This window comes from Budorcas taxicolor, chromosome 7 (genome assembly GCF_023091745.1).
Source record: "Budorcas taxicolor isolate Tak-1 chromosome 7, Takin1.1, whole genome shotgun sequence".
In the NCBI taxonomy this organism is placed as follows: Eukaryota; Metazoa; Chordata; class Mammalia; order Artiodactyla; family Bovidae; genus Budorcas; species Budorcas taxicolor.
Genome location: NC_068916.1, coordinates 38862602 through 38982410, shown reverse-complemented (window position 1 = coordinate 38982410; position 119809 = coordinate 38862602). Strand labels below are relative to the sequence as shown.

Sequence of the window (119809 nt, the reverse complement as noted above, 5' to 3'; positions counted from 1 at the left end):
AATAATATTAAATATATAATTATTATTATATTAATAAAAGTTATATATTATATATTAATAAAAGGTTCAATTATATATTAATAAAAGGTTTGATACAGCAAGAAGATAAAATGATTATAAATATTTACATACCCAATAATAGATCATCAAAATTCTGAAGCAAAAATTGACAGAACTGGTGACTTTGTCAGTCTAGTGGTTAAGACTTCCAATGCAGGGGGCACAGTTTCAATCCCTGATTCCACATTCTGCTCGACCAAAAAATAAAAATTTAAAAAATGGACAGAATTGAAAGGAAAACTAGACAGTTCTACAATTATAGCTGGAATCTTTAATACTCAACTCTCAGTGGTGGGCGGTTTAGTTACTAAGTCATGTTTGACCCTTGTGACCCCATGGACTGTAGCCCATCAGGTTCCTCTCTCCATGGGATTTTCCAGGCAAGAATACTGGAGTGGTTTGCCATTTCCTTCTCCAGGGGATTTTCCCAACCCAGGGATCGAACCCAGGTCTCCTGCATTGCAGGCATCAGTTCAGTTCAGTCACTCAGGCGTGTCCGACTCTTTGCCACCCCATGAATTGCAGCACGCCAGGCCTCCCTGTCCATCACCAACTCCCAGAGTTCACTCAGACTCATGTCCATCGAGTCAGTGATGCCATCCAGCCATCTCATCCTCTGTCGTCCCCTTCTCCTCCTGCCCCCAATCCCTCCCAGCATCAGAGTCTTTTCCAGTGAGTCAACTCTTCTCATGATGTGGCCAAAGTACTCTTCTCATGATGTGGCCAAAGTACTGGACTTTCAGCTTTAGCATCATTCCTTCCAAAGAAATCCTATGGCTGATCTTCAGAATGGACTGGTTGGATCTCCTTGCAGTTCAAGGAACTCTCAAGAGTCTTCTCCAACAGTTCAAAAGCATCAGTTCTTCGGCGCTCAGCCTTCTTCACAGTCCAACTCTCACATCCATACATGACTACTGGAAAAACATAGCCTTGACTAGACGGACCTTTGTTGGCAAAGTAATGTGTCTGCTTTTCAATATGCTATCTAGGTTGGTCATAACTTTTCTTCCAAGGAGTAAGCATCTTTTAATTTCATGGCTGCAGTCACCATCTGCAGTGATTTTGGAGCCCCAAAAAATAAAGTCTGACACTGTTTCCACTGTTTCCCCATCTATTTGCCATGAAGTGATGGGACCAGATGCCATGATCTTCATTTTCTGAATGTTGAGCTTTAAGCCAACTTTTTCACTCTCCTCTTTCACTTTCATCAAGAGGCTTTTTAGTTCCTCTTCACTTTCTGCCATAAGGGTGGTGTTATCTGCATATCTGAGGTTATGGATATTTCTCCCGGCAATCTTGATTCCAGCTTGTGTTTCTTCCAGTCCAGCGTTTCTCATGATGTACTCCGCATATAAGTTAAATAAGCAGGGTGACAATATATAGCCTTGACGTACTCCTTTTCCTATTTGGAACCAGTCTGTTGTTCCATGTCCAGTTCTAACAGTTGCTTTCTGACCTGCGTATAGCTTTCTCAAGAGGCGGGTCAGGTGGTCTGGTATTCCCATCTCTTGAAGAATTTTCCACAGTTGATTGTGATCCACACAGTCAAAGGCTTTGGCATAGTCAATAAAGCAGAAGTAGATGTTTTTCTGGAACTCTCTTGCTTTTTCCATGATCCAGTGGATGTTGGCAATTTGATCCCTGGTTCCTCTGCCTTTTCTAAAACCAGCTTGAACATCTGGAAGTTCACAGTTCACGTATTGCTGAAGCCTGGCTTGGAGAAATTCAAGCATTACTTTATTAGCATGTGAGATGAGTGCAATTGTGTGGTAGTTTGAGCATTCTTTTGCAATGCCTTTCTCTGGGATTGGATTGAAAACTGACCTTTTCCAGTCCTGTGGCCACTGCTGAGTTTTCCAGATTTGCTGGCATATTGAATGCAGCACTTTCACAGCATCATCTTTCAGGATTTGAAATAGCTCTACTGGAATTCCATCACCTCCACTAGCTTTGTTCGTAGTGATGCTTTCTAAGGCCCACTTGACTTCACATTCCAGGATGCCTGGCTCTAGGTGAGTGATCACACCATCGTGATTATCTGGGTTGTGAAGATCTTTTTTGTACAGTTCTTCTGTGTATTCTTGCCACCTCTTCTTAATATCTTCTGCTTCTGTTAGGTCCATACCATTTCTGTCCTTTATCGAGCCCATCTTTGCATGAAATGTTCCCTTGGTATCTCTAATTTTCTTGAAGAGATCTCTAGTCTTTTCCATTCTATTGTTTTCCTCTATTTCTTTGCATTGATCACTGAGGGAGGCTTTCTTATCTCTACTTGATATTCTTTGGAACTGTGCATTCAGATGCTTATATCTTTCCTTTTCTCCTTTGCTTTTCACTTCTCTTCTTTTCACAGCTATTTGTAAGGCCTCCTCAGCCATTTTGCTTTTTTGCATTTCTTTTCCATGGGGATAGTCTTGATCCCTGTCTCCTTCCTGTACAATGTCACAAACCTCAGTCCATAGTTCATCAGGCACTCTATCTATCAGATCTAGTCCCTTAAATCTATTTCTCACTTTCACTGTATAATCATAAGGGATTTGATTTAGGTCATACCTGCATGGTCTAGTAGTTTTCCCTACTTTCTTCAATTTAATTCTGAGTTTGGCAATAAGGAGCATCTAGGGCCTTGCTAAGACCAGCAAGGGGGCACTCTCACCCCCCTTCTGATGTCTATGTTACAAGCTTCCTCTGTCCCTTTTCATACTTTAATAAAACTCTGTTACACAAAAGCTCTTGAGTGATCAAGCCTGGTCCCTGGTCCCAAAGTTAAATCTTCTTCTTCGGAGACCACAAATCTGACATTGTTCACCATAAACTATCACTGGAAAAGGGGAAACTGCAGACAATAAAAAGATCAGTGGTTGCGGACTTCCCTGGTGGTCCAGTGGCTAAGACTCTGTGCCCCTCACTCAGGGAATCTGGGTTCAATCCCTGATCAGGAAGCTAGATCCCACATGCTGCAACTAAGAACCAGCACAGCCAAATAAATAAATATTTAAAAAAAAGAAAAAAGATCAATGATTACTAGGAGTGAGGTGAGGGGTAGAGGCAGGATAAATAGGCAGAGCACAGAGAATTCTTGGGACATTGAATCTATTCTGTGTGATACTATAATGATGGATACATGTCATCATACATTTGTCCAAAATCATAGAAGGCATAGTTCCAATAGTAACACCTAATGTAAACTATAGACTGTGGGTGGAAATGGTGTGTCAAAGTACTTTAGTTGATTATAACAAACGTACTACTATTGTGCAGGATGTTGACAGTGGGGAGGCTGTGCATGCTCTGGGCAAGAAAATTTCTGTACTTTTGATTCAATTTTGCTGTGAACCTAAAACTGCATTTAAAAATAAAGTCTTTTTTAAAAAATGGTATCTTTCTTCCATCGAACTGCTTTGTATCTTTGTCAAAAGTCAGAATGGATTCTGTTGGTCTATTTCTGGGTTCTCTGTTCTGTCCCATTGAGCTATTTGTTTATCTTTCTGCCAATACCACATAGCCTTTATTACTATCATCTTGATTGTTGTTTCTGTTTAGCTGATAAGTCGTGTCCTACTCTTTACACTATATTCCCTGGTGGCTCAGAGGTTAAAGTGTCTGCCTCTAATACGGGAGACCTGGGTTCGATCCCTGGGTCAGGAAGATCCCCTGGAGAAGGAAATGGAAACCCACTCCAGTATCCTTGCCTGGAGAATCCCATGGACGGAGGAGCCTGGTGGGCTACAGTTCACGGGGTTGCAAAGAGTCGGACACGACTGAGCGACTTAACTTACTCTTTACAACCCCATGGACTGCAGCCTGCTGGGCTCCTCTGTCCATGGTATTTCCCAGGCAAGAATACTGGAGTGGGCTGCCATTTCCTTCTTCAGGAGATATTAATAGGAATTGTGTTAAACCTGAATATTAATTTGGAAAGAATTGCCATCTTTACTATGCTAAGTGTTCTGGTACACAAATACAGTATGTCTCTACATTTATTTGGGTCTTCTTTGATTTCTATCATCAGGATTTTGTAACTTCTGGCACACAGATCCTGTACATGGTTTGTTTAGATCTTACCTGAGTAATTTCCTTTGGCATAATTGTAAATGGTATTGCATTTTAAGTGTTGGTTTATGTTTATTATTAATACATAGCAATGTGCTTGATTTATTTGTGTTGCTCTTATATTTGGCAAATTGCTAAACTCATTTGTTAGTTCTAGGAGTTTCTTGTAGATTCCTTGAGATTTTCCATCTGTAGAATCAAGTCATCTACAAATAAGGATAGTTTTATTTCTTCCTTTCCAATCTGCATGCTTTTCATTTCTTCTTTCAGCCTTATTGCAGCTGTTACAGCTTCTGAGGTGCTGCTGAATAAGGTGGTGAGAATAGACATTTTGCCTTGTGTCTGATTCTAGAAGGAAATCTTTCAATCTTTTACCATGGTTAAATTTAAAATTCCAGTTTTGCTAAAGCGCTGTCACAGGAAGTTTCTTGAGAGATGAGGAAAGGAATATCTCTACATCTCACACACATGTCATACTTCCCAAGCTATGCTGTCACCTGGCTCTGTGCTTTTAGTCTGACACACTCTCTGGTTGCATTGGTTTCCTCTGAGTTCTTTAAGTCAAAGTCTTCACATTAAGAATTGGACTATCAAGAAGTAGACAACTCTTGGCACATTTCGGTTTCTGTAGCAGTGTAGAAAAAGTAAACAGTTTCTATCCAGACCTTTATCAGTCTTGCTGGAAATCTTCCCCACGGAGCACTGACATAGTCAAAGCAGGACATAGGCTTCATGTCCCAAACAGGTTTCCTAAATCCAGGGCTACAGCTTGGAGAACACTCAGAGGTGGGAATCGGAACAGTAACAAGGAAAAAGTTCATAAGGGATTAGATAATACAGGGAAAGTAAAGAAGGCAGCAGTAGGAGGATATGAATGTTCAACTATGTATATCCAAGGACTTGCCTGCCAGTCCAGTGGTTAAGACTCCATGCTTCCATGCATGCATGCACGATAAGTCACTTACAGAAACTCCCCCAGGAGGAGGTGCCACCTCTCCCACACTCAGGGAGCAGTCCTGGGGTTCCCTTTCTCCTCTCCAGTGGCGGCAGTGCCTATTCAACCAACAAGTATCTACACACTTGGGACTGTAGGATGGGGTGATTGACATAAGCCCTGAGAGGCAGAGAGTTCTGCAGCATGGACCAGCAAGCAGCACAGTGGCTGAACCCTCATCTGGATCGGCCCTAAGGGTAGGAAAATCTGAGCACCAGAGAAAGGAAGCAAGGTACAAGCTCATATAATCAACCAATGAGAGCTAGTCCAGAATGTTGAATCCTAGTTTTAAGGATGGGGACGGAGAAGGATGGAGACCAAACAATTTCATTTGAAATTGTTATTCAAAACTAGAAACATGACTGGGGCTTACCAGATTGGGTATAACTGGGACTTACCAGGTTTGGTACAGCAGTATTCTGGCAGTGGCAGCAGCAGAAACCCAATTGTCTTACTTTCCTCTTAACCTCAGCCCCAATCTGCTCCACTCCAGTCCCAAAGAAGACGGGACTGTGACCCACCTTTCTACTCTTGCCTCTTCACTCTGTCCTCCATCTCCTGGTTTGTAAAGCCTTCAGTGTAGCTGGGATGAGAATGCTGCCATGACCTTTTGGAGACTCAGTGGTGCAGACTCTGGTTGGGAATGTATTAACCATATTTTCTTATTTTCTGTGGTCCTAGGTGCTCTGGCATCTGACCCCTCATTGCCCCTCCCAGGGTGAGCCAGTTCTTAGAAATAGCAAAGAACTCCACTCAGAGGGCATCTTTCAGATGCAAAAGAACTAATCCAAAGCCCGTATCAGCACCACCACCACCACCCGTCCTCAACCACCATCTTTATTGAACTCTCATGTGCCAAACTAGTCTTTCTCCTGCCCTAATCACCCCATGGTCAGATACCAGACACCCAGTGAAAGCCAAAACACCGCAGAGACTGCTGAAATTATTCAAACTAACCAATCACCCACTCCTTCCCACGGAAACCACAATAGAAGCTTTTCCCCATGATTTCCCCTCACTCCTGCCTCCTGACCAACTCTGGTGTTTCCCCATGTGGCCCCGCATGATGTGGTATAACCAGTCCTCTTGAGAACTGTGAGTAATAAACTATCTTTTCTTTCTTTCTTTCATCCTTCTTTTTCTTTTCTTTTCTTGCCACACCAAGGTCCATGAGGGATCTTAGTTCCCCAATCGGGAATTGAACCCACATCCCCTACAGAGGAAGCACGGAGTCTTAACCACTGGACTGCCAGGGAAGTCCCCAAACTATCTTTTCAGTAGCAATCTTCTCCTATCTTTAGGCCTCACCATGCCTAAAGAATAGTAAAACCTACATTTTAAAAACAGAAGAGAGAGGTGGGAAGTGCTATGGGAGAGAGAGGAGAAAATAGAGGAGAGGAAAGAGGGAGAAATTGGAAGTAAGGAAGTATCACTGTCTGCATTTGCCATCTTCCTCCTCTCTCCTCCCTCCACCTTTCCCCTGGGCTCTATCTCTTATAGACAATGAATGATCTTTGAACCTAAAGAATGGTGTTTCCCATTTGTATGAAAGACTGAAGAGGAAGTCTTCAGTTAAGGGCAGGAGTGGTTACCAGTTAGGGAACTTGACAGAAAGGGTTATGAGCAGTAGACGATGTCTGAGAAAGCTGCATCCCATGTCCAGGTTCATTTATACAGCCTCAGGCATGAGGGGAGAGGGTTTGCCCTTGGTTAAAACAGAGCCCAGAGAGAAGTCCTGGTACCTCAGCCAAGTCTGTGCATTTCTTTAATCATCCAGAAAAGATGTTTGGAAGGTGGTGGAGAACTTTGAGGATGCTGCAAACATTTTACTTTGAGAAAGAAAGTATAATGACATTTTGGTTGGAGTAGAGCTGGGACTTAAATGTGTTACTTAAGTGTATTGTTTTTGGCCACACTACCTCTAGTTGTCCTCTGAGTCCTGGAATCAATGGCTTCCCGATTCTCAGGGACTAAGACACAGCCCAGCCACTCCCTTTGATTTGCCCTTATTGTAGGAACGCCTGCAGTGCAGGAAGGAGGGAGGACCCAGCCAGACACATACCTGTGAGATGGATTGCCCGAATCCCTGAGGAAAGATGGACTAGAAAGGAAGACAGTGAGAAAACTCACCAGGAGTAGAAGAATTCTGCCACCGGGATCAATGTCAGCCTGGGAGCAGGGGGTATCTGAATCAAGAAGTGAAGTTGATTCCAGATCCAGAGTGATACTGTTCTTGATGTCCTTGGATTCAGCACATACCCGCCCTTCAGTGCCTAGGTGTTCTGGGACAGAAAGCACAGGGAAAGAAAATGCATAGGAAATTCCTTTGTGGAGATGGAAACAAAGACTATTTTCCTACAGGCAAGGGAGGAAGAAGAATGTAGAGGCCAATGGACTATAAGAAGGGACAGTGGCACTGTAGTATCCTGGGGATGAAGTGAAGGTCACCAGCAAACCAACAGAATCCACCCAACACCAGAGCAGAATTGCACGTGGAAGCTCCAATTTAAGCTGCAGGACACTGTGACCCTGATAAGCTTCACCCCCACCATCCTCAGCTTGAGATGCCTAATGGGAACAATGAGGAGGGGACATCACAAGAAAGGCCAGGCAACAGATATAGAGATTTTGGCTTTTCCAGTGCTTATGACTCTTATTGCTCTTCTTCCTTCTTTCTCTCCCACCTCCTTCATCCTTTCTTTCTTCTTTCCCCCTTCTTCCTTTCCCTCTTCTCTCTTTCTCTCTCCAATTTCTCTTTCTTTTTCCTCTTTCTATTCCCCTTCCTTTCTCTCCATACTTTTCTTCTTTCTTTCCTTCGTCTCTCTTCCCTTTCTCTAACCAAACATCCATCACACAATCATGCTGTTCCTGGATTTTTGCTAGGCTTTGGCAAGCACAGAGATAAATTTGTGGCAGAAACCTGTCTCTATCCCTTCTAGCCATCAGTCCCAAGGGACTTTAGTGTGAATGAACAACTGTAATTCAACATGGTTACTACAAGGCCCCAAGGAACCCAGGATTAGAAACACCTAAGAAAGTGTCGCTGCACTCGAGACTTGAAAGGGTGAATAGGAATTAGGCAAGTGGAAAAGAGGGCAGCAATGGGGGTTTTGGACATCCCTTAAAAAGGGCACAGCGCGTAGTAGGGGCCTGCAGAGATTAGATCTTGGGGGAACCCCAGGTAGGGCAAGTAGATGTAGTTCCCCCAATATCTCCTTTAATCTCACAAATGACACCCAGGTTCAGTGGTCTTGGCAGTGTGGAATGAGATCATTGTCAAGTGGGAGAATCCCTCACTGCTCTTATATTCTCAATCCTGTCATCACTTAAAAACAGGTTTTATCGTCAAAACAATACTTTTGCCACTTGGAAACCACGTCACCATTTCCAACATCAGAATTCTTGACTTTGAAATCTTGCTGGTGTGCTGTCTTACATGCATGTCTCTGCAGCCCCTAATAAGTTAACACTTTTGTCCCTTTAGAAGATTTCTGTGGGCAGTCTGACCACTGGCTATGAAACAGTACTACTCACTGTGGGCCAGTGTTGGTCCATTAGCATTTGTTAAAGATCTTCACAGAGGTAAAATACAGAAATTGAGTGTTTAGAAACTTTGGTGAAAATTTAACATTGATGTGACATCCAAGCACATAATGTTTCATTGTTTTAAATTTTGTTTTACAAAACCATTGGTTCATGAGGGATTGGAAATTTTATATAAAAACAACAACAAAAACCAAAACCAACCAGTCCTTAAAGGCAGACAATGGTACCGGCAATCACGATTCAGGACCGTGGACAGCACCTCACTCAGTTTCCCAAACCCTGAATCATCATCATCCCTGCTCCCAGCTCCTGGTGAATGCCCTTTGTGAACAACTAGTTTCTAAATCCAACTGATGCTTTGCAGTTGTTGTCTTAATTGACCTTTCTAAAGTGTTTGCCTTTGTTAACACTTGCATCTGCCATTTTTGTTAAAGACCATTCCCAATGAAGGAACAAAAACTTTCCCCTAGAATTATCATCGGGCCACACTGCTGAAGTGAGGGGACAATTTCTGGTAACTTAAACATATCATTAATCTTAAAATACTGTATTGACATTGATCCTTTGCTTTTCAGTGGGCTATTAGAGGGAAGGGGACAGGTTTTATTCATATTTTTGTCCAGTATGCATCGTAAGGTCTTGCCCAGAGCTTGTGTGAGCAAATGTCTGCTGCTTATCAGCTGGATGACCTTGGGCAAGTATTACTCAACTCTTCTTTGCCACTGCTTCTCCATCTGTTAAATTGGAATCCCATTAAAGTCTACCTTATAAAGTTTTTAAAATATTAATTTAGTTAATACACTTAAAAGTGCTTAAAACAGTGGCTGGCACAGAAGAATAAAAGAATATTATTATTTTCATCATTATTTTATACTGCTGAATAAACCAATGAGTATGTATTATTACCAAGTACGAGATAGTGGAGGACTTCATCCCATCACCTGGATAGATTACTGCTTTATATTGACGCTTGGGTCTATACTGCCTACTCAGGGCACTGTGAGCTTTGGAATTCTTGAGATTTGCTATTCCTGGATCCCTATCCTGTCATGTTGGCCCCATTCTCCCACACCTTTCAGTTGTATATTCCCTTTCCTTTTCCAGTTGCATTCCTGATGCCTTCTTCCATTCTGCAGGCTCACCCACAGTCTCTTCTTTTGGTCCCACTGGATAAAGGGTCCCACCTGTGCAAGTGGGCCTGGCAGCTCCTGACCCCTCAGTGATTTGGCCCAATTTACCTCCTCCCTCCCATAAACTTTCTAGTACCTTACCTGTCTACTGCTGCTAGGTAATTCTAGGTCTTTCCACCTAAGTGGTTCTTGCTCCCTCGCTGCTCAGGGAGATTTCACCCTTTTTCAGAGCTCGAGTTAAACTTGCGTGTTTGCTAAGTAGCTTCAGTCGTGTCCGATTCTTTGCGATCCTATGTACTGTAGCCCACCAGGCTCCTCTCCGTGGGATTCTCCAGGCTAGAATACTGGAATGGGTTGCCACGCCCTCCTCCAGGGGATCTTCCCAACCCAGAGACGGAATCTGTGTCTCCTTCCTCTTCTGCACTGGCAGGCAGATTCTTTACCACTGCTCCACCTGCGAAGCCCTGAGTCAAACTTCCCCTTCCATAAAAGGGACATTTCTCCCTCCCTTTCCTGAACTACTGTCTCAGCCTCTGAATTCCACGGGGCTTGTGTGCAGTTCTCATTCTGTCTCACCATTCCGTCTACCATCACTTCTAACCTCCTTGAGGTTTAGGTGCAGTCACCCATCTCTGGCAGCTGCTCTGCACGTTTCAGAGGGCAGTCTCCTTCCTTCCTCTCTCTGCGGCTCAGTTACCACATCAACAAGATGGCGCTAAGAGCCCCTGCTTCCTTGGGCTTCTGCGAGCATTAAGAGAGGTAAGGCAAGGAAAGCGTTCTAGAGCGCCTTACTGGCAGGCTGGGAGCTCGCGTGGCCCATTTGCAACGCGGGTTCGCGGGAACGCGCCCGGGGCGGGGCCGCGCTGGCGCTCCCGGGATTCGCAGTCTGTGCGCTAGCTCGCAGTCTCCGCAGGCGGGACGCAGAGACCCTCGGACTCGCCTGGGAAAGTGGCGGGGGCCTGCGGGACACGAGGCCCTGGGTCCTGCGCCGGTCCCGGGCTGGGATGGGGCCGAGCGAGGGTAGCCGGATTGGCCCTGCCACTGCTGCTGTGGCAGCTGCTGGCGCTGGCGGGCGGCGGGGGCGCGTTCTACCTCGAGGTCCGTGAGCTGGAGGAGAAGTGCTTCATTCAGGAGATCCTCGATGGCACCGTGGTCATAGGTGCGCGCGCCAGTCCCGGCTTTGCCCTACCCACAACCCAGAGCCCTAAGAGGGGATGGGAGATGGGGCCCGCGGGATCACCTCAGGCCCCGGGGAGGGCACGGATGGGAAACAGGCGGACAGCTGTGCGGTCAAAGCACCCTCTCCATTGCCTGTGCAGGGGTTGGGGACACGGAGGAGGCAAGACTGATCCAGATCCGGGTAACAGCAGAAAAGCAGGGTTGGAGAGGGGAAGAGAGAGGCAGAGGGCTGTGGTCAGGCCCCACAATCAGACCAGATCTTCCTGTTCCTCCTCCCACTACCACCCCGTGACCAAAAGTCCCTGGTGGGCTCTGTGGTTGGAGATGCATCTGACTGTGGATGGGAGATGCATCCAGGCTGCCTCTCCATTAGGTAACTACAAGACCGAGCTATACGACCCTGCTATGGAAAAGCACCAGCCCTCCCCACAGTGGATCAATTTGTTCGTGTTTGTGAAGGACCCTGAGAACAAAATGAGGCAGGCCTTGACTCCATGCAGCCCCGCCCCCTTCACCCGACCCCTACCCTCGACCCCTGCCCTCCGCGGTCTCCAGCGTCAATGCCTAGTCCTCCCTAGCCCTCCGTTTCTTAGACGAGGGACCATCGCCTCACAGGCAGGAGGGCTCAAAGAAGGCCACGCTCTTTGCAAACTGTAGAGTACTGTACTGTATTGGCAGTGCTGGGATCTGAGATTTTCGAACCCGGACCGATGCCTTTTCTCTCACGTCCTCCTTCCTGGTCTGGCCAGTGAGGGTCAGAACCTGGGATACCCCAGGCCCTCGGGGCAGCTTCACCTTCACCTCCCAGTCGCCAGGAGAGCACGAGGTCTGCCTTCACCTCAAGTCCAGCCGGTTCGCCCTCTTCTATGACGGCAAACTGGTGAGTATGGAGGGGAACGTCACCAGTCCTCAGTGTCTCAGTCCCTGGGGTGAGAAGGGGTCTGTAGGTGATGCCTCTTGATGAGGGCTAGGCTTTCCATGAAGTAAGGCTACAGAGAACAGTTCCTGAAGAATGAGAGGGGACCCAGGAGGGAGCCACTTGGACTTAAAATCATCCCTAGGCCCCCTGCCATCTCTAGAATGAACCCCAAGCTTCTAATGTGAGATTCAGAGCTGTCCGGCAGCTGAATGCTCCCAGGCTCTTCGTTACCACCTCCCACTGACACAGATCTCCTAGAAGCTGGCTGTCTCAAACACTGAGTCACACCTTGGTTTTTCTGCACATTTTTTCAGTCCCTTCTGTCTTTTGGACTTGGAACTCCATGCAAGCAGGGCCTTGATCTGGGATTTTGGCACCTGGAGCAGGGCTGTTCCCACATCACTGTGAGGAAATGAACTGCTCAGTTCAGTCAGGCCCAGCCTAGTGTGTGGAAGCTGGGTTTCCTGCAGGTGCTCCCTGACCTCCAACCCTTGGCTCCTCTGCTCCTCAGGCCATTCACTTGGACATGCAGTTGGGTGAACACACCAATGATTATGCGGAACTTGCGGCCAATGACAAGCTGACCCTGCTGCATCTGCGCATACAGCAGCTGGTAGAGCAGGTGGAGAAGATTCAGAAGGAGCAGGAATACCAGAGGGCGAGGCTGGGCCCAGTTGGGACAGCAAACGTGTAACCTCCCAGGGAGTGGCTCTTTCAGCTTTTCCCCCGGAGGTCAGTTCTGTTCTACCAACATGCCTTCCTCCTTCTCGCCTTCTCACAGTGGCGAGAGGAGCACTTCCGGCAGACCAGCGAGAGCACCAATCAGAGGGTGCTGTGGTGGTCCATCCTGCAGACCCTCATCCTTGTGGCCACTGGCACCTGGCAGATGCAGCGCCTCAAGAGCTTCTTTAAAGCCAAGAAGTTGGTGTAAATCAGCCTCAGAGACCAGAGGCCTGGCCTCCAGTCAATCCCCTGCTGCTGAACGATGGGAGGTGGTCTGGCCTGGTCTGTCTCCTGACTTCTCCCATCCTTCCCAACCCTGAGGGATTTCCTTGTTACCTGGCAGGGGGAGAGAGGATCTCTTTTAGCTGGTTTTCTCAGTTGAGATTTGGGAGGGAATGAGTTTCCAGCTGGAGACACATGGGTGGGAGGAGCTGCTAGCTGAGCAGGGGGGTGGTGAGTGTTATCCCCACTCCCATGTTAATTAGGATGAGTGAACTATCCCAAGATGGAGAAAATAGGAGTAAATATAAATTATAACTGTCCAATTTTCTGACCTAAACATTTATTGCCTCCTATGCTACAATTTGTTCTATGTGGCCAATCAGATGTTTAACATGTGAGGCTTTGGTGGGAGATTGATCCCAAAGTGGATGAGGTGAAAAATGCTTTTATCCCAGAAGCATTAGCAGCATGTGGAACCTTTTCTAGAACAGTCCAACTTGGGCCCCTCTTTTGGGTAACCTGAGTGCTGGTGGTAATCGTGTGCCCATTGCACCTTCTCTCTCAGGGCTCTAGTCAGGCTCACGTGCCAGCTTATTCCAATTACTTGGACTGCTGGGCTCTTCAAGGAATCTGATACGCCCCTCTGTGGTCCTGCTTTTTTTCAGTTGACCTCTGTCTCTCTGTGATTCCATTGGCTTATCTTTTCAGGAGATGCCTGAAGTTCCAAGTCACTGTTTCCATTACATTCAGCATCTCCCGTAACTCAACCTTCACAAGTGCACACAGGTGTGTGTGCATTCATGCTAAGTCATTTCAGTTATGTTCAACTCTTTGCAACCCTATGGACTGCAGCCTGCCAGGCTCCTCTGTCCATGGGATTCTCCAGGCAAGAAGACTGGAGTGGGTTGTCATGCCCTCCTCCAGGGGATATTTCTGACCCATGGACAGAACCCACATCTCTTATGTCTATCTGCATTGGCAGGCAGGTTGTTTACCACTGGCACCACCTGGGAAGCCCTGGCACATAGGTATAGATGCCCCCCATTGCTTCTGCCTGATCTAGTCCACATTTTACCAAGTCCTATGCTGGTGGCCCTGTTGCATCATAGTCATCTATCATGTGAATTTGACATTTTCTGTTATAAAGAAATTCACTGGTTGGCATTTCAATAAATTCACGTCCAAATTGTCAAGACCAGAAGTATTAATAAGAGAGACTCCCCATGGGAAGGGGTGGCTGTGATAGCCCTGGCCCCTGACAGAGACTCACCCTCCCCTGGGATAATCCTGAGGGTGACTACAAGCCTCAGGGGTGTTGCTCACTTGTGCATCTGGCCACAGTTGGCCTCAGAAAATATGAATGAGGCTTAACTGAAGGCTGGGGGCAGGGACCACTGGAGAATAACTCTAACCATAGAATGTGACCTTAGGCTCACTTCCCTCATCTGAAGTTGGTGGAGATGAGGATGGGGAGGGTGCTCTACTCTCTGCTGCAGGGGAAGGAAAGTGACCTAGATGGGCACATTCTTGCCCATGGAACCTGCAGTGTAACACCAAATGAGTCAGAATACTGAACAAGATGCAAGGGTGATGCATGCTTCTGAGGAGGAGGGCATTGTGCTAAGGGCAGTATTTCAAGGGTCCTGGTCTAATCTAGTTAGTCATAGAAGGGTGCTTTTCAGAACTCAGACTCAGGATAGACGTTAGTTGGGGAAAGAATGTTCTGGCTAGAGAGAATAGCAAATACAGAAGCCTAAAACAAAAAAGAACATGGCTATTTGGGGAAACTGAAAGGAGGCCGCTATATCAAAATCCCAACTCCAGAGAGGCTGCCTGCAGCTTGCTTTCCAAATTATGACTTCATGTCTAGGACTTGCCTCTTCCTCACGATTAACCCTAGAATGACCACACACTTTTCAGAGGGACTCTGTCCTCTGCCCACATAGTTGAGACATTATCCTGTCACTTCGATAGAGAAACAAGTCACAAAACAGCAGCAGTGAATGAGCACACGGAAGAGCTGCCCACACAGTGGAAAGGGGTTTCTTCACGTCAGCCTCCCCATCCATTTCCACGTGGAAACTTCACAGTCACTCTCTGGGGGAAATGGCACATGTCCCTGATTTAGAGAAGAGAGCCAGCTAGTAAGGGATGGGTCATTCTGAAATGGGGCGAATTCAACTCAGTTCTTGGTGTTCTTTTTTTCTGTTTCGGCTTCTCTGTTCTGGCTACTTTTCTCCAGGTAGAGGAAAGATCACATACAAACAGGTAAGAGCTGGTCATTTGAATTTCTAGTTTCTTGTGCCTGCCTTAACAAATTACCAACAACAACAAAAGTCTGTTGTCTCCACAGTTCTAGACGCCAGAAGTACAGAATCAAGGTGTCAGCAGGGCTACATTCCTTCCAAAGGCTCTTTTTTTTTTTTTTTTTCGCCTTTTATTTTTTATTTTATTTTTTTTAATTTATTTTATTTTATTTTTTACTTTACAATACTGTATTGGTTTTGCCATACATTGACGTGAATCTGCCATGGGTATACATGAGTTCCCAATCCTGAACCCCCCTCAAAGGCTCTTGAAGAGACTCCTTCATCCTTTTCCAGCTGCAGGTGGCTCTAGGCATCCCTTAGCTTGTGTATGCCTTCATCTCCTCCTCTTGTGTCTCCTGTTCTGTGTCTTGGAAGGACATTTTTCATTTGATTTAGGACCTACCAAGGTAATCCAGGATGATCGCATTTCAAGGTCCTTGAATTAATTATATCAGCAAAGAATTTTTTTCCATATAAGCTCATATTCACAGGGTCCAGGGATTAGGACATAGGCATATCTTCTGTGGCATCACCATTCAACCCACAACAGAGAGCAAGACATGCACATATGATAAGATTCCAGGTGATCTAACAAATGGGGTACTCAGAGCTCTCAGAATTCAGTATGGGGTGAGACCTGGGTGGATGGATGGATGAATAGGAAGAGGGATGCCAAGATCTTTATAAAGGAAACAGTACATAAGGAAAACATTGAAAGATAAATGGTTTGCATATGGGGAGGATAGAGAAGAAATTTCAGTTTGGGGCAGTGGAGCCTATAAAGATGCAAATGTATAAAGGATTTCAATATAATTTAACATAATCCAGTACCCATGAATATATAACACTGTAAGACAAAGACTTTGAAAAAGAAAGGAATCAGGAAGAGAAGTGTAGCATGGTGAAAACAGGAAGAAAGTTAGATCAAACAACAGATGAAAGTGAATATACTTTTCTATTGCATCACCAAGTCTTGTCCAGCTCTTTGCAACGTGGTGGACTGCAGCACACCAGGTTACCCTAACCCTCACCATCTCCTGGAGTTTGCTCAAATTCATGTCCATTAAGTCAGTGATGCCATCCAACCATCTCATCCTCTGTCGCCCCCTTCTCCTCCTGTCATCAATCTTTCCCAGTGTCAGGGTATTTTCCAATGAGTCGGCTGTTTGCATCAGGTGGCAAAAATATTGGAGCTTCAGCATCAGACCTTCCAATGAGTATTCAGCATTGATTTCCTTCAAGATTGACTGGTTTGATGTCCTTGCTGTCCAAAGGACTCTCAAGAGTCTTCCCCAGCACCACAATTCGAAAACATCAATTCTTCAGTGCTCAATCTTCTTTATGGTCCAGCTTTCGCATCCATACGTAACTACTGGAAAGACCACGCTGCTGCTGCTGCTAAGTCACTTCAGTCGTGTCCGACTCTGTGCGACCTCAGAGACAGTAGCCCACCAGGCTCCCCTGTCCCTGGGATTCTCCAGGCAAGAACACTGGAGTGGGTTGCCATTTCCTTCACCAATGCATGAAAGTGAGAAGTGAAAGTGAAGTCGCTCAGTCGTGTCCGACTCTTAGCCACCCCATGGACTGGAGCCTTAACTATATGGACCTTTGTTGGCAAAATGATGTCTTTGCTTTTTAATATACTGTCTAGGTTTGTTGTAGCTTTCCTGCCAAGAAGCAACTGTCTTCTAATTTCTTAGTTGCAGTCACCATCCACAGTAATTTTAGAGCCCAAGAAGAGGAAATCTGTCAATGCTTCCACCTTTCCCCCTTCTATTTGCTATGGAGTGGTGGGACCAGATGCCATGAGCTTAGTTTTTTTAAGACTGAGTTTTAAGCTGGCTTTTTCACTTTCCTCTTTCACCTTCATCAAGAGGTTCTTTAGTTCCTCTTTGCTTTCTGCTATAAAGTGGTATCATCTGCATATCTGAGGTTGCTGATATTTCTCCTGGCAATCTTGATTCCAGCTTGTAACTCACCTAGCCTAGCATTTCACGTGATGTAGTCTGCATATAAGTTAAATAAACAGGGTGACAATATACAACTTTGTTGTACTCCTTTCTCAATTTTGAACAAGTCAGTTGTTCCATATAACGTTCTAATTGTTGCTTCTTGACCTGAAAACAGGTTTCTCAGGATGCAGGTAAAAGTGGTCTGATATTCCCATTTCTTTAAGAGTTTTCCACAATTTGTTATGACCACACAGTCAAAGGCTTTAGCTAGTTAATGAAACAGAAGTAGATATTTTTCTGGAACTCCCTTGCTTTCTCTTATCCAGCAAATGTTGGCAATTTGATCTCTGAGGTTCCTCTGCCTTTTCTAAACCCAGCTTGAACATCTGGAAGCTCTCAGTTCACGTACTGCTGAAGCCTAGCTTGAAAGATTTTGAGCATAACCTTACTAGCATGGGAGATGAGTGCAATTTTACAGTAGTTTGAAATTCTTTAATACTGCCTTTCTTGGGAATTGGGATGAAGATTGACCTTTTTCAGTCCTGCTGGATTTTCCAAATTTGCGGACATATTGAATGCAGTACTTTGATAGCTTCATCTTTTAGGATTTGAAATAGCTCTGTGGAATTCCATCTCCTCCACTAGCTTTATTGGCAGCAGTGCTTCATAAGGCCCACTTGACTTTGCATTCCAGGATTTCTGGCTCTGGGTGACCACATCATGCTTATCTGGGTCATTAAGATCTTTTTCGTATAGTTCTTCTGAGTATTCTTGCTATCTCTTCTTCATCTCTTCTGCTTCTATTATGTCTTTACCATTTCTGTCCTTTATTGTGCCCATCTTTGGATGAAATATTCCTTTGACATTTCCAGTTTTCTTGACGAGATCGCTAGTCTTTCCCCTTCTGTTGTTTTCCTGTATTTCTTTGCATTGTTCATTGAAGAAGGCCTTCGCATCTCTCCTTGCTATTCTCTGGAACTCTGCATTTAGTTGAGTGTACCTTTCCCTTTCTCCCTTGCTTTTCACTTCTCCTCTTTCCTCAGCTATTTCTAAAGCCTCCTCAGACAACCACTTTTGCATTTCTTTTCCTTTGGGATGATTTTGTTCACTGCCTCCTGTACAATAAATATTATGAACCTCTGTCATTGTTCTTCAGGCACTCTGTTTACTAGATCTAATCTCTTGAATCTATTTGTCACCTCCACTGTATATTCATAGGGGATTTAATTTAAGTCATACCTGACTGGCCTAGTGGTTTTCCCCACTTTTGTTAGTTTAAGCCTGAATTCTGCTATAAGGAACTCATGATCTGAGTCACAGTCAACTTCAGATCTTGCTTTCGCTGACTGTATACAACTCCTACATCTTCAGCTACAAAGAAAATAATAAACCTGATTTTAGTATTGTCCATTTGGTGATGTCCATGTGTAAAGTCATCTCTTGTGTTGTTGAAAAAGGGTGTTATGCTATGACCAGTGCATTCTCTTGGCAGATTTCTGTTAGCCTTTGCCCTGCTTCATTTTGTACTCCAAGGCCAAATTTGCCTTTTACACCAGGTATCTCTTGACTTCCTATTTTTGCATTCCAATCACATTGATGAATAGGATATCTTTTGGGGGGTTAGTTCTAGGAGGTCTTGTGGTCCTCATAGAACTGATCAACTTCAGCTTCTTCAGCTTTGGTGTTTGGGGCATAGACTTGGATTACTGTGATGTTGAATGGTTTGCCTTGGAAACGAACAGAAATCATTCTGTCATTTTTGATGTTGCACCCAAGTACTGCATTTCTGACTCTTCTGTTGATTATGAGGGCTACTCCATTTCTTCTACATGATTCTTGTCCACAGTAGTAGATATAATGGTCATCTGAATTAAATTTACCCATTCCCATCCATTTTAATTCACTGATTGCTAAGATGTCAATGTTTACTCTTGCCATTTCCTGCTTGACCACATCCAATTTACCTTGATTTGTGGACCTAACATTCCAGGTTCCTATGCAATACTGTTGTTTTCAGCATTGGGGTTTTTTTTCATCACCAGACACCCACAACTGAGCGTCATTTCCTTTTTGGCCCAGCTGCTTCGTTCTTTTTGGACCTATTAGCGGTTGTCTTCTGCTCTTCCCCATTACATATGGGACACCTTCCAACCTTGGGGGCTCATCTTTCAGTGTCATATCTTTTTGCCTTTTTCTGCAGTTCATGGGGTTTTCACGGCAAATATACAGGAGTGGTTTGCCATTCCCTTCTCCAGTGGATCACATTTTGTCAGAACGCTCCATTATGACCTGTCTGTCTTGGGTGGCCCTGCACAGCATGGCTTCATTGAGTTATGCAAGCCCCTCTGTCACAACAAGGCAGTGATCCATGAAGGGGGAATACACTTACTGCAAGTTAGACAACTAGAAGTAGGCTGTTATCAGAGGCTGCAGATGGGTGACCTGAAAATATATTATTTATCTTTTTCTGGTTAATTTTTTTCCAAATTATTTGACAACAGTAACAGTATCACAGTTTCTGTAATATAAATTTTGGGATATATTGGACAGGCAAACTAGTTGGATGAAGGAGCTTGGAGCTGTTTTGTAACACTTGACTTGACATAAATATGAGAAAATGACAGCTGTACATATCCAGGAGGCATGATAAAGATTATGAGGAAGGAGTGGGCCTCTCTCCCTGAAGAACACTGTCTTAAACAATCACTCATAGATATGAGAGGTTTTGTGGAAGTCCAGGTTTCCAGAAGAGAAATTCCAGCACATAGTTGGAGCAGAAAAATATACATTTGAACACACTGGAGAGGCTAAGAGGAACAGTTTGACTGCATCTGCATCACTTGTCCTCCAAACTGACACACCTCATTGCCAAGGAATCATTTCAGTGATTTCTCCAGCAGGTTAAAGTGAGAGTGTGTGAATGAGCACCTAACTTCCCCAGCACTGTGGGATCGTGCCAAAGAAGCCATTTCTCTCTTGTTCCATCCAGAGTACTGAGTTGTGAGCTACATGACTGGGGGTGGAAAGAGGCTGGGAGAGAGCAGATAGGATTCTCAGAGGACCTTAAAGGGACATGGATCCTACTGAATGTCATGAACTCCATTTAGAAGTCTGCCCACAAGCTGCTGAGGACACACTCCCCCCAGATGACTTACATGTACTGCCAATGGTCCATGTGTCTCATCTACACACCTCCACCCTGTGTCTTACCTCCCTGCATGCACTCCTGATGGTGATGAGAATAAGTTCAGGCGGAAAACGGTGGGCATGTGTAGAAAGCTGGCCTAAAGCTGCTGGCCAGGGAGAGATCACAAGCTTGAGCTTTAGCTCTACCCTTCGAAAAGCAAAAGGGAGTCTGTCAGCCTCTGGTCTGGTGCCTTATAGGATAGAGAGAAGCTTAAGATTTCTGCCACAAGAGGGAACAAGGACTATTCCCTATGGACTAGGGTGGTCATAACTTTCCTTCCAAGGAGTAAGCGTTTTTTAATTTCATGGCTGCAATCACCATCTGCAGTGATTTTGGAGCCCAAAAAAATAAAGTCTGACACTGTTGCCCCTGTTTCCCCATCTATTTCCCATGAAGTGATGGGACTGGATGCATTCAGTTCAGTTCAGTTCAGTTCAGTCCAGATGCATCTGCTGCTGCTACTGCTGCTAAATCACTTCAGTCGTGTCTGACTCTGTGCGACCCCATAGATGGCAGCCCAACAAGCTCCTCTGTCCCTGGGATTCTCCAGGCAGGAATACTGGAGTGGATTGCCATTTCCTTCTCCAATGCATGAAAGTGAAAAGTGAAAGTGAAGTCACTCAGTCGTGCCCGATTCTTAGCGACCCCACAGACTGCAGCCTACCAGGCTCCTCCGTCCATGGAATTTTCCAGGGAAGAATACTGGATTGGATTGCCATTGTCTTCTCCGATGCATCAGGGACATGCAAATCATAACCATATGAGATACCACTTCACACTCATCAGAGTGGCTATAATTTTTTAAATGGTAAAGCAACACATGATGATGCAGGTGTGGAGAAACTGGAACCCTCACACATTGCTGGTGAAAATGTAAACAGAACAGAGGCTGTGGAAAACAGCCTCCTTAAAAAGGTAACATAGAGTTACCACATGGCCAAAAATTCTACTTCGAGACAATTTAAAAGATATGTTCACACAAAAACTTGTATCTCAGTGTTCATAGCAGCATCATTCCTAATAGTCAAAAAAAAAAAAAAAAAAGGAAACAACCCAAACAAATGCATCACCTGATTAACAGATAAACAAAATGTGAAATATCTGTACCATGTGCTATTAGTCAGTAGTGAACGAATAATAATGAACTGACACATGTTAACACATGGGTGAAATTTGAAAACATTAAGCCAAGGGAAAGAAGCCAGACACAAAAGGCCACATATTGTATGATTCCATTTATATGAAATGTCCAGAATAAGCAAATCCATAAAACAGGAAGTAGATTAATGGTTTCCAGGGGCTGGGTCTGAGGAGTCATGAGGACTAATAGCTTAATCGGTGGGGTTGCTTTCAGGTAATAAAATGCTCTAGAATTAGATAGTGATGATGGTTGCACAATTTTGTGAATATACTAAAAAGCTTTGAATTGCATACTTTTAAAAGTTTAAAATGGTTACTTTTATGTTATATGAATTTTATCTCTATCTTTAAAAACCTAAACATTTTTATGATACTGGACTACACAATGACTTGAGTAATAATGGTAATAGAACCAGAAAACAATGGGCATCACCTCTTTACTGAGCATTGGTAATCATCAAGAAAGAAACTAACCTTTCCTGAATAAATTGCATTCCAGGACAGTCAAATACCTTTCATTGATAAAGGAAAGTTCTTCCCTATAGAAATGTTTCAGGTAATAAATGTGGAAGAAAGGATGTTAGAAAAAGAATTAGAAAAGTAACCTTCTTGCCACCCCTACTGCAGTAACTGAGTAAGGGAATAACCGACGGATGAAGCATTTGGTTGAGAGATTGATGGGTAACTTCACAATGGAGGGATCAGACTGAACTCATTGAGTCCCTATGCCTCCAGGTTCCAATATGCTGACCAGACTTCTGATGAGGTTATCTTGCTATAAAGAGTCGAACTTGGCTCTAATTAGGCTTCTAGAAGGTATTTCCATTTGTAGGTATTTAAGAAATCAAAGTAAAAGTTAAATCACACTCTAAGGAAGAAAATAGGTCTCCCAGGAGCAGAGTTTGACCCTAGGATTCTCTTTTTGAGAGCAAGTGCTCCCAAAAGAAACCTGCAGGAAAGTGAGGGAGGCAGAGTAGAACAGGGGAAGAAGCTAAGAAAATGAGTGCTTTCCAAAAAAGAAACCAGAATTGAAAGAGACACTGTACCTCAGTGTTCATTGCAGCACTGTTTACAATAGCTAGGACATGGAAGCAGCATAGATGTCCATTGGCAGACGAATGGATAAGGAAGTTCTGGTACATACACACAACGGAGTATTACTCAGCTAAGAAAAGGAACACATTTGAGTCAATTCTAATGAGGTGAATGAAACTGGAGTCTATTATACAGAGTGAAGTAAGTCAGAAAGAGAAACACCAATACAATATATTATTGCATATATATGGAATTTAGAAAGATGTTAATGATGATCCTATATGCAAGGCAGCAAAAGAGACACAGATGTAAAGAACAGATTTGGTCTATGTGGGAGAAGGCGAGGGTGGGATGATTTGAGGGAATAGCATTGAAACATGTATATTACTATATGTAAAATAGAAGACCAGTGCAAGTTCACTGCACGAAGCAGGGCACTGAAAGCTGGTGCTCTGGGACAACCCAGAGGGATGGGGTGGGGAGGGAGGTGGGAGGGCCTTCAGGGTGGGGACACACATGTGTGCCCATGGCTGATTCACATCAATGTATGGCAAAAACCACCACAATGTTGTAAAGTAATCCTCCAATTAAAATAAATTAATTTTTTAGAAAAAGCCAAAGTGCTTTCAGCTGAAGCCAAGGCTCTGCCTAATCTCCTGGAAAGCTCTAGAACACGAGCACCACTACAGTACTGTCCCACCTCAGGTCAGAAAGCTAGGTTTCAGTTGTTGCTGTTGTTTTGTTGCTAAGTCCTTTCCAGCTCTTTTGCAAACCCATGGACTGTAGCCTGCCAGGCTCCTCTGTCCGTGGGACTTCCCATGTAAAAGCACTGGAGTGGGTTGCTGTTTCCTTCTCCAAGGGATCTTCCTGATCCAGGGATAGAACCCGTGTCTCCTGCATTGGCAGGTGGATTCTGTACCACTGAGCTATCTAGGAAGCCCAGGCTTCAGCACCCCTGTCAGTCTTTGTCTGTGAGCCATGAGGAGAGTGAGCTCAGGTTGACCAATTTCTAGCAGCAGTTCCCTTGAGTAGAAGGCCCCTGTGAACCCTTAGCATCCCACATTCACTGTAGCCCTGTAGCCAAAAGTTGGTGTGCCAGGAAAGAGAACCTGGGCAGGGCAGCAAAACCATCAGCTATACAAACAGATTGAGAGCCATGGACAGTGTCATGGGTGTACAGGACACCCAGTGTCAGCAACACTGGCCACTGACCCAGAATAAAAGGGAGAGCACTGTCCATCAAAACAGACTTAAGAGATATCACAACCAAATGTTGGGCTTTACATACCAAACCATAGCAAATATACACCAAAAAGATTCAACTATGAACTAATGTTAGTTGATACCAAAGAACCATTGTTAATTTCATTAAGTATGATAATGGCACTATGGTATGAAAGTATCATATTTTTGACATACCAAGGTATTTAGAGGTAAAATGACAAAAATGTCTGAGATTTGCCTTAAAATACTTCAGCCAAAAAAAAAGTGACAGAGTAAATACAGCACAATCAGTAATTATTCAGTCTAGAGAATGGGTACATGTGAGTCTAAAGGAGGAAACAGAACAGGTTCTATCTTGAAAGCAGGACTCCATCGTGGGCTGGACTGTGGACTTTGAGCTATATGCCCAGTATCTCTGGAAATGACATACTAACTGGAAAAGACATACCAACTGGAAAACCAGGCCCCCGGAAGGAAGAGCCCCAGGGCTCTCCATTGCTAAAAGAATACCCTAATTATCTGTGTAACTGAATAGAATCATATGTTCTATTATGCTTATTGGGGTATGACCACAGGCCTATTGATAATTGTCCACTGTTAACTACCTAGGCTTAAGGCATATGCTGCTACTGCTGCTGCTAAGTCGCATCAGTTGAGTCCGACTCTGTGTGACCCCATAGACGGCAGCCCACCAGGCTCCTCTGTCCCTGGGATTCTCCAGGCAAGAATATTGGAGTGGGTTGCCATTTCCTTCTCCAGTGCATGAAAGTGAAAAATTAAAGTGAAGTTGCCCAGTCGTGTCCAACTCTTCGAGACCCATGGACTGTAGCCTACCAGGCTCCTCCATTCATGGGATTTCCCAGGCAAGAGAACTGGAGTGGGTTGCCATTGCCTTCCCCATAAGGCATATGAATCACGGGTTAACTTTGATTGTCAGGGAATTTGGGGAGGTGGGTTTGTGCACGTACACTTAGGGGATATAAGATTTTCACAAAAACTAGCTGGGGTCCTTGGCTAAGAGGAGACTCTGCCTGGGGCCCGCCGGTGTAATAAACTGTGCTCCACTATCAGCATTGTGCTTCTGAGTGAGTTTGTTTCCCAGAATGCGTGGCTACAACAAATCCACCGTTATATTTCTTTACTTGTGTATGTTTTCAGGGATAAATGAATCAGACCTGATTAAACACAACTCTTCGACCACCACCCACTCTTTTCCAGTTCCAGGAAAATTCCTAGATATTCTCCTCCCTCTGTCTGTGACTTTGGGACTGGAAGAACTGACAGCAGGCAGTCATGAACCCCTGCATAGAGAGAATCCTAACCCGGGCTCCCAAAGCTCCCTCTCCAGCTCTTCCCAGGCCCCTGCTTGGCCTCCTTCCTCATTGGGCCCCAAAGAGCATCTCGCCAAAGAAGAGGCAAGACACCTCACTATCTCAGGAGCCTCATCCCTGCCCACCTGATGCTTCCTCCACACAGCAGCTACCTGCCTTGAGCCAGTAGTCAAATCCTTTGCTGAAGGCTGCAGAGCAAGGCTGAGGGCTCAGCACCAAGGCACCCTTAACTAATCTCACCTAAGCCTCCTAGACCCGCCTCGGCACTGAGGGAGGCAAGAACACCCTGCTCAGCTCAGAGGGTACCTGCCCTCTACCTGCCACAGGCCATGCAGGCCTCCAGTCTCCATCCCTAAACAGAAAGGAAATGTAGAACTGGAAGCAGGCCTGGAGGACTTGTCCTGGAAGTTGAGGGTTTTGGAGGGAGGAAGGAGAAGCAAGGAAGTGGGACAGGCAGATGGAGAATGCCTTCCATCCTGGAGAAAAGGCCCGATGAACTGCAGGAAAGGAGAGCAGAGCCTGTGCTTCCTTTCCTATGTCCCTACCTTCCAGTCTTTTGTTTATTCTTAAAACAGACTAGCGCTGAACAAGAAGCTGCCCCTAACTTTGACAATGAGGTACAGATGACTAACACTCTCTCTTAGGAGAAGAGCTTCTGGGGGCTTGGAGAGACAATCGCATAAACAGAACTATGTCCAGGAGTCAGTGCCATATTAGGGGGTGACTGGTGTGCTCTGGGCACCCAGAGGAGGCACGGAAGTAACCCTTCACTGTAGGGTGGGCCTGGAAATTTCCCAGGCATAGAGCAGAAGCTAAAAGCCACAGCCCTAGAACTTCCAGTGATGGTGAGGGATGATACGCCCAAACAGGACTGCAACAGGGCAACATGCAGAGTTGCACGATGGGACAGCAGCACTGGGACACTCCGATGTAGGCTCTGCACCAGGAGGTTCAGGCTAAGGGAGAATGAGGGGCAAGAGGGGAGGGGAGCCAGGTTACAGTGAAGCTGGGGGCAGGAGGAGGCTATGAAAAGGCTGCCGTGAGGACAGTAGTAGCTGTTTCACAAGGGCAGGTAGGTGAACACCAAGCAGAGTGGTGACGGAGACCAGATGGCCTGGAGAACTGGCTCTACTGAACTAGAAAGCACAAGGCTGAGAGCCCTGGGCATTGTGATTTCAGGTATTATTGTTGCACAGAAGCCAATTCTGACTCTGTGTTGGAACAGTTTCTTTGACTTGCTTTTCACTGCTTTTGTTATTAGAATCATACAGAATGGTTTGCCTCAGAGAATTCTGCCCCTCTGCCTGACTCTTAACTAAAGTGCCTTTGTTCAGAATCCTGTCCACCTGTGGCAGGAAGGAAGACATGAATACATCCTCTGCCTGAGGCTTGCTGTTCTAGGAGATGTTTGCAAGATGAATGGCCTTTTTGCTTGGCTTCCTCACCTCTCTGCCATCTCTGATCTATAAAAGAACCTGGCATCCAGCCCCCATAAGATGGTTATTTTGGAGTGTCCCTGGTGGTTCAGATGGTAAAGAATTTGCCAGCAATGTGGGAGACCTGGGTTCAATTCCTGGGTTGGGAAGATCCTATGGAGAAGGGAACAGCTACCCACTCCAGTATTCTTGCCTGGAGAATTCCATGGGCAGAGGAACCTGGCAGGCTACAGTCCATGGGGTCACAAAGAGTCAGAGATGACTGAATGACTTTCACTTCACTTTAGCCTGCCATCTTCTTGGTCAGACAGCTCCGCGAATTGTCTCTTTCTTGCCCCAACCCCTCGTGTCTTAGATTCATTGGCCTGTTGTGTGGCGAACAGACGACCTTGGACTCGTAACATTACCAGCCTCTAAACAGTGGAAACAGTGTCAGACTTTATTTTGGGGGGCTCCAAAATCACTGCAGATGGTGATTACTGCCATGAAATTAAAAGACGCTTACTCCTTGGAAGGAAAGTTATGACCAACCTAGATAGCATATTAAAAAGCAGAGATATTACTTTGCCAACAAAGGTCCGTCTAGTCAAGGCTATGGTTTTTCCAGTGGTCATGTATGGATGTGAGAGTTGGACTGTGAAGAAAGCTGAGTGCCGAAGAATTGATGCTTTTGAACTGCGGTGCTGGAGAAGACTCTTGCGAGTCCCTTGGACTTGTTAGGTAGGTAGAACAGGGAAAAGGAGTCCAAAATGGCGGTGGCTACAAGACAAGGAAGGGGAAAGCCCGCGAAAATGAAACAAAAGAAGGTCCAAGGACCGGAGTTAGGACCTCAGGTAAAACAAACAACACTCCTGGCTGGCCCAATTTACATAGGACAGGCCCAGGGAGAGATAAACAGATAAATAGAAGAGCCAAAGCTCTCTCTCTCTCCCGCGCGCTGGGGCGCTCTTCTCCTCGTGTCTTTGGATCGACGGGCCCTCATGCCTCGAAGACGGATTTTCCTGCTATCTTCTAAATAAAATAGAGCTGTAACACTGAGCTGTAACACTGATTTGTCTAAGAGCTATAACACGGTCCATTCGAGACCTGAGAGCTATAACACGGTCTATCCAAGACCCGAGAGCTGTGACTCGCCGAGGGGGCTTTAACGTCCGTCACTCCCAATCTTTGTTGTGACGAGACAAAGAACCGAGGAACATGCACTCGCGTGACAGACGGCAAGGAGGTCCAGCCAGTCCACCCTAAAGGAGATCAGCCCTGGGTGTTCATTGGAAGGACTGATGCTGAGGCTGAAATTCCAGTGCTTTGGCCACCTGATGTGAAGAACTGACTCATTGGAAAAGACTCTGATGCTGAGAGGGATTGGGGGCAGGAGGAGAAGGGGACGACAGAGGATGAGATGGCTGGATGGCATCACCGACTCGATGGATGTGAGTTTGTGAACTCCGGGAGTCGGTGATGAACAGGGAGGCCTGGTGTGCTGCAATTCATGGGGTTGCAAAGAATCGGACATGACTGAGCGACTGAACTGAACCGAACTGAGCAGACTGTCAAAGAACTTTGGGCCCCCCCAGGTCATATTGCTCCAGAGAAAGGGGCTCAGGCCACAGGCAATTAGACACAGACCGGCAGGCGCCAACAACAGCAGCACCAGGTGGGAGATGAGTGTCCCAGTGACTAAGGGCCCAGTCCTGATGAAGAGCTCCATTCCTCCAAAAACAGTATCACCCCAGTTATAACTGAGAAGGAGATGAGGCAGAGAGAAGAGCCCAATGTTGATTTCAGACAGGAGCAAACACTGTGACAAGTGTTTTACACTGATCGTTCCTTTATGTAAAGTAGTATTTCTGCCTTTCTGTAAGATAACTGTTTGCTACCACGTTATGGAGATGGCTGACTTTTCTCCAAATGCAGAGCGATGTTTGGCATAGTTTGACTTGAAATACGAGCTATAGAATACGGTTGAAATTTGGTTTTAGAGGCATCAAGACATTTATTTTTACTATCATAAGAGTGGGTGGGTGGGGGATACCTCTGTAAAGATTTTGAGCTGAATACAGAAATTTATATGTATTCGAGTTTGCCTGCATTTTATAGTAAGGAAGTGTGTGCTAATCTTCATTATTTTTTCCCAAGCATTTACTTTGGGTCATTCTTTTGTTGAAATCACGGATACAAAATTATTTGTCGACTTCCTATCTGCCTCTTTCTCCCAAACCCATCAAAAGCAGCGAAGAAAATGAGAAATAGCAGGTTTCTGTCTTTGATTAAATGAGGAAAACCTCAAACTCCAAACTCTAAAATAACTGAGAAAAATTGCTGAGGGCAGAGAACAGTGATCCATCCAGGGAAACCTTTATAGCAGGGCCAGTGCGGGACTGACCCATGCAGGTGGGTGGCCTACTTGGGGTGGGGGTTGGGACAAAAGAAGAACATTGGATACAGTAAAGTAGAAGGAGAAGGTGCTCAAAGAGAGAGGAGGTTACATGAAGGACCTGGCAAATGGCTGCCTCGGCAACATGGGGAGCAGGAAGGGCTCAACGGGAGACAGTAGCAGCTGCCATTCTTGGTCAGCTCAGAGGAGGAAAGGTCAGCAGCCTCAGTCACACGCACTTGTCTTATGAGATGTCCCATGAAATAATGCAAATATTCTGGGCCCTCCCCAACACCATCCTTATGAAAACAGCTCATCCAAGAAGTCAACCACGAAATGAATAGGCAAAGAGTCTATACTGAGAGGGAAAAAAGAAAGTGGAAAAATAAAGAAACAAGTGAAGAACATCTCTCAGACCCACTGAACCTGAGTCTTAGGATTTCCAGCTGAATCTTAAGAACATAAAAGTTTGAAAAGCTTTGTTCTTAAAAGACCATTTTTAGCCAAAGATGAACAGAAAAACTAGCAGTGACAGCAACAAGTTCAGTTCAGTTCAGTTCAGTCACTCAGTCATGTCTGACTCTTTGCGACCCCATGAACTGCAGCACGCCAGGCCTCCCTGTCCATCACCAACTCCCAGAGTTCACTCAGATTCATGTCTATCGAGTCAGTGATGCCATCCAGCCATCTCATCCTCTGTCGTCCCCTTCTCCTCCTGCCCCCAATCCCTCCCAGCATCAGGGTCTTTTCCAATGAGTCAACTCTTCAAATGAGGTGGCCAAAGAACTGGAGTTTCAGCTTTAGCATGCTAAATGCATTCACATGTACAACTGAACTACAAACAACTGCAGCGATTTTGGTTCCAGAATATAGAAATAATCGAAGAAATTGTCTTCAGTAGAGTTGGTAAAGGAGAAGCAGAAATGGTACCAGATAGTACAAATATGTTGATTTTCTCATCTTTCCCAACACAATAGTAACTAGATACTATCTTAAGCTAATAAATAATAAAGAATATATTTAAAGGAATAAGATAGGGTGGCAATACCAAAAACATATAAACGCTGAAGGCAGGAGCCTAGAGGGCTCTACACTGGGGAATCTGACCCCCAACAACTGGCGCATGTCATCACCCACTGTGAACCTCCCAATTGGCAAGGCCCACTATGTTCTCAAAGTCCCCGGTTAGTCCCCATTCTTAATCATGAGCAGGGAGTCATAAATTACTAGACATCTGAGAAAAATGTTGAACACACTTAAGAGAAAAAAAAACAATCTGGAGGGAACACACTATACAGGGAGAATGTTTTATGTATGTGTTAAAACTCTTCAGGGGACTTCCCTGGGGGTCCAGTGGTTAAGACCACCTTCCAGTGCAGGGGGTGCATGTTCCATCCCCAGTCAGGGAGCTAAGATCTCACATGCCTTCCAGCCAAAACACCAAAACATAAAACAGAAGCAATATCGTAATAAATTCAATAAAGACTTTAAAAAAAAAAAACCTTCAAATTACACACCCCGAATAGTGAATACTACCGCATGTAAATTTTTAAATTGAGATTTTTTAAAATCGTTTTAAAAAATTAAATATCCTTAAAATGGTAACAATGCTATTTTTAAAAAGGAAGGATGGAAGGAAAGGAGGGAGAGAGGGATGGAGGAAAAGAAGGAAGGAATAAAGATTTAGAAGAACACAAAAATAGGTCTTGGAAATTAAAAATCTGACAGCATTTAAGTGGAAAATATGTAAAGTAAGAGTTGGAGGGTAATTTGAGAAACTCTCCCAACAAAGAGGGCAAAGAAAAGGGATGGAAAAGATGGGAAAAATAAGAGAAATTCTCCAGGAGTTCAACGATCTAAATGAGAAAATGGAGGAGAAAAATAGTCAATGATCCCCTAAAATAGTAATTTTAGAAATGTTGCCAGAACTGAAGACTTTGAATTTAAAAGCTGGAAGAACCCTTGAAAAAACCTATAGACCCACAACAAGGAAAGCTACTGTGAAATTCCAGAACATTGAGGACAAATAGAAGATTCCAAAGGCTAGAAAAGAGGGAAAAAAGAGACGCACAGAAAGATCAAGAATTACAGTGGCTTTAGATTTATCCACAACCAAGTGGACAAGAGAGTAATCATTTCAAAATACTGAAAGAAAATTATTCCCATCCTAGAATTTCATATTCAAGACAAACCAGTAACCAAGTAACTAGACTTCCCTCAGATGGTAAAGAATCTGCCTGCAATGTAGGAGAGCTGGGTCGAATCCCTGGGTTAGGAAGATCCCCTGGAGAAGGAAATGGCAACCCACTGTAGCATTCTTGCCTGGAGAATTCCATGGACAAACCATGAGGTCGGAAAGAGTCAGACATGACTGAGCAACTAACACTTTCAACACTTCAGTAATCAAGTGGGAAAGTTGAATAGGGATACTTTCAGGCATGCAAAGTCTGAAAAATTGACCCCTAAGTACCTTTCCTTGAAAGGCTACCATGATGTTCTCCACAAAAACAAAAGAGATAAACAAGAAAGAGGAAGAGATGGGTGAGAAGAACCGGAAGATCCAACAAGGAGAGAAGTGATGGAAATCCCCGATAGAACATTGAAAGAGAATCCCTGGGTGCCCCCTTCCATTGCACCACCGTTATAACTGGAAGACATGCGGCCTGCTGAGCTGGTCGTGAGTCTCAACTGTACTTGTTTCCATAGGAAGCATTCCTGCTCTTTACCATGCCTTGCTGCTTGCATCAGTGGAGGATGCTCAGCCCAGCACATAGAAACAGTCCCTTCCTCCTATCTCATTGCTGCCAGATGTGCAGCGCCTGCAAACTCCAGAGACCTGTGGGATTTCCCAGCTGGGATTTCTCTGTCTGGGAAATTCCACCCATGATCTTGCCCACCAACTTCCCTGAGGAGGGCCTCAGAGACTCTTAAGGAAACTGAAGCCAAGGGTATGCCTCAGAACCTCTGTTCAGTGTATCCTCTGGGGCTTCAACAAATAGTGGCCATACTGCCCTTTCCTTCCACAGATGGGTTTCAGTTCAGTTCAGTTCAGTCGCTCAGTCGTGTCTGATTCTTTGCAATCCCATGGACAGCAGCATGCCAGGCCTCCCTGTCCATCACCAACTCCCGGAGTTCACGCAAACTCATGTCCATCAAATCGGTGATGCCATCCAACCATCTCATCATCTGTCATCCCCTTCTTCTCCCGCCTTCAATCTTTCCCAGCATCAGGGTCTTTTCCAATGAGTCAGTTCTTCACATCAGGTGGCCAAAGTATTGGAGTTTCAGCATCAGCATCAGTCCTTCCAATGAATATTCAGGACTGATTTCCTTTAGGATGGACTGGTTGGATCTCCTTCTCAGGAGTCTTCTCTGACGTCACAGTTCCAAAGCATCAACTCTTCAGCATTCAGCTTTATTTACAGTCCAGCTCTCACATCCATACATGACTACTGGAAAAATCATAGCCTTGACTAGACAGACTTTGTTGGCAAAGTAATGTCTCTGTTTTTTAATGTCTCTATTAAAAAGCAAAAACCTAGATTGGTCATAACTTTTCTTCCAAGGAGCAAGCGTCTTTTAATTTCATGGCTGCAGTCATCATCTGCAGTGATTTTGGAGCCCAAAAAAATAAAGTCTGTCACCGTTTCCACTGTTTCCCCATCTATTTGCCATGAAGAGATAGAACTGGATGTCATGGTCTTAGTTTTCTGACTGTTGAGCTTTAAGCCAACTTTTTCACTCTCCTCTTTTACTTTCATCAACAGGCTCTTTAGTTCTTTGCTTTCTGCCATTAGCGTGGTGTTATCTGCATATCTGGGGTTATTGATATTTCTCCCGGCAATCTTGATTCCAGCTTGTGCTTTATCCAGTCCAGCATTTCTCATGCTGTACTCAGCATATAAGTTAAATAAGTAGGGTGACAATATACAGCTCTGATGTACTCCTTTCCCGATTTGGAAACAGTCTGTTGTTCCATGTCCAGTCCTAACTGTTGCTTCCTGACCTGCATACAGCTTTCTCAGGAGGCAGGTCAGGTGGTCTGATAGTCCCATCTCTTTAAGAATTTTCCACAGTTTGTTGTGATCCACACAGTCAAAGCTTTGGCATAATCAATAAAGTAGAAGTAGATGTTTTTCTGAAACTCTCTTGCTTTTTCGATGATCCAATGGATGTTGGCAATTTGATCTCTGGTTCCTCTGGTTTTCAAAGCTGTACAATGCATTCTTTAGGAGTACATATGTAAGGAGTAAAACCACAAAAGCAAGGAAGGCATATGTAAGTGAGGCTAGGAGGAGGTTAGGGACCTTGGGTGGTTTGTGGGGAAGGACACACGGAAGAGTAGTTATGGTTCTGGTAACAGTCTATTTCCCAACCTGAGATCTGAGTATGTGGTTATTCACGCTATTATTTCCTCTTTCAACTGAAAATGTACCTTTTCTATATTCTTATCTATGTATGTTGCATTTCACAATAAAGTGTTTTAATTTTTACATACGTGTATAAAGATATTCCTTGCATATTTTTTGCTTCAAAATTATAACTAAAAAAAAAAAAAGGCACCTGGCAGATGGTAGCTGTTGTCTCCTTGTAAAAGGCTACCCAAATAAGCAGACACTGCTCTTAACTTTCAAATACAAGTGCCCATTGCAGTTCACGGGGAATTTGGGGCTCAAAAAGAATTAGAGCCCAAGCCTCCAGATGTTGAGTTTGCACTCCCTGATGAAATGACAGAACAAACTAGACAAGGATCAATTCCACCACAGTACCTCCCAATCCAGAGCCTCGTTTCAAACCCCGTACTCTCATACTACCTGCCAGCTAGACTCACACCCTTCAGTCACTCACCATAAACAGTAGAAGAAAGCACACACCTCTCCTGCAAGACCATTCTCATCTTCATGCTCGGACTTCATGGGGCTCCTCACTATATTATTCAAGAAACATCAAATACCCTTTCAAACTTTGAACACCCTTTCAAACTTTTTCAGTGGTAATTCCCTCTGACTGAAGAGTTATCCAGCCCCCACCCCCATCAGTATGACAAAAATCCTACACACCCTTGAAAGTGAAAAGTGAAAAGTGTTGGTTGCTCAGTCATGTCCAACTCTTTGCAACCCCATGGACTGTAGCCTGCCAAGTTCCTCTGTCCATGGAATTCTCGAGGCAAAAATACTTCTCCAGGGGGTCTTCCCAACCCAGGGATCGAACCTGAGTCTGCTGCATGGCAGGCAGATTCTTTACCATCTGAGCCACTAAGGAAGCCCACCCTCGAAGGCTCACTTTGAAATTCTCTCCCTCATAAAATCTTCCCAAACCCTCTGGACTCCCACATCAACAAGTGTTCGGAATATCAGCCCCTATCACACTGCACTCAATGGCCTTGTCTCTCTGTGCTCCCTTTTCTAAACCAAGAGCTCCTCAGCCAAGAACAGTATCTTTTTCTTCTAAATTTTTACCCATCACCAAGTCAAGCTATGACATGGAGTGCTAACAAAGCCCTAATGAATAAATAAATTATTTTTCAATAGGACAAATTGTAAACACACAGATGCTCTCTCATCTGAGTGATCCTTTTAAATCAAAGAAAATCAAGTGGAAGTTGGAAGAATCCTCATGGGAGACCTAATATTCCCCAGTGAAGCCAGTTCTATAGATGAGCCCAGCTCAGGAAATGTCAAACACCTGTTATGTGATGGCCTAGGGCTATGGCTTCCAAAAGGGCAGTATTACATTTCCAGGAAGAATATTATTTCCTTCAAGGAGACAGTTTTGTCATCTGCAAGAAAATTAATGCTTCCTTAGCAAGGTGAGCTTCCTTCTCAGGTAAATTACTAAGACTGTGATCCACACAGTCAAAGGCTTTGGCGTAGTCAATAAAGCAAAAGTAGACGTTTTTCTGCAACTATCTTGCTTTTTCTATGATCCAGCAGATATTGGCAATTTGATCTCTGGTTCCTCTGCCTTTTGAGGAGATGCAAAGAATGGGATCATGAAATCCGTTCCTGAAAATATCTAACTATCCAAAGACCTGTTTCACCAGTTTCCCTGGAGCATAATGCCTCAGTCTCCACCCTGAATTTCCTGTAGGGGGTGCTGAAGGTCAACAGCTGCAGCAGCACAAGGTTCAGTCTCTGCAGAGGCAGACGGCAAATGCCCTTGTTGTTCAGTCGCTCAGTGTCCGACTCTTTGTGACCCCATGGACTGCAGCACTCCAGGCTTCCCAGTCCTTCACCATCTCCCAGAGCTTGCTCAAACTCATGACAATTGAGTCGGTGATGGCATCCAACCGTCTCTGTCGTCCCCCTCTCTTCCTGTCTTCAATTTTCCCAGCATCAGGGTCTTTTCTAATGAGTCAGTTCTTTGCATCAGGTGGCCAAAGTATTGGAGCTTCAGCCTCAGCATCAGTCCTTCCAATGAATATTCAGGGTTGATTTCCTTTAGGATTGACTGGTTTGATCTCCTTGCAGTCCAAGGGACTCTCAAGAGTCTTCTCCAACACTACAGTTAAAAAGTATCAATTCTTCAGCGTTCAGCTTTCTTTATGGTCCAACTTTCATGTCCATACATGGCCACTGGACAAACCATAGCTTTGACTATATGGACCTCTGCCAGCAAAGTGATGTGTCTGCTTTTAAATATGCTGTCTAGGTTTGTCATAGCTGTTCTTCCAAGGAGCAAGTGTCTTTTAATTTCATGGCTGCAGTCACCATCTGCAGTGATTTTAGAAACCAAGAAAATAAAGCCCATCCCTGTTTCTACATTTATTTGCCATGAAGTGATGGTACCAGACGCCATGATCTTAGTTTTTAGAATGTTGAGTTTTAAGCCAGCTTTTTCACTCTCTTCTTTCACTTTCATCAGGAGGCTCTTTAGTTCCTCTTTGCTTTCTGCCATAGGGGTGGTATTATCTGCATATCTGAGGGTATTGATATTTCTCCCAGCAATCTTGATTGCAGTTTGTGCTTCATCCAGCCCGGCATTTCACATGATGGACTCTGCACATAAGTTAAATAAGCAGGATGACAATATTACAACCTTGACGTACTCCTTTCCCAATTTTAAACTAGTCTGTTGTTCCATGTCCGGTTCTAACTGTTGCTTCTGGACCTGTATACAGGCTTCGCAGGAGGCAGGTAAGGTGGTCTGGTATTCCCATCTCTTTAAGAATTTTCCACAGTTTGTTGGCAAGCTCCAGTTTGTAATTGACAGGTCCTTAACAGACATGTGAGTGAAAACAAGCAGCCAATGGGAACCAATGACACCACCAAGAGCACCTGTGTGAATAGATGCCCTGGAGAACTAGGCTCAACCTGCAACCATGCATGCACACACACTCTCTCTCTCACTCACAACTGAGTACTAGATAAGGCTCTAGGGCCTTAAACACAACCCCAGGGAAAGGGTAAAACCCTCAATTAGCCGAGCTGAGGTTTTGCCACTCCAGCAGAATGGGAGTTCAAAGCAGAAATTGAGTTATAGAAAACTTTAATTACCTTTTTTTGGCTATGCTGGGTCTTTGTTGGCTGTGTACAGGCTTTCTCTAGTTGTCACGAGGGGGGGCTATTCTCTTGTCGTGGCGCGAGGGCTTCTCATTGCAGCAGCTCCTCTTGTTGCCCAGCACTGGCCCTAAAGCAGCACAGGCCCTTGGGTGGCGAAGGCTCAGTTGCCTCACGGCATGTTGGACTTAGTTCCCGGACCAGGGATCAAACCCATGTTCCCTGAATTGGCAGGTGGATTCTTAACCACTGGACTACCAGGGAAGTCCATAGTTATATTTCTTGCACAGGTGAATTTATGAACAGAGTTTCCTCCTTGCTGCAGTAAATATTTTGGAGGCAGAATCAACAAGACTTGGAGGTCTGATGTATGATGCAGTGGTGGGGAAGAAGTCTCTGTCCCCTCTGAGATACCTGTCTCCCAAATGCCCCAGGCAAATTCAGGTCTTCAATTCTGTCTGCAAAGTTTTCCTTCCTTCCTTTGATGTTCTTTTCTCACAGTCTATAACATAGGTTCTACTGCTTTTGCCCAGTTATTTAATGATCAGGAGCCATTACTGGTTACTCTAATAAAGCAATGTATTTACTAGCGATTTACTATTTACTTCCTAGAAAAAGTATCTCAAAATCGCCCCATTCAGACTTCTGCACAACAGTCACTTAAGTTAGTCCATAGGGCCTGGAAGAGGTCAGGGCAAATTCTCAAATGCTCTGCCTCCATGAGTATCTCATCTGGACCTTCCTGTTTTATTCTTTCCCTTTGCTTAAGCTCCGCTACCCTCACAGAAGGTCCAGTCCTCACCCTGGTATTCGAGATTATTTCCCACTGGATCCCATCTCTCGTCCTCTCAGCCTTATGTCCTTTTCTCTAAACCTCTCTTCCTCTCTGGGGTGGTGGGAAGGGTTTGTCCTAGGCCTTCCTGCCCAAGAGTAAAGAGGCACTTCTCCAGTGTAGAGGGAGGAGGATTGAAGGAAAAGAAAGGAGAATTAGTTACCTCCCTCAAAAAGGGTTAATAAATTCCTTAGGTGGGCAAGGCCCAACTCCAGGACTCAAGGAGAGGAAGGCACCCTGATCTGACAAATTCCTCCCAGAATACAGCCACAGGATGAGGGTGGCAAGCTGGATGGGGCTCAGGAACTGCACTGGGGCTGCCTGAAACACACACCTCTGTGAGGCCCATGATGCCCAACCTCACCTGTGCAGACGGGACACTATGCTGAGATGGTAATCTGGTTGGCATCACCCTTATCATTTTCCCTTTCCTCCTCTCCACTCAAGCAGCTGGTTCTGTAACAGTTGCCTTGAAGTAGGAATAAAGTACTACTTTATTGGAAAGTGGAAAGTAGAAGAACATATAAACCATCCTGGATTTTATGTTTCGAAAGTCCAAGCTCTTATAGACTTGATGGTTGAGGTCAGTGGCCTGCAAACTTTTGCTTCCTGCTTGCTTCCTGCTCCCCAAAAACAGTTTTTAAAACTACATACCCTTTCACACAGGACTAGCTACATAAACTGGAGTACCTAGAACAAAATGAGAATGTGGGCCCCTTGCTCAAACATTATTAGGAATTTCAAAGGACTTCCTGGTGGTCTAGTGGTTACTTACAGCTCTGCACTTCCACTGCAGGTAGCCCAGGATCCATCCCTGGTCAGAGAACTGAGATCCCACATGCTGTTTAATGTGGCTGGGGGCGGGGGGAAGCGGGGGATGGGAAGCAATTCAAGAAGTAATGGCAGACTGTTAAGCCAAGCTCAGAGCCCTCCTGAATTAGAGGTCTTGAGTAACTGTGCAGGTTACCCAGAAGAAGCTGGCTCTGCTCTCACACATTCCTAAGTTAGCCTGTAAATATATATATATAACTTTAAGCAGTTGCAAAAGATGTGATTTTAGTATCCTGCATACTTGCTTTAAAAATATTTTCTTCCTGGGACTTCCCTGGTGGTCCAGTGGTTAAGACTGTCTCGCCGATCCTGCCGACTACGCCAATTGTCTTGCTGTCTCTCACTATGTACACTGTTTGTTGAACCCCTGGTAGGTGAAGCATGAGTGGGGAAGCTGGAAGAAAACTCAAGGAGACATAGGAACTGCAGACATGTTTATTCTCTCCAGATTGGCACAGCAGCCATAGCAGCAGCAGACATGCTGTATTCCCCCTTCTCATGGTTGACCCAGTGGACACAGCCATAACACAGCCTTACCACATCACACACCCATAAGGTAGCTGCAAGGGCTTTTTCAGGTGGAATTTATGTATGCTTACAGAACAGAAGTAGCTCATGGCCAACCGAGTACCTTGTGAGCCACATGCGCAGTGCTATAAGTGATCTCAGCTGTTGCCTAATCATGATTTACAAAACACAGGGCAAGAGCGAGAGGGCGTGGGGTGAGAGAGCCTGACCACCGCCATCTCAGCTGATTTGCTGTTTGCCTACAGACTCTGTGTTCCCAGTGCAAAGGATGCAGGTTTGATCCCTGGCTGGGGAAGATTCCCATATGCCATATGGTGCAGTCAAAAAAAAAAAAGGAAGAAAAATTTTTTTCTTTCAGTTCTCAGAGCAGTATAATAAGTTAATTCAATGTATGAGAAAGATCTGTCATGACTATTCATCAATGTTGAGTGAATAAACAAACTGCGGTACTTCCATACAATGGAATACTACTTAGTATTAAGAAGGAATGAGCTTCTTAAGTATTAAGAAGGATACACGCTACAACATGGATAATTTGCAAAATAATTATGCTAAGGGAAAGAGGTCAAACAAAACAAAGTGCATGCTATATGAAAATGCAAAACACTTATAGAGACAGATCAGTGGTTGCCTGGGGAGAGGGAAGGAGTGGGAGGGAAAGATGACAGTTAGGTGGAGCCATATGCCTGCAATCTCCCCAGCAGAATGAGTGAAAGTGATGTATAGTCATTAATGGGTATTGCTCATAAAGACAACCCATGCAACCCTTGCTCTACCTTCTTTCCCATCCTCTCATTGAATGAAGAGAACCTAGATGAGGGCAGAGCCACAAGACAGAGAGTGGACCCCTGAACGACAGCCTGAAGCAAAGTCCCCTTCATCCAGCTTTGGACTGTGACATGAACAAGAACTAAGCTATTATGGTATTAAACCCCTGACATACTGGAGTCGGTTGTTACAGCAGTTAGCCAACACTGACTAATACAGAGTCTAATGTAAGCTCCCTGCCAGGAGATAGCAAGCTGGTTCCCTCAAAGTAAGGTTCTGCCTGGGGGCTCAGGCTGGTTCCCCAAAGTTTGCAAATTGGGCTCAGCACTGAGAATAGGTCAGCTGAGGGAGGGAGCATTTCGTAATACTCTGTCAGTTTTCTCATAAACCCATCGAGCCAGTCCTGATATGGCTAGGGAAGCAGCCAAACTGCCCACCAAGCTGCTAAGAAGTTCTTCTGTAGTAAGACCCTTTGGTGACTATTCATCTGGCATACAAATAACCCTAGGCTCTGAAGCCATTCTGGGCAGTTTATCCACATTTATCTTCCTCAAAACTTCTCATCACTAAGCCTTTAGTCTGGTTCCTTTCAAGTCCCTGACCAACAGACCATACCATGAACCAATGGCCAGGAACCCGTGCATCTTCACTCTGGGGACTCTGGGCACACTTCCCTTTTCTAGGTCCCTCAGGCCTTCTCGGAGGAAGACTAGAAGACTCTAGCACTCCACTTTCAGCAGTAGCCAACATAATGTGCAAAGCCACCTATAAACAAGGCTTTAGGTTCTTCTTCCTTAATCAACCTATTACAAACAACTCTCTTGGAGTAGCACATCAGTTGCAGAAGAGGAAACAACTTGCTCAGGCAACTACTTGTGCCTTTAAGGCCTGCAGGATCCCAGCCGTGTATGTCATGTCCTCTTCATGAAGGAGTGAGGCCTGGTCATCCCTGGTTCTATATCTAGGTAGATCAGATACCACAGTAGCTCAGGTCATGTGGTCACCTGCTGTGCCATGATCAGGCATCCAATTTCAACAGACTCCTGGAGCAAGGCAAATGTTTCTCAAAAGGAAAATAACTGTTGCAGGAGGTCATAACTTTGCTCCGAAATCCAATGCCCAAACATAAAATGTGAAAGGCAGAACCATCTACCCTAAAGCCTGATCCAGTAAGAAAACCATCTCTCCTTATATGGTCCCCCCTAAAGTTGATAGTTTTCAAGTGATCCAGTAATAGGTAAAAATAATATACTGCAGATGGTGACTGCAGCCATGAAATTAAAAGATGCTTACTCCTTGGAAGAAAAGTTATGACCAACCTAGATAGCATATTCAAAAGCAGAGACATGACTTAGCCGACTAAGGTCTATCTAGTCAAGGCTATGGTTTTTCCAGTGGTCATGTATAGATGTGAGAGTTGGACTGTGAAGAAGGCAGAGCGCCGAAGAATTGATGCTTTTGAACTGTGGTGTTGGAGAAGACTCTTGAGAGTCCCTTGGACTGCAAGGAGATCCACCCAGTCCATTCTGAAGGAGATCGGCCCTGAGATTTCTTTGGAAGGAATGATGCTAAAGCTGAAACTCCAGTACTTTGGCCACCTCATGCGAAGAGTTGACTCATTGGAAAAGACTCTGATGCTGGGAGGGATTGAGGGCAGGAGGAGAAGGGGACGACAGAGGATGAAATGGCTGGATGGCATCACTGACTCGATGGACATGAGTTTGAGTGAACTCCTGGAGTTGGTGATGGACAGGGAGGCCTGGTGTGCTGCGATTCATGGGGTCTCAAAGAGTCGGACACAACTGAGCAACTGAACTGAATATACCTAAATTTCGTATATTTTATACTGAAGTCTAAAGTCTAAAGAAGTCCACAAAGTAGTATACCTCTTTCTTAGTGGTCAGGAGTGTGGTATTCAGCAACTTGTCCTTTATTTGGTGCAGAATATTACAATACACCCCAGAACCCTAGAAAGTTCACTGAGTAGACAGACCCCTATGTATTTGTGGGATTTGTTATCTGCCCTCTGGCACACATTTGTGTGCTTACCAAATCATCTAGGGTATCCACCACTTCCTGTTCTCAAGCTCCATCTGGAAACTGTCATCAGTATCACAGTATATTAGCCTGATATCCCCTGGAATGGTGATCTGGTCAAAAATTCCTGTAAGCTGAGTGTATCCAGACAGTGACACACCCCTGAAGCGAGACAGTAAAAGTCTATTCCTGCCCCTGCTAGAGGAAAACAAACTATTCCTGAGCTTTGGTATAGAATAAAAAGCACTGACCTGACCTATCATTGTGGGTCAACAACTGTGCTGGTCTGCTCCAAGAATGACCACTCTGAAGAAGTCCCTCAGTTGGGTTCCCTACCAGAATGAGTTTATCATAATGCTCGATGATTTTTTAAGACCATCTATCTTCTCTGTTGAAGTATGAATGGATAAAGAAAATGTGATACAGACAGACAGATATCTGTATATATATAAAGGATTATGTAAGTATATACCATATATATATGAGTATATATATAAGGATATACAAAAAGTATATATAATAAATATAAAAAATATTATTTGGCCTTAAAAAAAGAGAATTCTGTCATTTGCACATGTATGAAATTTGAAAGGCATTTTAAATGAAACAAGCCAGTCACAAAAAGACAAACACTGCATGATCTCACTTACATGTGGAATACTTTTTTAAAAAAAAATCTAAATTCATAGGGCTTCCCTGGTGGCTCAGTGGTAAAGAATCTGCCTGCTAATGCAGATCCCACATGCCTCAGAGCAACTAAGCCCATGTGCCACAGCGATTGAGCCTGTGCTCTGGAGTCCAGGAGGGACAGCCACTGCTCTGGAACAAGAGAAGCCACTGCAACGAGACGCTTGCACAACAGCAAAGACCCAGAACAGCCAAATAAGTAAATAAATATTTTCTTAAAAAGAGAGTAGAACAATGGTTACTAGACACTGCAGTGTAGGGAAAAGGGGAAGGTTTTTTGTGTTTTTTTAAAGTAGAAGGCTGGTTGCCAGGGGCTGTAAGGATAGGAGAATGGGACCTTATTTAATGAGTATAGAGTTTCAGTTTAGCAAGAAAAGAGTTTTGGAGATGGATGGTGGTGATGGCTGCACAACAATTTGAATGTATTTAATACAAATGAACTGTACACTTAGAAATGGTTAACACAGTAAGTTTTATGTTGCACATATTTTACCACAATGAAAATAAATAAATGGGGGGGGAAATGCCATCTATCTTCTGTTCTGGCCAAACTGAAGAGTTAATGTTGATATAGTGGGAATCACCCTGAATCTTTCAAATCTTTGACAATGGTGCTAATCCCTATAACGAGATGAAGTATTATTTTTTCATTCGGTAGTTAGGGAGAGCTCCAGGGCCTTCCATTTAGCCCCTACTCCCTAAGTCGGGCCAATGTCAAAATTGTGCCCGTGGTGGAGCAACAGCAACTCTACATATAACCACCGTAAGTTTCAGGATACCACTGACCCTTGCATGAGACAAGCTGCACTCAACACTATTTTTGAAAAATTTGTTCTACGTGCATGTCACATATTCAAAAAAGAGTAAACATCCCATTTTAAGCAATTAAATACATAATCATTACACTTTTTAAATGTTCCATTGATATCACTCAGAATCCTCCCACACACACATATACTTTTTTGGAAACACTGACCTAGTATGTGCCCCAGTCATCTCATCTTTATCACACTTGTTGTAATTGTGTATTTCAGTGTCCACTCTTTCCACCTGACTGAGGAGCTGAGTCTCCCTGTCCTAAGCACCAAACGCTGGACTCCCCGTGGATCTTACACTGAAACAATCCCTTCGTCCCATTCAGCTCAGGCTGTCCACAAGCCCATGAGTTCTGGCTGGCTGATGCTGAGCAACCGTTTCATCTTCTGTAGCCCCCGTTTTCTCCGCTGCAAAATAGGAGCTATAGCACTTGCCAGGTCGTGTAGGTACGAGAAGTCAAGTCACAGCTGTGAAAGTAGCGGAGCACTATAGAAATTACTAATATTACTAACATTCACTCATCCATTTAACAGCCAGTTTTGAAGCGCCCAGGGCCGTGCAGCACGGTTACTACAGCGCACACCCCCTCCTGGCGCAGGTCTCATCCCCGGAATCCCGAAATGAGGAGGGCATTTCCTCACCAGGTTTACTCTCTCGCGGAACTCCGGGTAGTGACCTTATGCAAAATGGCGCAGGCGGCCTCGGGGGCTAGTGCGGCGGCGCGGACTCCGCGTGCCCTCTGACCTGCTGGCAGCGGCGGAGGGGGAGCCGGGCGCCGCCATATTGGCTGTTGTCCTGTGTGGGGAGCGGCGGCGGCGGTGCGAGTGGAGCAAGGGAGCGGCGCGAGAAGCAGCATGACTCGGAGGCGGAGCAGGCCGAGCGGCGGCGCGGGCCGGCGCGAGCGGGCGCGGACCACGGGGCCGCAGAAGCCCCAGGCGCCGGAGCCCCCACCGCCGCCAAGCCTGGAAGCGGGAGCGGGTGCAGGGCCCCCGGAGGCGCCGGCGGAGCCCTACCGCGACGACCCCAGGGAGGAGGACGAGCCCAAGCTGGCGCCCGGCCCCCAGGTAGGAGCGAGCGAGGCGAGTCTGGCTGCTCGGGTTCTTTCACCTCCCCGGAGTGGGGCTGGGACAGGCTTGGGGATGGACCATTCCCGGCTGGGGCCAGAACCTTAACCCTCAGGGCCAGAGTTGAGGCTTTCTCCCCCAAGGCGGGAGTGAGCCTGGACCCTTTGGTCCAAAGCCGAGGCACGGCCCGTCCGGTTCTGAGTGAGACCAGCCTCCCTGCCCTCTCCCGCCGCCTCCGGGATACCTTCTGGCCGCACACCGAGTTTTACGGCCACAGCTTAGCTCTGTGCCCTTCACCTTCCCTGGGCCCACCTGCTCCCCACCCACCCACAGGCCACGTCGGGGCTCTGGGCCCTGGAAGGCTGCAGCCTGTTCCCTCCACCCCCTCGGGAGCAGCTCCACCCCTTCCCCTCGCTGCTCCCTCAGCAGCTGTGCCCCCAGCATCTGTCTCCAGGGCGCCCCCCCCCTCCCCGCGCCCTGCGCCTTGCCCAGCTGAGCAGTTGAAGCAGACCGCCAGGCTGCCTAGAATTATTTGGTGGGGCTTCTGTACTGAGTTGGACACCCAGCAAAGCCTGCTCTTTCTCCCCACTGTACCCCCGACCCACAAGGTAGTCCGCCCAAACCCTCAGATCCCTGGGTTTGGCGAATCCTGCTGAAAGTGAGCAATAGGAGGACTCTCCAAGGCTTCCAGCTTGCCACCTGGAAGAAGGTCACTTTCTTTTGAGCAAAGGAGATAATAGGAGGTACCCTGCCAGTGTTCACTGCGAAGCTGGGGTGGCATGAGCCACAGTTGCTCTGGGGGGGGGGGGGGTTGTGGCACCTGGGGCTGGGTGGCTCGCCCTAAGCTTGCTCTGACAAAAGAGTTTTGAGTTGGTTTTTTGGATGAGTCTGCCGAGGAAGGCAGGCTCCTGCAGGAGTCTTGGAGGGTCGGATGCAGCCCCGGATGAGGATGAGGCGTGGCGGAAGATGCGTTTGGCTCTGCAGACACTGCATCGGGCAGCAGGGGACTCTGGGAGGCTGGTGCAGCCTGAAGGCATGGCTCTTGACAGCCTTCTAGTAGAATCTCTGGAATTGTGCATGTGAGTGGGGATGCTGTTTGGGGTACCATTCCCAGAAAGCCTTTCCTGACCTCCCCAGCTGTGTGAGGTGCCCCCTCTGTCCCTCAGCCCCCCATGCTCTCCTCTGGTAGCACTCCCTGTTCTACAATGACATAGTCTGTTGATGTGTCTGTTCCCCCCACTGAACTGTGAACTCCGCAGGGGCACAAATCATGCCGTCGGTCCCAGCCCTCCACTCCTAGCCCTGGGCCTTGCTGACACAGAGTAGGAATAATTAGGTGAATGAGAGAGAATGAATCCATTGAGAACCCGAAACTACTGTAACCCAGTTTTTATACTGTCTCCTTTGTGTCTTAGATCATAGTAAGATTTTTAATTAATGAAGATGTCACCACTTACTGAGTGTGATAAGCCCCCCGCTTCATCCCCATCTCCTACCCTGGGCTGAGACTGTTTCCAAAGGACTCCTCAAGTTGAGAACTCAAGTTGGACCCCACCCTTGCCTAGTCTAACTTCGCACCCTGAAGCTGTCTCCCCCTCTAGCCTTCTCTGGACCCCTGGGAGTGCTGTTCTCCAGAAGAGGAAGGTAGGGAAGGGAGAGTCAGGGAGCTGTTGTCTTCTCTTGTTTACCATTCAGGGTCCCCTGCCACTTAACCAGCCTATAGTATTCATGGCCAGAAAGTTTGGTTGATGGCATAACCATTCAGTTTTTATTTAGGTCGCAGTTTTAACATGATAGATTCCTACCTACTCCACTACTTGACCTTTCAGTTAATTCATTTGTTTATGCTAAGCATTTTACATACCTTCCCACCACCCCTGTGTTCTCCTCAGCATTTAGCACGAATGTGATGAGTTAACCATTGATATAATTATTAGTCTGCTTTTGCTTTGTAAACTCTTGAGAGTGTAGGAACCAGGTCAGTCACTATTGTACCACTAAGCCTGGTGATTGATAAATTTTAATGAATGAAGATATAAATACTGTTAATCCCATTTTTCAGATGAAGAAACGGAAACTCAGAGAAACTAAACATTTGCCCAAAAAACTCCTACTATAGGTACACCTACCACCGCCTCATAAAGTACCTTCTTGTGTACTGTGGGGTATTCAGCAAGACTTTTTTTTTTTAACTCTAGCTGTAATAGGTGAAACAAATGAACAAACTTCTGATTGAGCCCCGTTTTTGCTGGGGAAGGGGGTTCTGGGTGCCAGAAGCAGGCCTTTGTGCCTTGGTGAAAAGCACCTGCTGAAAAAATTGGGATCAGTCCTTGCTCTGCCCGCAGGCATACCTTTGGCGAGGACCTCTGGCTCCCACCACCACTTAGTCCCCTGTCTTAAGCACTTAGAGTGGGTAAGTAAGGTGAAAGTCAGTGTCGAATGCCACACTGAAGCCAAAGCTGGAGAATGGGATCACTTTCAGTCTACACACAGGGTTTAATGCCCCAAATCACGTTTTGTTTTTTGTTTTCATTTGAGCCAGTATTTTTAAAAATCAATTTCCCACAAAACTGGAATTGTGCCATCTGCTGCTAAAAATCTGGTACTGCTAGGTCCATGTTTCCAGAAGTTAGTCATCTGCAGTCTCTGGGAAGTGTCTGCCCTCTTCATCATATGAAGGACACCTGATCTGTGCCAGGCCCTGAGCTAGCTGGTACACAGAAGTGAATCAACTGTGGACCCTCCTCACAAGGGGCTCATTTGGTCTAGAGAACATGTATATAGCAGTCATGGTAAGGCTAGAAGAGCATTGCTTTCTCTGAGTTAAGGCTCATAGGCCTCTCTGGTTCCATCCAATCTCCTTTGCTTATTTTCGTAAGTTGTATACATTTAAATGCAGGACCTTGAACTTAATTGGAATCCTGAAAGCCTTTTCTTATAATTGTTTAGGCCCCTAAACAACATTGATACATTCACTGAAAACCCAAATCCTTGTTTGTTTTTTCCCCCCATAAGAAGACTAAACAGTTATAGCCTTCTTAGTGAAGAGGGGAAAAATGAATTACAAAGCAGTTGAAGGAGGCAGAGAGACATAGTATTTAATCTTACAGACTTGGGGTGAGCTTCCTGCTCAGTCTCCTAGCCTTGTTACTCGAGGCGTGTTTCTTCCCGTCTTTAAGACTCTTAGGCAGCTTCACAAGAGAATGTGGAGCAGCCTGCATAGCATCTAGTGCTGCTCATGCCGGAGCTAGAATTGAATGTGGCATGTGGCAGGAGCCGTTTAGCCATCCAAAGCCTGAGTGTTCTCACCTGCCGGCCCCACTGGCTGCTTCTAGTTCTCTTGGGCCACTCAGCTTGCAGTCCAGGTGCACACGCACTCAGTAAACCCCCAGGAGACTCGCTAGACTATAAACTGGCGTTGGTAGGGGTTGAGCGCATCCTGTCCTTCCATCTCTCCTCTACAGCTTCCCGTGGGACTTTGCCCAGCCTAGTTTAAAGGAACTCTAGAGACATGGCTCCACCACTGCTCAGAGTTAAACCTACTCCCTCATGGGACAGGAGCAGATGACAGTCAGTATCTTTATTAAAATCATCTCATTATATTTAATCCACTCAGCAAGTATTAATCTCTGTGCCAAGGCCTTTATTCAGAGCACACAGATGAATGAGATAATCCCTGTACCCTGAGACTTCCCCCTTAAAATCACTGCCCACCTAGCCATTTTAAATGCAGGTAGGAGGAGATAATGCTGAGTAGAGATCCCTGTCACCTCTGCTCCTTTGTAAACCAGTAGAGCTTCACCATGTAGAAATGCCAAAAGACCTTTGAAGATTAAAACTTCCTAAAATTTTAAATTTCCTTAAAATTTCCCAGAACTATCAAGTGTAATATTGTTAGATGTACTATTAATATCCTACCACCTTCACTTACTAAGCCGAGAATTTTGTGAGCTTGGGCTGTGTTCTTAATTCATTTCTGGAGTATTTATTGCACATGGTTCTTATGTGTTCAATGAGTGGCTGTTAAACTATAAAAGAAACGTTAGGTTTCTGGCACCTTATTCTTACTGCCTGCACTGCTAAGCCAGGCTGGCAGTCACTCATTCATTCAGGCCCATTACACATGCACTGTGCCCAGCCTTCCTCTCACCTAACCTGCTGTTCATTTATTCTACCAACACTAATAGACTCCTGGTCTGTGCTGGGTCCTGGGCTAACTGGTAATATAGAAGTGAATCAGACATGGTCTCTGCCCACAGGGGCTCATGGTCTAAAGAACATATATGTAATAATTACACTTAAGCTAGAGGAGCATCACTTCCTGTAAGTTGAGTCAAATTCTACATCCTGGTACACACCTTTAGAAGTGCTTCAGCCTTTTGTTTGGTTTTCTGTGTATAAAATGACAGTGATACTGGACTCAAACTAGGGTTCAACAGGCACTGAATGTCGAGCACTGAACACATGTAGTAGCTATGATTATTATAGTGCTTTGTTTTGAGGATGCACAGATGTGATAGCCTAGAAAAGGCTTCTTGGAGCTGAGGCTTCAAGGTCAAGTAGAAGGTCCTCCAGAGAAGGTGAGGCAAAGCAGGCAGCGTAGACAAAGACCCAGAGTCCAGAACTGCCCAACTCATGGTGAGTGGTGAGAAGTCTGACTGGAAAGTTTAGTAGGTTTGAGCTTTAATCTCTAGGCTATGAGGAGTCAAACAAAGATGTGGGAAAGTGAATGAGAGTGTGGGAGGAAGTAATTTTCAGTAGAAGCAACTGTGATTGCTTGATTCTGCCTCTCTCGCACCCCAGCCTAACTAATGATCAGATGCCCTGTGCTTTGCTAGACCCTATCCCAGCCCTAGAGTCTCTAGGTTTGGAGCCCAGTAACCTGTTCTTAAATTGCCTCAGATGATTTCTGATGTGTGGCTGGGTCTGGGAACTGTTTAACTGAGGGTGCCATGGGGATCTCTGTGGAGGCCTAAAGTATTCTTTAAAGAATGAAGCTTCCTGGGGAAAGAGAGAACTTTTCCCTAAGCAGAAGAAGAAGCAGCCTTAGTTTTTAAAGAAAAAAAAAGCAAACTTTTTCCAGTTCGCCATTTGTCCATATTCTCCAACTGCTAATCTTTCTTTGTGTATCAAAACATGTGCTGCCATCTCTGCTGAACAATTGGAATGCAGTGACTCATGGGATACAGGCCCTGCCCTTGAAAAGCTCACAGTGCTATGGAGAAGACAGATTTTGACAATCGGGGTACACGTGATAACCTCTGTTCAGGAGACATGTAAAAAAAGTGTTAGGGCATCCGCTAACACAGAGCAAAGCACAGTTTATTTTGCCTATAGACTTAGGAGAATGTAATACCCAAACTGAGCTTTAATAGGAAGAGGCAAAGAGGACAGTGTGAGTGAAGATACACTTTATATGAATTGGGGAAAGGGAATGAATATTGTAGAAAGGAGTGGTTCATGGTTCTTCATGGTGGAATGTGCAGAGCAGAAAAGAACTGAGAAGAATGCTTGTGTCCTCGGAAGGACCCTGTGTTTGCACCTTTCAGTTCTGTGCCCATGTTCCCACTCTCATCCTTCCAAGTGCAAGATGGATGAGCATGGTGCTGTCCTATAGGCCACCTGTCCTTCATTCCCTCCCCAAGACTCTTCACTATCCAGCTCCCTTTGTGGTTTCCCCCACCATTCTGAAGTGAATAGATATAGAGAAATTCAGGCAGAAAGAAGGGCCTAGAAATATTGAAGGTTCTTATTACGAAGTTGTAGCCAGAGAACATGAACTGGGGGGGTTAAAGAGACCTTGAAGGTCATCTGTCTAGTCTTCTGTCCTGTGCTTCAAGTAATAACTTTGGATTGGGCAAGTCTCACTTAGTAAGTTTCCCTGTCATTTCTTCCAGGACAGAAGAGGAAAGAAACTAACGGGTATTGAGCACCTACTGTGTGCCAGGCCCAGGCCAGGTACTTTACATAATTTATTTCCTTCTGTCCTCACGACTCTGTGAAGTATGGTTTTATTCTCATTTCATAAATGAGGAAATGGAGGCTCAAAGAAATTCAGTAATAATCCAAGATCATACTGAAAATGGCAAACTTGGATTTGAACTCAACAGTCTGTCTTCAAAGGTCATTCTCTTCCACCCATGAGAACTCTGTTGTCATTACAGAGTAGTCGGTAATAAGGTTTGCCTGAGATTCCAGGTAAATAAGCAGGAGTTTAGGCCTTCCCGTAACTGATTGCGCCCAGGAAACAGGTTCAGCAGGTGACCTAGCCTTCACAGGTAGAGGGCCACAGGGGTTAGACAGGCTCACTGCTCTATCCTTGACTCAGCCTGTACAGCCAGAGAGAATTCGCCACAAACTGACTTTATGTTGTGAAACTGCTGTCCTGTCTCCTGGAAAGGCCTGAGCCAACAGCCTGAGTGGGAGTTTGAGTGAAAGCTCAGGGCACGGAGGTGTGGTTGTATTGGCTTCCTAAGAATTAACTACACCTCTGATGGCCAGCATTAGAATGGTCTGAGATTCTTAGCACTGATGCCTTCCCATTAGTGACCTGGAGTGACGCAGCCATGCCTTTTCAGCATAGTATGTTGGGCTAGTTGGGCTGTGTTTTAGTTCCTTTCCTTTGTGTAGAGCAGCTGAGACATAAGCCAGATGGCTTAAACATCATTTATTTATTCAGTGAATGCCTGCTATGTGCCAGGCCCAAGCCAAGCCTAGTTCCTGGACCCATTTAAATGGCCAGGGTCCACTCCCTGCCCCCAAAGAGCTCCCATTCTACAGGGGTTTGGGAGTGGGCAGAGGATATGTGTCTATGGCACAATGCGATAGACGCTATACTAAAAGAACTCTATTTAGCCTGGTCCAGCAAAAGCTTCATCAACCTTTGACCAAGATCTTAGGAGATGAGTAGGAATTTCCTGAGGAGCAAAGCTGAGGTTTGATGGGGCACGGTGTATCTGAGGAATAGTACAAATACAACCTATGGCTCAGGGTGTTAAGCATGGAAATGGAATATGGAGAGATCAGCTGGGGCCACATTATGAATGCCGCGGGCCAAAGGGTATCATAGTGAGAGTAGTGAGCTCCACCAAAAAGGAGCCGAGATGAAAAGCGACCAAGGTAGGAATGAGGAGGTCAAGGAAAGAAATCTTCAAACTGGACAGATATGTGAGAAGGCACATTACAAGCTTAACCTTAAGGAGAGAATCCCAGTGTCCTAATTGGTGGTTTTTAGTTTATATTTATTATTTTGTTTACTGATTATAATTGTATATTATTTTAATATGTGTTCCTGCCTGATTATCCAAAATAAATATGAGGCATCCTGGGAGTTTGGGAGCATAGACAACCCTGTGCATGAACCTGCCTGGTTTTACGCATGTGTTCTTAAGGCAGGAACTCTTGTTTCCCAGCACCTAGCACAATGGTTGGCACCAGGTAGAGGCTCTGAGAATGTTTGTTGAATGAGGGAATGAATGGAAGAGTGAATGGCAATGACTGGGCTGGGGAACTAATCACTTTCTCTGCTTTTGGAAGGGACTTTTAACTGTTGTCTTCTGCCTGCCTCGGTGACAAGGAGGCTTTTGGAGTTGGGCCATTTCTGAATAGAATTTAGAAACTGTCACAGGGCTCCTGGGTAGATACAGCACTGTGTCTTGAGGGAATCCTCTATAAACATATACTAACTCTTGGGAATAAAAGGAACCCATGAAAGAAATGAGAGCAGGTTTGGTTTTAGAAATTAGATCCCACTTCAAGAGCGGTCCTTGATAGCCATCTGGCCTAGTGACACGTAATTCCCAAACTGTGGCCAGAAAGGCTGTGGTGCAAAATTTTCTCATGACCCCAAACAGCTCTTCAGATATACCATGAACTGCTGTATGATTGTTAATAATCACTATTGCTTATAGCACACCCACTGGCTGCCAGGCACTGTTAGATCCTTTACATCAGCTGTTCTCAAAGGGTTTGGTCTTGGGAACCTTTTACATTTCTGAAAATTTTTGAGGACCCAGAAGAGCTTTTGTTGGTTAAACTATTGAAATTTACCAAAGGAAGTATTAAAGTTGAGAAAGTTTAAAAATATTTGGTCACTCATTTCAGAATAACAGTATTAGAGCTATCATATTAACATAAATAACAATTTTAAAACTAGAGATAACAATTTTCCCAAAAAGTGAGAAAAATGGTCTTGTTTTCACTTTGCAAATTTATGTCTATCTTAATAGAAAAAGTTTAGATTCTCTTACATGCTTCTGGGGCTTCCCAGGTGGTGCCCATGGTAAAGAATCCACTTGCTAATGCAGGAGACACAAGGGATGTGGGTTCAATCCCTGGATCAGGAAGATCCCCTGGAGAAGGAAACAGCAACCCACTCCAGTATTTCTTGCCTGGAAAATTCCATGGCTAGAAAAGCCGGGTGGGCTACAGTCCATGGGATCGCAAAGAGTCGGACACAGCTGAGTATGCATACACACATGTGCTTCCGTATTCAGTCTGTTGGCAGTACATTTTCTTGATGGAAGTATGTTTTTAAAAAAATTTAACTTCACACAGATACATAGTTGGAAAAGAGGTATTTTGATAGCCTTTTCAGATGATTGTTGGTATTATTCTTCGCAATATGGAATCTGAGAACATATCAATAAAGTCTTTATACTCATTTATGTTAAAATCTGTTGGTTCATCTAACACTTTGGGTGGACTTTATACCAGTGCATGACTCTGTGGCATCATGCTTTGATCATTTGGAAAAATAGGTTCACTGAGTTATATAGATCTTCCAGATGTTTTCCTGTTTCATTTTATAATATCAAAAAATAGCATTTGTTAATATCACCATCAATTTCATCATAAAGTCTTTTAAGTATTGGGAAGCTGTCAAGCTCATGGTTGTGGATGCAGCTTTTTCAAAATTCTAATTTTCGCCTAAAACTTGAATTTTTATCAGACCACAGAAACAGAATAGTTTTCCTTGGGGGTGATAGGCTTGTTTTGTTCATTTTCTGAGAAAATGTCTGCCAATACCCAAGTTTGAATAATCATAGTTTGTCAGTTAGTCATTCTTTGTAGTAAAAATGCTCCATGAAAAATTGGCTTTCCCTTCCTTTGACTTTATCTCTTTTTTCCCAGGAAAAACTAGAAAGTCCTAGCATAATGCTTCTCAGACAAAAACAGAAAAGCCTTGGGCCTGGTCAGATGAGGGCACGGGTACTAGTTTTCATGGGTGTGCATGCCAGCCCCCTGGGCTGGGAGTGGCCACAGTCTAGGGTCCTGGCTCCCTAAGAGCTCTGGAGATACGCCTATAGCACAGATACCCCATGTGAGTAACTCCACACGTCCAGAGATTGGGGGTTTGCCCAGAGAATGAAGCAGAATTATCTTGGAGCTTTTATAGCAGATCCCAAATCTAGAGAACTCCTAGAACCTTTCCTTTCGCTCCTCCATCGTTTACCTAAGGCTAGACTGGAATCTGGAGAGGCTCTGAATTTAACCTGAGGTAAGAAGGAATAATTAGCTGTTGCCCAGGGTCGCTGGGTTGAAGAATCAATTCCAACAGCCTTTCTGATGAAGAAACATGGTTGGAATTTTCATTCATTTGATAAACGTGTATTGATCATGTTCTTCACGTGAGATTACTGTAAAATTGTGCTAGCTGCTAAAAAGTACAGCTTGAGAGCAGCTAGTTGAAAGCCTGAATTGACTACAGGGCATACAAGGTCGCGATTTCCAAGAATTTGGAAAGTGGCAGGAGATTGCAGTCAAAGGGAACTGTAAACCAAGAGCTTTTCTGCCAAAGCAAAAATTTGACAGTATTAACTGTATATACTATCTCCAGGGCTTGGGATTCTCAACACCCTCTGGCAGTTAAAATAGAGATGAAAATGTCAGAGAGAACAGTCCACAGGCTCCACTGGGAATTTTACCCAGAGATAGGCACCAAGGCTTAGAGTTAAGACAACTTTGAGGGTGGCCCGCTAAAACTTCCTGGGCCTAGAAAGAATCTAATATACCAAACTCAGGACAGTAGATAAGCTAGTTTCCAGTGTAGACTTACTAAGAACAGACCAAAAAAAAAGACCAGCCCAGGAGCCTAGATAGTAGATTGAGCACCTCCTGTATGGATCCTTTGAGCTAAGTGCTTTGCATCTCTGTCACTTAATCCTCTGGGCAACCTTATGCAACATAGGTGGTATCATCTCTGCTTCAGTTTGTACTTAATTAGCTTCCCAGGCCTTGTGTTTCTTCCTTTAACTAGAAAGACAGCCTGCCCTGTAAATTCACTTCCATTGATGGCTAATCTTATTTATCATATGTACCATTTCCGCTCTAGGGAAAGTCACATTATTTCCATGAATAAGCAGTCTTGTAATCCCTGAGGAATACAATCTTCCAACAATCTTCCACTCTTCCACACTTGTGATTGGAACCATTTGGTTGGAGGTCCAGGGTGGGAAGACAGCCTTTTACTATGGGAAACAACGATTTCAAGCAATGTCTCACCAAACTGCCTGCCAGCTGTATTGCCATGAAGATACTTAACAAATCTGACTTAGCCACTATATGCCCAGCTGAGCCTGTCCCTGTGCTGTACCATGAGGGATCCAGACAAGAATCAGACCTGGTACTTGCCCTCTAGGAGCACAACCTAGTAGAAGGGACAGAAGATACAGGTAAATAAGTTAAGTAGAAGGCACAAATCTTGTCACCAAGGCCCAATGTGCTGCAGGGGTATGGAAATGGGAAAGAGAGGTGAATTGTAAGAGGGAATCTCTAGGAAAGCTTGAGTGAGATTGGATCTAGACTGGGCTTTATTTAAGCCCTGCTCATCTACCCATTGGTAAGGGGAGGAAGAAGGGTTTAGGCAGAGGATCCCCTTTAGCAAAGGTGTGATGTAGGAGAGCACAAGGAATATCTGGGGAACTTAAGGAATTACATAGTGGAGTGAGGACAGAGGTTAAGATGCCTGAATGTCACCTTCACTTCATTACAGATGAGAGACTCTTGCATTCTCATAAAATACAGTGACTGTATATTCTATGTTTTCAACCCTAGTCCTGATTTTAAATATTTTTTCCTATTGCTCCCATCATGTTCACAATTAGTGCCATATATTGAGTAGCATATATGCCTGGCACTGGACTAGGTGCTTTATCCCAGTGCTCACAGCCAACTCTACAAGTCAGAACTTAATCCCATTTTATAGATGGGGAGGCACGGAGTAAGTAGAACTTGCCCAACATTATACAGGTGGTAAGTGATGGAGGCCCAGGATTAATGCCAAAGCCAGTATTGTTTCTTCTACACCTCAGCACCTCCCACAAGTACTTTAGCATCAAGTACAGTCACACAGGTCATATATTTACCTTATAAAAATTGTTTCACTTTTAAAAGAAAACAGCAAATAACACTACACATTGTCATTTACATTGTACATTTGCGTTCTTGGTTGTTCCTATAAAACCATATATACTGTACTTTACAGGCCACATTAAAAATTTTGAGAATTATTTTACTCACCCAAGATTTTCATCTTCTGTAATAACTTGAACCTAACACTGGAAAATGAAGCTGCATTGTAGTAAAATTGCACATCCTGGTGTTTGCCTAAAAAATACAGTCACTTTACTCTTTCTCACAGGGAAAGGGACTTGGGCATTGGCCTTACCTCCTCCTCCTGGAGCTATTAATACTGTGGCATCTTGCAGCTATGGAAAGTTTCCTGGGTGCATGTCTCAGAAAGGCCTCCTTTACCTTAACTTCTCTGTCAGCCTTCCACCCTTACCATGTGACACTCACCACAAATGGGTTCTAGAATGCTGTTTTCTTTTACAGCTGCCACTAAGCAGCTGACTTGCTCACTGAACTGTCCCCTTGGCACAGACTTCAGGCAGCATCTCACATGAGTTCCATATGTAAGATTTCTTTCTCCTTCTCTCTGATGTTCGTTCCCAAGGTCCTTGTAATTCCCCACATGTTTCAGTATACTACTGGTGGTGCTAGTGGTAAAGAATCTCGCTGCCAGTGCAGGAGATGCAGGAGACCCAAGAGACGTGATTCAGTCCCTGGGTCAGGAAGATCCCCTGGAGGAGGAAATGGCAACCCACTCCAGCACTCTTGCCTGGAAAATTCCATGGACAGAGGAGCCTGGTGGGTTTCAGTCCACGGGGTCGCAGAGAGTCAGACACGGCTGAGCGACTGAGCACACGCACAGGCTCAAACATACGTGCTCTTGGTGCCACATTCTTTGTTTGTTTCCTTTCTTCTTCTAGAAGCCAGGGGCCCAGGTCAGTGTAATTGTAACATTACAAATTGAAGGATACCCTGATGCCAACTTATTGTGAGAAGGTGATTTTATTTGAAAAAGATGATGCCATTTATTTTATTGGTAGGATGAAAGTGATACTTGTATTATTCCTTTGCTTAGGCCTCTGCAAATACGTCTTGCCTAGTGGTGGGTAAGTTTGGAAGCTTAACTATTATGTGCAACAAACCACCCCAAAACTTAGTGGCTTAAAACAGTACCATTTATTATTTGTCATGAGTCTCTCGGGTGTTGACTGGGTGTTTCTGCTGATTGGTGCCTACTTGGCTGATCTCAGCTATACTCATGTATCTGATCTACTGGCCAGTCAGCTGGGAAGACTCAGTTTTCCCCACAGGTCTCACATCCCTCCAGCAGCTAACCTGGTCATGCTTACGTGGCAGGGCAGTGGTGCAGGAGCAAGCAAGTCCAGCCATGCAAGGGAGCACGTAGAAATGCACACACACTTTTGAAGCTCATGCTGGCAGCATGTTTGCCGACATTCGTTGGCCAAAGAAAGTGACATGACTGTCAGAGTGAGAAGGGACTACAGTGCAAAGTTGCAGGATATAGGAAAGCCATTAATGGGGTCATTAGACACAATCAGTCTCTCAAGTCACTATCCCTCAGTGTGACAGAAAACCTGTAGACTTACATTTCTAGGTCAGGTTTGTCCTAGAAGGAAAAGGGAAAAATAATGGTAATAATGAGTGCATACTGGGACTGTACTGTGGACATGCACAGGGCTAGGCACTTTACTTGTTTACGCACCCCTCTCATAACAACTCTGCACAGTAGGTAGGAAATCAGAAGTTGAATAACTTGCTCAAGGTCACCCAGCTCATTTGTGGTCAGGGAGGGATTAGAATTCATGTCAGTCTGACACCCAAAGCCCAGGGGTTTTTCACCACACCTCCCTGCCACTCAGAAGCCCCTGGGTCTGCCTTACCCTCCAGCTCGGTTTTCAGCTGAGTTGATACTCTTTGACTGGCTCCTCCAGAATGCTCCTGGGATCCTAACGGAATTGTGCAGCTCTTTGGGAAGCCCACATGGTCTCCCAAACTGCGTTAACTGAAAGCATTTTTTTTCCTTTCAGGTGAGAATTGGTCTGTAGACTTCACAGACAGCCCAAGAATTGTGACCTCTCCCAGACATGCCACAGCAGGAAGGGCCGACTCATTAACCTTCAAGATCCGGAGACGTTGGGGCACTAGGGCATTTGAGCATGAGCTTTGGAGTCAGCCTCACTGGGGTTCAAATCCTATAGGGTTCAACCACTCACTAACTCTATAACCTTGGGCAACTTATTTGACTTCTTGAAATGTTTCTTCTTTAAAAAAAAAAAAAAAAGGATGAGAATAATAACAGTTTGCAGAGCTGTTTACAAGGGCTGAAATTGGGTAAATAAAGTGCCTAACCCAGTGCCTGGCACATAAGTGATGTCATCAGTATTGTTAATATTGTTTCTAAGCAGAGCCTTTCCCCGTCTGGGAAACCCTGTTTCTGTCTGTTGGACAGGTTCCCCCTACCACCAGCCAGTCTGTGCAGACTTGCTGCCTGCTGTGTCACCGGGAACGCAAAGGCTGGGAAGAAGGCCCTTCCCAGAACGGACTGGTGTTGCAGGGTGAGAAGCTGCCCCCTGACTTCATGCCAAAGCTCGTCAAGAATCTCCTAGGCGAGATGCCTCTGTGGGTCTGCCAGAGTTGCCGAAAGAGCATGGAGGAAGATGAAAGGCAGACAGGTCGAGAACATGCAGTGGCGGTAGGTAACCGCTGAGAAGGGGTCCCCGAATGCAGGAGTGCTGCCTGCCCAGAGAAGTCAGGCTGTTGAGCTGTGGCTGCCTTGTGCTCAAGTGGCTGTCCTCAGGCAGCACCTCCGCCCAGGTGCCAAAGAGGCTGCACCCATACAGCATTAGCAGCTTGTGGCCCACATTTGGGGGAAGAAAAGAGAGGTTTCAGGCAGCCCACCAGCCCCCAAGGACAGTGCACCGTGTGATGGCCGGCTTGGAGGCACTGGTAGATCGAGATCCTGACCCTCCCTGTGACTGTGCTGCCGTCAGCTCTGTGGCAGCTCAGAAACCAACCAGTATGACATGGAAGGCAAAGGTCAGTTTGAGGGTCTGCAATACCTCTGTTAGAAGGCTTCCAAGATGCCCGGGAGCCATCTAACTGCCATCTCCTGAATCACAGAGGTCAGACTCCTCATTTTTCATTCCCCTCAGTCCCTTTCTGTAACCCAGAATCAGTTCAGCTTCAGGACTCCTGGCTTAAAGACCTTTTTCCTCTCCTTGGCAGCTCTCAGGACTCCCCAAAGGCCACAGCTGACAGGCAGTCTCTGCCTCTTACCAGAATCTCTCATCACATCCACACACTTCACTTCACGGGGAGCACCGCAGCCCCTCTTGGCAAAGGCCTGGCCCGTGTTTGCCCTTGCATCTGGAGTTGTGGGAACTGGGCCATTCCCACAGTTGGTGGGAGGTGCCCCAGGGGAAGCCAAGGCAGCAGAGGGCCAGCCCTGAGGTTTACTGTTTTACCATGAGCCTTTTTCTTCCCCAGATCTCCTTGTCACACACATCCTGCAAATCACAGTCTTGTGGGGGTGATTCTCATTCCTCTTCGTCCTCCTCTTCATCGTCCTCTTCCTCGTCCTCCTCCTGCCATGGGAACTCAGGGGACTGGGATCCTAGTTCGTTCCTGTCAGCACATAAGCTCTCGGGCCTCTGGAACTCCCCGCACTCCAGTGGGGCCATGCCAGGTGGCTCGCTCGGGAGCCCTCCTACAATCCCTGGTGAGTCTCCAAGCTTAGAAGAGACCTCTCTCCATAAATGGAGAGAGTTGTGTTTTCCTAACCATTTTGTTCAAACAAATCAGATCGGTTATTAAATAGAAGTGGAGCTGTTCTGGTGGAAGCCAAGTAGGGAATCTAGCCCTTGACTATCTTGGTAGGAATCCTTTCCCCAAGACTCTGAACTTGAAAAATACTGCTGGCATTGGCTCTGATAACTGTTACCATTGGATCCAAGAGGGGACCTGGTAAGCATTGGCTGAAGAGAAAGTAAAGTCTGCAAGGGCCTTTAAGGAATTAGGTCACCTGACTGCTGCAGCAGCATGGAGGGCGTGAGTGTCTCCTCTTTTCCAACCAAGGGTTGGGTGCTTTTATAAAAGCACTGCACTTCCGTCCACATGAGATTGGCAGTGTGAGCTGCTTTGATTATTAGCCAGTTATGCAGCTGTGTAAGCCTTTTCTGGACCCTGGGATAATGCTTAGCAACCCAAAGAAAAAATCTGTGAGTTATTGCTGTACTTTGTAAATATGAATTACTGTCTAATTTTAAATGGAGGACCTAGTTCTTCAAAGGGGTGCTACCCCCAGAATTGTGAGTGGAGCGATACATAATTGCAGTTATTCTGGTGCATGAGCCAGAGAGAGTCATCAAAGCGCTTTCCCACTTGTCCTCTGAAATTTGGGGCCACCCGAAAGTCTGGCATATCCTGGCTGCCTTGATGCACGTGGCCCAGAAGCAGAGCCTTGTCAGACAGGTCCTAGAGAAGCACTCAAAGATAGAACATACAACCCCTGTTTATGCCCAGCAGAGGTTTTATGACCTTGCATGGGACTGGCCTTCCTGGTGCCTTCTCCCTCAGGCCTGGCCATCTTCAGCCTGTCCAGCTGCTGCCTGCCGAGAAATCTCTCCAGCCCAAGTTACCGCTTGGCTTTTCCAAAAGCTCATGGGTCTACCACACTGAGAGACTGTGCCCAGGCATGTTGCCTCTGGCCACAGTAAGCAGGCTGCTGCAGCAGCGAGCCCTTGGGCCTCCTTCCCAGGATCTGGGCTCCCGCTCTGACACCTCTCTCCCCCATCCGCCCACAGGTGAGGTTTTCCCCATCTCGGAGCACCACCGGCACTCAGACCTCACTGCTCCACCTAACAGCCCCACCGGCCACCACCCCCAGCCAGCGCCGCTGATCCCATCTCACCCCGGATCCTTTGGCTCACCACCCCACCCGCACCTGCTGCCCACCACCCCAGCAGTGCATTTCCCTGCCCAGGTTTCAGAATGCCCTGTTGCCGTGGCAGAATGCCCTGTTGCCGTGGCTGCTGCCCCCCACACCCCAGGGCCATGTCAGAGCCCCCACCTTCCCTCCACCAGCATGCCGCTCCTGAAGATGCCTCCTCCATTCTCGGGTTGCAGCCACCCCTGTAGTGGGCACTGCAGTGGGCACTGCAGCGGGCCCCTCCTCCCACCACCCAGCTCTCAGCAGCTCCCTAGCACTCACAGGTGAGTGGCACAAAGAGCAAACTCCCTGACAACTTGAACTTAAGAGTTTGGGGAAAACTTTGGGGTGGAAGTTAAAGGGTATACTCTGTTTATGTTTTTTCTATAGTTTTTCCAGATATGAAAGAAATGTTTGTTTGTTTGTTTTAACTTGGGAAATTTATAAATGTCAAAATTTTAAATACATGAGAGAAGAAAAAAATTCCTGGCAACCTAAAGATAAACTTTAATACCACAATATATATTCTTTTTTTTCACATTTCTATATATCCATAACAAAATGAGGTCACATTCTGTATTATTTTTGTGTGGTTACTTTTTAACATTATACCATCATCATTTCCCTAGTTAAAATTCTTCAAAAACTTTCTCAGTGGCCACATGTTTTATTGTACAACTGTGGCATAATTTATCATTACCCTGTTCCTGGATATTCAGGCATTTGTAGATTTTTTTTGTAGACTGTAATAAGCATCCTTGCACCCAAATGTCAGCAGTTCTGTCCTTAAAGTAGATTCCTAGAATTAACTCTTAAGTACTGAGAAAGTGTGCTTTAATATATATTTGAAAGGTACAGTTCTTTGGAGAAGATCTGTCTTTTTGTAAATCAGATGTGTGTTGAGGATGTGTTTCTATTTGCCCGCTCTAAAATCCCATCACCCCGATACAGCGCTTGTAGCAGGTTTCTCTTGAGTAGCTTTCCCGTGTGGTAGTGGTGTCTGTGTGGTTTTTCGTCGTCCGGTTTCACTTAGCGCTGTTAGGTTCCCACATGGCTTCTGAACCTCAGCTTTAAAGGCTGGGAAATTCTTTGCTCTTCTCCAGTTGCTGAACATTTAGGTCATCCCAGCATTTTAACATTATAAATAATGTCTCTTAACGATGTCTTTGCCTAAAGCTCTTCACTCTTTTGGATTTTTCTCCTTGGAATAGATCTCTCGGTGAAAAAAGTTCTCAGTATAAAGGCTATGAGGGATTTTTTGCTTTTATTTTATTGAGAAAGGCTCTTAATACATATTGAAAAATGGCTTTCCAAAGGGGTCTCCAAATTGATGTAACCACCAGTATTAAAGCACTAGGAATTTTTAACTGTGCTAGTATAGTAGATGAATAATGGTCAGTTGGGGTTAAGCTTCTCTGAGCACCTTTTTATTTTGCACCGCTCAATATGCAGGAAATTAGTTCCCAACCTGGGATTGAATCCGTGCTCCCTGCAGTGGAAGTGTGAAGTCTTAACCACTGGGCCGCCAGGAAAGTCCTCCGAGTACTTTGATAATGATTCCTGCCCCAGGGAACCTCCGTGGCTGCTCCTTGCCCCACCCTTCCTCCTGGCTCCCTTTGGCTTCAGCCCTGGAGCACTCCCACTGCTGATGGCCAGCCCAGGACTCTGACTCTTCTAGCACGAATTCTGGGACCTTTCAGACGTGTCTCTTCCTTACCCTGGGAAATTAGTTCATATTACAAGATGCTTCCTGAAATCCAGAGGCAGAGCAGAGCAGTGCAGTGGGAGGGTGAGTCTTAGCTGCTCTTTGGGCAAAACGGTAAAGCACTCTGAGCCTTGGTCTCTTCTGTTGCAGCGTGGGGATGGCAAAACCTGTTTTGCAGGGTTTGGGGAATTGTTAGAAATGATTTGCTGTATACAATACCTGGCACAAACAGTAGCTCAAAATATGGCCCACAAGGCACATTTACTTTCCTAACCTCGAGACGCCATGGCTGAGGCAGCTCTGTGCAGTGGTGTGATCTCAATCAGAAGGACCTTTGAGCATGGTCCACTGTCACTTCCACTGTCAGGGGCCTGGATTCAACCCCTGGTCAGGAAACTTAAGATCCCAGAAGCCACATGGTATGGCCAAAAGCAAAACCACAGTGTCAGGGTGGGGGGAACCGTAGAGAATGAAAGGACGTTGGCCTCCTTTGGATGTTCCAAGGAACCATCAGCCCACTAATCTGTTCAGACACCTACTTCCTGAGCACTTACTGTGGATAGGCTTGTGATGGTACACACTGGGACCCAAAAATAGAAGTGGCATAGTCCATATCTTCAGGGAGTCCATACTCTGCTCTGGAAGACAGATGGGTGAACAGATCGTCACTGTAGTGTGTGATAGAGGTAAGGCTCACATGGTAGACGTGGGGAGGGGAAGCACAGGGAACCTTCCCAGAACAGTGCCGTTGTGGGGGTCCCTGAGGAACAGTGAGGGTGTTTGCCTTGTTCTTACAAGAGGCTCATTCTGTCTGCCTGCCTTGGTCTTTGTGGGATGAGGCAGGTGAAGATGGTGGGGGGGCTGCTCCCCAGGCTCCTCACAGCGTGCTCCCGCCCTGCCTTTCCTCACCTTTGGGCCTGTCTTTTCTCCCAATTCAGCAGGGACCTTGGGTGCAAGGGGCACAAGTTTACCCACAGTGGCCTGACGTGCCAGCTTCCCCAGCCATGCGAGGCAGACGAGGGGCTGGGCGAGGAAGAGGACAGCAGCTCGGAGCGTAGCTCCTGCACCTCATCCTCCACCCACCAGCGAGATGGGAAGTTCTGTGACTGCTGCTACTGTGAGTTCTTCGGCCACAATGCGGTGAGTGAGCCTTCCCAGGCCAGAGCAGGCTGGGGGCCAGCCGAGGGGAGCCAGGGGAGTACCTTGCTCTTCCGGGGCCCCCCTTGCTCTTGGAGCTAATAATTGTGCTTGGACCCTGTGAGTCCTCGCCAGCGCCTGCTTGCTAGATCCTCACGGCATATGGATGAGGTAGAGATTTTTCAAGTTTGCTACCTTTGCTCTTCTCATGGTTTCTCTTAAGATTGACTTTTTTTCCTTAGGCAAAAAGAAAGAAAGTGGCAGAGGAAAGCTATGATTCTGATGAGTATGTATACGTAACGTGCGTTAATCACAGAGAAGTGAAGGCTTGTGCGTGATAAAGGCAGAATGGAAGCCAAGGCTCTCAGTCCCCAGTGTGGGAGCCAGCCAGGGGACAGGCCGTGAGCACAGATGGCGCCAGGAAGGAGGCTCATAGCAGAGTACAGGCTGTCTCTGGAAAGGGGAAGGAAGCAGTTCAGAAGTCTCATAAGGTGAAGAGAAAAGGGCTTCTGGCTAGGGGAGAGCAGTTGAGGGCAGAAGAAATTCAAGCAGTTATGTTGCTGGTCACCTTTGAGCTAGAAGCTGTTATCCTCATTTTAGAGATGACAAAATTGAGGCTCACAAAGACTCAGTGAACCTGCTCAAGGTCATACAGCTTCCGAGTGACGAAGCCCGGGCTCAAACCTGCTTTCCTGGCTCCTAAGTCAGTGTGCTTGCAGCACTGCTGCCTACCTCCCACTCCTCCGCCCACCACTGCCTTGGCTCCGAGCCTGGCTGAGGGTGAAGCCATTTGGCCTCTGTGGCTGTGGTAGAAAGAACAGTTGTCTTGCTTCTCACCACATGCTTGGTGCCTGCGGGTAGGAGTGCTCCGGGCTTCCCAGGCCCAGGGTGTAACGTCAGCACCTCCCCTCCCCCAGCCACCCGCTGCCCCGACGAGTCGGAATTATACCGAGATCCGAGAGAAGCTTCGCTCAAGGCTGACCAGGCGCAAAGAGGAGCTGCCCATGAAGGGGGGCGCCCTGGGCGGGGTCCCTGGGGAGCCCGCCGTGGATGATCGAGATGTGGATGAGCTGCTGGAATTCATCAACAGCACGGAGCCCAAAGTCCCCAACAGCGCCAGGGCTGCCAAGCGGGCCCGGCACAAGCTGAAAAAGAAGGTGGGTGTGGGGGGAGCCCAGCTCTACCACCTCTTTTCCCCGAGGACTCCCTCGCCCCCAACCCCCAGGACTTCTCGGGCATGAATAGTGCTGGCTGCCAAAGGCCTTGGCAGGGCTCTCTTCTCTGAGAAGGTCTGAATGAGTTTGGGAGGCACTGGGGTAAGGGAGCCAGGGGGCCAGTGATTGGAGGAAAAACAAGTCCTAGCGTCAGAAGCCGCTTGCTGGATTCCTCAAAGCTTAGGACTTGTTCAGTCAGTCAGTCAGATGTTCATTCAGCAAACACTTCTGCAAATGCTTGGAGCCAAATATGATGCAGTTAGCTTCTTACCCTGGAAAAGCTCAGTCCAGTGGAGAAACAACACTGGACAAGCACATTAGTGTGCAACAAGTGCTGGGATGAGGGAAGCCCCCATCCTGCCTGAGGCACTGGAAATGGCTGGACCACCAGGCTGCCTGGGGAGCTGAGTTGTAGAGAGTGAGTACAGATTCATCAGGAGGACCCTCCTGGCAGCGGGCATAGCACATCCACAGCAGTTTTTGAAGCCAGAGCTCACACCCAGGAGAAGGCAGGCAGATAGCAGAAGTGAGGGAATGGTATTGCTCCGCAGCTCTGACTTGATCCTACAGCCAAGGGGGGTTCACCCAAGGGCTTCAATCACACAGTGCACTCACCAGATGTGCCTCCCAAGGTGACTGTGTAGCAATATGGAAGGTAGCCTGAAGGAGTGATCCTCCAGGCCAGAGAGCCAAGAGCCAGGGAGAGGTGACCGATAGTGGGCCTAGAGCAGGGGAGCTGGAGTTCTCAGAGGAGGCAGGCGACCTCTTGATTTCAGGACAAGGAGATGATAGAGTCAGAGGGACCTCCTAGATGTTTGCCAGGGTGGCCGGCAGGATGGCATGCCTTGCTGAGCACAGGTGGAGTTGGCAGAAGATGGAATTCAGTTGGGCACAGTGACTCAGAGATTCTCATGAGAGGTCCGAGTGGAGATGGCGATGTGGGGCTGGGAGTTGCTGGCATGGAGATGTAATTGAAGCCATGGGAATGACCCATCCTGAGGACTGAGTGAACTCCTCCCAGAAGGCCGAGGACAGAACCAGGGGAGCTGTTCCTGGGCAGCCCTGCCGCCAGGCGAGCAGCAGAGCTTGATGGCTCGTCCCCTGCCACCTCATTACCTCTTAGCCTGCCTGCCCCCAGCTGTGTCTGCACAGTGCCACACTCAGGAGCTCAGCAGCTGAAGAGAATGGGTTTGACAGCCAGCTAGCTCCAGGTCCTGGGTGGTCAAACAGCCCCGGTGCTCTGGAAAACAGCAGTGCTTCTCCATCTTTTTCCAGCCCAAAGGACAAACCAGGACCCCTTCCTGCACCCTGAAGTAGTAAACCAAAGGGTCTCACCACTGCCTTCAGAAAGTGGTCGGCATTTGCTGTCTCCCTGCCAGCACTGCCTGGCCAGAAGTGTGCAGTGGGCGGAAGTGGTCTCTCTGGCCTTTCCTGGCCTCCCAAGGCTGTGGTTCCCAGTTAGGTCCCAGGGAACACACTTCACAGTTCCCAGGCCTGGTATGTTTTTCATAAATTTCTGCCTGGATATCCTTTCTCCGTCACCTCTGCCCCCTCCTTTCCCTTCTAAAAACCTCCTCCCAGCCCAGTTCAGATGTTTCCTCCTCCACAGGCTTCCTCAGGTAACGTCCACTGTGCTGTGGCTGCATCTCGCACATCTCTCTCGTCTGCCATTCATCATTCTCTATCCACAGTTCAGAAACTGCCTGCCCCACCCAGTCTAGAGGCCAGGATACAACACAGAGGAGGCAGTCCTGATGTCCTGTAACTAGTGATCATGGCCAGTATCTGTGTATACATCAGCCTCCTCCAGTGTACCCCTCCGTCACCTCCCAGACTTAACTGCAATCCACCGAAAACACAGCTTCCACCACGAAAGGCATCCACCCACTACCCACCTGGGGAGACAGATGAAGCTGGGCATTTTTCTGCTCCCTTGTACCATTTCCGGCCATGACTTGTCCATGTCCTAACCCTCGCTCCTTTGAAACCGACCCTGGGTCTGTCATCTGTAACCTCCCAGCACTACCCCTCTTCATCCACCGAAGACCGTCACGTGTCTTCCTTCCTTTCTCAGACTGGTTGAGATCCCTTGAGTATCATTCATTCACTCTCCTACCAGTCCTTTCAGCTCCTCATTATCCTTCCGTTATGCCCACTTAGAAAAACCACAGTCCTGGGTTCAGCCCCAGCCTGCTTCTCTCCTACACCTTGAGGAAGGTGCTAGATTGAATCTGTCTTTGGCACGCTGGCCAAGCAGTCTCCCACCTGCCTGAGCCCCCACTTTGCTGTTCTCTAGTCTTCTGACTCCTCATCACTTCCATTCACCCCAGCCCCTTTGTTAGACCTACATTCTGCTCCAGCTGCCAGGCTCTCCCCACCCCCACCTTACTTTTTGGCAGATAACTCACTTCCTGTTTCAACAAGGATTCAAAGCCAGTGGAGAGGCCCTGTCCTGCAGAGTTCTTGCTGGAAGGAAGAGTTAGTCCTTTTCCTACCTAAAGCCTGTGCTGTCCTTCCTGCCTCCTCAGTCTAATACCACTTCCTGCTGTGTGGCTTCAGCCTCTCACTGTGCCCAGTACTGTTTTTTGAAAGCAAACTGTCCTTTGAGCGTACAGCCTCTATTAACCACCCTGGTCTCTTTCCTCATCTGCACTTACTCCTGTCAGCCCACTGCAAATTGTCTGCTACCTCCACTCCTCCATAGAGCCACTAGTGACTTCTTTGTCGCCAAGTCCTTCTCTCCTGTCCATCTTCTTTTCCGCCAGGCAGCATCTCACCCTTTGTTCTCTTCTTCAAAAGTTTTCTTTGGCCCCTCCAACCTCACTTAAGTGGGGGCAGGGAAGGGGAAAGGGGAGGCCGCATTCTCTGTGTTTCTCACTTCCTCCCTGCCCTCTGTCCTGTCTCCTTTGTGAGCACGTCTTCCTCTGCCTGGCCCTCCCCCTTAAAGACAGCTCCCTGGGAGAGAGCCATCTAGATAGTGTTTGCTCCCAGGTCGTCATGTCTCCCTGTTTCCCCCTGCACTTCCCAGTGACATATCCTCCCACTGGTGGGTACCTCCTCACAGACATTCTGCAGGTACCCAAACTCAGCGTATCCCAAACTGAGCTTGTCACCTTTCTCCAAAGAGCCCACTTTTCCTTTTCCATTGCCTGTCTAGGTAATAGCACCACCAGCCACCCAGCTGCCTCAACCAGAGCCCCAGATGCCATCTGGGGAGGACTGCGTCGTGGTGATGGCGAGCAGCAGGCCTTGCAATTGGACCAGTTTGAAACCTGGCTCTACCGTACTTGCTGTATGACCTTGGGCAAATCACTTAACCTCTAAGCCTCAGTTTCTTCCTCCATAAAATGAGAATAATGGTAGAACCTAAAATTCAAGGCTTTTGCAAAAATGAAATGGAGTGATGCACAGAAAGGTTGGGCAGAGTGAACAGAGTAGTTGCTGCAGGAACAGTAGTGATGGTTGATGATGTGTTCATGACTCCTCGTTCTCTCCCCAACCCGTCGCCGAGCAGTCCTGGCCATGCGACCCCTTCCAGCAGCTCACACCATCCACTTCTTTCCACCCTACTGGCACTGTTTAAAAAGCCTTCAGTGAGGGAACATTGCCCATAGGCTCAAATCTAGGATCAAATATGGCCTGTGGGGCTCTTGAGGCTCTATCCCCTGCTTAGCTTGCCAGCTTCATCTCTCAGTCTGCCCCTGTGGCCTTCCAGCCCACTCTACTCCACCCAAAAGAAATCTGTGCTCCAGCTGCCTGCTAAGTATTTGCATTCCATAAATATTCTGCGTGTCCTCATTTCCCAGCCTTTTTTCTACTTTTTATCTAGAATATGTTTGTCTCACACTTCCCAGGATAGTCCCGCTTACCCAGTGCTCAGCGAGATATTGCCTCTTCTGGGAAGCACCTCCTGATGGCCCAGTCTGGGTCCCCAGAGCACCCTGTGCTTTTTCCCCCTGTCACTTTTCACACTGTCACTCAGAATTAAACAGCCTGTTTGCACGTCCATTTCCCCCAGCAGACTCAAATCAGTGAACAGAGAGTGCCCAGAGCCCAGTCCAGTGCCTCATATAAGGTCACAGGTCAAGAAATGATTGTCAAATGATACTGAAAAACATAAGAACTTCTGAAGATCACCCCTGGGCATGCTTTCCTGACTCACCACTTAACTAGCATGTAATCTTGGATCAGTTCCTTAACTTTCCCAAGTCGAGTTTCCTCATCTATAAACTGAGGGTAATGACACAGCAAGGGCAGTTGTGGGGATTAAATGTGGCAACATGGGAAGGCACCAGGCTTTTGGTACATAGCAAAAATGTGTGGTTCCATGCTTTTTCCTTCTCTCATTACAAAATTATACACGATTCCACATCATTTCCTCTACACCAGTCGTTTCACACTTGCATAGCAGCAAAAGTCCTTTCTGCAGTTGAAATTGTCCTCAGGCCCTCAGTTCCTAACAAATGAAAGCAGAGCTGTTCTGACACAGAAGAGCAAAGTGAAGGGCCTTCCAGTTCTTTGTCCATCACCATAGCCTCATAGCTCTTCCTGTAGCCTTGAACTCCACGGCTTACAGCCTGATTATTGCCCAGAGAAGGGGACACACACCCACTGAGGTATCCTCATGGTGACCCTGTGACATAAATAGGTTGGTTGTTTTTCCCCAAAATTTATTAATGGAGATCGTAAGGTTCAGGGAGAAGAAGTGATTTGTCCAAGGTCCCACAGTTGTGGCCCTAGTCAGCTATAGAACCAGCCTGTTAAAAAGATAAGAGAATAATGTACGCCCCCTGGGGCAGAGGGCCACCCTCCCTAAGTTGACATTGTGATGCAAGCCCTCTTCTGGCATAACTTCCTGTTCCTCCCGTGCCATTCCCAAATGAAGTCATCTGGCCCCTAGCACACCACTACCACCTCATTCCCAGGGGCTTTTGAAAACTGTCTCCTGTCTCCCTCTAAAGGCCCCCTCAGCCTGCTGATGCCTTGAGGTTGGGCAGAGCTGGTGCCAGAGGTTACGGGTGGGGTGACTCAGCCCACAGTCTTGCTTTCACTCTCACGATCTGGCTGTCGATGCTGGGTGGCAGAGTCCAGCCTCCCTCAGCCTCCTGGTCCTCACCTGGGCGATGGGGCTGCTTTTACCTCTTGCTGTGGCCCCTTGTCTGCCACTGGGCATGCTTTAGGTGTCCCCTTGATTCCTTGAGGCCAACTAAGCAGCGAGTAGCCTTCCTATGGGAACTTGGCCCTCTCCAGTAGCACCCATAGGCAGCCTCAGGAGGGCACACACATTTCCCAGCCACCCAGAACAGTGTGACCTACCATGGTATCTCACGGCTCCACATCTTCCTTCTTGAAAGACCTACATGTTGTCATGGCTTTTTTTCTCCTGCCACCCGCAGAATTGGAGAGAATGCCTCCACAGTAGCAATCTTCCTTACACATATCCCCACTTTGGTCTTCACTCCAGAATACTGTCCCCATTTTGCAGATAAGTCCACTGAGACTCAGCAAGTGAGTGAATTGCTTCAGCTTATTCCTGAGAGGGAGATCCTATCCCTTTTGAGATCCTATAAACTTTTTAGGCCCTAGGACTGATTCTAGGGCCCTGGATGAACAAGCTGTAAAAACCCTACTCTCTGTTGGCGTAACTGCCTCCATCCCCACGACATGTACCTGTCAGATTGCATTTCATCCTGGTTACTGTAGGGTGAACAGGCCGGGATTGCCAGGCCCTTGCTTCTAGCCAGTTCGTGGGAAAGCTGGGCTGAAGGCAGACGTGTCAGGTGTCACACTGTGCCTGGCAGCTGCCAAGCCCCTGCTAAAACTACCTCTTGTCTTGGCAGGAAAAAGAGAAGGCCCAGTTGGCAGCGGAAGCTCTGAAGCAAGCAAATCGTAGTGTTTCTGGAAGCCGGGAGCTGAGGCCTGCCAGGGAGAGTCTTTTGGCGTGGCCCGATCGGGAGCTGGATCGGGTCAACAGCTTTCTGAACAGCCGTCTACAGGAGATCAAGAACACCGTCAAGGACTCCATCTGTGCCAGCTTCAGTATGTGTGAGCTCAGCGTGGACAGCAATGGCTTCTCTAAGGAAGGGGCCACTGAGCCAAAACCTCAGAGTCTAGCCCCCTCAAACCCCAGTGGCTCCTCAGAGCAAAGGCCTGACATTAACCTTGACCTATCCCCTTTGACTTTGGGCTCCCCTCAGAACCATGTGTTGCAAGCTCCAGGAGAGCCAGCCCCACCACGGGCAGAAATGAGAAGTCCCCACCCACCATGGACAGAGGTGAAGGGCCCCCCTCCTGGTATCATCCCTGAGAATGGGCTAGTGAGGAGACTCAACACCGTGCCCAACCTTTCCCGGATGATCTGGGTCAAGACACCCAAGCCAGGTAACCCTAGCTCTGAGGAGCCAAGCATAAAGCAGGCCCTTGGTTGCAAGCAGGAGCTGCCTGAGCCTGTGGCCTCAGGTGGGAAGCCACGGAAGGGCAAGAGACAGGGTAGTCAGGCCAAGAAGAGTGAGGTGAGCCCAGCTTCCCAGTCCCCAGCCTGCCTTGAGACTCCCAGTGCCAAGGGCCAGACCCCTAGTCCCAAGCAGCCAAGCAAGGCCCCGGAGCCTCCCAGAGTGGACAGTTGTGCTGAAGCTGGAGAAGGGGGCCAGGGGAACCAACCAGGACCAGGCTGGGCTGACAGCCCCAAAGCTGACAAGGAGAAGGGCCGCTCCTGGCGAAACTGGCCAGGTGAAGCCAAGGCACGGCCTCTGGAGCAGGAGTCTGTACAGCCCCCAGGCCCAGCAAGGCCGCAGAGCTTGCCACAGGGCAAGGGCCGCAGCCGCCGGAGCCGCAACAAGCAGGAGAAGTCAGCCTCCTCGTTGGGTGAGTGCACCAGGAACTGACTGACTGATCGACCCCCACCCAGCCAGGCCATGGGGTGGAGGGCAGTCCTTACATGTGAGCAGCATTGCCCCAGGAGCATGACCCAGAGGCTGCTGTGAGCACTGAGCCCTCCTGGCTATGTCTTCCTAGACGATGTGTTCCTGCCCAAGGACATGGATGGGGTGGAGATGGATGAGACTGACCGGGAGGTGGAGTACTTCAAGAGGTAGGTGTGAGGCTGCCTGCTGTCCCACTCATGGCGGACTCCAGCCCCCCCACCCTGCCCCGGTAGGGACACAGGTAGCCAGGATGGATCATCTGGGAAGGTGCAAGGGACTGGGAGAAAGAGGGATGTCAGGCCACAAGAACGAGGGCCTTCTCCAGTTTTATTCACGTGCATTTCTCTGTTCTTGCCTGGGTTGAGTTTTGGGGGCAGAGTCTTATCTAGGTGGTGGCAGACAGCCATATATGTACAATCCAGTGATAAGAGCTATTAGAGGAGTAAAGGTATGGGGCTAGGGCCTAGGAATGGCCAAGCTGAAGGATGGGGTGGCCAGGGCAGCCCTCCCCAAAGAGGCAGTAACCAGACTGAAACCTGAGGAATAGGAATGAGTGGGCCAGGTAAAATGAAAAGGGTTTGAGGGCAGGAGAAATACACCATCCTGGAGGAACAAGGCATCCCAGTTTAGCTAGAGTAAAATCCAGGGTGAGGAGGCCAGCTGTATGCTAAGCCAGGCCACTCTCTTCACACACTGCCCCTTAGGTGTATGGGCACCTCATCGGGCAGCCCCATACTGTTAGGCCCAGACCCCTGGGAGTCCGAGGGGTTGTACAGAGCTGACCTGGTTTCCTTAGTGGCCAGGGCTTACAGGTCTGGAAGCGGGTCCAGTGGGGAGAAGAGAGAACCTCTTGATTGTGCCCCCACCCCACCCACTGCCTGGGCATCTCCCAAACCCGACAGGTTCTGTCTGGATTCTGCAAAGCAGACGCGTCAGAAAGTTGCAGTGAATTGGACCAACTTCAGCCTCAAGAAAACCACTCCCAGCACAGCTCAGTGAGGTACCGAGACCCCTCTAATGTTTCGTGCACCACGTCTTCCCACGCTCTGCCATGTTTTGTGCTGCTGCCAGGCTGTGTCATGCTCTGGGGCATAGGGAGTTGGCCTGGTGCTTTGCCGGCCCCATCTTCTCTCCTGAGAGCCCTCCTGTCCCTATTCCTGAAGGGCCTTTCCAGCACTGCCATCCCCTGGGGTGTCATTGCCAGGCCTCTGACTTCCCTCACCAGCTGCCTCCCAAAGTGCCCAGGGGGCCATGGGCCGTAGAGGGCTGCCCCCACCCTTGACATTATTGGCCTCAGGATTGAATCTCATTGGCCTGGTCTGGCTCCTCCATGCAGGCTACCAAGGTGCTTCCCAGCTGAAGCCATGCAAAACGGACCCAGACCCAAGAGAACAGTGAGAGGGCAGTCCTGCTAGACCAAGGCCTTGGAGGTCATTTAGGCGTAGAGGCTAGGTGGGCCCTCTTCCTCAAACAGGATGGGTTCCACGCGGAAAGCGGTACTGAAGCTCCTCCTGGAAGAAGAGCCTGGCCCCTAGCTGGGCTCTGGCCTCCCCTCCCAGCCACCTGCACAGTCTTTTTATCTGAAATATTGACATATCAGATGTTGTTCTAGGCTAAAAACAGAAAACTGAGAAGGCAGTGGGGCTGGGAACCCCCAGGGCAGAAGAGAAGACTGGCTGGCTGGCAGGCCTTGGTCCTGGGCTTGGGGCTTAATGGCTGTACAGTGTCATAGTTCACCCTAAGATGCGTGCCCAGGTCCGGGCCTCTCAGGCTGGCAAGCATACAGCTGCCTTTGAGGCAATAGGGAGCTGGGGCAGGTGGGCTGAGCTCACCCCTTAGGAGGACATCCTCTCTTGTCCCTTCCTCCTTTTCCCAGTGCCAGGGCAGCAGACTTCTTGGACCCTTGACTGAGTCCCTGAGTCCCCTTTTGAGTCAGAATGCCCCCGACCCTTAACACTAACCTCTGCTTCCCAGGCAGCCCAGGGCTGGGCTCCCTGTAGGCTGGTCATGTCTGTACTAACCCAGAGTCAGGACAGTCCTCAGGCTCACCTCAGCTCCTCTGCTCTGTGGGCCTGGGCTTCTGCCAGAGTCAGGGTGCCATCCTGCCTTTCTTCACCACCTCCACAGGAGCCAGGAGCTACCAGAACCCCAGGCACCTTCATCTGTTGCCCCTTTTGAGAGAAAACAAGTCACACTGCCTTCCCCAGCCCAGTGCCCCTATCATGTAGGAAGCCTCATCCAGCCATCTTCTCTCACTCCTTCTTGACTGATCTCTTTCTCAAGACGGGGGTGCTCCCCACCAGTAAATGCCCTCCTTTAACCTTCTCCACCCTTCTCATAGCCTTAATTGTGAGCCCTGAGTGTGTGAGAGAGCACTGCTGGTGCAGGCTGGGGACCCAGCCTGGGCCAGGCACCTGGATCCTGAGGCGGGAGTCTGAGAGCATAGGTGACCTCTCCACGGTCAACGGGAGAGGCTGGGCTCTTCCTCCACCCTGGCCTACAGCAGGGGGCCCTGGGTTCCTCAAGTGTTGTCCTCATTCTTTGAGATTTAGGATCATGTTCAGTGGGGCTGGGGTTCTGTCTTAACCTTCGTCCTCTGCTGGAGGTGATGGGGAGGGAAAGTCTGTTCAGTGTTTTTAGCCCAATGGACAGAAATAGCAGGCAACTGTTCTGCCTCCATGGGGACCTGTGGAGACTCGGAGCCAGCACAGGGAGGCTGCTATGGGGCCATTTCTCACCATGTGGCCATACTCTTCTCTTTTATCAGCCCCTGCCAGAACCAGCTTCTTAAGGGTGTCCTGAGACCCCAACTGCCAGCCGAAGGTCTACAGTTTTCTCCATCACATCCCCACCTACCTGCCCAAGACCCCACTCCCCGCTCCACCATCCTGGACCAACCAAAAGCTGAATAGATGCTGTTCATGCTGGGGCCCCTCAGGACCTCCGCAGAGCTGCTTCCTGGTGCTACGCAGCCTCCACACTCAGAGCCCGGAGGCTGGGCTGGCCGGTGGGCTTGGGGGCTGATGGTACTGCTGGCCCAACACTGCTCTTTTTGAGTTTGGTTTTTTTGTTTTTGTTTTACTTGGTTTTCAATTCTTTACTTTTGATACTGTGAAAATCTTTCCTGCCGAAAGATAAAGCAACATTTGGACACAGAGTCGGTGTGTTGATTGAAGGTTTACTCATCCGGGTGGGGCGTGAGGGTGAAGGATGTACTCAGAGACATTGTAGTCTGCCTTAGTCATTAACTTTCCTGAGCACATGCTGCCGCAAGAGATTGGCGTCGATTCCACTTAATTCTGTCAGCAGTGCTAAGTGGAACTATTAGCCCATTTTACGGATGAGGAATTAAAGCCAACTGACAGCAAAGAGACTCTACTGAGCTCAGTTTGGCCAACTAGGATCCCAGGTGGTGCAGTGGGCCTGCCGATGCAGGAGATGCATGAGACTCAGGTTCGATCCCTGGAGTAGGAAGTGGCAACCTGCTCCAGTATCCTTTTTTTTTAATCGAAGGATAATTGCTTTACAGACTTTTGTTCTTTTCTGTTAAACATCAACATGATCCAGTATTTTATAACTGGAAAATTCCATGGATAGAGGAGCCTTGTGGGCTATAGTCCATTGGGTCTCAAAGAGTCAGACATGACAGCATGTGTGCGTGCACACACACACAGAGGATTAAAACATAGGTTGTATGACGGTAGCATCTGTGCCCCCTCCTCCTGTTAATAAGACTCCAGTATGGAAACCCTGAGCAACCCCTTCCCCACACTGTGGCTCAGTTTCCTTCCCTCCAAGATGGGCGAGTTGGAGGGCTAGGACTTGGTCTCTGCGCAGCTAATGTGAGAAGCTATCAGGAAGTCTTGAGGCCTTGTGGATTGTGTGCGTACCTGTAGCCTGGATGATTGAAGCTGTCAGGGCAAGGTGGGGGTAAAAGTAAAGATGGAGTTTTAGAAGTTGGACCTGAGTTTACAATGGGCATGGATGTATAGCCAAAGTACTTGAGTGTTAAGAATGCACTCTTGGGTAAAGCAAACTACCTCATCCCCTGCTCCCCACCACAGATCTGATCTTGTTTGTGAATTCAGATTTTAATATAATAGTTTTGCCAGAAATGCCTCACACACAATTTTGTCCCAAATCCTCACCTCCAATGTCATTTTCTCTACTAGAACAGCTCTTAGCTTGTGCTCCTGTGCAGAGTGTCAGTGGCAGCAGCTACACCTTCACCAACAAGTCTTTGGAATGTTGGGACTAGGATCCAAAACCACTCCTTCCTTTCCCACCAGGTTGAACCCTTCTCTACCCTGCAACACACACACACACACTGGGCTAGCAGTACCACTTCTTCCAAAGAGGCGAAACAGCATTGACCACAGGCTCACAAGTCTTGGTCCCTTGGCCAGTCCTCAAGGAAGTGCGGCCACTTTTCTGTGAAACCTCTCTTTGTATATTTATTACCTGTGCTTCCCGCCTTCAACTTTTACACTGGGATCCTGCTCTGCAACTGAGTTGTCACAGCTATGAAAAATTCTGCTTCATCTGCAGAGTTGCAGATCTGATCAAGCAGCCGCTTTACCCACAGAAAGTGAAAGTCACTTAGCCATGTCCGAGTCTGCGACCCCATGGACTGTATACCAGAGTGGGTTCCATGCCCTACTCCAGGGGATTGAACCCAGGTCTTCCACATTGCAGGCAGATTCTTTACCAGCTAAGCCACAAGGAAAGCCCAAGGTTACTGGAGTGGGTAGCCTATCCTTCAGCGGATCTTCCTGACTCAGGAATTGAACTGGGGTCTCCTGCATTGCAGGTAGATTCTTTACCAACAGCTATCAGAGAAGCCCTTTCCCACAGAAAAAGAGCTCTATGAATGGTGTTCAGGGTTGTTCAAGTCTGGCTCCTACCTCTGGCACACTCCAGCCACACCTGATGACCTCAGTCTCCAGCGAGGTCTGGCACCCTGAGGGCTCCTAACTTTTACTCACTTGTTTCCCTCTTCGAAATAACACTTTCTTACAAATACCACCTAGTCCATCACATTCCAGCTGAGAAGCCACTTTTTTACAGTTTGCCCTGTTTGTGTGTAAGTTGCTCAGTGGTGTCCAACTCTGCGACTCCATGGACTAGCTTGACAGGTTCCTCTGTCCATGAAATTCTCCAGGCAAGAATACTGGAATGGGTTGCCAGTTGCCTGCCTTTATGCTAATTCCAAAAGTGGTACTTTTTGTGTCTTAGGAGAGTTCTTAAGACCAGTTATCTATCTCTCCACCTAATCTCTTTGGGCTTCCCTGGTGGCTTATATGGTAAAGAATCTGCCTGTAATACAGGAGACCCGGGTTCAATCCCTAGGTCGGGAAGTTCCCCAAAGAAAATGGCAACCCACTCCGGTATTCACGCCTGGAGAATTCCACGGACAGAAGAGAGTGGAGGGCTACAGCCAGCAATATTGCAAATGAGGTGGATATGACTGAGCGGCTAACACTTTCACACTGCACAATGTCCAGACCACACTCTTAACATACAAAGGAAGAAAAGAACAGCACTAATCTATCCTCTTTAAAAGTTGAAATTACCCTGACAGTCAGCCCTGCACACTCTGGGTCTACCTTTCCAGCCTTAACTCTTAACTACCCTACCCTACACAGGCCACATCTCTTTGTTCACTGAGAAACTTGAGCATGGCCAGAACTTGACTCCTGCTAGCCCCTGTATCAGGAAGCCTCTCCCTCTCCTGCCCTCCCAGCAGCTCTGAGATTCCTCACTTCCCTCTAACTTCAGATCCAGGTCTCCTCGAAGTCTTTGGTTCCCCAGTTACCCTATTACGGCATTTACAATAATAATCGTTTGCGTACATATACAGGCCCTCAGTTTAAAACCACAGCCATCGTTTTGTTTATCTCGCCACTCTGAACAGAGGTGTTTCACACAGATAACACCAGCAGTATTCTCACCAGTCAGCTTATTCTGCAAGCCCCATCCTGCCCTGCCTGCCTTGGCCGGTGCGGGTTAATAGGGGCTCGATAGAGTCCGGGCCGGGATTCCAGCTAGCCTGGTCTCTGAGCTCCCCGGCCACGAGAGGGCGCAGTGTCCACTAGCGGGGGGGCGTGCCGAGTGACGTCACGCCCTGGGCGAGGCTGGGCAGCCGGCAAGCCTCCCTCTTCGGGAACGGCGGTTTCCACGCTACTACCCGGCTCGGTTTGAGCTTTTAGCGCGTGCTCGAAATCCTGCAGAGTCACACAATGTCTTGCCTGACGCTTTCGCCCTCAGCCCCGGCAACAGCTGCGTAGCCACCTACAGTGGGCGGGGACACAGCACCGCGCAACCGACGCTCAGGAGAAAATTTGTCCTTCTGCGCGATCCGGCACTAAGAGGTCGTTGCTAGGTGCCGACGTCCGCTTCCTTACATCTGATTGGATCTCATATAGGTGGGGAGGGTTTTACTGTGGTGCGCATGCGTGCAGCAAAGGATGGCGGAATCGGAACCTGAGCGGAAGGTGGGAGAGAGGTTGGGGTCCGCGCGGGTGGAGAGCGAAGGTAAAGGCCGGGGGTCCGGGTCTGACTCGTGTGTGTCTGCAGCGGGCTCGCACCGACGAGGCGACTGCCACAGGAAGCCGCTCTGAGGCAGAGGATGAGGACGACGAGGACTACGTGCCATACGTGCCGTTGCGACAACGCCGGCAAATGCTGGTGAGGGCCGTGGGTCGCGAGAAGAGTGAGGGCAGGAGATAGGGTTTTAGCGATGCGATGGGGGGTGGCCCCGGGTCCGCGGAGTGAGGTGTCAGTACGTGGGAGCGTGGTCCCCAGGCAGACGAGGAACTGGCAATCTCATCCGAGGAGTGGGGCAGCTCTGCGCCTCCGAGCACAGGACCCTCTCCCAAAGGCCAGAATCCTGACGCAGGCCCCCGGGCCCGATGCCGCACTTTGCGTTGGGCTTGGCTCTGAGGGGCACTGGTGGAACCTCAGCTCCAGAAGCTGCTGCAGCGAAGACGCAAGGGAGCTGCGGAAGAGGAGCAGCAGGACAGCGGCAGCGAGCCCCGAGGAGATGAGGACGACATCCCGTTGGGTCCTCAGTCCAACGTCAGTCTCTTGGATCAGCACCAGCATCTCAAAGAGAAGGCTGAAGGTGGGCTGGGCAGCAGGCCGGAGGCTCAGTGTGGCGCACTGCTTTGGTGTCTCTCTGACACCTTCTGCTTCTTTTGTCAGCCCGCAAGGAGTCTGCCAAAGAGAAGCAGCTGAAGGAAGAGGAGAAGATCCTGGAGAGTGTGGCCGAAGGTCGAGGTATGGCTGTAGCCAGGGCAGAGAAGAGGTGAACTGAGCCTCCTCCCTCACCCCTAGGCATGTTCCGTTTCAAGGGACCTGGCCTCTGGGAAGCAGGAGCCAGCCTTGAGCCACATCTGTTTCCTCAGCTTTGATGTCAGTGAAGGAGATGGCTAAGGGAATCACATACGACGATCCAATCAAAACTAGGTATGTCTTTCTTGACTGCAGTTGGTTCCTCTTACTTGGGATGGTAGGTGGCTGAGACTGGAAGGGACACCCCAAAGCCAGGTGTGCCCTGGGGCTGTCTTGACCCTTGTCACCCACCCACAGTTGGACACCACCCCGTTATGTCCTGAGTATGTCTGAAGAGCGGCATGAACGTGTCCGGAAGAAGTACCACATCTTGGTGGAAGGCGATGGCATCCCACCGCCCATTAAGAGCTTCAAGGAAATGAAATTTCCTGCAGGTACCTGGGAGCCGGAAGCACCAGCACATTATATGCATACAGGCTGTGCTGGGTCTTTCGTTCCTGCGCACAGGCTTTCTCTAGTTGGAGCTAGCAGGGGCTACTCTGTTGCGGTGCACAGGCTTCTTGTTGTGGAGCATAGGCTAGGCACTCAGGCTTCAGTAGTTGCAGCACGCGGGCTCAGAAGGTGCAGCGTGCGGGCTTCACTGCTTGTGGCACGCAGGCTCAGTAGTTGTGGCACGCAGGCTTTAGTTGTTCCACAGCATGTGGAATCTTCCCACACCAGGGGTCAAACCTGCGTCCCCTGCATCAGCAGGCAGATTTTTATCCACTGTACCCCCAGGGAAGTCTGCAGTACCGCATTGTGATCATGAAATGCACCACATTTTGATAGTGAAACATCTGTGGGGTTGCACCCTGGGCCCCCACCGAAATCCAGAAGCTGCTGCATCAGGTCCAGGCAGTGGAGAAGGAGGAGTTCGTCTTTATGCTTCTTTTTCAGTCATTGAGCTGTTCATACTTCGTAACCTCTGCCATTAGGGAGCTTTGGAGGGCAAGTAATGATGGCCTTAAACAGAACTGGGTGTGAATCCTGCCTCCACTTAGCCTAGAAGCCTTGGGCAAGTTTGTGTGTCTGTCTTTCTGTCTGTCTGAGTCTCATCATTTGTAACGTGAGGGGCATAGTGCCAGTTTTACAGGTGTTAGGGGGCTGTGTCTCGTATCCTGTGAAACACAAAAATGAAGCCAGGCTGTTTTCTGTAGCCATCCTGAGAGGCCTGAAGAAGAAGGGCATCCACCACCCAACACCCATTCAGATCCAGGGAATTCCCACCATGTGAGTGTGAAGCTGACAGTCCGGGGAGGAGCAGCCACTGGGTGAGAAGCAGTCTTTGTTTCCCACCGAGCCTGACCCTCCGGCCTCTCTTCTCTGTCACCAGTCTCTCTGGCCGCGACATGATAGGCATAGCCTTTACCGGTTCAGGCAAGACACTGGTGTTCACTTTGCCCGTCATCATGTTCTGCCTGGAACAAGAGAAAAGGTTACCTTTCTCTAAGCGTGAAGGGCCCTATGGACTCATTATCTGCCCTTCGGTAAGAGAGGCTGGCCTGGAGGGCAGGGTACACGAGGGAGGGAGCCACCTTCTGGTGCCAGCCACTGCCCCTGTACCTGCAGCGGGAGCTGGCCCGACAGACCCACGGCATCCTGGAGTACTACTGCCGCCTGCTGCAGGAAGACAGCTCGCCACTCCTGCGCTGCGCCCTCTGCATCGGGGGCATGTCCGTCAAAGAGCAGATGGAGACCATCCGACAGTGAGTCCAAGTCACCCTGTCCCACGGGCTTCGTCAGAACCCCTTGACAAGCCAAGAGATCCTTTGCTTTAGCTACTCAGCAGAGCCTTGCAGAGGCTGCCCATAGGCTCAGCCCTCAAGGAGCCCCCAGTCTAATGAGGAGGTGGGTTGGGACAGAGGAAGGTGCTAAAGTACTCTGGGACCACAGCAGATGGAACAGGGGCATTTGGGAGGTCAAGGAGTCAGGGCATTCCAGGCGGAAGGCAGAGAGGTGGAGGGCCTGGGGTGTCCAGGACAATCAGGGTTGTCCAGTGTGATCTATCAAGGAGGCTGAGGCTCTGGGGTGTGGCTGGGCCTGTGCCCTTTCCACACAGTGCAGTTCCTGACAGATACCACATCACTACATGTCCAGGGTTACAGACAGGCCAAACCCAGTCCCTGTTTCGTAGGCATTGATAGTTAGGGAAGATGCAAACATGGAAAAGATGAGTTCAGTGTACCAGGAAGCTGATCCCGTTGAGGCCTACAAAGGGACCTGTGGAAGCACAAGCTGAAACTATCTGAAAATTCAGGTCAGTCCTCCTAGGGGCAGAGGAGTGATCAGGGGGACGGATGTGTGAGGCAGAAGTGAACACATGGCTGGGGTCTAGCAGAGAAGGCTGTAGTGCTCTTCAGGAGAGCCTTGTTCTGTTTGGAGAGCAAGGTGGTGGCAGTGACAAGGAGGGACAAGCGACGAGAAACAGGAAGGAGGCTGGAAGGCAGAACAGAGCGGGCTGCTGGCCTCTAGGTAAGGTCGAGCAGGTGGCTCAGCCTCAGTGTCGCCCTTGGTCCCCAGTGGTGTGCATATGATGGTGGCCACCCCTGGGCGCCTCATGGATCTGCTGCAGAAGAAGATGGTCAGCCTGGACATCTGTCGTTACCTGGCCCTGGACGAGGCTGACCGCATGATCGACATGGGCTTCGAGGGCGACATCCGCACCATCTTCTCCTACTTCAAGGTGCCCTTCCCCACCTGGCCGGGACGTTCCCGCCTCGTTCCCCCCCCTCCACACACACCACATTCAACACCCACTATCCCAGCCGCTCAGCCTCCCCAGCCCACACATGTCGACTTCTTCCTCAGGGCCAGCGACAGACCCTCCTCTTCAGCGCCACCATGCCTAAGAAGATTCAGAACTTTGCCAAGAGCGCCCTGGTAAAGCCTGTCACGATCAACGTGGGTCGTGCCGGGGCCGCCAGCCTGGATGTCATCCAGGTACCTGCTAGGCAGCCTTACCTGGAAGGGCAGGGTCTTCCAAGGCTCCCGGGAACTGATCAGAGCAGGGTGGGCAGCGAGGGTTTCATTCACAGCCTCGGCCCTTAGCAGGAAGCCTTCTTATAGTGCCCCGCCCTTGGCAAGAGGCTTCTGGTCACCTCCCAGCCAGGACTGGGGACCTATTCTCTGTGGCAGGGCCAGGGCTGGTGAGTCTGTTGTCAGGACCACCTGACCTGATCCTGGTGGTGGCAGGAAGTGGAATACGTGAAGGAGGAAGCCAAGATGGTGTACCTGCTTGAGTGCCTGCAGAAGACACCGCCACCCGTGAGTGCTGCCAGCCAGGCTGGCCGGAGGGCAGCATGCAGGGGGAATGTAATAGGGGGCGCCCAGGAGTCAGCCCCTGTGACCAGAGTTGGCTTTTTCTGGACAGGTGCTCATCTTTGCAGAGAAGAAAGCAGATGTGGACGCCATCCATGAGTACTTGCTGCTCAAGGGAGTGGAGGCTGTTGCCATCCATGGGGGCAAAGGTCAGGGTGGGATGTCCTAGGCACAGACCCCACCCCCGTAGCAGCCCTTCATCTTATCCCTTCCCCTACCTGGACAGCCTGCCACTCCTCCCCAGACCACTGCTGTCGCTCTAACAGTTCCTGCCCAACCTTTTCCAGACCAGGAGGAACGGACCAAGGCTATTGAGGCATTCCGGGAAGGCAAGAAGGATGTACTTGTGGCCACAGATGTAGCCTCCAAGGGCTTGGACTTCCCTGCCATCCAGCACGTCATCAATTATGACATGCCCGAGGAGATCGAGAACTACGGTGGGGTATTTGGGCGGCTGGGGTTGAGGGCTCGGCCCCAGCCCCTGGAGAGGAGGCCACATGCTCTGTTCCCTGTCTGCAGTGCACCGTATTGGCCGAACTGGGCGCTCAGGAAACACAGGCATCGCCACCACCTTCATCAACAAGGCCTGTGGTGAGTCTACCACCGAGGCCGTCTCCTGGGTCCTCCACCTGTGACCACTCAGGTTCTGGCTGCAGGGCCCAGGCTTGGACCTGAAGACTCCCCACTATCCCCACAGATGAGTCAGTGCTGATGGATCTCAAAGCCCTGCTGCTGGAGGCCAAGCAGAAGGTTCCACCCGTCCTGCAAGTCCTGCACTGTGGGGATGAGTCCATGCTGGAGATTGGAGGTGACGCGGGGCGGAAGGACCCTAGTCTGGTGGGGGCAGTCGAGCATACCACGGAACAAGTGGATGCTGCCCCTTGGTGGACTGGGGGTCTAATGGGGGTGCCCAAGATCTGGGGTATGGAGACTGGCCCTGTCATCGTGCTGACCCTCCGTCTCCCGGTACCCCATTCCGGCAGGAGAGCGTGGCTGTGCCTTCTGTGGGGGCCTGGGTCATCGGATCACCGACTGCCCCAAGCTCGAAGCCATGCAGACGAAGCAGGTTAGCAACATCGGCCGCAAGGACTACTTGGCCCACAGCTCCATGGACTTCTGAGCTGGCTGCCACCCCTCCTTCTCCGCGAGGGGCCTCTGTCCCTGGAGCTCCAGCCGCCACCACTGCCCCCCCAACACACACACATAGACACACACACACCCACCCTGTGGACAAGAAGACAGCAACCTCGCCTCAGCTGGCCTGGGTTGGGCCAGGCTGGACCTGGCTGCCTGCTCCCCATGCCCCCCAGAATTACTATTTTTGCTCCCCTTTACCCTAGCTGCCATTAAAGCACAAGCCTTTCTGGTCTCAGCCTCTGTGTTTCACCTTGTCTGCCCCGTGCTCCCTGGGCAGGCCTCACCCTCTGACCACCAGCGCCCTTCTGAGGTTGGACCTTGGTATTTCCCACCACCACTGCCAAAATCTGCTGGTACTGAGCTGTGAAAGGAGCTGATTGCCTGGGGTCTCCTGTGGAGGCTTAGGGTAAATTTCTTCTATTGTGACTCAGAGAAGGACCACCCTGATAGACCAAAGGGAAATGGTTGATTGGGGTTTCTGGTCTTTCTGGTTGGCTGTTATAACCTCCAGGCCTGCCCCAGCCTCCCTCTTCCTGTCAGTGTGTAAAGTTCCCCAGGGCTTCTCCTAAGGCCCTTTGGAGACATCATGTCTCAGGCCCCCTGCCCACGCAGGCTCCCAGTAGGAAGGCCTATGCTGTTTGCCAAGTGGGCAGCAAATGCCATAGGACTGCCACCTAGGCCACATGCACCCACTGACCCAGCTATGTGTTGGGCTCAGGACCCAGGTGAGCCAGACAGATGCCCTCTGGGAAGTTCACAAGTGAGTGAGAGAGACAGATCAGCCATGAATAAATGCAGGCTGCTGTCTCGGGACTGCTAGCAAAAGGGCCAGGATTTCTTGCTAGGGGTCAATAGAAGAAGAGCCCTGGTGGCAGCTCCTCTGTGCCAGACACTCCATGCACAGGCCACACACTTATCCCAGCGGGACAGCCGTTGCTCGAGCCATGTTTGCCACTTGGTGTGTCGCCTTGGGCAAGTTACTTAATGTTTCTGAGTTGATTTCCTCATCGGTGAAATGGCAATGAGAATGCAAAGGACATGGTGTCTGGGGCTGCTTGGGCCATAATGGGCACAAAGCCAGGTGAATGAGGCCCTCGATTTCCTGCCTGAGAAGCTACACAACCCACATGTGACCCCCAAACAGTATTTGGCCTGTTCACACATTGCTTCCTAGAAGTGGCACGGAATAAATGACACAAGGCTGTCTCCAGAATTCAGATTCATATGCAGAGCTCAGATAACTGGCCTCCAGCAAGGCAAGGCTTAGAAAGAGTCCCAGTAAGAAGCAAAGCTTAAAAAAAAAAGCACGTGAGACCTCCAGGGAACTCTGCAGGGGCGTGCCACACTCACGTGGCTGGGGCTGTGCCATGAGGGCTGGGGCCTTTGTGCTCTCAAGATTGCGTGGGGTGGTCAAGGGAGGCCTCCTGGAGGAAGAAGGCCAGAGGGAGAAGGCCCAGTGCCCTGAGGAGCACGGTGAGAGGTGCCCTGAAGGGGCCAGGCTTGGGGAGGTAGAGGAGAGAATACTCCTCGAGTGCTGGGCCCAGGAGTCCAAGCTAGACCTGAGGGCACTGGGAGCCAGGCAGTGTTTAGGAAAGGGAGGGATGGGTTGTTTGGGCATGGCAGAAAGGGCCTGATGGGCCCAGGTGGGGCCATGGTTCAATGGGAAGATGCTAAGGCTGGCAATAGACAGGAGCTGTGAAATGGAGAGGACCAAGTGATTGTTAGAACTGTTTTCCAGCATAAAGACAGGCCGACCAACTAGGACTCTTGAAAGGGAAGGCAAGGAGTTTGCCCATCTGGCTAGAGTAAGGTCCTGGGGTGGGGACCAGGCTGTGGGCATGCCAGGCCTCAGGGTACACAACTGCCCCAGGATGGGGGAGGGGTCGGAGCTCATGACTCGGGAGCCAGCCTGGGGTCAGAAGCTCACACCCAGCTGACCAGAACAGGCAGGGATCATCTGCCCTCAAGGTGGTCTGAGGTCCCTGCCTGGCCCTAGTGGGATACCTGGAACCCCAAGGGAGAAATATGGGATGCCCTCCCCACCCCATTCTAGCTCCTTTATGGTGTAGGCAGGGCTCCCCTCCCCCAGGCCTGCAGCTGCCGCTCTGGACAGAGGGAGGGGGAAGTGGCCAGAAGGGGAAGTGTGAGGAGTTCCCCTCCTACCCGTCATCAGTCTCCGCAGGTCCTCGGAGTGGCGGCCCTGGGTCCGGCTGCGGCCATGGAGCCTCTGGAGACCCCCGTCAAGGACGGCATCCTCTACCAGCAGCACATCAAGTTCGGCAAGGTGGGGACCCTGGCTGCCAGGTGGCCGCCTAGGACAGGTAGTGGGCCTCTGCCCCAGACTCGGACAGGCCACTAGGATTGGGAGAAAGAGGGTAGGCGTCAGGGTGGGGAGTCCAACCTGGGTGTGGAGAAGTTCAGCCTCAGCGAGACCCTGCCTCATTTACAGGTGGGAAGCCAAGAGCAGGGAGCTGGTAATGCCACCAATGGGGCAGAGCAGAGGTGAGGGAGCGGCTAATCCAACAGCCCTCCATCCCATCTACTAGTGGCACTGTGGCCCCTGAGGGCTGGAGGCTGAGCTGGAAGAGCCCCTAAAGGTGGAGCTCCATCCTGCCGAAGAGGGCTCGGCTCTTCCCAGCCCTGTCCTCAGGTCGTGGGCCCTGCACACCCATAGCTCAGCCGCAGCTGCTGCCCAGGCAGATAAACCGTCTGTTTCCTTTGCTCGGAATTATTTGCATGTTTCCTTCCTTGCCATCATGAGACCGAGGCCTCCCTCCCACCCCAGCCCTTGCCCCATGGCCTAATTGACCTTTTCTTTGCAGGCGGTGGGGGCACCGACAAAGCAGGGGTGCAGGTGGTCTGCTCTAGCCACTAGATATTACCCAGTAGAAGCCCCAACCTTGTGCGTTCTCATAACCATTTGTTTTTTCAAGTATTTTATTTTATTATTTATTTGGCCGTGCTGGGTCTCATTGGTGGCGTGCAGGATGTTTTACTTGCCCCATGTGGGATCCAGTTCCCCGATCAGGGATCAAACCCAGGCCCCTGCATTGGGAGCATGGAGTCCTAGCCACTGGACCACCAGGGAAGCCCCCCCTCATGACCTTTGAGAGACGAAGATACTAGTGCTTATGGGGATCACAGTTGGGAAATTGTGGGGGTAGATGTGGGGGCTGACTGACTCCAAGTACAGACTGTCCCCCTTACCATGCCAGCTCTGGCAAGGCATCCTGGGCTTCCCTGGTGGCTTGGATGGTAAAAAAGCCACTCAGACAGTAAGGAGTCTGCCTGCAGTGCAGGAGACCCGGGTTCAACCCCTAGGCCAGGAAGATCCCCTGGAGAAGGAAATGGCAACCCACTCCAGTATTCTTGCCTGGAAAAATCCCGTGGCCAGAGGAGCCTGGCGGGCTACAGTCCATGGGGTCACAAAGAGTCGGACATGACTGGACGACACTTCGCTTTCACGTGGCCTGAGGAGTGGGGAGGCGGAGGCCACCCTGGGTGGCCAGGAGCACTGGCTGAATGGCTTGTGTGGGGTTGAGCTGCTGCAGGTTGGGAACTGCCACTTGAGGGTCATCTCCCCCATTTTTATCTCCTGCAGAAGTCCTGGCGGAAGGTATGGGGTCTACTCTATGCAGGAGGCCCCTCGGGCGTGGCCCGGCTAGAGAGCTGGGAGGTCCGGGATGGTGGCCCAGGGCCAGCAGGTGACAGGTCTGCGGGGCCTGGCCGGAGGGGAGAACGGAGGATCATCCGCCTGGCTGACTGCGTCTCTGTGCTACCGGCTGATGGTGAGAACTGCCCCCGGGACACTGGTGCCTTCCTGCTCACCACCACGGAGCGAAGCCACCTGCTGGCCGCAGAGCACCGCCAGGCATGGATGGGACCCATCTGTCAGCTGGCCTTCCCGGTGAGCACAGGGCAGGTGGGTAAGGCATCCAGGGGCGGGCCGGGAAGACCATTTCACCCACACCTTGTTCATCTCCATGCTCGTTCACATCCCGTCACTCGGCAAGCACCTAGAAGCCTGGGATACAGCCCAGAAGCCCAGGGAACAAATCTCAGATTGCCATGCATGCTATGGAGAATATGAGAGGCTGAGTGGGACCATGAGTGAGTGGGGGGATGTTAGACAGGATGGTCCAGGAAGGCTTCTCAGGAGAGGACAAATAACCCACCAGGCAAAGATCTGAAGAAAGAGTGTCCTCAATGCCGGTCTGAGAAGGCTCCTGAAAAGAGGGAGCAGTGTGGGCAAGGGCCCTGAGGCAGGGAAAAGCTTGATGTTCAAGGAGCAGAAAGGCCAGTGTGGCCACAGAGTAAGAAGGGAGAGGGGACCCAGGAGGAGGCAACGGTGGAGAACTTGGTGGGAGCCAACTGAACCTGCCTTGGGCCACTTGTGGAGTCTGGGCTTTTATTCTACACAAGAGGAGAAGCCTCTGGGGAGTTGGACCCAGAAACTGAGTTTTTAAAGCTTTGCAGGGTCTCTGATGGGCCAAAAGGAAATGAGTGGCAGTTCCTCAAAAATTAAACAAAGTTAACATATGACCTAGCAATTCTCCTGCTAGGCGTAGACCCAAGAGAACTGAAACAGGTGTTCAAACAAAACTTGCATGAGAATCTTCAGTGCAGCGTTCTTCATAGTAGCCCAAAGATGCAAACAACCCACATGTGCATCAACGGATGAATGGATAAACTGAATGTAGTCTATCCATACAACAGAACATTACTTAAAAAGAATGGAGCGCTGATACATGCTACAACATGGGTGGACATTGGAAACATGCTAAGTCAGAACAACTAGGCACTAAAGGCCACACACTGTGTGATTCCATTTACATGAAATACCCAGAATAGACAAATCCATAGTTACAGAAAGCAGCTTTACGGGTTGCCAGGGCTGAGGAGAGGAGGGAATAGAAAGCAAAGACTTAATGGGTACAAGATTTCCATTTGGAGTGATGAAAAAGTTCTGAATTACATCTCCATCGACTTTAAAATGGTTAAAATGGTCAGTTTTATGCTGTGTATTTCACCACAATTCTTTTGATTAAAAAAAAAAAAGGTAAATAAACAAGAGCAAAGAGACCAGTGGGAAGCCATTGCATTTGACCCTGGCTATGGTATCCTGGCGCTTCCCTGGTGGCGCCGATGGTAAAGAATCCACCTGCAATGCAGAAGACCTGGGTTCAATCCCTGGGTTGGGAAGATCCCCGAAGGAGGGCACGACAACCTGCTCTAGTACTCTTGCCTGGAGAATCCCACAGAGGAGCCTGGTGGGCTATGGTCCATATAGTCACAAAGAGCCGGACACTGAAATGACTTAGCATGGCATGGCACGTGGTATCATGGGCCAAGGTGGTCATGATGGAGATGCTCAGGGTCAGAGCCTGAAGAACGTCGGGGAAGATTGAGAAAGAGGTCAAAGATGGGAGGAACAGTGGCCATTCACCCGTGGGTCCCACCCTTGACGCTCCCACCCCTTTACTGCTCCAAGGTGTCAGGGACACAGACAGACTGGCCCAGTCCCTGGCCAACCTCAGGAGCGATGGAGGACATCTTCATGTGTGCCCTTGCTTTACAGCTCTCAGCACCCTAAAAGGGGCAGCCAGTGGGGAAATAGGCTCAGAGTGGTGCCCAGGGCCTTGCACTGTGTCACAGGCAGAACTGGGACTGGCACTCAGGTCGCTGGGTGCCCTTGCTTGTCACAGACCCCAGGGAAAGGATAGGGGAATGGGGAGGAGAGGCACTAACCTCTAACTTTGTCCCATTCCCTAGGGCACAGGGGAGAGTTCCTCAGGATCTGGGGAGGTAGACGCTCGGCAGAGGAACCTGGTCCCCATGGAGGAGAACTCCATCTACTCTTCCTGGCAGGAAGGTAAGTCGCAGAGTTTACAGAGGCAGCTTTAGCCCCAGCACACCCGGGGCGGGAAGCTTTCTGGGACCCCACCCCGGGAGTGTGCTTGTGGCCCTCACGGCCGGTGCTTGCAGTGGGTGAGTTCCCGGTGGTGGTGCAGAGGACGGAGGCAGCCACCCGCTGCCAGCTGAAGGGGCCCTACCTCCTGCGGCTGGGCCAGGACGCTATCCAGCTGAGCGAACCAGCCAACCCGCAGGCGCTCTACACCTGGCCCTACTGCTTCCTGCGAAAGTTCGGCTCCGACAAGGTGAGGTGCTGGGTTGCCGCCCCGCTGGTCCCGCAGGGAAGGGTGGCGGGTGGCTCGCGGTTCCTCAAACCGCTGACTCCTCGTGCCGCCCCCTGCCCAGGGCGTGTTCTCCTTTGAAGCCGGCCGCCGCTGCGACTCGGGCGAGGGCCTCTTCGCCTTCAGCAGCGCCCGCGCCCGCGACCTGTGCGGGGCCTTGGCCGCCGCCATCGCCCGCCAGCGGGAGCGGCTCCCGGGGCCCCGGCCCTGCCCTCTGCCGCGGGCCACCTCGCTGCCCTCGCTGGAGCCTCCAGGCGAGCTGCGGGAGGGGCTCCGGCGGCCCGAGGGGCCCGGCTCGCGGAAGATGCGCGCGGCCGAGCCCGGGCCACAGAGCCTGCCGCCGCTGCTGGGCCCCGCGGTCTCCGAGGAGCCGCCGGCAGTGCTCTACGCGTCCGTGTGCAAGCGGGCCAGCGGGCCCCCGAGCGCCGCCGCCGAACACCTGTACGAGAACTTGTGCGCGCCCGACGCCGCCTGCCGGGAGCTGGTGGAAGAGGGCCCGGGCGGCGGCAGCTCCCCGGACAGCCCCATCTACCACAACAGCCAGGACCTGGGCTGGCCCGGCGCGGCCCACGACAGCAGCCTGGAGGCCCAGTACCGGCGCTTGCTGGAGCTGGAGCTGGCGGATAACGGCGACGAGGCCGCGGGGTCTGGCCGCCCGGGTGCGCACTCAGGCTTCAAGGCCAAGCTGGTGACGTTTCTGAGCCGAGAGCGAAAGAAGGGCCCGGCCCCCTGCGACCGGCCCTGAAGCACTAGGCGTGGCCGCCCGAGGAGAGGAGGGCACTCTCCCTGGGACAAGAGGGCAGGGGGGACAACAGACATCTGGGGATGCAACCCTCACACTCACTCTAGCCTGGAGTGACGAGGTAGGAGGCCTGGGGAGGACCCCACCCCATCCCCCGTGTACAGTGTACAGATTTGCTGGCAATAAAGCCTTTTTAGTTCTTCTCTGTGTCCAGCCTCGCGGCCCACAGTGCTATCTCCTCCCTAAGGTCTTCCCTGATGGCTCAGATGGTAAAGAATCACCTGCAATGCCGGATTCCTGGGTTCGATCCCTGTATCGGGAAGATCCCCCGGAGGAGGGCATGGCTACCCACTCCAGTATCCTTGCGTGGAGAATCCCCTGGACAGAGGAGCCTGGCGGGCTACAGTCCATGGGGTCACAAAGAGTCATACATGACTGAGCGACTAAGGACAGCAAGGCTCCCAGCAGTAGTATGCCCAGGTCTGCACAGATCCTCAAACAGGGGTTACAGCAAACACCAGTGCCCTGTGCTGGGTTCCAGGGGCCTATGTGACCCAGCGCTGACCTCTGCCACCAGTAGGTTCAAGTCCACTGGAGCAGGCAAGTGGAATGCAGATAATTACGGCTCCATGTGGTCCTGTGTGGTGGAAGTGACTCAGACAGTAGTAGGGCAGAGGGAGAAATAAGGTTTGCTGATGGGTGATGTACCCTCTGAATTGAGCGTAAAGGAGAGGCAGGGCTTCACCAGGCTGGCAGTGAGCCCTGGAGTTTTCCAGGCTGAAGGTAGGCATGGTGGTTGTAGAGAGCAAGGGAAGAGCATGAACCAGAGGGTTCCTAGGGGCTTGAGATTGAGTTGGCCACACATGAGAGGCCTGATCATCCTACAAGGAGCTGGGTCTCATCCTCAGTGGAGGGACACAGTCAGACCAGGGAAAGCTGTGTGGAGGCTGATTTTGAGGGACCGGAAAGCCTGAGCTGGGGAGGAGTGGGAGTGGGGGAGGGGCAGGGGGCAGAGACTTCAAAGATGTGCACACCCAAAACAGTCTCCACTGAGACTCAAAAATGCACAGACACTCCTGGGGAGTCCCTGGCCTCAGTCTCTTCCTTAGCCGTCAAGGATCAAAATCAAATTATACACCAGATACGCATGCATTCGAGTCTTACCAATGCCTACTTTGTGCCGGGCTCTGAGGACCCATGGCCGTGTCCATGACAGCCACAGTCCTGTTTTCAAGGAGTCCAGATTCCAGAAGGAGATAAGGAGTCTCTTGAAGACTTCATTGGCTGCCTTACTGTCCTCCCCTTACTGGGAGGACTGTCACCATCCCTGGGTCTCCATGCATGCAAGCATCAGTGCCCCCAAAGACCCAGCCTCCTGGACCCTTGACCTCAGCACCACCTCAGCTGCTCACACCTTTGACACATCCCGATCTTCATCTTTATGATGGTGATGCTCCATTGTCACTTCACAGTGACACTGTCTTATTTCAAGCGTCTGCCACTGGCTACCTCCTCTCCTTCTGGCCCACTTCTTCTAGTGTTGCCTATGTGGCTGCTCTCCATTCTTGCTGACCTGCACTGACCCCTTTCTCATTATCTGCACTACTCCAGTCCATAATCCCATCCTTGCCCTACTTGGATTCTGCCTTCTGCTCCCATCTCCTTCCGTCCTATTTCTGGGGCAAAGTCCCCAGCCTCAGGTGAACCCAATTCTCTGTGCCACCATATGAGAAATTCCCATAACCAGGTTGATTGCACTCTCTTTAACGATGTGATCTCAAACTTCAAATAGATAGGCTCTCCATGGTGCCCAGAGATCCTGCACCCCACAGTGGCTGCTTTTCTCCTCCTCAAGGCTCTCGTAGCTTCTGCTCTCCATCGCTGACCATTCTCACATTTCTACTTAGGAAATGGTAGCTGACAGCAGTGAGCATCCTTGACCTCCCACTGCTTCATCTACAAGAGCAGCTATATCTGCACCAGTCTCCCTCCTGCCCTACAACAGAAGAGTGTCTGCTCCCGTCTTCCTCTCACTTCCCCATGGCTTGGCAAGCAGAGCTCTACCCTCTCTCCTTGACCTGTTAATTCCATCATCATCATTGTCATTTCCAGCCACACACAAATATGCTCTATAATTTCTTTAAAACAAACCTCCCCTTGGCCTCTCATTCTCCTTCAGCCACCTCCCCATTTCTCTCTTCCTCTTCACAGAGAAATTCCTCAAAAGAGTTGTTGATTACTCTCATTTCCACTTTCTCACCTCCCATTCTCTCTTCAACCAAATCCAATCTCCTGGTGGTCTCCACAACTCCATTCCATTGCTCTTGTTAGGATCACCAACCTTCTTTTTTCCCCCAAAAAAGCCACCTGGACTCTCCTTGTGATCTAGACTCTCCTTGCTTCTCAGAAGCTTTCCACACCCCTTCTTGGAATGTGGTCTTCACTTGGTTTTCCTCCTCCTCACAGGTCTCTCCTTCCCAGACTCTTCTGTCACCTTCCCTGCCTGAGTTCTGTGCGGGACTTTGGCATCAGACACAGTTGTAATTCAACCCTAGCTGCATACGTAATCACTTGTTGTTGTTCAGATGCTCAGTCATGTCTGATTTTTTGTGACCCCATGGAGTGCAGCACACCAGGCTTCCCTGTCTTTCACCACCTCCCAAAGCTTGCTCAAACTCATGTCCATTGGGTCGGTGATGCCATCCAACCATCTCATCCTCTATCAACCCCTTCTCCTCCTGCCCTCAGTCTTTCCCAGCATCAGGGTCTTCTGCAGTCAAGTTGGCTCTTCGCATCAGGTGGCCAAAGGATTGGAACTTAAGCTTCAGCATCAGTCCTTTCAATGCAAATTCAGGACTGATTTCCTAGTATTGACTGGTTTGATCTCCTTGCTGTCCAAAGGACTCTCAAGTGTCTTCTCCAACACCACAGTTTGAAGGCATCAATTCTTTGGCGCTAAGCCTTCTGTATGGTCCAGCTTCCACACCTGTACATAACTACTGGGAAAACCGTAGCTGTGACTATACAGATCTTTGTTGGCAAAGTAATGTCTCTGTTTTTAATTATGCTGTTTAGGTTGGTCATAGCTTTTCTTCCAAGGAACAAGCATCTTTTAATTTCATGGCTGCAGTCACCATCTGCAGTGATTTTGGAGCCCCCAAAAATAAAGTCTATCACTGTTTCCATTGTTTCCCCATCTATTTGCCATGAAGTGATGGAACCGGATGCCATGATCTTCACTTTTTGAATGTTGAGTTTTAAGCCAACTTTCTCACTCTCCTCTTTCACTTTCATCAAGAGGCTCTTTAGTTCCTCTTTGCTTTCTGCCATAAGGGTGATGTCATCTTCATATCTGAGGTTATTTCTCAGATTTCTCCCAGCAATCTTGATTCCAGCTTGTGTTTCATCCAGCCCAGCATTTTGCATGATGTACTCTGCATATAAGTTAAATAAGCAGGGTGACAATATACAGCCTTGACGTACTCCTTTCCTAATTTGGAACCAGTCCATTGTTCCATGTCTGGTTCCACTGTTGCTTCTTGACCTGCATACAGGTTTCTCGGGAGGCAGGTAAGGTGGTCTGGTATTCCCATCTCTTTAGGAATTTTCCACAGTTTGTTGTGATCTACACTGTCAAAGGGTTTAACATAGTCAATGAAACAGAAGTAGATCTTTTTCTGGAATTATCTAGATTTTTCTATGATCCAACAGATGTTGGCAGTTTGATCTCTGATTCCTCTGGATTTCTAAATCCAGCTTGTACATCTGGAAGTTCTCGGTTCAATTTCTGTTGAAGCTTGAAGTAGAGCCTTTTTAAGATGCCGATGCCTCGGGCCACACCATGGTCTCAAATTTCATCTGTCAAGGCAGGCCTTGGGCTCCACTTTTTCAGCTCCCCAGATAATTGTAGTATGCACCGAAGGCTGAGAACCACAGTCCTAAGTGAGTCAAGGTGGTCTCCAGATCTCACAGGCCATCTAAATATTGATGACCTGTCAATCTCACCCCTGAGATCCAGATTTAAGATTCCAACTGCACACGAGTTCTAGGTGTCTAAAAGGATCTCCAAATGTAGTGTGTGAAGGGGGGTTGTGGGGAGGTGCAGTCTGTGCTATCCCATGGTGTTTGTGGCCACACAGGACAAAACCCAGAAAAGTGCTGGCAACACTGAGAGGTACATTTCAGCCCTACTTACAGACGGTCCTCCTGACAGGCAAAATCTCCCCATGATTGATCAGGCTGCTTGTAACAGAGCAAGCTGAGGCTAGGAGGTGTCAGGGTACCTTCAGCAATGACCTCTTGGCCCCGCAGTAGCAGGTCAGCTCCTGCCACCTCACAGAACGCCAGGACACACTTGAGGTTACCTAGAGAGTCAAGATCTTGGCCAGAACTGGAATCCAGGACTCTGGGTCCTTGGTCTGGCATGCTTATTTTTAAAACTGTCTTCTAATACTTTTATAACTTTACTTGTAAAAGTAGATTTTACTTTATTTTTCCAAATATTTATTTTTACTTATCTATTTGATGGCACTGGTTTTTAGTTATAGCATGTGGGATCTAGTTCCCTGGCCAGGGATCAAACCCAGGCCACCTGCATTGGAAGCAAGGAGTTTTAGCTACTGGACCACTAGTGAAGTCCCATAAAAGTAGATTTTAATCTATACATGATATATTTTTATATATGGCATGAGGTGGAGCCTTGTTATTTTTAGACAATAACCAATTGTTCCAACACAATTTATAGAATGATTTTTCTTTCTATTTTAAGCAAGTGAATGTTCTTTTAAAATTTATTTTCAGTGTATATTCATTTTTAAATTGAAAAGTAGTTGATTTGATTTATAATGTTTCAAATATAGAGCAAAGTGATTCAGTTATATATATATGTATGTATATATATGTTTGCATACATTTATATGTTCTTTTTCAAATTATTTTCCATTATGGGTTATTACAAGATATTGAATATAAATTTCTGTGTTATACAGTAGGTTCTTGTTGTTTGGGCATGCTTTTTTTAATTACAAATCTAAACCTATTTGTTTCATGGTAGTTTTTATGAGGTTCCAATCAGACAGTAGAAGAGAAAGTCTTTGGAAACATCTAGGGACCTGGCTCTGGAGCTACAGGTATCCTGACCACCAGGGGGCACTGTGACCTAGCCCACGGCCTGTTCCTCCCTACCCAGCGGCTGCCTGTGCAGGGAGCTCTCCTGGCTCTATCTAGGTCTGAGCCCTGCAGGAGCCCGACGGATGGGATCCCTGGCTCTCCCTGTTAGAGGACTGCCTGGAGCCCCAGGCTGCCACTTCTTCCTTTCCTCATTTACTGTTTCACTTCCTCAATCCTTCCTTTATCTGTTTATTCATATCCGCTGTGTGCAGTCACTGCGGAGATGGTGAACAGGTCAGACAAGCCCCTGTTCTCATAGGACTGACTTTCTAATGCAGACAAAGGGCAATGAGGAAACAAACACTTAATATAATGTCAAATGGTGGTAAGTGCTATAGGGAGAAAATAAGGCAGGGTAAGGAACTCGTGCATTATGCAGGTGAGGTGTCGGGGGCTGCTGTTTCAGATAGGATGATCAAGAAAGGAGGCAACATCTGAGCAGAGACCTGAACACAGTGAGAGAGCCTGGGAGAAAGTGTTTCAGCAGAAGGAGTCGCAAATACAAAGGCTCTGAGGCAGGAATACCTTTGCTGTGTTGGAGGAACACTGAGGAGGCCAAGTGACGAGTAGATGGAGTGAATGAGGAGGTGAGTGACCCAGTTTATTGTGTCTTGGTGGATGCAGTTTATTAGTGTCATGTACATCTGAAACACTCTACTCTGAAGTGTGATACCAGCCCACTGGAATGCTAAAAGCCGAGGGTGATTTGATGTGATCTCTGCTTTAGGGGGACTTTGGCTGCTGCAGTGAAAGAACTCTGGACTGGGTAGGAGTAGTAGCAGAGAGCTCTATTAGGAGACCGTTAAAGTGTCCAGACATGGGAGAAGTGGCAGGGACATACATGGAAGCCAAATGTGGAACAAATGCTGAAGGTGGAATTTGCAGAATCTGAAGTATGAGACAGAAAATAAAGGAAGGAAAACGTCATAATTTTTACTGGACCAGGCAGATGAATAATGCTGCTCTTTAAAAAAAATTTTTTTTTTTTTACTTTACCAAAGGGAGGAAGGAGTTAGGGAGGTGGAGAAATTGCAACTTTAAATTGACTGATGCTGAAGCTCCAATACTTTGGCCACCTGATGCGAAGAGCTGACTCATTGCAAAATACCCTGATACTGGGAAAGATTGAAGGCAGGAGGAGAAGGGGAGATGACAGAGGATGAGATGGTTAGATGGCATCACCGACTCAATGGACATGAGTTTGAGCAAACTTTGGGAGGTGGTGAAGGACAGGGAAGCCTGGTGCGCTGTAGTCCATGGGGTCACAAAGAGCTGGACATGATTCAGCGACTGAACTACAACAATGATGATTTGAGATAGACATCCTAGGCTTGACAGACTGTTGGATACTGGAGTCTGGATTTGTTGGGGAAGGCCAGATCCAGACATATAAGTCGGGAGTCCTTGGCATATAGGTGTTATTGATAGTCACAGAACAGAGTGGGGTCCCAGAGAGTGAATGTAGAGAGGAAAGAGCTGATGACCATGTTGGAAAGCAAATGAGGAGCTGCAAAAGGAGGTGGAGAAGGAGAATTCAGTAGGGCAGGAGGAAAGATGGTGGAGAAGAAGCAGTCAGTGGGACAGGATGAAGCCACGGGGAAGAGGGAGTATACCCTGACCAGAGCTGTTTCTAGGTAAGGAAAGAGGAAAGCTGAGAAATCACCACTGATTGAATAACCTGGAAATCATTAGAGACCTTTTGAAGAGGGAATTAATTCAGAGGACTGGTGGGGACAAGAGCTTGACTGAATGAGTTCAGGAGAGAATGGGAGGAAAAATGGGGAGGAAGGGTAATAGACAACTCCAAGGAATTTTACCCTCAGGGAAAATAGAAGAATAAGAGAGAGACTGCTGAAAAGTGTTGTGAGATCAAGAGAAAATTTATTTAAAGATGAGAACTCTTACATCAGTTTATGTAGTGAAGGGACTGATGCAGAAGAGGATGAAATATGATAATAGTGGAGAGGGGAGAATAGCATTGGCCATCCCCTGAGGCGTGGACATCTGTTCACTCACTCGCAAACCTGGATCCCTGCTCAGTTTCCCCCGCTGCCTGAGCTAGCCGCCTGGGCTGAGCACTGGGTCAAAGTGGGGACTCTGACACCCTCAATGGAGGCGCTGCCGGTTCTGGAGCGGGTAGCAGGACATACCCCATCAAGACAGTCAGCACTTAGGTGGGGTCGCTGAGCTGCTGGCCGCTGACTGCGAGGGGTCGGCGGTAGGAACAGGTCAGGAATGAGTAACGATTGGGGCCAGAGCCAAGGGTCCCTACACCTGTGTCGACTGTCATTTTCTGCCTGCGGTGGAATGTTCGGCAAACTTAACTTCATGCTCCCCCGTGTCCTCCTCAACTAAGCCCACCTCGAGGTCCTCCCCCCTCCACCAACTCTCCACCAAATCCGTCCTATTTAGAAATTCTGGAGCCTCCGATGGCTGTACCTTACGGCAAACTGTGCCTGTCTTCACGACGGCCCTGTGAAGCGAGTAGTATTGTCCCATTTTTCTGAGTTGGAAACTAAGGTTCACAGACGACTCAGATCCAAATCTGTCTGGTTCCCAAGTAGACTTTCTTTTCACTCAGCCAGCTGGAGGCGCAAAGGGCCAGGAAAGCGGAGGGTTAGGCTCCCACACTAGGTGTCCAGCAGCCGAGACCCCGCCCAGACTCCGTCCAGGCCCCGCCCCACCGACGGGACCAAGGAGGGCTGTGTCTTAGAGCCCAAAGCTAGATGGGACCTGATGATTGGGTGGGGCGGAAGGATTGGGTAGGGCTTCCCACTGCCCGGGCGACCGCGACTTTTGGAGGGGGCGGGGCATCTGGCTCCGCCCCCCTACGCGGGCTCAAAGCGGATGGCAGCCGCGGGGGCGGGGTCAGAACTCGGGCGGCGGATCCCAGCGCGGCTCTTTGGAGCCCGCGGCGGAGCAGCGCCCCGGTGGGGCCCAGGAGGTACTTGGGACAGCGCGGGGCATCTCGGGCCGGACCAGGCGGGGGGCAGAGGCCTAATGGGGACCACAGAGGGGGCTGGGGGTCGTAGCCAGCTCTGCAGTTCCTCCGATGGGCCGTCGCCCCTACCCCCGCCCCCGCCTTCCTGCGGCGAAGCCGGCTGCGGCGGGGCTGATTGGCGCCTGCGCCGCTTCCTGCGCCTGGGACTCGGCCAGTGCTTGGGGCCCAGGCGGAGGCCCAGGGGGAAACTGAGTCACATTGGGATGGTAGCAGTCCTGTGTGGGAGGCACCACCCTCACTGGGCTGCAGGATAAATCTTTTTCCTGACCATGCTTTGGAGTCCCAGCCCCCACCATTCCCTCCAGGGGCCTCGCCCCCGCCCAGAACCCAGCGCTCCCAGGGGTCCTGCCCCTGGCTTTCAGTAGCTTCGACTGGGCTTGGAATGGCTAGGATTCGCTCCAGCCGCCTCCCTCCGCACCCCTCCCCCTCGCGGCCCAAGCCCCCGTGTTCTCTCCGAACAGTGTCAGTTTACACGCCTTATATAGTCCGAGCAGGCTCCAGCCGAGGCCTGCCTGTGGGGACCTGGGGGCGGGGGAGAGGAGTGCCGGCCCTGGACTGGCATTGCTGTCCAGACCAAGGCTCAAGACTGGCTGGGAAGGAAGTCATGCCAAAGTAGTCCTGCTGTGCACTCCTGGGTGAGAGGAACCTTAAGAGTGGACGCGGGCTCCCTTCACCCCCCGCCCCAGTCCTTTGGGGAAGGGGGGTTGCCCCTGTCTTTCCAAAGTGAGTCTGCCAGCTAGCAGCCCAGCGCGACCTAACAGGGTGCCCGCCTACCCTCCCCCTGGGTGTGCTCAGCATCTGCCAGTGCTTGCCTGGCGCTAGTCCAAGGCTGGTGTCCAGAGTAGGGCCTGCCTGTGCACCCACTGTGCGTCACTCACTTTTTCTCTCCTCTCAGGAGCAGCACTATGGATTCCTTCAAGGTGGTGCTGGAGGGGCCAGCACCTTGGGGCTTCCGGCTGCAGGGGGGCAAGGACTTCAATGTACCCCTCTCCATCTCCCGGGTGAGCCTAGGTTGAGGGAAGGGTTCCTCTGGGGGTCTCTGGGTGCTCAGATCTCCAGTGGGCAGCAGGAGGAGTCTGAGCAGGAATGAGCCGAGGTCACAGACCAGGAGGTGTCCAGGTCCAGAGCTGTGGGCATCTGCCACAAGGACTCCCAACTCGGTAGATACTGGGAAAGGAGCAGCCCTCAGACTTCCACAGCTCTACACTGCACCTTCTAGGCTCAGGAGTGTGCCCATTCTTCAGGAGGTGAACCTGCGGTCTCCAAGAAGTGTCTATAAACTGCTTGAGGAGCAATGTTTGGTGCTAGGCCCCTGGGAGGGCACTCTGACTGCAGGAGCTCACTTCATCCTCATTGCCACCTAAGGAATAGCAACTACCACCCTGTTTATTCAGAGGAGATAACTCAAGACTCATTGAAGAACTCTTTCATCAGTTCCATGGCAATGCAGGCATGGGGCTCCAAACACAGGGATGGCCTGCAGTTTTTGTGGGTGGATAAGGTGCTTCTCCCCAGCCCAGGTGAGGACTTTTATCCCATTCACTGGTTCCATTCAGGATGCAGTGGTCTTTGGGTCTCTAGGGCTCTGACTTCAACTCCTGAGAGCCTGTCCTGGTGGGGGTGGAGCTGGAGGCTGGCTCCTCCCTGTGGCAGGGGGATTGCCTTATAAGCCCAAGAATGCAGCCCCATGCTGGGATAGTCAACTGGTGGCTGGAGTCTGCAGAACTAAAGAAGGCTGGCCTAGGCCTGGAACCCTGAACCCCATCAGTGGGCCCCTCAGCCGATCATCAGGCTGTGGCTCCAACTGTGGGATCAGTTGTGGGACTCAGAGAACAAAGTGCCTGCCCTGAGAGTGTGAGGCCAGCCCTTGGGTTGGTGTCTCTTGACTGTAGTCTGGGGGTCAGGAGTGGGCGGGGATTTCTGTCCCCATATCCACTTGACCAGAGAGGCACACCCAGGCTCCTAGTGGGCAGCTGTTGGCATGAAGCCCAGGGCAGGCACAGCCTGGAGGGGTCTAGAGATCCCAGCTTGAGGGGGCCCCAAGGTAGAGGTCTGTTGTAGTTGGGCTTGGTGGCCAGGACCTACAAGCAGTCACTGTTCCAAGGGACCCTTCTGCGGGGTTTCCTGGAAGCTGCTCTGCCAGCAAGGTAGCTAAGGGCACTGGTCTCCCTACTACTTACACCCAGCCCATACGTAATACTCAAGCCTTGCCATCCCTGGGAACTCATCCTATACTCCACTTCCTGAGAAAGTGCTGGTCAGTGTGGCTGGGAGCTTGGCTGACCTCTGAGCCTCAGTTTATTCATTGGTGGGATGACTTTCAGATGTGGCCTGTTGGGGGCACTCTGAGCTCGGGCTCTGTTGTCAGCAGCCCCAGCATGTGGGTGGGGCCACTGGCTGAGCCCAGCCCTGGAGTTGGACCTAGGCCTTGGTGGGTGGGAGTGAGGGTGGTCTTTTCCGAGCTGGGCTGGGCCCCCTCCCTCTCTCCTGACCCTAGCATGGAGGAGGAGAGGGAGGGGCTAGGGCTGGCTGGAGGCCCAGGCCTGGGAGATGAGGTAACGTCTGGGACTTGGGGGTTGGGCTGCTCAGTGGAGCCCTCAGGCTGACTCACCCCCTACTCCGTGTGGTATCCAGCCCCCTGGCTTTTCCTCTCCTTGGTCCCTTGGGCCTCCTTGCTTTTCTCTCCAGACACATGCTGCCCCCCATCCCCAGGTCTCTTCTGCTTCTGTCTCCACCTCTGACTCCTCTGTCCCTCCTGTGTTCTTCTCATCCCAGAGAAGGAAGTAGTTGCCAGTTCCCCATCCCTCTCTGCGAGCCAACAGCTCCAGCTCAACCGGAGACTCCCACCTCCGTGGGCTAGCCCACACTTCCCCGGAGCCAGCCGTGTGGGTAGGGAGTGGCCAGACCAGGTTTCCCTTCTACTGACTCACTGTGACCTTGAGTAAGTCACTTCCCCTCAAGGGCATCACTCCCCCATGCCTATTATAAGGGGTTGGATTGAACTAGAGGTAAGATAGGGGATCCAAGCCCCAAAGCCAGCTTGAGGGTCAGAGAATCTTTCCATTCAGAGGGCTGACCTCTGAGCCCCAGCTCTCAACAATTCCCTGGAGGCTCAGATGGTAAAGAATCCTCCTGCAATGCAGGATACCTGGGTTCGATCTCTGGGTTGGGAAGACCCCCTGGAGAAGGAAATGACAACCCACTCCAGTATTCTTGCCTGCAGAATTTCATGGACAGAGGAGCTACAGTCTATGGGTTAACAAGAGTCAGACACAACTGAGGGACTAACACTTTCACTTTACTTTTCGCAACAGAGGTGGCCTAATAGGGTGGAGCCTGAGCCTACCTCTTGAGCTGCTAGCTAGGCAACTAGAAGCAAGTTACTTAACCTCTCTGTTTTCCCATGTATAAAATAGGTATATTCCCAGACTCTCCTCCACAGGGTTTTTGGAGGATTCAGTATGTGGTAATACTAGGTACTTGATAAATGTAAACTGCTGTTAGTACTTAGCAAGTAAAGAAAGGGCCACCCAGCTATCTTGCCCTTCTAACTTCTGAAGCATGAGGTAGAGCCATCAAACTGAGCTTTCCCTTCTTGCCCTAGTGCCATCAGTCTCTGGGTCTGATCCCTCTGCCACGTCTCTGGAACCTCTTACCTCCTCTTCCTGCCTGAATTCCTTCTGAGCATCAGCTCACCTGAGGAGCTTTATGGGGTCACAGGCAGCCTGTACTCCGCAAACCTCCCCAACTTGTGAAGTGTGATTCTACCTCCCAGTACTTCCCCACAAGCCGGCTCAAGGCCAAGCCCGTTGCCAGGTAGCCAGGCAGACCTGTGGGCTTTAACTTGCGAACAGCAGTGCTGTTTCTGCCTGTGTTGCTGCCGCTAGGCTAGAGGGCTGGGAGGGCCCAGTTGGGTTCTTCAGAGTCACCTCTATCAAGACCCTGAGAAATACCCGACCCTGGGCCATAAAACTGGTGCTTCCTAACCTTGAGAACAGTTCTTTCAGCACTTGAGGTCTTCATAAGTAATTGGATCTTCTCACACCCTAGGCAGCCCATTCCACTCTGTTTTCGCCAAAGCCCACCACTTCGCAGAAGTCATCTTCATGGTTTCAGCTCACGCACATACCACAAGCACACATGCACGCTTCATGCCCACATGCACAGCCAGAGGGCAGGTCTGGTGGGTGGAATGGCCTGGGCAAGAGGCCAGCAGGGACCTCAAAAGCTTTGGTTGGAGCTGAGACCACTTGTGTTTTAGCCGGAAGGTGGCTGCGTGTTGATGTCAGCAGCTTCTGAACCGTGAGGAGGGTCCCTGGAGGTGAATGAGTGTGTAAGCGGCGTGTTTGAGGTGATGGTGAAGCTCAAGGGAGCCCCACCCCCTCCCAGATGGCTTCAGTATTCGACAGTAGTCCAGAAACACATTGAAGGAAGAGACCCCTGGGTTCTGCGAGTGGGGCAGCTGAGGAAGGGCAGGGTTGGCTGCTGTTTGCCTGAGTTTGGTCTGCAGTCGTGGCCCTCCATGACCCTCCATCTCTCCATAGCTCACCCCTGGAGGTAAAGCTGCACAGGCTGGCGTGGCCGTGGGTGACTGGGTGCTGAGTATTGATGGCGAGAACGCGGGGGGCCTCACACACATCGAAGCCCAGAACAAGATCCGTGCCTGCGGGGAGCGCCTTAGCCTCAGCCTCAGCAGGTAAGCCTGAGCTGAGCCGCCCTGGCAGGTGGGCGTGCCCTTGGGCGTGGTCCATTATCACCGCTTCCTCTTCTCTTCTAGGGCTCAGCCTGCTCAGAGCAAACCGCAGAAGGTAGGGGAGGGGCTTGGGATATGTGGGCAGCAGGCGGGGTGGGACTGGACATCGAGGCTCACCTGTCCTCCCTGGTGCAGCCTTGGTACTCTCCCATCCCTGGCCGGGAGTAGAGGGTGGACGCCAGAGCTGGGGAGTCTGGGAACTGGGAGTTGGGCCAGGGACTGCCGCACGGTCAGAGCACCATGCATGTCTGCCTGTCGGTCCGTCCGTCCATCCGTCTGTCTGCCTGCCTCCTTCCCTCTCTCCCGCCGGCCTGTGCTGCAAGCTGCACTAGCCCACCCGCCCTCGGACTGCGTGGGCTGAGATCATTGCTCCCAAATGGGCCCCTTGAAACCTGAGTCGCCCCCTCCCCGGAGCCTCAGGCCAGATGTGTGGGGGTAGGCCTGGAGCACCGCTGGCCTCTTCGTGCCAGGGGACGCCCCACTCTGGCCAGATCCCCCGCCTCCTCCCGCCCTGCCCGCCCTCCCCGCTCTGTCTCTGCCCAGGCCCTGGCCCCCGCCGCGGACCCCCCGCGGTACACCTTTGCACCCAGCGCCTCCCTCAACAAGACGGCCCGACCCTTCGGGGCGAACCCGCCCGCAGACAGCGCCCCGCAGCAGAACGGGTACGTCTGTCCCGCCCGTCCACGCCGTGTCTCCACCACCGCACGCCCGCCGGCTGCCCGCTGCTGCTCTGCCTGTGCTGCGCCCCAGCCTGGCCGGAACCGTGCGACAGCGACCCCTGGTGGCTGGGGCGGGTACTGCAGGCACAGGGCCCCACCGAGGGTGTGGCTCCTGCCTTGGGCCGGCCCTCCAGGGGGCTGTGAGCACGGCAGCGCGCCGCCCCCTCCTCGGTGGTAGCCTGGGGTTGGGATATGATGTTGGCCGACTGAGCCCAGACACTCAGTGCAGCCTTCCCCCTGGCTATTCTGACCCCTTGCCGTCTTTCTTCCTCCCCTTGTCTATCTCTTTGTACCTTTATCTGTCCATCTGTCTTATTTCCTTCACAGGTGCAGACCCCTGACAAGTCAGTGAGCCCCCTCTGCCTGTCCCTCTCTTCCTTCCTTTTGGCACTCTGGGTGGTGGCCCCTCCCCACTCTGGCTGCCCTCCTTTCACTTTGGTTGCCCTCCTTCCCTCTCACTTCCCTACCCCACCCCTCACCCAGCAGGGCCCTGGCCTTGCCCTGCCCTCTTCCCCTCACTTTAGCCCACCTATATCAAGTCCGGGGAGGGGCCGCCCCTGCTGCCCACCCCAGCATGAGGTTCTGAGCCACACCCTCCCCACAGACAGCCGCTCCGACCGCTGGTGCCAGATGCCAGCAAGCAGCGGCTGATGGAGGACACGGAGGACTGGCGGCCGAGGCCTGGGACAGGCCAGTCCCGTTCCTTCCGCATCCTTGCCCACCTCACGGGCACCGAGTTCAGTAAGTGCCAGCCCAGGGAAGGGCGGACTCTGCTCCTGGTCCCCAGCCCGGACCCAGGCTTAGCTGGAGCCTGCTCCAGCACCCTCTACCAGGGCTCAGGGCTGGGGTGGCCTTCTGTCTGCTCTTGGTCAATGCCTGCCTCTGCCCTCTCAGTGCAAGACCCGGATGAGGAGCACCTGAAGAAATCAAGGTAACAGGACAAGCTGCAGCCCCTCCTCCTCATCTCTGGCCTCTCCCATTCCAGCCCTGTCTGCTCCTGGCCATCCCTAGCCAGGTTCATCCATTCTCCTTCCTTCCTCTGGTCCTCCCTCCCTGCCTCCCTTCCGTCTCTCCTTCCTTCCACTTCCTTCTCCTTCTCTCTCTACCCCTCAGGGAAAAGTATGTCCTGGAGCTGCAGAGCCCACGCTACGCCCGCCTCCGGGACTGGCACCACCAGCGCTCTGCCCATGTGCTCAACGTGCAGTCGTAGCCTGGTCCTCGCCGGCCGGCTGCCCTCTCTGCCTCTTTCTTGCTGTTCCTCCGCCCCAGGGCACCTCCCCTTGGCGCCTCCAGCTTCTGCCTGCCTCACCCATCCTTTTTCTGCCCCTGGACTGAGCCTCCTGCTGTCCTGGCCCCAGCTGCCCTCCTGGCACAGGGCCCGGCTCCATCTGACACCGCTGCCTTCACTCTTTGCCCTGTGGTACTGCTGTCTGCCAGGTCTGTGCTGGCTTTTTGGGCATGAAAATAAACATTCTCAGCCCTGCTTTTTCTGCCTCTGTTCTCTATCTTTGTGGACTTGGTTTGCATTTGGGGTCAGGGGTGTTAGATGGTTTCAGATCCAGTGTGGGCCCTGCCAGTATGGTCTCAGTGGGTGGGGGTACTCAGCAAAAGGGCCCCCTGCCATCAGAAGGACCCTCGCGAGCGGCCCCAGAAGTGAGAGCCCTGCTTCACGTCCCAGCCCTGTGCGACAGACCAGCCAGCTGGAACCTGGCCAGGGGAAATTGCCCTACCCATCCCTGCCCTGGGGGGACCTGGAGTCCTCTGCTGTCATGCACCCAGGCATCTCTCATGGGGCCAGCAGGACCAAGTTTGGGGGGTGGGGCCATGCCAGGAGCCTCGGCCATGCAGGGCCTTGAATGACAGATCTTACAGCCAGGTGCCCAGGATGGAAGCCCCAACCCCAGCCTCAGCTACACCCCAGGAACCCTGGCCTGGTGAGAGAGCGTGGGCTTCACTTGGGGAAGGGCGGGTAACCTCCAGAGGCATGGGGGTCGGGCCCCTCCAAGCTGCCCCGGGCTCTCTCCACTGTCCTGTGGTGTCCCTGGGCACCCCCATGGAGCCACTTTTCCTGGCCTTGGCAGGCCCTACCACCCCCAGTCCCACGAGCCGCCCACCCTGGGCTGTGGACCCTGCATTTGCTGAGCGCTATGCCCCGGACAAGACCAGCACGGTGCTGACCCGGCACACCCAGCCAGCCACACCCACGCCTATGCAGAACCGCACCTCCATCGTGCAGGCCGCCGCTGGAGGGGGCCATGGCGGGGGCGGTGGCAGCAATGGCAAGACTCCCGTGTGCCACCAGTGCCACAAGGTCATCCGGTGGGTGGCCCCGTTCCTTCCTACCCTGGTCTTTTCCTGAACTGGAACTCCAGCCCTTTCTGACCGCTGCTCCTCCCATCTGTCTCCCTACTCATCTCAGCTGCCCCCTGCTCAGCCTGTCTTCAACATTTGGCCTGGCAAAATGGAGGGGGTGCCAACGACATAGCCAAGCTGCAGCCCTAGACTCGCTGCTCTCTGGGCCAGGAATGGCCTCCCTGCTCCCAGCCCCTCTGCCTTTCTCCTTCCTGCTCACTTGGTTTCTCTCTGCTAAGCCTCTTAAGTTCCTCCCTCTCTGCGCTGCTCCCCAGGGCCCAGCAGAGTCCCACAGCCCCCAGAATCGGATCTGTGTCAGGCCCCAGAACCTTCCTAGTTCTCATCCGAGGCACTGCCCTGCTGTCAACTCCTGTCAGCTCTTAAGCTCTGGAAAGCACCCCCTCGTTCAGACATTCCCATTTATCTGGGATGGCCGGGTCCCTCTCCAGCATAGATGGAACAGGCCAGCGGAACAGAGTGGGCACCAGGCTCAGCTCAAGTTCCCACTGGTCTTCAGGGCTCGCAGGTACTCCAGGCCTCCTGTCCCCCAGGACACCAACCCCTTGGGTTCAACTTATTAGGCTCAAGTCAGCAGTCTTCACCCAGTGTCACCTTCCTCCCTTTTCTGACACTACCCTTCTCCCTCACCTCCTGTCATCAAAACAGTGCAGCTTTTTAAAATATTTATTTGGGTGCCTCTGATCTTAGGTGTAGCACATGGAATCTTAGTTGCAATGCACGTGCTCTCTAATTGTGGCACATGAGCTCAGTTGCCCGGAGGCATGTGGGATGTTAGTTCCTCAACTAGGGATTGAACCCGTGTCCCCTGTCTTGGGAGGCAAATTGTTAACCATTGCACCACCAGGGAAGTCCCACAATAGTCAGCTTTGTCTTGCTGTTTGATCTTAGGCAAGTCACCTTTCAAGCCTGTCTGTTCCCTCTTTGGAGAAGGCAGTGGCACTCCACTCCAGTACTCTTGCCTGGAAAATCCCATGGATGGAGGAGCCTGGTAGGCTGCAGTCCATGGGGTCACTACGAGTTGGACATAACAGCAACTTCACTTTCGCTTTTCACTTTGATGCATTGGAGAAGAAAATGGCAACCCACTCCAGTGTTCTTGCGTGGAGAATCCCAGGGATGGGGGAGACTGGTGGGCTGCTGTCTATGGGGTCGCACAGAGTCGGACACGACTGAAGCGACTTAGCAGCAGCAGCAGCAGCTTCCCTGTTTGGAGATGAAGAGAATGAATGTTCCCTTCAAGGTTTCATAATGGGTGTGGGGTAAACCCTGTGGGGTGCTGGCCAGGAACCCCGACTTCATTTGCCCCCACTCCCGCTCATTGCCCTCTCTTTCTCCTGCAGGGGCCGCTACCTGGTGGCGCTGGGCCACGCGTACCACCCTGAGGAGTTTGTGTGCAGCCAGTGTGGGAAGGTTCTGGAAGAGGGTGGCTTCTTCGAGGAGAAGGGGGCCATCTTCTGCCCACCCTGCTACGATGTGCGCTATGCACCCAGTTGTGCCAAGTGCAAGAAGAAAATCACCGGCGTGAGTGGGGCTGGCAGCTGGCGGGGGTGCTGGGAAGGCAAGCCTGACTCTTCAGCGTTGAGGAGTGTTGAGCAGCTCCTGGGCTGGGGGGCTCTCCCTGCAGGACCCCGTTGGAACCTTCCAGCCTCATAATTGGGCTACTATATTGACCTTACTTTACATTAGCCAGGATTGTCTTAACAGGTGACCTAAATCCTAACTCTAAAGGGCTCAAGCAGGAGAGATTTGGCGCCAATAGTCAGAAAGGCTGAGGGCTGCTAACTTCTGACCCAGCTGAATGCAGATCCAGGTCGTCAGGAGTCTCTTGCACTTGCCTCTGGTTTCATCTGTGTTGGCTTTGTTCCCAGCTTGCTTTTCCATAGAAAGTGGCAAGATGCTGCTACATCAGTGGCTCCAGGGTTGCATCTCCCCAGGTTAGCACCGCAGAGAGAAAGAGAGCACCCCTGTGCCAGCTGATGCATCGAGTCCCAGTGCTAATGCTCGTTGGCCTGGCTTGCTTCACATGCCCATCTCTGAATCAAGCCCTGTGACTCTAGTTGGCCAGGCCTGGGTGACACCCACCTCTGGAACGGGATCTGGTGGCCTTGCCTGAATCACAGGACTGGTTCCTTGAAAATAAAACCAGGGTGACATTACCCCAAGAGAGGAGGTAAGTGCTAGTCAGGCCAAAACAAGAGATGGCTACTGTGTTAGGATTGCATTCAGCTTCAGTAATAGAAAAAACTCCAGTATAGAGATTGAAACAGAGGGCGTAATGTTTACTTCAATTGCAAGAATGCCAGGGGTAGAAGAACAGCTCACGGATGGCTTTAGGCTTTTCCTGTGTTTTAGTTCTGAAATCCTTAGCCTGTAGGCCTTTGTCCTCGAGATTATTGTATCATGGTTGCCAGATGACTGCTCAAGCCCCAGGCTCACATTCTTGTTGCAGGTGGGAAGAAGAGGGAAGGAGCAGGAAGCTTCTTTTAATGAGGTTTTGCCTTTTGACTCGGGAAGAAAAACCAGGAACTTGCATCTTTATTTCAGTTGTTGGAATTGTTATTGTATGAGCACCTAGGCCAGTGAGGGAAGCTGGCAAATCCAGTATTTTAGCTACTGTTCTCTATGAGAGAGGAGGGCCAAAGGGGGTTGTGACTGGCTTTTGAGAGGCTAATGCAGTCTGCTGCCCTGAATGCGAATGCGTATGAAAAACAGCAGTCTCTAAAGATAGATAGGCTTGACGGACACAGAACTATTGATTTGCAAAGGCAGAAGTTTAGGTTCAAAAACTTGTGATTCAAACCCTATTCTTGGTAATTCCCTGGTGGTCCAGTGGCTAAGATTCTGCGCTCCCAATGCAGGGCAATTCCTGGGTCCAATTCCTGGTCAGGGAACTAGATCCCCTGTGCCACAACTAAGACCCCATGCAGCCAAAGAAATAATATATATATAAAAACGTATTCTTAAAAAAAAAATCCTGTTCTTCCTACTGAGTCTGAGTATGCAGCAGAGCCTGGCCTGGTCTCCTGCAGGGCAGCCTAGCTGCCACCTGGAGCTGGGCTTGGGACTTGGATCAGCACATGCTATGGGCTGAGAGTGATGCCCTATCTACCATCTCCCATTCATTGTGGACAGTGTGCCCCACATTGGGAATACCCTGTGACGAGACAGGCATGGTCCTGCCCCCAGGAACTCACACAGAGGAAGGGGACTCCAAGAGTGTCGAGGGTGAGCAGCCTAAGGAAAGAGGAGCGTAACAGGCAGGATAACAGTTGAGGGGAGTTCAGTTGTGCATGTGTGGAAACAGGCAGAGAAGTGCAGAGAGAGGCAGAAAGTCCCCAAGGCTGCAGAGCATGAGGGCCAAACCAGAGCGGCACCAGGCGCTGCGGTCTTCCAGCACTCACGCGTCTCCCTATTTTTGGATCCATGGGCAGAGCGTCCACATGTGGCCAGAGAGCTCTGTGCGTGTGTGTGTGTGCTAAGTCGCTTCAGTTGTGTCTGACTCTGTGACCCTATGGGCTGTAGCCCACAAGGCTCCTCTGTCCATGGAGACTCTCCAGGCAAGAATACTGAAGTGGATGGCCATGCCCTCCTCCAGGGGATTTTCCCAACCCAGGGATCGAACCTGTGTCTCCCACATCTCCTGCATTGGCAGGAGGGTTCTTTACTACTAGCACCACCTGGGAAGCCCAGAGAGCTCCGTAGTAATGGTCATATTAGTGATAATTGCCTTGACCACAAGTGACAGAAAAAATAATGACAGCTGTTTCTCACATAAGGAAGTCGAGAGGTGGGCAGTTTGGGACATGTAGGCAGATCCAGGCCTCTTGTATCTTGTTTCTCTGACATCTAAGCATTGACTTACTGACCACTCATAGTCCAAGATACCTCTTGAGCTTCAGGCAAAATTTCCATGCTCCAGTTGGCTTCCTGTTCAGTTGCTCAGTGGTGTCAAACTTTTTATGACCCCATGGACTACAGCACACCAGGTTTTCCTATCCTTCACTATCTCCCAGAGTTTGCTCAAATTCATGTCCATTGAGTTGGTGATACCATCCAACCATCTCATCCTCTGTTGTCTGCTTCTCCTGCCTTCAATCTTTCTGAGCATTGAGGTCTTTTCCAGTGAGTCAGCTCTTCATATCGGGTGGCCAAAGTATTGGAGCTTCAGCCTTAGCATCAGTCCTTCCAATGAATATTCAAGGTTGATTTCCTCTAGGATTGACTGGTTTGATCTCCTTGCTGTCCAAGGGACTCTCAAGAATCTTCTCTAGCACCACAGTTCAAAAGCATCTATTCTTTAGCGTTCAGCCTTCTTTATGGTCTAACTCTTACACCTGAACATGACTACTAGAAAACTATAGCTTTGATTATACAGACCTTTGTCGGGAAAGTGATGTCTCTGCTTTTTAATATGCTGTCTAGGTTCATCATAGCTTTTCTAAAAAGGAGCAAGCATCTGTCTTTTAATAAACACCTGGCTGCAGTCACTGTCCACAGTGATTCTGGAGCCAAGAAAATAAAGTCTGCCACTGTTTCCATTTTTTCCCAGTCTATTTGCCATGAAATGATGGGACCGCATGCCATGATCTTAGTTTTTTGAATGTTGAGTTTTAAGCCAGCTTTTTCACTTTCCTCTTGCTCCTTCATCAAGAGGCTCTTTAATTCCTCCTTGCTTTCTGCCATTAAGGTGGTATCATCTGTATATCTAAGGCTGTTGATATTTCTCCCAGCAAGCCTGATTTCAGCTTGTGATTTATCCAGTCCGGTATTTTGCATCATGTACTCTGCATATAAGTTAAATAAGCAGGGTGACAATATACAACCTCATACTCCTTTCCCAATTTTGAGCCAGTCCATTGTTCCATGTATGGTTCTAATTGTTGCTTCTTGACCTGCATACAGATTTCTCAGCAGGCAGGTCAGGTGGTCTGGTATTCCCATCTCTTTAAGAATTTTCCACAGTTTGTTGTGATTCACACAGTCAAAGGCTTTAGTCAATGAAGCAGAAGTAGATATTTTTCTGGAATTTTCTTGCTTTTTCTATGATCTAACGGATGTTGGCAATTTGATCACTGGTTCCTCTACTTTTCTAAATCCTCCTTGTACATCTGGAAGTTCTTGGTTCACATACTGTTGAAGCCCAGCTTGAAGGATTTTGAGCATTACCTTGCTAGCATGTGAAATGAGCACAATTACGTGGTAGTTTGAACATTCTTTGGCATTGCCCTTCTTTGAAATTGGAATGAAAACTGACCTTTTCCAGTCCTCTAGTCACTGCTGCATTTCCCAAATTTGCTGACATATTGAGTGCAGCACTTTAGTAGCATCATCTTTTAGGATTTGAAATAGCTCAGCTGGAATTCCATTACCTCCATTAGCTTTGTTCATAGTAATGCTTCCTAAGGGCTACTTGACTATACTCCAGGATGCCTGCCTCTAGGTAAGTGACCACACCATCATGGTTATCCAAGTCATTAAAACCTTTTTTGTACAGTTTGTATATTCTTGCCATCTCTTAATCTCTTCTGCTTCTGTTAGGTCCTTGCCATTTCTGTCCTTTATTGAGTCCATCTTCACATGAAATATTCCCTTGGTATCTCTTAATTTTCTTGAAGAGATTTCTAGTCTTTCTCATTCTATTGTTTTCCTCTATTTCTTTGCATTATTCACTTAAGAAGGCATTCTTATCTCTTCCTGCTATTCTTTGGAACTCTACATTCAGTTGGGTATATTTTTCTCCTTTGCCTTTCGCTTTGCTTCTTTTCTCAGCAAGAAATTGGAAAAGGAAGAAGGAGTGGAAGGTTCTTGGGAGCCATCTTTAGAAGATAAGTTCAGTTCAGTCGTGTCCAACTCTTTGTGACCCCATAGACTACAGCATGCCAGGGAAGGACAGGGAACTGTCCTTCAATTCCTGGAGCTTGCTCAAACCCATGTCCATCGAGTCAGTGATGCCATCCAACCATCTCATTCTCTGTCATCCCCTTCTCCTCCTGCCTTCAGTCTTTCCCAGCATTAGGGTCTTTTCAGATGAGTCAGTTCTTCATATCAGGTGGCCAAAGTATTGGAGTTTCAGCTTCAGCATCAGTCCTTCCAATGAATATTCAGGACTGGTTTCCTTTTGGATTGGGCTATGGGTGCCATCCAGCCCTTCTGCTTCCATCCCATAGCCCAGAACTCAGTGGGCTATGACATTACTAAGCTGCAAGGGAGGCTGGGAAATGTCACTTTGTACAGCTATGTGCCCAGCGAAAAGTGAGGATTCCATCAGTAGACTAGAAGGGAAGAAAGGATATTATCACAGTTTTGTGTTGTGGGTCATTTTCTACGTGTGGGCACCCAGCTTCACAATTATACTATGAAGTCAGTTTGATTATTCTCATCTTACAGATGAGGAAATTTTGCCCAAGATTATAGTCATTTCCCCACTAACCTAATGGATACCGTGTTGGACTGTTCTATCAGAATGGGCTGCAACCCAGGACCTTTCTTTTTTTAATTTTATTTTTTTATTCATTTTTGGCTGCACCAGGTCTTCATTGCTATGCAGGCTTCTCTCTATTTGCAGCAAGCAGGGGCTACTCTCTAGTTGTGGTATATGAGCTTCTCGGTGAGGTGGCTTCTCTTGTTGTGGAGCACAGGCTCACTAGTTATGGCACATGGGCTTAGTTGGCCCATGGCATGTGGGATCTTCCCTGACCAGGGATTGAACCAGTGTCCCCTGCATTGGCAGACAGACTCTTAACCACTGGACCACCAGGGAAGTCCCCCCAGGACCTTTTTTAAGCTGGCATCTGGATTTGCTTCCCACAGATCAAGGCCCTAACATTCTGTTCACTGACAGCCTCGCCTACATTACATCGCACTCTCGTCCTGCCCTGCCCCAGTTCTAGGTGGACAAAGTTAATGCCCAGGCTGCAGATACCGAGGCAAGGCTCACAGAGCCTGACTAGCTCCTGGGTCCTAGAGTATGCCCAGAATAAGGTGGCAAGCCCTGCTCCTGCCCCAGCCCAGTGGTTCCACATGTGGCCCAGGGGTACTCAGCTTCCCCTCTTGCAGGGGCTGCAAGGGGGCTGACAGACCACACCCTGTAGCAGGGTCGGTGGGGGGGATGGGCAGGAACCTAACTGTCCCACTTTACCATGGGCTTCAGGCTCTTAGAGCTCAGAGCATGGGGAAACACAGGACCATCTGGTTGATTCAGCAGACTTGGAGGGGAACTCTGGGGGATGGGATAGACACATTAGAGGGGACGTGTCTTAGTCTGGGGACCCTCTGGAAGACTGTTGTTGTCAAGCCTTAGCACTCACCACCAGCCCCCGTCACTCCGGTGCTGCAGTGACACAGGCAGCTGCATCTTGCCAGCGCAGTGCTTCCTTCCCCGCGGGCCTTTGCATGGGCTGTCCACTGCTAGAAATACCCTTTAGCACTCTCTTTACCTCATTCCTTCTCATCTGGGATTCAAATAACACTTCCTCAGGGGCACTTCCCCTGATACCCACCCTCCCACCTGGCCAGGCTCCCCAGTGTTTGCTTACTGCCCTCCAGTCCTTTTGTCCCATCTCTTCTCCAGTGTGAAATTCATGGGCTGGGACCAGGGCTCTTTTGCTCATGTGTAATGCTGTACCTCATATATAGGAAGGGCTTCCCTGGTGGCTCAGTTGGTAAAGAGTCTACTTGCAATGCATGAGACCTGGGTTTGATCCCTGAGTCAGGAAGATCCCCTGGAGGAGGCCATGACAACCCACTCCAGTATTCCTGCCTGGAGAATTCTATGGACAGAGGAGCCTGGCAGGCTGCAGTCCACGGGGTCGCAAAGAGTCAGACATGACGGAGCGACTTACATCCTAACGTGTATAGAAGGTGGCCACTTAACACTTGAAGGAGTGAATGGAAGTGACCTCTAAGCTGAACTTAATCATCAGTAGGAATTAGCTTGGACAAGGGTCAGGAGAGAATGCTCCAAGCAGAGGGAACAGCTTGTGTCACAAGGCAACACCCAGGGAGGGTGTGAGGCAAGGTGGAATTGAGGGCAGGGTCCACGTTAGGGGTTCCGGAGCTGGGGACTGCTGAGGTCAGATGTGCCTCACTGCGCTTCCCCTGGGGGCAGGGGGAGACAACTCGAGGAGGGGAACGGAACCGCTAGCCCTGGGTTAGGGTCATGGGACGGCAAGGGCAGACAGATGTAGGAAGCTTTGGGCATAAGGTGAATATGGAGAACTGGCTCAGAGACCTGCCTCCCTGTCCACATGCCCACTGGGTCCAGCTCTGGGCTCCCCATGCTCTTGCCGAGACCCTGTCCTGTTGGCCCACAGCCAAGTTCCTTCCCCCAGCCCTGATCTGGGACAGATTACTTTCTCCGGACCTTGCTAAAATGGGAGTGGCAGTAACTTCCTGGCCAGGCTGGTTGTGAGGTATATGTGAGAAATGACAGATTTTGGGGGGGGACTGTGGCACACGCCTTGTGGGATTTTAGTTCCCCAACCGTGGATTGAACCTGCACCTTCAGCAGTGAGCAGTGAATCCTAACAACTGGGCCACCAGGGAATTCCCTTGACAGTTTCTCCAGTGGGCACGGACAAGCCAGCTGAGAGCTAGGTGCTCCGCATACTTATGTCTTGCTTTGTCCACACTGTTTCTTTCCTTATTATTTTTTCATAGTTTCTATTTAAAATTTATGTATTTATTTTTGGCGCTGCTGGGTCTTCACTGCTGCACAAGAGCCTTCTCCTGTTGCTATAAGCAGGGGCTCCTCTTCGTTGAGGTGCATGGGCCTCCCACTGTGTTGGCTTCTCTTGCTGCAGAGCATGGGCCCTGGGGCACAGTCTCAGTAGGTGGCGGCATATGGGTCTGGCTACCTCTGCAGCCTGTGGAATTTTCCCTGACCAGGGATTGAACCTGTGGCTCCTGCATTGGCAGGTGGATTCTTAACCACTGGACCACCAGGGAAGTCTTTTCTTCAAGACTTGTTTAGTTATCGATTTTTGGCCGCTCTGGGTCTTTGTTGCTGTGCGCGGGCTTTCTCTAGTTGCAGGGAGTGGGGGCTGCTCGCTAGCTGTGCTACGCAGGCTTCTGGCTGCGCTGCTTCTCCTGCGGTGGCCCACGGGCTCTAGGGCACGCAGGCCCCAGTGGCTGCAGCTTGAGGGCTCCATAGTTGTGGCGCACAGCCTTGGTTGTCCCTCGGCCTATGGGATCTTCCTGGACCAGGACTCGAACTCGTGTCCTCTGCATTGGCAGGCAGGCTCCTAACCAGACCACGAGAGAAGCCTCTGTTTCATTTTTAAAGTAATAGCCAATATTGAAAAATTGGATTTGACTTTAACACCTGGATTTCAACCTGACCCTTGTAGGCATTCCTGAATGAAGCAGTCAGCAACCCCCTGCACACGGAACACGTGCTCTCCCATGACACAGTCCCCACCTTGCCCCACTGTGTATGCCACCTGGCCTTGGCAGGCACCGGGTCTGGTACCCCTGGCCTCAGATGTGGGACCATTCTTATGGCAACCCGGCAAAGCTGGGATCAGGTTCCCAGTTCAACAGTGAAGGAACCAAGTGTCATGAGGAGATAAAGCTGTTGGGTAAGCCACCCAGCTAAGATCTGGCTGAACCCACAGTCTGACATCCCTTGGGGCTCCACACTGCCTTCTGCCTGCTCCAGGAGTGAGTGCTACTCACCTGGTTGGCCCCAGGGAGAGCTCAGCCCACCTGTGGCCTCTGCTCTGTCAGGCCTCCAGTAGAGCAGGTTAACTTAGTTCACAAGCACTCATGATGCCTACCCATGGCCAGGCACTGTTGGGATATACCAGCTAACAGAAATGTTAATAGTTCATGCCCTCCGAGACCTCATACTAGATCGGGAAGAAGGTGGTGGAGAACAGACAATAAGCAAGAGACACAAGAGGTAAATTACCTGGTAGTATGCTAGTATGGGGGGCTTCCCTAATGGTTCAGATGGTAAAGAATCCTCCTGCAATGCAGAGACCCAGGTTCTCATGGGTCAGGGAGATACCCTGGAGAAGGGAATGTCAACCCACTCCAGTATCCTTGCCTGGAGAATTCCATGGACAGAGGAGCCTGGCGGGCTACAGTCCATGGGGTCGCAAAGAGTCAGACACAACTGAGTTGCTAACACACACACACGTTAGTACGGGAAGAAAGTGCAGGGTTCAAGCTATTGGAAGCATGGCTTTGGGAAGAGGGGTTGGCATATGAGCTGATCGTGTCAGCGTGGGCCTTAAGGAAAAGGTGACCTTTGGGCAAAATCCTGAAGAGGGTGAGGGCTGAGCCTAGCAGATATCTGGGCCAAGCAGTCCAGGTAGAGGGGGCAGCTGGTGGGAAGCCCTAAGATGGTGTGCCCGGTGCATCAACCATGGACAAGAGGCCACGTTGGGGGAGCAGAGGGACGGAAGCCAGTTTTGCTGGCCTCTGGGCCTTTCCCTGGGCTTTGGCCTTTGCTCAGAGCAATGTGGACTAGGCAGGGATTCAAGCAGAGGAGAAGCTGGCCAAGCACAGGTTGATATCAGGCTGTCAGGGGCAGAGGAAGGAGCACAGAAGCCAGTTTTATGCACTCATCCAGGTCAGAGGTGCCCAAGGCTCACATTCCACATCAGGGGGGCTGTGAGAAGTGGCCAGTATCTGGATGTATCTTGAAGGAGAGTCCGGCCAGATTTCGGAGTGGACCCGAAATAAGGGACAAAGCAAGGAATTTGGCCCGTGCAGATGGAGTCACCATCCACTGAGACAGACGTTGTGGGAATATGCAAGGCGGAGTGTGTGGAGATTGGGAGCAGAACTTCAGATATAGCATAGTGAACAGCCACCAGGCTTCCCTGGTAGCTCAGCTGGCAAAGACTCCTCCTGCAGTGCAGGAGATCCCAGTTCGATTCCTGGGTTGGGAAGATCACCTGGAGAAGAGATAGTCTGCTCACTCCAGTACTCATGGGCTTCCCTGGTGGCTCAGATGGTAAAGAATCTGCCTGCAATGAGGGAGACCTAGGTTCAATCCCTGGGTCTGGAAGATACCCTGGAGGAGGGCATGGCAACCCACTGCAGTGTTCTTGCCTGGAGAATCCCATGGACAGGAGCCTGGTGGGCTACAGTCCATGGGGTCGCAAAGAGTCAGACACAACTGAGTGACTAAGCACGGCACGGCACAGTGGACGTCCCCAGGGATGCCTTGGGGTTGGAGAGAGAAAGTGGGAGCAGTGGGTGTGCAGATCAAACATTTATCTGGAAAGGAAGGGGGCCCCAGCCAGTCTGCCTCTGTCCCGGGCTCTGAAGAGGAGGGTGCCAAGCTGCCAAGCGGCTGTTGCCCCCTTAGGAGATCATGCACGCCCTGAAGACGACCTGGCACGTGCATTGCTTCACCTGCGCTGCCTGCAAGGCGCCCATTCGGAACAGGGCCTTCTACATGGAGGAGGGGGCCCCCTACTGCGAGCCAGGTATGGCTGGGCCGGCGGAGAGGGCAGGCTGCAGGCAGGGGGGAACCCAAGTCCCCCCGCCACTTGGCTTCTCTCTGTGTCTCCAGACTATGAGAAGATGTTTGGCACAAAATGCCGAGGCTGTGACTTCAAGATCGATGCCGGGGACCGCTTCCTGGAGGCACTGGGCTTCAGCTGGCATGATACGTGCTTCGTGTGCGCAGTGAGTACCCCTCTTTGGACCCAGGCCCTGTCCCCAGAGCCCTGTGTTCTTCACCCGCCTCCCTTCCACTCCTGCCTCTGGGATTCCTGAGAGGTTGGGAATGGCCCTCTGCTGCTACCCCCTCTGCTGCTACCCCTCGTAACTGCGCCTTGGCTGTTCCCAGATATGTCAGATCAACCTGGAAGGAAAGACTTTCTACTCCAAGAAGGACAAGCCCCTTTGCAAGAGCCACGCCTTCTCCCACGTGTGAGCCCCTCCCACCCACTGCTGCCCACCCCAGCCTACCCAGCTCAAGGGGTTTGCTGATTCTGGAACCATCGCTCCAGATTTCTGGGTAGGGCTAGCAAAAGTTGCCCTGACCCTGACTCCTGGCCCGAGCCTGGGGTCCCCCAGGCCCCACCCCCTTCACCTCCCCTACTTCCTCCACCACCTTCACACACTGGTGCTGGCCACACCGGCCCCTGCTCACATCCAGTGCTACAATAAATCTGTCTCCAGCTGTGTGTGTGCCTCCCCCGTGCATCAAGAAAGGTGGGATCTGAGGCCTGTAGCAGGGTGGAGATTAAATTCTCCAGGGCTGACCATCCTGGTAGACCTGTGATGGGGACAGGGAGGACTCACGGTCAGCAGGAGGAGGCAAAGGGGAATCTCACATGCTGGGCCCAGGACCCACAGAAGTTGGAGGTGCCTGGTCTGGCTTGGCTTGGCAGTCAGAGAAGAGGAGTTGGAGGGGCATCCTCAGGGGTGTAACGTGGAAAATGGTACACCCAAGTGGGGGTCCAGAGGGGCTGCTGCCATTGTATGCTGCAGGCAAAGAAAAAGGGGGCTGGAGAAGGCAGCCCCCTAGTTCTGGAAATGCCAGGATGAGGAGCTGGGACTGCTTCCTGAGGGCACAGTGGGGACAGCCAGGCACAGAATGTTCAGATTTGTGTTGTAGAAAGAGCCTCTGGGAGCCATGAGCAGGATAAGTGGAAGGAGGGAGGCTGGGAGGAGGGGCAGTGAGGAGGCTGGGAAGGAAGGAGCATCAAACCACATGGCAGCGACTGGTCCCAGGCCTGGAGTAGAGATGTGGGGGATGAGAAGTGAGAAGAGGAAGGAGGGCACCCGGAGTATACCAGTCATTCCTCCCATTATCTCACGCAGCAACCCTGTGGGGTGTCTGCACTTAGTCTCATAAACAAAAGCTTCAGAGACCTGACCAGAGCTGCACTGCTCTGATCCACGAGCCAGGCCAGCAGCCAGGCCTGAATCTGGGCACACCATCCTGAGACTGGCTGGCGCTAAGCGCCACGCTCCAGGGATGCCCCTGCAGAGCTCGCCTCTGCCTGCTGCCTCCAAACCTGGAGGCTCTGGCGGTGGCCCCATCTTTCCCCAGGGCCTCTTGCATCCCATTGGTGCCCTCCACTACCCCAAGGGGACTGTCATTCCTTCCATTCCAGGCTTGAACTGGAGAGGGACTGAGGAGAGGCCCCAAGCTAGACCAGGAGAGCATGGTGCCCCCATAGCCACCTGTCCTTCAGGGCTTGCTGGCATGAGGAACTTTATAGCACATCTGAAGTTGGCGTTCTCAACAGGTACTCGGGCCTGTTCCCTTTAAGAGAAGAGCAGGGCCTCTGTGTTGTGTCTTCTCAAGGACCCCTGGAGCAGGAGTGCAGGACTTTGCATGTCACTTTCATGATATCTTACCAGACTCTAAAACACTGCCTAGAACACAGTGGGTACCCAGTGAATGTTGAATGACTGAACGAGGTGCCTACAAGACATTTAGGAGACAAATCCAGGAAGCAGCTGAAGATTCAAGACTAGATACACCTTGGATTAAATTTGGGAGTGAGTTCAGGGCAGTTATCGCAGATATTCAACCATTATCACAGATGCTCAGAGAGGGGCCCCGGCAGGTCACATGAGTAAAGTGGATAGGATGTGGTTTTCTTACAACGTAGACATTCCTGGCATATTCAGTGAAGAGTATCTCTCACTTCCACAAGGAAATGTACTCTCTCCCTCTTCTCTTGAACCATGAAGACCTCCCAGTCCATCCTTGGTTTCCATGGATACAAGCCAGCAAGAGCACAGGGGCGGATGGTTAAGTGCTGGTCTGTGGGGAGCCTTCTGGGGGCAGCCGTGTGGGAATGCTGAACTGTGGCCAGACCTGCCAGTTTACCAACAGCATCCAGAGATTGACACTTTTATGTGAAATTTGGTTTTTCAGTGTTGGCAACTAACATTTTTTAAAATCTTATTAAAAATATATATATATATACCGTGGACCA

The 119809-nt window shown here is 49.6% G+C and overlaps 5 protein-coding genes across 18 annotated transcripts; all 5 read left to right on the top strand.

The window, feature by feature from the left end:
* The first annotated feature begins 5465 nt into the window (after positions 1–5465).
* Positions 5466–12812, top strand: LOC128050973 (transmembrane emp24 domain-containing protein 9-like). Its single transcript, XM_052643488.1, has 6 exons — positions 5466–5508; positions 10697–10942; positions 11336–11441; positions 11722–11842; positions 12393–12539; positions 12663–12812. The coding sequence occupies exons 1-6, from the start codon at positions 5466–5468 to the stop codon at positions 12810–12812; spliced, it is 813 nt and encodes a 270-aa protein (XP_052499448.1).
* A 30854-nt stretch (positions 12813–43666) lies between these two features.
* FAM193B (family with sequence similarity 193 member B) lies at positions 43667–74312 on the top strand. Of its 10 annotated transcripts, XM_052642815.1 has the most exons (13): positions 44732–44955; positions 45292–45520; positions 49774–49834; positions 57699–57941; positions 58736–58967; positions 60052–60460; positions 62820–63021; positions 63936–64175; positions 67390–67524; positions 70073–71096; positions 71247–71322; positions 72058–72155; positions 73923–74312. In XM_052642815.1, exons 4-12 carry the CDS (start codon positions 57828–57830, stop codon positions 72152–72154), a joined length of 2529 nt encoding a protein of 842 aa, XP_052498775.1. In that variant the 5' UTR covers positions 44732–44955; positions 45292–45520; positions 49774–49834; positions 57699–57827; the 3' UTR covers position 72155; positions 73923–74312. The 10 variants fall into 10 exon arrangements, with proteins under 10 accessions (XP_052498770.1, XP_052498769.1, XP_052498779.1 ...); XM_052642812.1 differs by lacking the exons at positions 45292–45520; positions 49774–49834 and adding an exon at positions 43789–43876 and having other exon boundaries at positions 44764–44955; positions 57699–57804; XM_052642813.1 differs by lacking the exon at positions 45292–45520 and having other exon boundaries at positions 49779–49834; positions 57699–57804; positions 60231–60460.
* A 3309-nt stretch (positions 74313–77621) lies between these two features.
* DDX41 (DEAD-box helicase 41) lies at positions 77622–83173 on the top strand. The gene is made up of 17 exons (XM_052643194.1): positions 77622–77649; positions 77732–77842; positions 78119–78278; positions 78359–78433; positions 78562–78622; positions 78746–78882; positions 79645–79717; positions 79821–79974; positions 80057–80193; positions 81008–81170; positions 81296–81427; positions 81680–81751; positions 81858–81954; positions 82093–82242; positions 82325–82396; positions 82503–82613; positions 82789–83173. Exons 1-17 carry the CDS (start codon positions 77623–77625, stop codon positions 82923–82925), a joined length of 1869 nt encoding a protein of 622 aa, XP_052499154.1. The 5' UTR covers position 77622; the 3' UTR covers positions 82926–83173.
* A 1987-nt stretch (positions 83174–85160) lies between these two features.
* On the top strand, positions 85161–89881 carry DOK3 (docking protein 3). The gene is made up of 5 exons (XM_052644187.1): positions 85161–85226; positions 86544–86849; positions 88715–88814; positions 88928–89100; positions 89201–89881. Exons 1-5 carry the CDS (start codon positions 85161–85163, stop codon positions 89879–89881), a joined length of 1326 nt encoding a protein of 441 aa, XP_052500147.1.
* Positions 89882–97920: 8039 nt separating this feature from the next.
* Positions 97921–118033, top strand: PDLIM7 (PDZ and LIM domain 7). Of its 5 annotated transcripts, XM_052642582.1 has the most exons (14): positions 97921–97991; positions 98944–99049; positions 102593–102744; positions 102826–102856; positions 103345–103463; positions 103848–103868; positions 104125–104261; positions 104415–104451; positions 105393–105454; positions 105602–105839; positions 107234–107414; positions 117214–117334; positions 117421–117536; positions 117700–118033. In XM_052642582.1, the coding sequence occupies exons 2-14, from the start codon at positions 98954–98956 to the stop codon at positions 117784–117786; spliced, it is 1398 nt and encodes a 465-aa protein (XP_052498542.1). In that variant the 5' UTR covers positions 97921–97991; positions 98944–98953; the 3' UTR covers positions 117787–118033. The 5 variants fall into 5 exon arrangements, with proteins under 5 accessions (XP_052498542.1, XP_052498544.1, XP_052498543.1 ...); XM_052642584.1 differs by lacking the exon at positions 103345–103463 and having other exon boundaries at positions 103848–103864; XM_052642583.1 differs by lacking the exon at positions 103848–103868.
* Positions 118034–119809: the final 1776 nt, after the last annotated feature.

Coding starts and splice junctions, on each gene's coding strand:
- LOC128050973 (XM_052643488.1), top strand. CDS start 5,466: ATGACTGGGGCTTACCAGATTGGGTATAACTGGGACTTACCAG. Junction 11,843..12,392: donor TCTTCTATGACGGCAAACTG/GTGAGTATGGAG, acceptor TCTGCTCCTCAG/GCCATTCACTTGGACATGCA. Junction 12,540..12,662: donor AGGAGCAGGAATACCAGAGG/GCGAGGCTGGGC, acceptor GCCTTCTCACAG/TGGCGAGAGGAGCACTTCCG.
- FAM193B (XM_052642809.1), top strand. CDS start 43,667: ATGACTCGGAGGCGGAGCAGGCCGAGCGGCGGCGCGGGCCGGCGCGAG. Junction 64,176..70,072: donor GGCACAAGCTGAAAAAGAAG/GTGGGTGTGGGG, acceptor TTGTCTTGGCAG/GAAAAAGAGAAGGCCCAGTT. Junction 71,097..71,246: donor GAAGTCAGCCTCCTCGTTGG/GTGAGTGCACCA, acceptor ATGTCTTCCTAG/ACGATGTGTTCCTGCCCAAG.
- DDX41 (XM_052643194.1), top strand. CDS start 77,623: ATGGCGGAATCGGAACCTGAGCGGAAG. Junction 79,975..80,056: donor GACTCATTATCTGCCCTTCG/GTAAGAGAGGCT, acceptor CTGTACCTGCAG/CGGGAGCTGGCCCGACAGAC. Junction 81,428..81,679: donor CCAGCCTGGATGTCATCCAG/GTACCTGCTAGG, acceptor TGGTGGTGGCAG/GAAGTGGAATACGTGAAGGA.
- DOK3 (XM_052644187.1), top strand. CDS start 85,161: ATGGAGCCTCTGGAGACCCCCGTCAAGGACGGCATCCTCTACCAGCAG. Junction 88,815..88,927: donor CTACTCTTCCTGGCAGGAAG/GTAAGTCGCAGA, acceptor CGGTGCTTGCAG/TGGGTGAGTTCCCGGTGGTG. Junction 89,101..89,200: donor GAAAGTTCGGCTCCGACAAG/GTGAGGTGCTGG, acceptor CCCCCTGCCCAG/GGCGTGTTCTCCTTTGAAGC.
- PDLIM7 (XM_052642582.1), top strand. CDS start 98,954: ATGGATTCCTTCAAGGTGGTGCTGGAGGGGCCAGCACCTTGGGGCTTC. Junction 103,464..103,847: donor AGCGCCCCGCAGCAGAACGG/GTACGTCTGTCC, acceptor TTTCCTTCACAG/GTGCAGACCCCTGACAAGTC. Junction 117,537..117,699: donor ATACGTGCTTCGTGTGCGCA/GTGAGTACCCCT, acceptor GGCTGTTCCCAG/ATATGTCAGATCAACCTGGA.